This window comes from Theropithecus gelada, chromosome 18 (assembly GCF_003255815.1).
Source record: "Theropithecus gelada isolate Dixy chromosome 18, Tgel_1.0, whole genome shotgun sequence".
NCBI classification, from domain to species: Eukaryota; Metazoa; Chordata; class Mammalia; order Primates; family Cercopithecidae; genus Theropithecus; species Theropithecus gelada.
Genome location: NC_037686.1, coordinates 24683394 through 24827572, shown reverse-complemented (window position 1 = coordinate 24827572; position 144179 = coordinate 24683394). Strand labels below are relative to the sequence as shown.

The 144179-nt window shown below is 38.8% G+C and overlaps 1 protein-coding gene across 1 annotated transcript; it reads left to right on the top strand.

Annotated features, from left to right (window-relative positions):
* Positions 1–44606: 44606 nt before the first annotated feature.
* Positions 44607–143053, top strand: KLHL14 (kelch like family member 14). Its single transcript, XM_025365389.1, has 9 exons — positions 44607–44716; positions 46129–47121; positions 74755–74876; positions 121334–121423; positions 129445–129523; positions 136339–136529; positions 136611–136769; positions 139617–139774; positions 142153–143053. Exons 1-9 carry the CDS (start codon positions 44679–44681, stop codon positions 142291–142293), a joined length of 1971 nt encoding a protein of 656 aa, XP_025221174.1. The 5' UTR covers positions 44607–44678; the 3' UTR covers positions 142294–143053.
* Positions 143054–144179: the final 1126 nt, after the last annotated feature.

Below are 144179 nucleotides of genomic sequence, written 5' to 3'. Positions count from 1 at the left end.
GGAGCTGTACTCTTCAAATTCTGGCTCCTATCACAGCCTTGAACTCCAATTTTTGTTTCCCCAGCACTGTAAAACTGCTATAAAACTCTATTCAGCTACTTAGCTCTCAAATCCACCCAACATATGAATTGGCAGATGCATTGAGGGGAAATATGAACAAAATAATTGAAATAACCTTGATGTACTTCCTCTTTCTAAACACATGGGCCCTCAAGTATTAACAGCCTTGATAACCCTAATCATAATCCTCCAATCAGAGGGCTTTTTCAACCAATTAGAGACTTTTAAGCTCTCTCCTGCTTTTTTACTGGTTCTTGGCTTGAAGGGAGGGCTTTTCTATTACAAGGTAGTCTGCCAAAACCAGAAGCAGAAATACTACTCACATGCTCCTAAAGTAATATCCCTTAAGAAAATTTCAATCTCCCTTAACTATGCTAAGGTGAATGGAAAAGACAAAAGTATTGTTTTTCTCAGTAATATTGCAGAATATTCCCAAGTGTGGCTAAGATGATGAAAAATTTGTTTTGAATGAGAAAACCCTGAAAGGAAATTTAAGAGAAACTAGAGTGTCAGTTTACAGCCATTTTCAATCTGGAAATTTCCCTTTTAGAGTATAATGAGTATCAAAAACCATGTAACTAGCATGTGATCCCTCTAATTTTACAGGTATGATTGCTGAGGACCAAAATGCACAATGCTATGACAATCTACCTTTGGCAGAGCTCATAAAATTAGACATGTAGTGATTGCAGGGTATATGGACATGGCACTGGGAAACATACTTTGCACCAAACAAAAGGTCTTGTGATTCTAAGCATGGTTCTCCAACCTGCATTTTTGCATGTCTTACCTCTGCCTGGAATATGCCTTTCACATCAACATGGCTATTAAGCCTATCTCCCCTATGGCAGGGTCTGGATCAAATGTAAATATTAGAGCTTCCTGGATCCTCTGAACACCTAATTCACGCACCTTTTTTTTTTTTGAGACGGAGTCTTGCTCTTGTCACCCAGGCTGGAATGCAGTGGAGCTATCTTGGCTCACTGCAAACCCCACCTCCCAGGTTCAAGTGATTCTCCTGCCTCAGCCTCCTCAGTAACGGGGATTACAGACACCAGGCACCACGTCTGACTAATTTTTGTATTTTTAGTTGAGACAGGGTTTCACCATGTTGGCCAGGCTGATCTCAAACTTCTGACCTCAGGTGATCCGCCTGCCTCAGCTTCCCAAAATGCTGGGATTACAGGTGTGAGCCACCATGCCCACCCTCCTGCAATGCTTTTAATGGAACTTACACCTGTCTTACTAGCACTGTATTTGTTAAGGATTGTTCTCTCTCATTCAGAATTAAAACTCACTGAAGGCAGAGACTGAAATGTTTCATGTTTATTTCCCCTGAAATACTTTGTGTTCATAAATTGTTATTGGCAAAATAGCTGTGTTGAAAAGCCTAATTACAGTGAAGGGCTATATAGCATTCTATGCAAATCAAAGCACAAGAATAATTTTCCGCACTTGTAGTTGTGGATAGTTCATATACCAAAATGTTAAAGGCATATAATAAAAGTAAAGGTAAAGTATAATCATACCACAGTTGTGGGGTGTGTGTGTGTGTGTGTGTGTGTGTGTGTGTGTATTTGGGCATAAACATTATGCTTTCCTGCTAATGATGGACAGCCAATTGTTGATCATATCCAACAAATTCATGCTTCATTTGTAATTAACTATGTTTATTTGCCCGAAAACCATGCAAGTAAAATCCACAAATATTTGAGTTCCTACAATCCAAGACACTGCATTGTGTATTTTGAGAACCACAAATAAGAATAGTATATTAACACTGCCTTCAAGCGGGAACATTCTGAGGCATTAAGGTAGTAACACATTACAAATTAAAATATTGATAGGATATTTAAACCACAGTTGAAGAGATGTAACCAAGCAATACATAATTAATTGCCTAATGAATTGTAGAGCCTATCATTGCTTTAGGAATTTGGTGCAGGGCGAGCACTGCATCGGCAGGCAATGGGGGACAGGGTGGTTACTTGTGGAAGGACGTTTATGTACCAAATGAAAAGCTGAAGGGGAGTTGTGGGAGTGGGAGTGGGCATGGACAGGACAGCAGAAATCCAGCCCAGCTCCACTCACCACCAATATATCTGCCCCAAAGCAAGCCCACTTCAGACCAGAAACGAGAGGTCATTTTATAGATAACAGAAGACATCTTAGTGCTAGAATACTTTGGTTGAGTGAAACTTTATGGAAGGTGTAGATTTGAACAAGGTCTTGGAGAACTAGTATAATTTGCTGTAATTCTGCAGATGATAAGTATCAAAGGTATGTTTGGGAACCACTAGTGTGGGAGAATAAAATGTTCAGCCGGAGGAGTATTTTGAAATAAGAAAATGTATGGAGAAGACATTATATAAATGTACATATATATGAATAATTTTAAACTCCAGGCTAAAGAGTATAGAATTTATGGTATTGGTATTAAGAGTCAATGCATGCTTTTGAGCAGGTTACATGTGACCAACATCTTAGTAACACTTGTCTAACGCAGTATATTAAATGAATGGAGAAGTGAGAGATCATTGGTAGGGCATCATGCTGGGTGCCATTGTAATTGTCCAGGCACAAAATGAGAAGGGTCTGGGGTAATAACAACTGGAATAGAAAGAAAAAAAATGCAAAATAATTCAAAGATTACAAGAAATAGAGAAATCTAAGGAGAAAATTTTATTTTATAATAAAGTTAGTTATTAAAAGCAATATTTCTTTTTTTAGTTAGCTTAATATTCTTTTCCCAATTTTGAATTAATGTAGTCAGTGCTTTTTCTTAATGGAATGAAGATAAAATTTCACCAGCTCTTGGAAAAAGTTCTTCAAATAATCATATGTAGTCGAGACTAAAGTGATGAGGTTCCACCGTGTCATCTGATGCTTAAATGCGTGGCCTCTGGAGCCAGACTTCCTATGTTTGAATTACAGCTCATCACTTACTAGTTGTATGAGCTTGGACAAGTAGCTTGATTTCTTTGTGCCTAAATTTCATCTATAAAATAGGGGCAACAGTGGTATCACCTCCTAGAACTATTTTCAGGAATGAAACAGTGCCTGGCATGGAGTGTTACTTGTTGTTGAAGTTATTCTTATTCTTATCATTTATTGTGTTTCTCAGATCATACCTGGAGCTAAGGATGATCATGGAAGCTACGAAACAGTATTTCTCTGATTCCACAACATCTTATTTCTTAGGAATTTCAACCTACTTCCTCAAGTTCCCAAATAATTCTGGGAATCGGTTTCCTCTCCCTGAGTTATCAAGATGTCTAATCCTCTCACTTTATCAAAGGCATATAATGGCATTACCTCCACAGGCTTCAGTGCTGCCCATTAGGCACTCTGCTGTTGCCACCATTGATGCCCACATACACAACAGTGTTCCCAATGCCCCATTTTGAGGTTCTACAAGAACACCATGGACACTGTGCCATTCTTAGTGCCCTCACTGCCAACCCCACTTGCACTACTATCTATCTCTGCACTACTATCTCTAGCGCTACTATCTCTGGCACTACTATCATTTCTAGCACTACTATCTCTAGCACTATTATCTATCTCTAGCTCTACTATCTCTAGCACTACTATCTCTAGCACTACTACCTATCTCTAGCACTGCTATCTCTAGCACTACTATCTCTAGTGCTACTATCTCTAGCACTACTATCTCTAGCCACTTCTAGGGCAGTGCAACTGCTGTTTCACCCATATGGCCATCAACACCATGGCCCATGGTATCAATGCTGCTTTTACATTGTGTTATTATTAACCTTCAGAGATGGAGAACATGCTTGTTTTACTTTTACCTGGTCTTCTTTTCCTGTGTCCTACATCCTAAGAACTCAGGTTTAAGTCCTAGTAACCAGCTTCCTGAACCCTTTACATGACAAGCACCATGCCATACTTAGAATCTCCTCTTCCATTTGAAATTTAACTTTTCCCCTTGAACCTACTTAGAAGGAAGTGTTTTCTAAAAGGTTACATTATCCTAGAGGGCCATAACCTGACTTCTGACAACTCTGCCTTTAGAGGCATGTCAAAATGTTGGTAAATGCAACATGGTCTCAAGTTGGTTTCTTTATTCACTTGGTTTTTTATTTTAGAAAAAAGCAAGCCCCATAGAAAGCCTACTTTTCTAAAATAAAGTTCATAAATACAAATACTAATGTGAGGAGGTATATTTGCCTGTAAGAGAAAGCTAGGCAATGAACGAGAAAAAAATAAAAGTTGAAGGCATTAAAGAAATAAAAGTAGTCAGTGTGATGCCATTTCAATCCCCTGACAATGACTGATAGATCACAGGAATGAAATCAGATGGATGCGTGTCTCTGAGTGCACTGCAAAAATGTTCCCTCACACAGCTTGTGAAGCAATCAACAGGGCCAGGGGCTATTCTGGACTTAGGCCAGTGAAATGAAAGCAGGTAAAATGAATACTGTAACATGGAAGCTAATAAACCCCTAGGGGAAAGTTATCATAATATCACCAGATAGGAACACACTTCTGCGAATATTTGTGAATGGTAATAGAGATACAGAAATATTGGATATGTGGAATGAGTTTTTTAAAAAGTTGATTGGAATCAACTGTCGTGTGCTATAATGGAAAGGTATACAGTGCTAAGAGAGACCATATGACATTCACTGTCCTGAAATTCGATTCTAATAACAGAAGTCAATGTAGTCTCACAAAAATGTAGTAATCGAAACCAAGAACAATCTCCTTATTTAAAAATATTATCATTTTTGATATGGAATTAGATTCTTGAGATTAAAAAGAATGAAAGAAGTCACTAGCAAGCTTCAAAAATGTATTTAAAATGTAGTTTCAAAGGAAGCCACATGGAATTGCAGAAATAGCAGGGATTTTGGAGCCTGACTCACCTAGATTCACGGTGCTAAGCAAGTTCTTCTCTCACTGCCTCCTCTGCACAAAGGGTACAGACATGCCTACTTTAGTAGAGTTATTGTTCACAGTCAAATAGATCATGAAAAAACATCTGCATAGCATGTGGCACAGGGTAGGTTCATGGTAAATATCACACCCATCCCCTTAAGTCTTATTCTTTTTCATGGCCGACAGTGTACCAGACATTCCCTCTCTGTTTTCATTTTCTTATTTCTTCTACCAAAATATTAATACCCCCAATGCCAGGTCAACCAGTGGGACCAGTGGGAGAGATGGAAGTATAGAAATAGACTTGAGAGAAGACATGTAAATGAACTGCATTATAGGAAGTGCTTTTAACCAGCCAGTGAACATTGATCCAGCTTGTGGCAGCTCTAAAATACAGAAGTAGTATGGCAGATCCACAGTGGGTTGACTTTTTTCAGTGTAAAATGAAGGCAATGCAAACATTAGATGAGTGCTAGGGTTTTAATGTCCTGTCCAAAACTCATGTAGAAATTTAATTGCCATTGTAACGATATTAAGAGATGGCCCCTTAAGAAGAGATTAAGCCTTGGGGGTTCCACCCTTTTGAATGAATTAATGCCATTATTGTAGGAATGAGTAAGTTATTGTGAGAGTTTGATTCCTTTTCTCTCTCCATCTCAGGTTCTTCCTCATCTGCCGTGTGATGCCTTCTGCCATGTTATAATGTAGGAAGAAGGCCCCCACCAGATGCAACCCCTTGATCTTGAACTTCCCAGCCTCCAGAACCATGAACCAAATAAATTTTTTTCTTTAAAATTACCCAGTCTGAGGTATTCTGTTATTGCTGCAGAAAACAAACTAAGACAATAAGTGAAACCAAGTGAGTTCTAAATCTCTGTCAACAATTTTATTCTGATTCCAGCTAATTGGACATGTACTCATTAATCTGGCTCCCAGGGAAAGGGACCTGGTGAAACATGGCAGTCCCCTAAAAAGTAGGCAGTACACCTACAGATTCACAGCAGTGGCACACAGAGATAGTTCTCGAAAGCTACCATAATTGTACAATTTTTAATGTGAGAGATCAGTCCAGGCTTATACAGTAAAATCTAGAGAAACCCAGATATCTGCTATTTTGATTAAGCTCAGCTTATGAGGCATAATCAAAATGTAGTTTTATGTTGGTCTCTGCTCCTTTATTTTTTAAATATATTTATTTATTTATTTGTTTTTGAGATGGAGTCTGGCTCTGTCGCCCAGGCTGAAGTGCAGTGGTGCAATCTCAGCTCACTGCAACCTCCACCTCCCAGGTTCAAGTAATTCTCCTGCATCAGCCTCCCCAGTAGCTGGGACTACAGGTGTGTGTCACCATGCCCTGATAGTTTTTTGTATTTTTAGTAGAGATGGGGTTTCACTGGGTTAGCCAGGATGATCTCGATCTCCTGACCTCCTAATCTGCCCACCTCGGCCTCCCAAAGTACTGGGATTACAGGTGTGAACTACTGCTCCCAGCCATCTCTCCTCCTCTAAAATGTATTCAATGGGAGACATTTTCCCCTGCTATTAAATGCACCCTTTGCTGGACTCCTTTACATCTGCATTTTGCTGTTCAGTATAAGAAGATGTCTAAGTTTAAAACAGTCTCAAATCAATAGATGTCCTTCTGTAGTAATAGTGAAATCCTGAACTTGACTTAGGGTTTACATCCTCTTTAATCCACCAGAGGGTCCAGTTTTAGGAATGCTGCCTGCTACCTGAAGGACGGTACATCTTTCCTCTTTCTCCATCCTCACTCTTCTGCTCCTTCTACTCTGCTCATTAGCTACAGTTTCTAAGCTCTCCTGGATTGGAGCACAAATCAGAACGGCAGGCTGGAAAGCTTCCTACATGAATTCACGTTGCTATAAGCTGACTCTATCCTCTCTGGGGCTGGAAAATATTTCAGCTGACTCTTTCTCTCATGTAGGTATTAGTGGCTACATTTATTTGGTGAGTCCTTGCTGGCCCCCTCCAACTACACCTCTAGTTTGTACTTCTTGGACTGTCCCACTCCATCCCACTCCCTGCCTTGGCCTCTGCTTCTCAGATGGTCCATTCCATGCAGATGTTTTTCTATTTGAGACCATTGCCTCCTCAAGACAAGCTTACTTGACAGGTTATAAAATGGCTACAGGCCTATATTCCTATATTAGATTCCTCTCTGGTCCCTGGAGTTTTGTCTCTGAACTGCCGGCAAGGGAGAGGCAGTTACTTTCCGATGCAACAGCGACTCTCCTCTGCTCAGTTGCCAAACCAGCTCTCCAGCACATCTCCCCTGCTCTTTGATTTCCTGGACTGAAGTTAGACTCAGCCAAATCTGAGCACAAACCCAGAGAAGGCATAGCAAGCTCTTAAAGTAGTCTTTGAAGTTCTCCCTTACTGTGTTTGAGTGAAAGCAGGTAGTCCCCATCTATCCTCTCTCAGGGAAAGAGGCTCTCTGTGCAGCTTTCCCAGAGAAGTAGTCCTCAAAAGTGTTCTCCCTTCCCACTCTCTTAATTCTTTTATATTCTCCATTTTAATCATTGTCCTTCTAGTGTCCAGCTGCAAATTCGTGCAACCAACTCCGCCTTTCAAAATGTGTATTTTGATATAGAACCTCACTTTGGTGTGCAGCATCTGCTGTATCATGAAACCTTGCTGGAAACTTAAACATCTTATTATATAAGATCAAAACATCTTATTACAAAAACATGTACCCAAAGGAAAACAAACACTGGGTGAAGGAAAACATTCACGATTTTAGTATTCGGGGAACATTGCACTGAGGCATTGAAAAGCTATTCCACTATACCCCAAATATTGAGGTTGCCATGGATTTACTCCTTTAAGAATATTAGTTGAATATGTACCACATGCAGGCAGTGCATTAGGCCCTGAGACCAAGACAGTGCACAAAAAGTCACGGTTTCTGATAATGGACAGGATAGTCTACAAGAAAAGCATCTGTCCCATTTTATTTCGTCCTCGTCTTTCAAATAGAGATTTCATTGAGCTTTTGTACTCTTAGTTCAGCATTACAAACACTGCTTTCTTCCTTGTCAGCCTGTACATGAAAATTAAGTCAACATATATATGAGATAGGTGGTTCTTGACAAAAAGTAACTGGAGTATATGATATGAGATTATTACCTAGAGTCCTTGCCAAGGTTTTGTGTTATTGAAACCTGAAAGTTCACTTAATCAGAAGTACTTCTTAGTAGAGCAACATGGGTCAGTAGGTGAAGCAATGGCATGGAAAGGACTCTGGGAACATGAATTTTAATTTGGTTCTGCCACTGACTGTGACCTTGATCAAGTCTTCAGACTTGTATCTCAGTTTCCCTGTGGTAGAAGCGGGAGGACACTTATGGTAACATTGGTTGAGTGTTGCCATGCTGTTTTCTTCACACCTGGAGAAGACAAGTTAGCACCCCAATATCTGTTTTGTGTATGCTGAAACTGAGCTACTAAAAAAAAAATCAAAGCATATTTTTAGATTCATGTACTGAATTAAAAGCCACCCAAAAGTCAGAACTGAGGATCTCTAACTCTCTGTTCTCTTAATAAAATGTTCGCCAGTATTAAATATGAAATCAGGTTTCAGTGCTTCAATTCCCATCTCATTGCTACTACTGTCTTTCACAGATTGGCTCTATTCTCATTGTTTGCCTTCCTGCAGTGCAAGAAAAAAAAATATATATATATGGCTGCCCTTTAGAGCCATATTTTTGCCATGTCATTTAAGGATGACACAGTTAAGTGAAACAAAACATGTGTCAAGGCCCTACTATGAGGCAGACACTATGCTAGGCACAAAAGGCATTCAACAATAGTTAATCAGGGCTCATAGTCATTGAGGGTTTACTATATGTCACGTTCTTTGTGTGGATTTTCCTTTTCATTCTCAAAGCAACTGCTACGGGGTGACAAACAGCAAGTCCATTTTACTTGGACTTGCTGTTTGATGATAAAACTACTTCTCAGAGTGGTTAAACATCTTTCCCAAGATCACACAGCCAGTAAGTGGAGAAAGCGGAAATTTTACCCAGCTCTTCTAACTCCAGAGTCCATATTCTTAACCACTAACTTACTCTGCCTTCCAAAGATGAATACGATTAGATAGAACCTCCTGTGAAGAGGTTCACGGATGAATGGAGGAGAAAGATTCATAAATAACTGCTGTGGAAGTACAGAGAAATGCGCAATTAAATTTGTGCAGAGCTGGAGCAAATGAATGTGTGAGAAAGTATTGCAAAGAAGGCAACATATGAACTTGAAGGAAAGAAACGAGGGATTAGAGATAGGCATTCCAGAGGCAACAGCGTGGGGCAGAAATACTGTAAATCTGTTAGATGTGTTGGGGAAGGAATTACGAGTAGCAGAGTGTGGCTTGAGCATAGTACATTGGCTCCTTCTTTCCTAGGCTTTCAGTGGCTACACAGAGCCTCACCACTCTGCCTTCCTAACACCTGTGGAGCAGGGAGAAATTACAACTCCACATCAACCCCCTGGGAAAATGCCCACATGAGCAGGTCTCTACAGCTCCACTAGCCCCCAGCTTAAAGCATGAAATTTTGAGATAACCTCAGTTAATCTATAGAAGAAGGAATTTCCTCCAGTCATGGAACCAGCATAGACTAATGGTAGCTTTTAGGACCATGACCTTCTTGTCCCCCTTCATTTAAGTTGATCCCACACTCCACATGACACCAACCTATAGGCAACCCCAACAAATGAGTTAGGGTTCAGAAACGGGTGTGAAGAATGCTGTTGAAGATCAGACAATGGAGTAAGTAGAAAGAATCAAAATGCAAGCATACATGGCAAAAAAAAAAAAAACCCATTCAAAAACTTCTCAAGAGCCTAAAGTGATCCAGGCTCAGGTCTATGCTAGAAAGCAAAAATATTCCCTTTATTGATGTTATTTTAGCATTTAAATAAAGTGTAATGGAAACCCATTGTGAAGATGGAAGAAAACTGACTTTTTTTTTCTTTATAATAGTATCCGTTAGTTTCTGCCTCAACCTTCCACTTATAAGTGGAAGATTGGATTCATCTAATCCAAGTTAAAGTTTTATCAATTACAACTCATAGGGAGTAGTTAAAATAGGATTTAAGGTAAAATATATTCTGGTCTATTCCACAGTTGAGCATCCACTTGGTTTAAGTCCTGACCCCTTATGTTGTTCCCACATACCCAAAAGAAAACATTATTCACTTGATTTCCATATAGAAAAATCAAGGAGTCATATAGGAACTTATTTTTGCATGGCTTGAGGGTAGTGACAATGTAAAATATTTGCTCTGTGATGAGTCGTACTTAGAATAGGATAGATAAGGATTTAGACTTACTATCCTTAGACATCCAGTCTCCTGGTGTTTCAATCCATATTACTAGATGGACACCTTTGAATGTAATCTTAGAAATATTTCCTATAGGAGTTTAAGTATATTTTTACATGAGCTTGTGTTATTGCTGCCTATAAGGCCTAATAAACAAAACAAGCAAAGAAAAAATTGAGTGACTTGGTTTAAAAAAAATCAGTGGGGAGCCAATTGCAGTGGCTAAGGCTTGTAATTCCAACACTTTGGGAGGCCAAGTAGAGAGGATAACCCAAGGCCAGGAGTTTAACACCAGACTGGGCAGCATAGGGAAACCCCATCTCTACAAAAAATACAAAAATCAGCCTGGCATGGTGGTGCACACCTGTAGTCCCAGCTACTTGGGAAGCTAGGACCAGGCAGTTATGTAAGCCTGGAAGTTCGAGGTTACAGTGAGCTGTGATCGCACCACTCTAGCCTAGGAGACAGTAAGACTTTGTCGCGGGGGGAAAAAAAAAATCAGTGGAAATAGCCAAGTTGTTAACTTTATATATTAAATAAATTAACATATTATTTGCATTCTGAAAGGGATTTTGAATAATATTCTTGAATAAAATATCCAAGTTTATAATAATTATTGTGATAGTAGTAGGGTCTAAAATGAATAATTTTTCCTCTATTTTTTTTAAATGTTGAGTATTTTGCACTCTGAGATAGGTATTGTCATCCTCACCTTACACTTAAAGAAACGATGTCTTTGAGAGATTAAATGCCTTACCCAGGTTCATACAGCTTATAAGCAGCGTTACATGGACTCAAATCCAAATCTACAAATGCTAAAGACTGAGTATCGGTACTATATTTTACTGTCTAAAATGAAGTGGCAGATTTAATCCCTAAAGAATATATAAACTTGGAAATCCAGATTTGCAGACAGCTTGCAAATGCTATATTTTATTGTTCTCACAAAATATCTAATTATCTGCCCTATCCTTCCTCTAATCCAAAAACTATCCACTTGTGGACTCAGAGAGACATGGTCATCCCTGCAACCAGCTCTGGCCTTAATTCAGAGCCATGTGAAGGGCTGAGAGCCTCAGGACCACTCAGCATCAAACTCATGTCTGCTGTTTACATCCTATGCTTGTTATTCAGATCTTTTGAATAGCTTCTAATCTCTTGTTATTGAAAGGTTTTGACCTGGACTCATGACCCTATGTTTCAAAAAAACTTTTTTTCACCTCCTGACCTTGAATGTTCCGGAATCCTAACCTCGGTATCTGATCCCTGATGCCTGTCTCCCTGGATTCTGGACCTCTTACACGCTAATCTCTCCCTCAGCTGACCTCTCTGGAATTAATCAGTGATCCACCTGCCAGTACCTTTTGTGCCTAACCAACAAACCCCCAGTCCTGGCCTCTTTGGCTTTATCTCTGGTCCATTGTCTCCCAAACTCTGTTAGAATATGCTTTGAAGAAATGGTCTGATTTTCAAAGATACAAAATCAGTTTGAAACTTTGTAACACATGACCCTTGAAAATAAGCCTAGGTACAAACTCCCAAACTGAAGACATGCTGACTACATGTCAACAGACCACAACATCAGTCATGAGTCAAAAGAGGAAGGTGAGCAGGAGAGGGGACAGATATCAAGGAGCCACTTGAATGCTAAAGTATTTTCAAAAACAGAATTATCTCTGTCTGGCTTATCTATTCTACTAAATTATAATCTCCTTAAAAGCAAAGACTTGAACTTTTTTCCATATTAGATTCCACACAATGTTGGTACGGTGCCTGGTACTAGCTAGGCACTGTATTATTGAATTAATGAATATAGTAATTGATTAATGTTTAATGAATTGGCTACAGACGGCCTTCAGATCTCCCCGTCCTCTAGGATATCTTTAGCACCTCCGTAAATGAGTAAATAATGCACGTCTATAATCCTCTATAGTAATATACTGCCCCATGCCGTCTGGATTTCAGAAGCCAAGAAAAGACTGAAAGTGTCTGTCTTGTGGTCTAACATTCATCTGCACTTTCTGAAACGAAAAGAAAGTAAAATAAACTGAAAATAGGCAAAAAGAATAACACTAGTCATGTTGTTCAGGCGTATTTACAAAAAAAAAAAAGTCTTTCAAGGTGTGTCTGGACAGATTAAAGTGAATTACAACTCAAGGGAAAAGCAAAAGAAAACAAAACACTCCACTCTTAACATATATTTGAGAACAAATGGAAAATAACTCTGCAACTTTGAAAATGAGGAGGGTGGCCCTCTGGATTTCAAAATGGACTGCCTTCCTTCTGCTGGAACAACGGCACCATGCAACTGAACAAACAGCTGAGGGGGCCATGTCCTATCCTGCAGCCCCCACGTGTTTGCATTAGTGAGGTAAGCGGCTCAAAGGGGAACTTAAAAGAAGACTTGTATTGTTCATGGAGCCTTTCAAGCGTAGTAAGGGTGGAATTCCATCTGTTCAGTTCAGTTCGGTTCAGTGAGCCGGTTCACTTGCAATGGTTCACTGAGTTGTGACACCCAGTAGAAATTACAACCAATGTTTTTAAAAACCTTTATGTTATCATTTATGAAACTGTGTGGCTTGATCATTTTAAAGTTTTCATCTCCTTGTGTTTTTGATTTGTTTCCAGGGTACCTCTTCCCTGATCTTAAAACAAAACAAAAAAACTAGCATTGAAAATGACACTAAAAAGAGGAATATATTTGTTGAGCTCTGTTTTGCATACTGGCTTAATTTGTGCATGATTTCAGACAAACACAGAAGTTACAAAGCTTTCACTCCGGGTTTGCATTCACCTTGTCTCCTAATCATGAGCTCTTTATACACAGAAAGAGCCATGAATGCCTAACACTCTTTGCAGCAGCTTAGCAGATACTCTACCTTGAGGAACAGGTAGAATTCCACTCTACTCGCTTGAATGACTCACTGAACAATACCAAGTTATTAAGTTTTTCAGGACCAAGAAGGTGATGGGGGAGGGCACTTCTTTTGATATCTGCCCAGTGGCATCTTACAAAAAGTCTCTGTGCTTGCATGGAACTTTGCAGGAGGCCAAGTACCAATCAGCAATGATTATGATCTCAGCCAGATCATCATTTTCACTTACCTGGAGGAGAAGAAACAAAGTGGTAAAATGTGACAATGATGTAAAGTGATGGATGGTTATTTGCAGTGCATTTTGCAAACAGCACATTGGGTATGATGAAAGAGGACCTTTGTATGAAGTTCAACAAATAACAAAAGACATTCCCACTATACTTTGAGTAACCTGCCTCAAAGGTGCCAGATCTATTTCTCACAGGGTGAAGGAAGCGTGCAACCTATTCAGAGAAAAAAAAAAATAGAGAGAGAGGAATGCTTAAGATGGATTTCCACTGCATGCACTGGAGATCTGAAAAGAATGAAAGTAAATCTGTAAAGCAGAAATCTAAGGTAGAAGGAAATGCAGAAAGGCCAACCACATCAGGCACCTAGTCCAGTTGGTTATGCCTTTATCGTTAATATCATGGTGTTTTTGTCTCATCTCATATCATATGCTTCAATTCACTCCAAAAAGTAGCTCCAGCATTTTCCTCTGACCATTGCTCAGTAATGAAGGAGTATGTAATGCAAATGCACAGACTATCTCTGGTTCTCAACAGTAAGAAGCTTCCTGTTGAAAATCTCACCAGGTCAGGTAAAATGACCTTGATTTATTTTCCAAGGAAGGATAGAAAACAATTTAAAATAATTTAAGTGATACTTTTGCCGTTGTTTACTTCTTGTACATCTCTGGAATTATGACATTTATTCTTCAGCTCAGTTTACCATACTATCATCCTGAGACTGTTCCTTTGAACTGTGTACTTGCCTTTCTTCAACATCCCTCCAGGTATCGTATCATAACGGCCACATCAAAGCAGGTAGGGTAACAAATGTTCACTGCACACACACACACACACAAAATCTGATATGTGCTTTACTTTTCTAAGTTCTACTTGTATTACAGGTAAAATTCTTTCCTCCGTGTTTTTTGGCTGTTGCTTGCTGAATGTTTTCGTCCTGGCTGTGTCCATTTGCATTTGTCTCAGACTCTAACTCTCGTAACTATCCTCATCTTCCATCACAGTGACTGCATAGCTCATAGCTCATTTTCAACATTGAGTAAGATGGATCAACAGTGTGATCACTATTAATATTGAGAGCATTTGATAGTCTTGCTCTTAATTCCTTTTAGCATATTTTCTCCTTTACTAATCTTTCTTTCCAAAGTTTCTCACTTTCAAGAGGTAAACTCTATTGATCAAATTAGTTCTTATCAGATGAAAACTAGGTGACTTGTGAAGTAACTAATAGATTAACTCTATCCTTTTTACTTTTCTTCTTTTAAAAGAAAAAAGTTACGAAATGCTTTGCATGTGAATTACACCAAGAAACAGTAAGCGCCAGAAAAAAATACTGTAATGATGCCTGAATTTTTATTAAAATATATAATAGGAGGAAATGCTTCTTTCCAGTAATGAATATAAAAATAAAATATAAAAACAACACATATACTAAGAATAGTAATAGTTACATGCTTCTGAGGACTCTGGAAAGTGTAGATTAGATATTTATGTGTCTGTGGTTTAAATCTTTGTTTGACTATTTCAGAAGCTAACCTGGGTGGCATGTAGAAAATCACAGCATGATTAAAGATTGCTGGCATGCTTTACACAAAGAAAAGAAAAAAAAAGAGGAAGGTCAAGCCTCACTAACTTCTTGGAATTTCTAGAAGACACAACTGACCGTGGAGACCAGGAGAATAGAATGAACACTCTATTCTTTGAATGTTTTGTTGTTATTGCTGTTGTTGTTGTTGTTAAGGAAACTTTTTGACGGTGGTCTCTGTTAAATACTATAAAAAGTTTTAAAACAGGTAGACTACTTAACGCAAAGGGAAAAGTTAGAAAATGTCCAGATGTTTCCTGAAAAAATGGTTTCATTTGCCCACTCAAAAGGTATTGAATGTCAGAATGTATGTGCAAACTTCTCAAATAATAAAAGAAAATAGGACTTACTGGACACCTACTGTGTTCTAGGGATGTCACATGCTCAATCTCATTGAATCTTCACTCAACCCTGGAAGGTGGATATGATCGTCCTCATTTACTACATGAGGAAATTGATGGTCAATGAGATTAAGTAGATTGCCTCCAGTCACCCAGCTGGTAACTGAGTCGGGGAACAAGGATTCAAACTCAGGTCTAGCTGGCACCAACCCTTGTGCTCTTGCTGCTGCACCACACAGGCTTCTGGAGAAGTTAACAGTGGTGTCTCCAGCCCTTGAATTCTTCAGCTCTCCTCCTCCACAGGACGGCCTCTGTTTCTGAATCACCTTGAAATCACTGCCTTCCAGCAGCCTCTGCTTCCAGATCCCCAACTAAACAGATCCTGGTTTCTTCCTTCACATAAGGTACAAATGTTCTATTTCCACTTTGTAGGTATTTGGATTTCCCTGAAGTTTTCAGGCTTAAACTGAAGGGATTTTGTTCTAAGAGGAAATTCTGGCATCTACAGGGAATGAAGGGAAGATTTCCTGCGCCTTGTGACCTACTCCTGGCTCTGCACAAGAACCCCTTTGTGCATGTATAACTTTAAATATGTGTGTGCAGTGTGCCATGCAGAGTTCAGCGACATCTTTTGGCTAACTAGCTGACATTTTGGCTCTTAATAAAAATGGACAGAGCCTGGGGGAGTCAATTACAATAAGAGTACTGAGCTAGAACCTTGCTAGAAAGGAAGAGAGGGAAAAAAACAACAAAAGAATACAGTGGCTAGAATTGAAGAAAAAGTGTAACAGGTGAGCTTCGGTAATGATTACATTAGTTCATATCATAACCAATTTCCCTAAAGCCATGAGATGCCTTTTAATGTTTTAATATTCATATCCCTCAGCTAGTAAATTTTAGACAACAAATATAGTATATTTCTATATACATATATATATATATACACACACACACACACACACATACATGAACACATCTAAAGGCCCATCATAAGTAAATACTTACAACCTTTTAAAAAATTAAAAGAAAATTAAATTTGACACTTAAGTTTTTATAATCATCCCTTGAGATAGTTTTTGCATCCTAGGGTATCATAAAATCAAAGTACTTTATGCTCCAGTGCTAGAAGTATTTTGGCCTTAGAGAATAAATGGCCTGAGGAGTTTATCAGAGGGACTTACTAGTAAGGGAGAGTCCCTTCCTTTGGATATGCAGAAAGTCCATTAGCAAATGCAACCACTGCTCCAGAGGGATCCTTGATGATATTCATCACAGTAATTTTAACCTTGACCTGTCATGTTCAAACATGACATTTGGCCAAGATTGTTAAAGTCTTCCTAAGAGAGTGTGATTGAGAAATAAAAATGTTACCAACAGTAATTGTCTTATATATACTTCATATCAGTGATTCTCATACCTTTTGCTTCGAGAAACTTCTACACTCATAAAATATTGAGTACTCCTAAAGAGATTTTAGTTACAAGGATTATATCTATTGAAATTTACCTTACTAGAAATAAAAAAGTAGATGTTTTTTAAGTTTATTAATTTATTTAAATATAATAAACATGTTATATGTTAAAATGAATTATGATTTTATGAAAAGTATATTATCCCAAACAAAAGTTAGCAATAGTGGCATTGATTAATATATTTGCAAATCATCATAATGTCTGGCTTAATAGATGACCACCAAACTCTCATGTCTGCTTCTGCATTCAGTTTGTTGTAATATGTTGTTCTGGTGGAAGCATATGAAGAAAATCCAGACTCACACTGACATGTAATTAGATAAAGAAGAACCATTTTAGTAGCCATTTCAGATAATTTTGGATGTCATTTTTAATACTACACCAAAACTCCACAAGTGGTAGTTTCCTGTAGATTAGCTGCAATATGGAATATGAACTCATATTAATTAACTTTTTATACTCGATTACATTAAAATCCACTGTTATTTCATTTTCCTTGAGTCCTTTACTATTGTATGATTTTGTATTACTGAGCATCAGTGTTTGGAAAATGTTACCACATTGAATTATTTTTTAAAAAATCTTCTAAACGGCCACATATTATCATACAATATAAAAAACAAAGTCCATTAGTAGCACTACCAATCTCATTAGAAAAGTGTTTAAGACAAGTTCATGGTGGTGTATACAGGTTTTTCAAAATTTGATTTTTCACTGCAAAGTTCAAATTTTATCATGGGTAATACAATCAGTTGTTTTCTTGGAATGTACAGCTTTACATTATTCATTGACAAGAATGTTTTCACCATATATCCAAGTCTGAAGAATATCTGTCAGTCTTTCTTTCAAGTAAAATCATGTTCCATGAAAAAGTGGCTAGTTTAGCTTGCAACTCAAACAATTGCATAAATGTTCTTCCTCAAGGCAAATGCTATACTTCAGTATGCAGGAGAGTTTCTCATTTTGTCACACAGAATACTAAAAAGTATGTATTCGAAATTAAGAGTTAATAAAATCAATACTTTTTCATTAAAGACTTTTTAAAGTGAGACTGATGATTTCTTTAAATGAGAAATGCATCTTTTGTGAAAGATCAGCATTTGAGAATACAATGACTGGTAGGTCAGCTTGGTGCTGCTGCTTTGATTTTTAATAAGGTACCACCAGTTTTACCGACCATTGCTTTTCTACCTTAAGTACAAATGTCAATACAGTAGAAAAGGCAAATAAAATCTTTGAATTATTGTAAACACAGTTTTGACTTCATGGATCCCCTGAAAATATTTCAGATACCCCCAGGAGTCTATGGACCACGTTAAGAACCACAGCTCTACATAAATGATTTATTGTGCCTGTGGCTACAAAAAACATTAGAACCTATAGCTATTAGAAGTTCTGAATTCTTGCCTTTAAGCCTCCTCTGTCTGGTTTACCTGTGGTGTTATTTACAAGATGTGCATACTGCATATGTGTTACTATGACAGTCCCTTAAGGTGAGTGTGTTTCAGTTAGTGCTTTGCCTGCTGGCTATTTTCATTGCCTGTTTTTAGTTCTGCAGTCAACAATTGCTTGAGTTTTTACAGCTGTCTGTCCTTCTTTTATGTCCTGCAGAGTTTGAATGCTGAACTGTTCAAGAGCAGATACTGTGTCTTGTTAATCTTCAAAATCCTAGCACAGGATACTTAGTTCAGGAAAGGTTGGGGTTCAGTAAAGTAAAGGATAATAGGATAGTCGTATTTATTTATTTATTTATTTATTTATTTATTGAGACGGAGTCTCACTCCATCACCCAGGTTGGAGTGCAGTGGCGCGACCTCGGCTCACTGCAAGCTCCACCTCCCGGGTTCACGCTATTCTCCTGCCTCAACCTCCCGAGTAGCTGGGCTACAGGTGCCTGCCACCACGCCCGGCTAATTTTTTTGTATTTTTAGTAGAGACTGGGTTTCACCGCGTTAGCCTGGATGGTCTCTATCTCCTGACCTCGTGATCCGCCCGCCTTGGCCTCCCAAAGTGCTGAGATTACAGGCATGAGCCTCCGTGCCAGGCTGATAGTCATCTTTCAAGATAATATTGCATCCTTAGGAAACTAGATGGTGATGAGGAAATTTTCAAAGAACCTAAGTTAAGATCATTTGTGGACAACATCATTCACTTGCTTAGTCAACCTTACTTCTCCCTTAAAAAACTCAATGCTACACTCACGTTACTAAAGGACATGCAGGCTTTCTGAATGCACTTATCTAGTTCCTAGACTTTTAGTGTAGCAGAATTCAACAGGTGGCAAGAAGGCCCACTGACCCGTAGTATAAATGTCTGTGCATATGTATGTGTGTCAGTGTGTGCCTGAATTTATGTGGTTTTTTTGTTGTTTGTTTTTGTTTTTGATTATGTTTATCTCTTAGACAGGCTTTCTTTTGAATTACTGGGGAAGTTTGTTTGAATTTCCCTCATACAAATTTGTAAAATACCTTGGTATTCTCTCAAATTTTGTGTGCATCTTTAGCGGCACTAACTGAAGAAAGTCAGGTAATTAAACTTGTCTGAATTGTCCAAATGTGTGCTAAGAAAGAGTGATCCCCCAAATATAATTGTTTGTTTTATCAAAAACTAATACAGCTACCCCTTGTAAATTTGTTTAAGTTCCTTGTAGATTCTGGGTATTAGCCCTTTGACAGACGGATAGATTGTAAACATTTTCTCCCATTCTGTAAGTTGCCTGTTCACTCTGATGGTAGTTTCTTTTGCTATGCAGAAGCTCTTTAGTTTAATTAGATCCCATTTGTCAATCTTGGCTTTTGTTGCTATTGCTTTTGGTGTTTTAGTCATGAAGTCTTTGCCCATGCCTATGTCCTGAATGGTATTGCCTACGTTTTCCTCTAGGGTTTTTATGGTTTTAGGTCTTATGTTTAAGTCTTTAATCCATCTTGAGTTAATTTTTGTATAAGGTGTAAGGAAGGGGTCCAGTTTCAGTTTTCTGCGTATGGCTAGCCAGTTTTCCCAACATCATTTGTTGAAGAGGGAATCCTTTCCCCATTGCTTGTTTTTGTCAGGTTTGTCAAAGATCAGATGGTTATACATGTGTGGCATTATTTCTGAGGCCTCCATTCTGTTCCATTAGTCTATATATCTGTTTTGGTACCAGTACCATGCTGTTTTTGTAATTGTAGCCTTGTTGTATAGTTTGAAGTCAGGTAGTGTGATGCTTCCAGATTTGTTCTTTTTGCTTAGGATTATCTTGGTTCTATGTGTTCTTTTTTGGTTCCATATGAAATTTAAAGTAGTTTTTTCTAATTCTGTGAAGAAAGTCAATGGTAGCTTGATGGGGATAGCATTGAATCTGTAAATTACTTTGAGCAGTATGGCCATTTTCACAATATTGATTCTTCCTATCTATGAACATGGAATGTTTTTCCGTTTGATTGCATCCTCTCTTATTTCCTTGAGCAGTGGTTTGTAGTTCTCCTTGAAGAGGTCCCTCACATCGCTTGTAAGTTGTATTCCTAGGTATTTTATTTTCTTTGTAGCAATTCTGAATGGGAATTCACTCATGATTTGGCTCTCTGTTTGTCTATTATTGGTGTATAGGAATGCTTGTGATTTTTGCATATTGATTTTGTATCCTGAGACTTTGCTGAAGTTGCTTATCAGCTTAAGGAGATTTTGGGCTGAGACAATGGGGTTTTCTAAATATACAATCATGCCATCTGCAAACAGAGACAATTTGACTTCCTCTCTTCCTATTTGAATACACTTTATTTCTTTCTCTTGCCTGATTGCCCTGGCCAGAACTTCTGATACTATGTTGAATAGGAGTGGTGGAAGAGGGTATCCTTGTCTTGTGCTGGTTTTCAAAGGGAATACTTTCAGCTTTTGCCCCTTCAGTATGATATTGGCTGTGGGTTTGTCATAAATGGCTCTTATTATTTTGAGATATGTTCCATCAATACCTAATTTATTGAGAGTTTGTAGCATGAAGGGGTGTTGAACTTTATTGAAGGCCTTTTCTGCATCTATTGAGATAATCATTTTGTTTTTGTCATTTTTTTTTCTGTTTATGTGATGGATTACATTGATTGATTTATATATGTTGAACCAGCCTTGCATCCCAGGGATAAAGCCGACCTGATCATGGTGGATAAGCTTTTCGAGGTGCTGCTGGATTTGACTTGCCAATATTTTATTGAGTTTTTTTGCATCAATGTTCATCAGGGAAATTGGCATGAATTTTTCTTTTTTGTTGTGTCTCTGCCAGATTTTGGTATCAGGACGATGCTGGCCTCATAAAATGAATTAAGGAAGAGTCCCTCGTTTTCTATTGTTTGGAATAGTTTGAGAAGGAATAGTACCAGCTCTTATTTGTACCTCTCATAGAATTCAGCTGTGAATCCTTCTGGTCCTGGGCTTTTTTGGTTGGTAGGCTATTATGAATAACATGGGTTTGAACGACACAGGTTAACTTATACACACACTTTTTTTCAATAAATATATTGAAAACTTTTAGGGGGGATCTGTGACAACTGTAAAAAACTCACAGATGAACCACATAGCCTAGAATTATTTTTAAAAATTGAGAAAAAGTTCCGTTAGGTCTATTATGAATGCATAAGATATATGTAAATCTTAGTCTATTTTATTATTTACTACCATAAATTTATACAAATCTATTATAAAAAGTTAAAATTTGTCAAAATTAACACTCAAAAACGTTTGCAGACTGTCACGGCATCATTTGCAGTTGAGAGAAAGGCAAACAAATGTAAAGATGCAGTGTTTAACCATACTGTAATAATTTTTTAGCCACCCCCTGTTGTTACTGCAATGATCATAAGCATTAGGAGTATCCACTTAAAATGCCGCATGACACTAACAATCTTCCTGTGACCAGTCCAGTAAATTACATAGTGCAATAAAAAGTGATCACTTGTGGCTCTTGTGTATTTCTCATTGTGTTTATCACAACACTAAAAGCATTGAATTGAATACAAAGTGGCACTAGTGATGCTGGAAGTGTCCCCAGAAAGAGAGAAATGACATGACGTTTCAAGGAAAGGTTGAATTACTTGATCTGTAACATAGATTGAAGTCTGCAGCTATGTTACTCATCATTTCATGATAAATGGATCTAGCCTAAGAATCGTTGTTAAAAAAAAGAGAAGGAAATGCATGAGATTGTTGCTGCAGCTATGCCAGGAGGTAAGAAAACATTGCACTTTTTGTGAAATACCTTTTTATCTTATATTGAAAATGCAACTTTTGTGTGGGTGCAGGATTGCTATAAGAAAGGTGTGCCTATAGACTGTAATGTGATTCGAGAAAAAACGAAGTCATTATATGACATCTTAAAGCAAAATAAAGTAAACAATCTAAAGCTAGATAACTCAATACCAGCAAAGGACAGTTTGATAATTTTAGAAAGAGATTTGGCTTAAAAAAAAAAAGTCAAGATAATAGGGGAGGCAGTTTTTGCCAACCAAGAGACAGCCGACAAATTTCCCAGATGCCATTAAAAAAGTCAGGAGAACATGGATGGAAGTGAAGGTTATCATCCTTAGCAAACTAACGTAGGAACAGAAAACCAAATACCACATGTTGTCATTTATAAATGGGAGCTAAATAATGAGAATACAAGGACAGAAAGAGGGAAACAACAGACATGGGACCTACTGAGGGTGAAGGATGGAAGGAGGGAGAGTTTCCAAAAAAAAAAAAATACAAACAAACAAAAAAACAATGAACTGTTGGGTACTATGCTTAGTTCATGGGTGACAAAATAATACATACACCAAACCTTAAGTCATGAGTTTACCTGTGTAACAAACCTGTACATGTACCACTTAACCTAAAATAAAAGTTAAAATATTTTTTGAAGGGAAAAAAAAGAAAATCATTGAGGAGAAATGATGTTTGCCTGAACAGGTTTTAATGCACATGAAAATGTCCTATTTTGGGGGGTGTGGGAAACACACACAAAGGACATTAATTAGTGAGGCAGAGAAGTGAGCACCAGGATTTAAGGCAGGAAGGGGTAGGCTAGCTCTACAATTTTGTGCCAATGCAGTTGAGTTTATCATCAAAACTGCCCTTATGTATGAAGCTACTAACTCTTGAGCCTTGAAGGAAAAGATAAGCACCAGCTGCCAATCTTTTGGTTGTACAATAAGAAGCCTTGGACAAAGAATTCTTTTTCTGGATTGGTTCCATTGATGTTTTGTCCTTGATGTCAGGAAGCACTTTTCTAGTAAGAGCCTGTCTTTTTGTTTTTTGTTTGTTTGTTTGTTTGTTTATTTGTGACTGAGTTTCGCTCTTGTTGCCCAGGCTGGAGTGCAATGGCGCGATCTCGGCTCACTGCAACCTCCACCTCTCAGGTTCAAGCAATTCGCCTGCCTCAGCATCCCAACTAACTCAGATTACAGGCATGCGCCACCACACCTGGCTAATTTTGTATTTTTAGTAGAGACGGGGTTTCTCCACATTGGTCAGGCTATTCAAATTCCCGATGTCGGGTGATCTGCCTGCCTTGGCCTCCCAAAGTGCTGGGATTACAGGCATAAGCCACCGTGCCTGGCTGGGCCTGTATTTTTTTTTTTTTTTTTTTTTTTTTTGAGACGGAGTCTGGCTCTGTCGCCCAGGCTGGAGTGCAGTGGCCGGATCTCAGCTCACTGCAAGCTCCGCCCCCCGGGTTTACGCCATTCTCCTGCCTCAGCCTCCCGAGTAGCTGGGACTACAGGCGCCCGCCGCCTCGCCCGGCTAGTTTTTTTTTTGTATTTTTTAGTAGAGACGGGGTTTCACCGTGTTCGCCAGGATGGTCTCGATCTCCTGACCTCGTGATCCGCCCGTCTCGGCCTCCCAAAGTGCTGGGATTACAGGCTTGAGCCACCGCGCCCGGCCTGGGCCTGTATTTTAAAGTTCCTTTGACATTGGGCAATGCCCCTGGCCACCCAGAAACCCATGAGTTCAATACAGAAGGTGTTAAAGTGGTCTACCTACCCCCAAACAAAATATCTCTAATTTAGCCTCTAGTTCAGGAATCATAAAGACCTTTAAGGCTCATTACACACTCTATGGAAGAGAACCCTGATAGAATATCATGAAAGTCTGGAAGAATTACACTATTGAAGATGCCATTGTTCCATTGTTGCTATGGAAAAAGCCATGAAAACTATCAAGCCCAAAACAATAAATTCCTGCTTAAAAAAACTATGTCCAGATGTTGTTCATGACTTCACAGGATTTATGATGGACCCAATCAAGGAAATCATGAAAGAAATTGTAGATATGGCAAAAAGGTGGGAGTGTGTGAAGGATTTCAAGATATGGATCTTGGAGAAGTTGAAGAGCTAATAGACACCACATCAGAGGAACGAACAGAAGATGACTTGATGGAAATGAATGCTTCTGGACCCGTGCCAGATGATATGGAAGAAGACATAAAATATGCTTTGCCAGAAAACAAACTGACACTAGACAATCTGACATCAGCTCTTTAATTACTCAAGACTGCTTTTGACTTCTTTTATGAGATGGATCTTTCTATGATATGGGCACTGAAACTAAAGCAAATGGTGAAAGAAGAACTGATAATGTTTGGAAGCATTCTTAGAGAAATGAAAAAGCAAAAAACTCAGACAGAAATTATGATGTATTTCTGTGAAGTTACACAGAGTGTGTCTGCGTCTCTTGCCTGCCTTTCCCCCACCTCCACCACCTTCATCCCTGAGACAGCAAGACCAATCCCTTTTCTTCTTCCTTCACAGCCTACCAAACTCAAAGATGATGAGGATAAAAACCTTTATGATAATCTGTTTCCACTTAATGGATAGTAAATATATATTCTCTGCCTTATGATTTTCTTAATAATATATCCTTTTCTCTAGCTTACTTTACTGTAGGAATACAGCATATAATATATATAACATACAAAATGCATTAATTGACTGTTTATGTTTTCAGAACGTTTTCGCATCAACAATAGTTAATTAGTAGTTAAGTTCTTAGAGAGTCAAAAGTTACATGCAGATATTTTACTGTGTGAGGGATTGGTACCCCTGACCCCCACTTTGTTCAAGGGTCAACTGAACAATATCAACCAGTCTTTATGCATCATTTTATTTTTATAAATTATTTCATGTACCTTCTTATTTTCTAACAATAAGAGCTATTATGTATGAAGGACTTTCTGTTTGCTAGTCATTAGGCTAGAAAATTAATATGCATAGTTCTGTTTGATGTTAAAAAATCTCTAAGACAAGTATTATAATTGCCCCCAATTTATAGATTAGAAAACTGAGGTTTAGAGGAATTGATAACTTGGCCTTACAGCTAGTAAATTACAGAGGCGGAACTTGAGCCTAGTTTTCTAACTCCAAAACTTGAATCTTTTCTACTAAAACACACTTTGGAAATTTAATTTTGTGTTATTCTTATTGAAAATACTCCAAATTCTTTATCAGAAGTTTGTTTCAAAACACTGTAGTTTGGGATTTGCTGTTTTTTGGAAAGCTTACAAAAAGATTAAGAGTCTTAGAATTGATGTTTGTTTTTTTTTTTTTTTTTGAGACGGAGTCTCGCTCTGTCACCCAGGCTGGAGTGCAGTGGCCTGATCTCAGCTCACTGCAGGCTCCGCCTCCCGGGTTCACGCCATTCTCCTGCCTCAGCCTCCCGAGTAGCTGGGACTACAGGCGCCTGCCACCACGCCCGGCTAATTTTTTTTTATATTTTTAGTAGAGACGGGGTTTCACTGTGTTAGCCGGGATGGTCTCGATCTCCTGACCTCGTGATCCGCCCATCTCGGCCTCCCAAAGTGCTGGGATTACAGGCATGAGCCACCGCGCCCGGCCTGATGTTATTTTTTAAGAGTCACAGAGCTAACAAAGAATATTACCAAACCCTGAAATATTTGGTTAGGACTACAGTCCTGGAAAGGTACTTGGTTAATGCCTTTTACAAATTTAGCATTTAGCTAGGTGCTAGGGTATTTTTTAGAGGCTTTTTATTTTCCCCCATCTTCTAAGACTATTTTTAGTTTTTATCTTTAATGTTTTTTAAAAATACTATTTAAGCTACATTTAATAAACTATTGAAGTATAATACCCCAATTTATAAGTATAATTAAAAATGTACTTAAGATTATTTAAATCAATTCCTAAATGTTGTATTTATGTTCTCAAAAAATTATATTCTCCTATCTAATAGTATTTAAGAATAACACAGAAAGAATACTGGTCTCATCCGTGTGACTCAGTAACTATCCTGAGTTTGTGCTTTCTATTAAAATGAAGACAGTAAGTCAATCTTTGCAGTGCATCATAAGTCAGTAGGTATTAACCTTTGTCAAATGTCTTAATGTTAAAGTTATGGTTAGAAAATGGAAACGTTTAAAAGAATATCTCCTCTCTGTGCAGATGGAAGAGACTTAAAACTCCCATAGATTTTCCCCCTAATTCATCAGTCAATCACAGTTAATTAATTATGCATGTAGGTGTTCATTTATTTAAAAATATATGTTTTAACAAGTATAGTTTCTAATGCTAGAGAAGCAGAGAAATAGAGACCAAAAAAAAGAGTAAGACATGGCTCTGCAACAGTTTGTGTTTATGATTCCTTTCCTGCAATTAAATTGTATTGACTCAGATGGTGTATTTGAATCTATTGCATAATCAAGTAAAATTTTATACGTGTTAGCACTTTAAAGACTGAAAAAATGCTACACAATTTAAGGTGTTATTATCATTAGTGCTATTTTAGTACAAGCTGAATCATCTTATTGCCTGGCCCAGTTATCTGTAGGCTGAGGATGGATGAGATAAAAGTAATAATATAATTAAATGTTTGATGGCCAACATGTGAGAGTTTCTCTAGGATTTCACTGGAGTGGATACATTAAGGAATGTTAATTTGTAAGCATTCTTGGTGGATTGATTTGAAGATATGACTAGACTCACTCTAGAACACTGATTCTCAAAGTTGAGCAGGCATCAGAATCACCTAGAAGGCTTCTAAAAACACAAATTACTGGGCCCCACCTTCAGAGTTTCTGACTCAGAAGGTCTGGGGTGGGATCCAAGGATTTGCATGTCTAACAAGCTCTCAGGTAAGGCCAATGCCAGGGATCACACTTTGTGAATCACTGTTCTGTCATAACCAGGGTCACACCCAATGTTGGAATGTGAAATTTAATAACAAATTATCTACGCAAGTGGATCTGTTGCCATCCCATTAATGAATGTATTAGTAAAGGTAATTGTGTTAACAGTTGTAACTGCGTTTGTAGCAGAAAGAGAAAGAAAAGAAAGCAGGGTTAGGGGGAAGCCTCTAATAAATAACTTCAATAACTGAGCCAACTAGTGAAGGAAATAGAGAATCTTACTCTGCTTGCTGTATTTACACATCATCTTAACTTAAAAGTCAGTAAGGTTTAGAAGGGCTGTCCCTCCACAAAGATAATGACTTGATAGCATCAACTTTGGAATTAGAAGAAATAAAAACCTTAATGGGAGAAAAGAAATACAGTTTTTCCATCCTTAAGGTAAAAGAAACACTTTAAGGAAGCTTTGAATGTCTTTAAGACACTGCATTTCATCCATATGTAACAGTCTTTGCCTTAAGTCTGAAAAAGGTTAACTTCATGGAGCATAGAGGGCACCACTAAATGATCAATTGCTTTAGCAGGCAATCGAGATTCTTGTATGTACAGGTGTCCTTGGGGCTGCTGCCCTCCCTAGAACCCCCTTGGCCAGCTGCAACTGCAAACCTGCGTTCTGTGGGCACAGCCAAAGGCACACATACCTTTCTGCAGTTGTAAGCAAGACCAGGAGTAGGCCTCTGACTCCTGAGCCCACAGAAACTTAACAAAATCACTACCGGTATTCAGAAACACCCTCACCCTCACAGCCAATAATAATGCTTGGGAAAAGTCGGGGTCATCTGAAGTGGAGAATTTAGCCTGAAGTGAATTTACAACCCTAAATGGGTTTCTGTACCAGTTAGTAATCTCATTCATCTACGAATAACAATGATCCTGTACCCTCCCCAACAAGGGATAAAATATGCAAGGTTTTAACTCTTTTCATGTAAAAAAAGGTCCAGTCATAGGCAATCCAGAACTAGTTCAGTGGGTTCACAAATCTTCAGAGACCCAGAGCCCTTCCAGCTCTCTGACCCACCAGTCCTAGGTATGAGCCTTGTCCTCCCAGTCCAGGCTATGCTACTGGAGCTGCAGCAGATAGAGGCACATTCTAAGCAGAAGATTGAAGGAAAGGAAGAAAAAGGTCACATGCCCATCCTTTGAGGGAGACTTTGTAAGTCCCATACAAAAGCCCCCTTTGTATCTAGCTGTCAGGGAGGTTGACAAATGTGAACTGGGCAGCAAGGAGCTCAGGGAGAAATTAAGTTTCCATTACTAAAGAGAAAGGGAAATATGAATATTGGGTAAATAAATAGTAACTTATGCCATCAGGTCCAAGAAAATTAACATTCTTCCTTTCCACCATAGAAAGTGGTAAAAGGGGCAGCACCTCAAAACACACCTACATGACACTGTAGGTCCCACACTTTGGGGAATGTAAGAGCTACTTGGAATACTTGTTAGAGTCCAGAATTCTGGAACCCTCAAGATTCTAATTTAGCAGGCTTAGTGGTTACTGTGATTTAGAAGGTGCCAAGGACCACACTTTGAGAAACACTGCTTTATGGTTTTATTACCATTTGTCAGCCAATTGCTGCTGCCTGAGTTGTTATTGATTATCCTTGGTAATAAATTCTGTTCTGTCTCTTTTTAACTCTTTTATTCTCCATAATTAGATCTTGTAAATGGGTTGGACATGCTCCCCAAATGTTTGTTCCATCAGTACAGCAAGATTGAAACAATAATGACAGATGCATTTTTTGCAATGAAATAAGTCCTTCCTTGAAGGCAAGCAACAGAAAGCTTCCCCAGGAGGAGTTAACCTGGGTTCCAGAGTGGAGCAGCAGAGTCATGTCTTGTGGTGAGTCCGATGGCTAGAAGCAGCCAGGGTCAGGCATGACAATCAATCTAACAGTGATGATTAATAGCCAAATAGAATCTCTGGAGCTTTATTCCTTAGCCTCTGCTCTGCCTCCTCTTTAACACTCAGGTAAATGTCAAAATAGGAACTAGGGATTATAGCTGACAAGGGGTAAATGCCTTCATGTTGTCCTCCAAAGGTTAAGGTTTCCCAGACCTAGTGGAAGCCCCAATCTCCAATAACCATTAATCCACTCTACACTGGTAGGAGTGAGCATATTTATGACTACAGTCACTAAAGGGTGAAATAAAGATTAGTTTTTAGTTAGGAACGCAAAGCTTTTGAGATCAATACAAACACACTGCTGAAATCAATCTAAAGTTTGGAATTTTTAAGTAAAGATTTACTAGGCTTCTTTGTACAGTTAATTTTCCAAAGGGAAAATAAGCTCAGAAATGTAACATAGTAATCAAATTGAGTAAACACTAGTCAGTTTGTAAACTGACCTTGGTTATGCGCATATCAAGTAAGTGTGTAAAGCAATAAAAATGCCCATCATGTGGACGGTAAATTTGCCAATCAAACAGGTAAAGCCAAAATACACATATAGATTTACATGATAAGAATACTAGCAGCTACGTTTGCCTATTTGAAAACATAAATAATCAATAGACGTTAATATTGAAGTTATTCATGCATTTCCCTATTACTGTGCATATTAAGTGTTTCAATTATTTCTACTTAGTTTGATAGACAAATGTAGAGCCATATTTTATGAAACCCTTTAAAAAGAATATAGAACTGTTCTCAAAAACAAAAGCTACTGTTTGGATGAAAGAGCAAGTGGACTGGAAATACACAGCTTGTTACAGTCCTCTGCTGTTCATGTTTGATGCATGTATACAATTTATTATGCAATTTCTTGAGATTTGACAAAGTAATTGTCTGGCAAACCATAGCTTTAATGACTCTTTTTCTGTTTCATATGAAAAGACTGTAGGTATTTTAGGAAAATGGCTTAATAGATCCGTGTCTATAAGTAGTCTTTTGCTTGTTATGTATCTGTAGGTTGCGGAGACCCAGAGATATTTTCAGAGGAGTGTGATTCCATGTAGTAAATTCATTTTCTTCAGCAGAGTAAGTGCATGAAAGCTTACAGTAAGCTATAACTTGCAGAAATTGTTTAAGCTACCCATGGACCCTTATAGTGGAGCTGCATATCTTCTCAGTAGAGAATGGAGAAGAAAGAACACGACAGCAGCTCCGATGGGAAGAGGATACTGGAGTACAGGCACAGCCTTCAGTTAATGCCGCTAGGCTACTGTGTAACAGGTTGACGTTATCTGCAGTTGTTAGAGGGCAGAATTATCAACCACACTCTAACTGACTCTGCAGCTGAGATTCATTTGCCACTGTTTGCTGCCTGGATGCCAGAGATGGACTCCTACAGCTCTTTTGCCTAAAGCTTATTCCGTCCATTCACCTGGTGCTTTGGGGCAGAGATGTACAGAAATTTGGGTTCAGGAGATTGATGTTGTCCTCTTTGAAATATTTAGAGAGCACAACAAAATACTTTTAGTTGTTTAATGTCAGCATCTGCCACCTAGTGCCACACTCTTGGGAAATAATGCCAATATTATTATTTGAATGTGCCAATAATTCACACTCAAAGCCAGTGAGCACATATGTGTATATATTCTTAAACAGTAAAATCCACACTGGTCATAGGAGACAGTAATTTTTGCTCTACTAATGCTATCACGTAGGTCCTAAAACAACATTTTAGCAGAGCATACTCTCCAAGAAAGGGTAAAATAATTCTTAAGTTCTATGAATTGCACATATGCAGTAATTACAATACTACATATACATGTATATGCACATACATACAAATGTATTGAGTAAATACCTATATATTTGTGTAGCATACATACTATATATGTACACACACATACATATAAACATAGACATATATCTACAAATAAAATCACTATGTCTGCACCAAGATAGAGAACTTGACACCCAAATTGTTGTTCAGGTGTTTTGACCAATGATACGTCACTTTCCAGAATAATTCGGCAAACTTTAAATTATTTTCATAAATTTTACTTTTAATTAGGAGATTCATTTAGCAATCAAGATGATCCACCCTCAGATTCTGAGTGTTAATGACATGTGACAATTGGAATAAAGCAGTTTGGGGTGGGGATAGCTAGGTTGCCATCATGAATCTGTATAATTACAAGAAAAGCCAGATTAAAGTTATGATACTGGAAGAGTTCCCAGGTTTCTGTAGATTTCAGAACCATATTGATGGGCAACAGAGGGTTTAAATGATCAGCTTTTCTAGCAGTACCAGTTCTTCCACTGTACAAGTCTCTAAATATTTGTTCTAAGAATCAACATATAAACACAAAAGCCATCTTATATATAACATTAAATGTTTTGTTGAACAAATCAATGAATCAATGATAAATGCATAGTGGAATCCATCTATGAATCAGCACAACTAGAATAAGCAAGTCTAAGTCTCCAATCCCCAGTGATGACAAGCTAATTTCCTAAGTGGCTTCCAATAGTTAATTGGGCCCTTGGGAGCCACAGTATTCTTCTAGGTCAGTAAGGGAGGAGGTTGCACAAACAGAAGGAGAAATCCTAAGAGCCCGGGATTTCTAGGAGAAGGAAAACACTGAAGGCATGGCTCTAGGAGCTTCCAATTCTCATTTCTCAAGAGAAGATTCCTGAAATGTAAAGAATCTAAAGGAAAATCTATATTCAGTCCTACATCTTTGTGTACCAGAGAAATCCATCTATTTCCACAGCTACTTGTTACAGATTCTATGTGTTGGCAGGATTCTCAAAGAAGCAAACGTAGGGTAGACACAGGGGCAAGTACACATTCTATGGGGCATAACATTACAAATTTTTAAAGCTAACAATACCATAAACATTGCCAAATCCAGGAAAATAATGTAACATTAATTAACTGTGTGACAGACCTCTACAATACTCCTTTCCCTGAAATTTTGGCTTCATATTATTAAAGTAGCAAACTGACAAAGGTTTTATAATGCCATTTTCTAGAGGAAGAAAAGTAAATCAGTTATTCTGTCTTCTAATGTGATTGATCAAAATTTCTTTTCTAAGGCTGAGGCAGGAGGATTGCTTGAGCCCAGGAGTTCAAGACCAGAATGAGAAACATGGGGAGACCCCATCTCTACCAAAAACAAAATAAAACAAAAAACCCAGGTGTGGTGTCAGGCGCCTGGGGTCACAACTTCTTGGGAGGCTGAGGCGGGAGGATCTCTGAGGTCTAGGAAGTCGAGGCTGCAGTTAGTGGTGATCATGTCACTACACTACAGCCTGGGTGACAGAGAAAGACTGTGTCTCAAAAAAAAAAAAAAAAAACTAAGAAAAAAATTTAATTGTTTTTATTATTAATAGCTTAGAAAGTTTTTTTTTTCAGCTTCCCAAAGTTTCTCTAGAGTTTCATGTCTTGTTGCTATGTAAGTCAGCACAGTGGGAAGTCAGAATATTCCTAGTAGTCCTTCCTACATCAGGTCAGCTTGCAACAATTTAACTCTACATGGAAGCAGTTGTGAACCACATAAATGCATCCTTCTACATCAATCCAAACCAGATTCCCGAATCAACTTCCCTTTAGCTATGTCTCAAAGTATTCACAACTCCTCCAAAGCCATCTGACATGAGGGGAAGTCAGAATGGAAACGGTACTCTTAGTTGATTACAGTAAAAAATCTCATTTTTGTAAATTTTACACATTGCGAGTGCCCCTCCTAGACCCTTGGAGGGGGCCCAGAAGAGTGAAGTGCCTATCTAGTGGACAATTGCCTCTAATCACTCAATTGGGGTGTAGTTTTTCTGTGGCCCTCATAGCTAAGTTGGGAGGGCCAATCCCTCCACTTATATCAAGGGAATTTACCCAGGCCCTGTTACGAACTGGGATCCCATATCCCATGCACCAATCAGCATTTCCAAAAAACAGAGAGATTCAGAATATTAACTTTATAGATGGAAAGAAAGGACATTAGCAACCACACAATCCCCTTTCCACCCCTCAGATGATTAAACTGAAATTCAAGGAAAGTTAACATGTAGATAGATTTATTTCTCAGTTGTGTTGTGAATCAATTATTTGGGTTTTACTAAACCAACATTGAGTGTTTTCCATGTACAGGGTGTTCTCCCATCAAATCCTTACAATGAGCTTATAGGATAAATGAACCCCATTTGACCTATAAGAAAAGTGAATCAGAGAAATGAAGGGTCTGGCCTTATTTCACACAATTGGTAAATTGCATAGTTCGGGTTCACATCCTTGCCCACTATGCTATGGCATCTCCAATTATCCAATGGGTATGATCTCCTCCCACTAAAGATAATATAAATAATAATTCCTTTGTATTATTTTATTATTTCACAAATTATTTTCACACTTCACAGTTTTCTTAATTATTACACTGCCGCTTAAAATAAATTTTGTAGGAATTAATACTATCCACTCTATGAAAAAAACTAAGGTTTAAAGACACTGGGATACTTGTGTTACTAATAAATGATGAAAGTAAGCCTCAAGTCCATTTTATTTCTAGTCTAGGTCCTGCATTCTTCCCTCCTACTCCCCCACTGGTCGGTGAGCCATTAGGTGCACTGTAGCTACAATCACCCCCTTATAGAAACTTTCAGTGACTGTCAAAAGCCATGACCTATAAAAGTAAAATCAGCATCGACTGAGATCCTTTTCTTATAGCTTTCTCCCAATAGGTCTGTGTTTGAGGCCTTCTTCTAAAGCTAGAAGGTCCTTACAACTCTCTTATTGAAGATAATGAACTTCAGTTGCAAAGTATTTATTTTCTGCATGTTACACTAAAAGTATTTGAAGTGTAACCCTAGTAAATAATAAAGTTGAAAGTTGTTACTACAGGATGTAGTTTATTCCTTCATTATGTCCTGTGAAAGCTCAATGTAGTCTGTGGACTCATCAACCCCAAAGTAGGAACACTGTGTTGCCTGTTCTTCCTTCTCATGTCTTTCCCATAAAAACCTATTAAGTTAAAATAAAGTTGGCCTATAATGTATTAGGGTTGGAGACATGAGTATAATCTCACGTTTAGCTTAATTTAAATATAGATGGTTACACATATGTAAACATGTATAGATCTGTGTAGATATAGGGTTAGTGTACACACATATTTCCTTGATCTTTCAGCTCAGAGAATCTAAACGAAACAACACCTCAGTAGCAATGAGCACACTTAATGGCCAGATTTTTATTTCCAATACCATTCTCCAATAACAGGATGCAGTGTTCCTTCAAGAAATGATTGATTCTAAGATTGGGGTATAAAATATACAAGATGAGCCTGCAGTATATTCTTGAGAAAGAAAGAAGGAAGAAAGGAAGGAAGGCAGGGAGGGAGGGAAGGAGGGAGGGAGGGAGAGGAAAGCGAGAGGAAAGAAAAGAAAGAAAGAAAGAAAAAGAAAGAAAGAGAAAGAAAGAAAGAAAGAAAGAAAGAAAGAAAGAAAGAAAGAAAGAAAGAAAGAAAGAAAGAAAGAAAAAGAAAGACAGGCAGAAAGAGAAAGGGAGGAAGGAAGGAAGGAAGGAAGGAAGGAAGGAAGGAAGAAAGAAAGAAAGAAAGAAAGAAAGAAAGAAAGAAAGAAAGAAAGAAAGAAAGAAAGAAAGAAAGAAGAAAGGCAAGAAGGCAGGAAGGAAGAAAGGATGGTAGGGGAGAATGGATAAAAGGAAGGAAGGAAGGAAGGAAAGAAGGAAGGAAGGAAGGAAAGAAGGAAATATATGTCCTTTTAAAGCTGGAATAGTTTAATCAGGAAAACAAAGCAGTATTGGATTATAATCCAAAGTGTAAAATAAATATCCACGAGTTTCTGTTGATATAAATAAATAAATGGGGGTGGGAATAGACAAATTTTTCTTGCAGGTGAATTGCAAGTAATTTATATAAATACTCCACCCAGAAGGAATTGAAGAAGTTGCTCTCCACTCCTTAAGATTGGACTGTGCATAATGACTTTTTTCCAAGAAGTACAATATGGAAAGAGTAATAAAAAGAAAATAATATCTTATTATGGAGAAACATGACAAACACTAAATCAGCTAGGTGAACAAGTTTAACATCAGCAGTGATGGGTCATATTTATCACACATATCCCTGATATTATGTAATGAAACAAGACTTTACCATGGTGGTCCTCCTCCCAAAAACCCATAATCCCAGTCTAATCATGAGAACATCAGACAACTTTTAACTGAGGATCATTCTACAAATTATCTGACTGATACTTCTCAAAATCATCAAGGTCATCAAAAACAAGGAAAGTCTGAGGAAATATACAGTCAAAATGAACCTAAGGAAACATGACAACTAAATGTTATGTGGTCTCCTGGATGGGATCCTAAAAACAGAAAAAGAACATTACATAAAAATGAAGGCAATCTGAATAATCTATGCATTCAGTGAATAATGATTCAGCTGGTAATGATTAATATTACTCATCAGTTATAACAAACGCATCATACTATTGAGATATGTTAGCAAAAACTGGGCAATGGGTATATGAGAACTCTGTATTTTCTTCTCAATTTTCCTGTAAATCTAAATATGTTCTAAAATTTAAATGTTCATCTTAAAAGTACTCTGTATCTTAGAAAACAACTAAATAAATTTTTTTACTAATAATAGTTTCAAAAGATGAAGTTAGCACATACTAACAGCTACCCATGCTAAGAAATACTAACTTTGGGAAACAACAACAAACACACAGACACACACAATTTCACCTTCAAAATTAAGTACTGTACATATTACCTAAATAAAATCATTATATTTTAGTTTCCTCCCAAACAGCTACAATACATTTCATTAAATGGGCAAATAAACATTTACATATAAGATTCAACTGACAAGTTTTACCCATTTCAGAGACTCCATAGAATTTTGTGTCAATAATATACGTATTTCAGGTTTATGGAAACAATTACATTAAAAGCATCTCTCAAAGATGACAGCTGTAAAAATCTGCATCTTACACAATTAGAGTGTTTCTCCTTCACAGGGAGTGAAATTCTCTCTGCAAGTATTTAGCTGCTTTTGACACTACTGTTAGAAAGTCAAGAAAATTAATACACATAAAAAGGAATAAAACAAGACCAAATACTCTAGCAGTTGGAATTTAAAACCCTACAGAAGACTTGAATCAGTCCTTATCTTGACCCATGTTTTCCTCTAAGCTCAATTACGATATAAAGACAAAATGAAAAGACTTCAGTGCAGATGTATCGTGTTGTGTTAGCTGTGACTACATGTTACTATTTGATTTTGAGAAAATATATCCTTTAGTTCCTGGGTTGTCTCTAAACAACTAAAAAGAAATACTCATCAGAACTCTTGATTTGTCACCTTAGACAATGGACTTCCCAAGTTTATCCCAACTTTCAGACAATACTTCAATAATTACTATATTAACTCAGAATTTAAACAATTTGAACAACTTTACTGGTATACTATGAAATATGGTATTATAAAATAAACAATAGAAATGGAAATAGGATTGGGTGTACTGGGGTGGAGTGGAGGAATAAGGAGGATAAAGATAAACAGAAAAACAGAGAAATATTTTTTTAAATGGAAAGTTGGAGAGATTTGCACTAACATCAAAGAAGCAAAGAGCAATAATAAATAAATACCACAAGATATAAACAGGTCACCTGTAGGGAATCTAGCACTGCAGTCAAGGTAATAGATCCTTGTAAAGATATAATGATATTTGATTACTATCTGGACATATAAATATTTGACTAAGAAATTTAGATCATTTATTTCCATTAACTGTAAAACTTTCAATGGGCTGCTAATATTCCAACGTAGCAATACATATATTCATTTTTAAGAATTGGTAAGAGAAAGAACAAAATTATTGCCACAAATGAAAGAAAAATTTAAGGGTGGAGAAGGTGATTTTAATAATTTGCAAATTTGGATGATAACTCTTTATGATAAAGATTCATTATCTTGCTTATAGAGAGTTTCACACCCTTCTAAAATGAGCACTCAGAATATAAAAAATACTTTCCAATAAACTCCAATCCTTTGAAAACTTTTGATGCATATAAAATAATTTGTGAATATAAGTAATATAATTTCTGCCAATGCACTCAAAATACATTGACATGTTTGACTTGTTGTTTGTGATGATTTCCACAAAGATGACTGGGTGAATTCTTCTGACCTCCAGCCTCTGGGAAGTTTTCAAGGGGAGAAGAATATGTTCCTCCTTATTCTCCTGTTTAACCTCCAACTCATCCTGCAAATCACTAGGAGAGCTCCCAGTTATACTTTGGGGAACATTCAGTTCACTTTTCCTGAATGCAAGCCTATACAGTAGTTAAATGAAGGAAATGCTCTCTCTCTTCACATATGGGAAAACTGAGACCTGAAAAAAGGAAAGTGATTTGTCTAGAGGCCCAGGTAATGTCAGAGACAGAAGCCAATCACAACACCCTCTCTCATCTCAGTCGTCGTCATGAAGGCCTAGTGCCAAAAAGCTACTTTTCAGAGTCCTGCATCTATTCAGCAACCTGTTATTAAATCATCATTAGTAATAAATATCCTTAGTTTTTAATATCCAATTGTGTTTATTGGGATAGTTCTCCATCCATATTGATTCAGAATGCTTTTAGTGCTGCTTCCTCCTGCAGGAAAATCTGTACATCCTGCTTTTTCTCCTGTAGGCTGGCGGAGGACAGTGTAGCAGCCAACACACACAACCACCATTGGTGCATGGCTAAAGACCATGGCGATTTTACAGCATCTTGAACATTTCACATCCACAAAGTAAGAAATGGAGTGCTGCATCAGGCACTTCTTGTGTTTCCTCTCCTCCTTTTTTGAAGAAGGATGAAGAATTTCCTTTACAAGAGGCATATTCTCATGGGGAGATCATCACTGCCAGAAAGATGAAATATCCTTAATTTTTAAAAATCTTAATTACTCAAGACATGCGTGAAACACCAATGTCCCCAGAGGGAAAAGGGTGATGGTTTTTAAAACTACAGGTAAACAACATATATAGACATACAATATCTAGAGAGCAAAGCCAAAAATAGTAGTACTTTCATTAAAGTGACTAGTTGCCTCTTGAGTAGCATCATGAATCCTTACAACCCTAAGAAAAGTAGATGTATTCTTTTCATCATTCAATATTTGTTAAGCATGAGGCATAATCTGTAGAAAAGAAAAAAAGGAAAACTAGGAAGAGAATTCTCTAGCTACATCTGTCTACTTTTTATTTAACAAATGTTCACAAAGCATTCACTATGTGTCTGGCACTGTTTTAAGGACCTACAAATATTTACAACAATTTAAACACCATAAGATCTGTTGAGATAGGTGCTATAATTATCCCATTCTCAAATGAAGAAAGCAGGCACAGGGAGGTTACTTGCCCACACCGATAGAAAGTGGCAATTCCAGGAAATCTGCTTCCAGAATCCATGTACAGAATTGCAGCTCTGTGCTACCTTTGTTGAGTAGTTTAATTACTATTAAAGCAACTACTCTCTTCAAAGTTTTGGAGAGCTTTGCTGGGTGATTGTGGCTATAGGTAAAAAATTTGGATAAAGCACTTACTAAGGTCCCATCAAACTCTTAGCTATGTGCTGTGAGTAATAATTTCACAATAGAATAAATATTTTATTAATTTTTAAGACATTATAATCTGGAGATTGACTAATACCAGTTTAGTCAGATACCTGACAGTCTCTGCTTGTTAAATTCTTCCCTTGTTCTCTCTGCTCTTTCTCTGAGACATTTGAAAATTCACCTGCAATAGTCCATCAATATATTTACTGAATTACGGCTATGGGCAAGGCACAAAGCTATGTACTATGGGAGATTTTTACCAGAGAGAGGGCTTTTTCTCCCCTTGATGCTTATAATCTAGTTAAGATGGTAACAGATTTCCCTGAATAAGCAATTAACAAAGCAGTAAATAATAAATGTTGAAAGAGTGTTACAGACAATAAGTACTCTGAGGAAGTTAGAGACGTGTTTCTTTCTGCTTCAATAATTCCTTATACATACTCTTATCAGAGCAATTATCAAGTATAATTATTCACTTGCTGAAGCTAATTTACCTGCTTGTCTCTTCTACTAGAATGTAAGCCTCTTGAGGACAAGAATGCAGTTTTATTCATCATTGTTTCCTTGATGTTTAGCACAGTGTTTGGTATTCAATAGATAATATATACTTGATGAATGAATGAATGCATGAAGAAATAAATAAATGTTTCCTAGAGGCAGGCATTTCTTTTGTGGCCAGTGCAGTAGAATGGTAAATCCCTGGAGTCAGGCTGTGTTGGTTTGAACCTAAGCACTGCTTTTGAAAAGTTGTGTGATTCTGAAAAATTTACCTGATTTCTCTGCATTTCATTTTGCTCATTAGTAAAATGAAAATAATAGTACCTTTCTTCAGCAGCTAATTTGGCTATGGAACAAATTACCCCAAAAGCTAATGACTTGAAACAGCAGCCGTTGATTTAACTCAGGGTTCTGTGAATCAGTCATTTGGAGTATGTTGGTTCTCCTGTCTCAGCTGGGCTCATTCACGCATCAGAGTTCAGCTATTGGGCAATCTGGGGAATGTTTTGTCCATGTGATGTGTCATCTTCTACCAGGCTAGCCTGGGCTTCATCACATGACATCTGGCAGGCCTCTAAGAGGGAGAGTTGAAACACACAAGGCCTCTTGAGGCTTAGACTCAGAATTGGCACAAGGTCGCTTCTGGGGCACATTCCATTGGTCAAAGCAAGTTACAAGGCCAGCTCACATTCAAGGATTGGGTAAGTCGAATCCACTCTTGATGAGAGGAGCAGCAAAGCCACATTATAATGTGGTATGTATACCAGGAAGGGTGGAGACATTGAGCTATTTTTGCAATCTGCCATACTCTTTCATAGGATTAGCAAGAGGATTAAGAATATAAAACATTTAAAGGATTTAGAACAGTGTCCACCACGCAGTAATAAATCCAATAAGTAGTAGCCATTGTTATTCTGTTGGAGGTTGCCAGGAAAAGTTTTATAGTGGAAAGAAATCTGAGTTTACTCTTGAGAGGTAAGTGGGATTTCTATTTGTAGAGAATGAAGGCCTCTCAAAAGGACACAGCCTAACAACAGGTGCTGTGGTTTAACAGTGGAGCGTGTCCAGAACAGGCTGCCCAGAGGAGCTAGAGCTAAACACTGGGAACCTAGAATGCCAGCCACAGAGTTGGGCTTGACAGCAGAGCAATATCAAACCATTGGCTTTTGCCTAACTGTTAGCCAATAGCACCATTTCTTATTGTTATTTCAGATGCTGTGTTCTTTAATAAGCTTCTCAGTGCTGATGGTTCTGTGATATCTTTGACCCATCTACTCAAGATTAAAAAAATAAATAAATAAATAACTAGAAATCTGTGAGTTGTGTCTGGATTTTGCTGCTCCCTAACTTTGAAGGAGCTGTGTGGTCCTTCTTTACTCAATTTTATTCCAAGTGTAAAATGGAATAATTTCTTGCTTTATCCATCCATTCCACAATAATGGTAATCTTAAAGGTCAGATCACATTGAAGTAGTGTTTACTATCCAAAAGACACAGGGGAGAGCAGGCTCTGATGTTTATGCAATTTGATGATAACTTATAAATCCCAAGCAGAAAAGTCAAGAATAAGGAAAATAAAGTTTCAGTGTGGCTGCACCTATATGTCAAGCAGCAAAACATTTCTAGAACTGCTCTAAAGATAATCTTCAGTGCCTCCAGTCCAGTGAGACGATCCTGAGCAACTGGAGCCACTGATAGGCCTGGATCTCTGCCACCTTGAAGGCTGACCAGACCACTAGAAGCTAATGGCAGCTCTAGTAGACTGCTCAGTGGCTATGGTTTCAGAATCTTTCCATTGTACATGGTTTAAATGCAAATTCACTAACGAATAATTTTGATAATTCTATGGAAGTATGAAGATGATTTGCATTAGGCGACTACACAATCATATTTAATTTTTTTAAAAAAAGACAATTCTGGCTCTTCTTATGCCATGTGAAATCCATCCTGCTGAGTGCTCCTGACTAGTCACGTCCTTCCTGCCATTTTAAAAACAATAGTGGCAGAGATGCAAGCTGCTGATAGTGCTCAGCAGGACAGATCAAACACACAGATGCAATTTCTGTATGTTGAACACTGAAGTAGGATAAAATTCAAATACTTACAATCGCTTAGTAGCTAGCATCTGATTGCTGCAAATTGAATCTTTCATAACGAGATTTATTGTAAATAGTGTCATCTCATTTGTGAGTTCTGCAATAATTTCAGTCAAAGCCAGTATAAGATACTGGAGGTGTGAGATTTATAGGACATATATGCTAGTTTATGCACAGATTATGAAGAGACGTTTTATTGATATTCTTTTTTAATTGCTTATAAAATAACCAGAATTGTATTTTTTCCTGAAATTTAAACATTATCAGATAACTTTAGAATGCAGAAGAAAATGTTTTTATCCACTTCAACAGACATTTTTGGAATTGCCAGCTCCCAATCCCATTCTCTTCCCCTTCAACCCTAGTTGTTAAATAAGCATTAACATTATAGGTAGCTAATATGTTTGAAATGTGGCTTTTATATTATTTGGAAGCAATAAAGAGCCCGGTAGTCATAATTCGTGACCAATATATCCTATCCATAGAAAAATAGAAATTTGAAACTAAGCTATTTTGAGGCCTACGAACATACTTTCTTTCATGATAAAACAGGAAGGTGGCCATAATTTAAGTGATCAAATACTATTATTGCCTTTGGGCTTAGTTCCAAATACTTCATGAGAAGTCCATAAAAGATCAACATCAAAAGCATAAATAAAAATTGCACTTTACATGTATGAGAGTTTTATGACACTCCACATACTTAATAGCTTTAATTGCTAGTGACACAGAACTCCAAAAATGTTCTACCTTAGAGTCACATGATCTTCCTGTTCAACACCCAAACAAGGGAAATTAAAAAAAAAAAATCAAAACAAATAATAGGGCCAGGAGAATTGGATAATCTGTTCTCTTTCCTCTGCCCTAAACAACAACAGCAAAATTCTTTTATATGATTTAATCATGTACTGGGGCATTTCCATTATAAACGTAAATATGAGAATGCAGCATCTCAACAGGATCTGAATAAAGAAGTCTTACTCTCAGATAATCTAGAACCTTGACAAAAAAGGGGGGGAGGGGCTTTTGTGAAGGTTAAATGTTTCAGTTTGATCCTTCTTCATTTATTTAAGAGTGAATATCCCATGTGCATGTTAACATTATCATTGTAAATGGGGAATCTCTATTTCTGAACCTCAGAATTGTTAGTTTTCCTCCCTTTCCTAAGCAGGTGTCTTTCCATCTCTCACAAATCAAAGAGATGATGGGGGGTGTGAATAGATGTCTTGCAGTGGTGCCCTGATATGTATTTTAATAAGTTTACTCATCAGAGCACATATAAATTAGAATGAATCATATTCATATATTTAATAGCAAACAAAGCTCAATTTAGCTCATGTCCAGTTTTCTTCGTGTTCATTTTACTTAAGGGCATGCCTTCCTTTTTCTGCTTCTTTTTTTCTTTCTTTCTTGGACACCTCCAACCCCCATTGATGACCGAAATGCAGGGCTATAAATGTAAGGGTGCAATACATCATGAGATAAGTCTGGAGAACATGTCCTCTACCAAAATGCACATGAATCTCTAGTACAGCTAAAATTCCAGAAACATGCTGGGGTTCCTTTTGCATGGTAAGCAGGGTCAAAAATGTGAGCACTAGGTGGTTGCTCTTATATATCAGATGAGTTCCAAAGTTGAAAGGTTACATTTGTGAAATTGCAGCTGGGTTTCCTAGCACTTGATTCTACCTCCTGCAAAATAAACACTCCTAATTGAAATACAAATCCAACAATATGACAATCTTTCAGTAAAAAAAAAAAAAAAAAGTGACTTCTGCACCCTTATCTGTTGAAGAGCTGACAGAGAAGTTCAGAGGCAGTTGTTTCACCAGACAAAATGATAGAGAAAATATGTTTTCAAATAAGATCATAAACCTTGAATAGTGCTTTATGGGAAGCAAATGTAAAGCAAAGGGCTGTCCTCTATTCTGTCTACCAGCTCTACTCCCACCACCCTGGTGTGTATCCTCAGCCACTCACCTTTTAGGCAAGGGCTACTATCTTCCAGGTCAGACCCAAATCCCAAATACCAAAACAGAATAAAGTGATATCTTAGCATACTTTGAGATCAGACTGTTTCTGCATTTCATAGTGCTGGGGGTGAGGGGGAGGTGTGGGGGGAAGGGAAAAGCAGCATACCAATGTAGTGAAATCTGGAAACAACAGCATATATACAGACACAAAAAAAGTTTGCATATTGCACAGAGCGCTTGAAGATCATAAATCTATGCATGAGAAAGATGTAGTGGAAATTTTGGGGGGGATTAGAGTTTATTTTTGTCATCTCTGTGAGACAGCTACTCATTCATCCAGATCACAGCTAAGAAAAAAGCTGGTCACAGAAATTAGCAGTTTCAGCTCAGCAGCGAAGTCGCCAGCCTGTGAAGGCAGAGAGAAATTGACTAATTAGCAATGCGCACTAAAACTTGACGGTTCTTTATAGAGAGAGAGAAGAGAGAGGGAGAGAGAGGGAGAGGGAGGGAGGGGGGGCTCGCTTTTTCCCCTTCTTTCTTCCAAAGATGTTTGAAATCGCAGTCATTTACGCTCGACAATTTTTACAATAGCCTTGAGCCATAATTTTGCGAGTCTCTCCAGCATCCATCCCCCTGTATGGTCTCTCTCTACTGGCCAAGCACGACCGTTTCTCTCCCCAACCGTGGATTTCCTATTACTCTCGTTACGACTCACTGAGCCCCAGGCCCAAGGATAATGATGTGTTGTTTCTTGGTAGCATAATTTGTCACACGTACATTTTTTCTTCTTCTTCTCTTGCAGAAAGCTCTGCTCCCTCTCTCTCTCTCCCTCTCTCTCTCCCTCTCTCTTTCTCTCTTTTCTCCCTCTCCTACATTTTCTTGCTGTTGCTAATTCATGGTGATCAAATGATGTACGACAAAATAAATTGTAAAGAGTGACTGCCTGGAGTTGGGAACCAGAAGGTGTTTTCCCCCTCCCAAGGAGAGAGCAAACCTTTAAAAAGGAAGGACAATTGATTTTTGGGGGGAGCTTAAGTGAGCCTTGACTTTGCAGCTGGTTGAGAGCAGGTAAGTTTCTGGCCTTGTGTCTGCCTTGTGTGTATTTTGTTCTGTCTTTTGGGTTGTTGTAGGGGGAAGGGCCGGGGAGGGAGTCTTTCAGAGGTGTTGGTGGGGGGGTAGTTGTATGGCAAACGCTCATAAAGAATAAAACTCCTATTGCAAGAAATAAGCAGATGAGGAGGAAAGGCAAGGGAGGAGAACAAGAAGGAAGGGGAATAGGAAAAGATGGGGGGGCGGGGGGAGACAACGAAGCGGAGAGAGCTAGAGAGAGGTATGACCGGGTCCTCTTAAAGGGAGAGAGACTCTAAGATGTTTCAGGCAAGCCAGAGCTTTGGGGGCGGGCGTGGGGGTGCTGCCGAGGGAGGGAGCGCGAGGGAGGGTAGGGTCCACCTGGAACGGGATGGTAAAGTGAGTCGAAAGGGAGCTCAGTCCGGTATAAATAGGAAGCCGGCGATCCAGGACCGGCGCCAGGCAGGGCAGAGTGAGCCGCAGTGGAAGGGGCAGGTCCGGCGGGATCCCTCTGAGCCGGGAGGCGGCGGCGGCGGCGGCGGCTCTCCCGGGCGGGCGGACGGGCGGGTGCGCGGGCGGGATGCGAGCAGAGGGTCCCTTTCTGCTCAGCCCTGGAAGGTGCAATTACAGGTTAAGGACCGGGCGTATCGATTTCGCCTCGCCTCCCCCACCCTGCCCTCCTCCGCCTAGATGCCGGCGGCTCAGACTTTTTACAGAAGTAGTTCCAGGGCCGGGGGAGTGGGGGTGCCCGAGTGGGGGGCCGCTGGGAGCTCTACCGAGGGGGTCAGAAAGCAGCTGCGGCTGCCGGCCACGATGCTGGGTGGGGCGCAGAGACCCCGCACCCCACTACGCCCCCGCCCCCCAACTCGTTCCACAGCCCCCACCCCTCCCCCCAACACCTGCCTTCTAACTTGAACTTCTCATAGTTACTGGAGTTAAAGCGACTGCGCCTGGTGCCCGGGAGGGAAAACCGTGCATACGAATCCCTCCCGGCCTCCCGGCCTCCCGGCCTCCCGGCTCCCGCTCCAAACGCGTCCTCGCAGCCCCACTTCCTCCCCTTGGGTCCTCGGTGCCGCCCCGCACTGGAAGGGGAGATAGATGCCCGAACTTCCGCGCTTTGAAATGAGCGAGACAGGGGAAAGGGGGCCACCGGGTGGGGGTGGGGGTGGTGGAAGGATTCTCCTGCCAGGTTTAAAGGCGTCTCTGAAAAATGAGCCAAACTGAGTGGTGACGGGGAAGCCAACAGTTTGCGAAGCAGGGAAGCGGGCAGGGCCAGGGTGAGGGAAATGAGCTCGAATTGATAAGGACAGCTCCCGCCTCTGCCGAGTCCACTGAGCGGGTCCTCACCGCGCTCCGCTGCACTTTCCCGGGAGAAGAAAGGGCTTTATCTCCTCCCTCAGACTACTAGCCTAGGAGTTTCTCGGGGCAGCATGGATAATCGAAGGGGGTCCCAGCTTTTGGAGAGCTAAGATTCGCCCACCCCGCACGCTTGTCGGGCCCCTGTTCCTACCCCCTCCCCCAAACTGGGCCAACTGCGAAAAGCAAAGCTTCGGGCATAAGTTGACCTGAAACCTTCACCGTCGGTCGCCTCTGCGCTTTCAGGGCACCCCCGGCTCCCCACTCCCCGGCCTTTCCCTTCATCCGGCCCGGCATGGACACGAGCCCACGAGGTGCCTCGGCCTCAGCCGCCACTTTGCCGTCGCTGCTGCCACTGCTGTTGCTGCCAACAGCTGAGGTGGTTTTAGGAAAGTGAGGTACGAAGTGTGTGGGAGGTGGCGAGAGGAGTCGCAGGGAGCAGAACCGGCGCCGGGACCCCAGACAGGGCCCTTCTGGTGGCGCTCACGGATCCAGGGTCTTCGGACTTTCCTCCTAGGGTCGGGGTCCGGAGCGCGCCAGGAGGGAGCTAAGCTGAGTCTTGTTTCTTGTTCTTCGCCCTCCCCTCCCCTCCACACCCTTCCCCACCCCGACCACACCCCACCCCATCCACCACCCTGCTCCCCTCCCTCCCATCCCCCACCCCTGTCTGCCAGGTTGGAGGAGGGTTTAAAGCCAGGTGCACCGAGTCAGCTCGCCATGTCCAGATCCGGGGACAGGACCTCCACCTTCGACCCCAGCCACAGCGACAACCTGCTGCACGGCCTCAACCTGCTGTGGAGGAAGCAGCTGTTTTGCGACGTGACCCTGACGGCCCAGGGCCAGCAGTTCCACTGCCACAAGGCCGTGCTGGCCTCCTGCTCGCAGTACTTCCGATCGCTCTTCTCCAGCCACCCCCCTCTCGGGGGAGGGGTCGGCGGCCAGGACGGCCTGGGGGCCCCCAAGGACCAGCAGCAGCCGCCGCAGCAGCAGCAGCCGTCACAGCAGCAGCAGCCGCCGCCGCAGGAAGAGCCCGGGACTCCTTCTTCCTCCCCCGACGACAAGCTGCTGACCAGTCCCCGGGCCATCAACAACCTGGTGCTGCAGGGCTGCTCGTCCATCGGGCTGCGCTTGGTGCTCGAGTACCTCTACACGGCCAATGTGACCCTGTCCCTGGACACGGTGGAGGAGGTACTGTCGGTCAGCAAGATCCTGCACATCCCCCAGGTCACCAAGCTCTGCGTGCAGTTCCTCAACGACCAGATCTCGGTGCAGAACTACAAGCAGGTGTGCAAGATCGCCGCGCTGCACGGCCTGGAGGAGACCAAGAAGCTGGCCAACAAGTACCTGGTGGAGGATGTGCTGCTGCTCAACTTCGAGGAGATGCGCGCCCTGCTGGACTCGCTGCCGCCCCCCGTGGAGTCGGAGCTGGCGCTCTTCCAGATGTCCGTGCTGTGGCTGGAGCACGACCGCGAGACCCGCATGCAGTACGCGCCTGACCTCATGAAGCGCCTCCGCTTCGCGCTGATCCCGGCCCCGGAGCTGGTGGAGCGGGTCCAGTCAGTGGATTTCATGCGAACCGACCCGGTCTGCCAGAAGCTGCTGCTGGACGCCATGAACTACCACCTGATGCCCTTCAGGCAGCACTGCAGGCAGAGCCTGGCCAGCAGGTAGGAGACAACAGAGAGGAGGGCGGGGGTGGCGGGGGTGGGGGGGAGAGCCAGAGAGGCCGGAGGGAGGGGAGGGGGCAGGGAGGAGGGGAGAGATGGGTGGGCTGGGCGGGTGGCTCTGGCAGGATGAAAACAAACGCAAACAATTCAGAGTGTGTGGGGAAAGTTGATTTCAGAGTCCCTGAAAGGTCAATAGGGAACTGGCCTAACAGCATCCCTGAGCGCTCCAAAGCCGAGGTTCTAGATATCTCCAGAGCCGTAAACATGGGAATTGTGGACTCAGACTGAAATTGACAGGCAGGTGGGGCCAAAGGCCAGGAGAGTTAGAAGTGTAGCTTTGGCAGTCTCTCTAAGCCAGTTCTACCTACAAATCTCAAGATGGGCTTGTTCTAGAAAAGGGATCCTGTGGTGAGGAATGCCCACTCCACCCCTTTTCAGTTCTGCCTTGGGTGAGCAGAAGAGCCCAGGCGATGCTTGCAAAGGAAGGCTTTCATGGTCTTGCTGTCACACACTCAAGTTGTTTCTTCATGACTGGGATCTGCTCCCTGTGGATGTCAGAGCTCCAAAATGCTTTGTCTATTAGGGTCACTATTGGAAATGCTGGTATCATGTGCCCAGGCAAACTTTTCTATGTTGTGGAAAGCCTTTCCTTTTCACTTTTAAAGGAGAGTAAAGCAAGAGATTTCAGGGTGATGGGGTGAATCTTGCCTAGTAACTCCCATTTCTGAGAAGAGTGCAGTTGAAAATTGGGATGGGGGAGTGGAGAGGCTTCTAGCTCCAGTTGGGCTGTGTGCCTGCTCACCAGTGACAAAGAAGTTGGGGAGTTGTTGCTGCTCCTGTTGTTGCTAGTTAGAAACGTGGCTGTGTGTGTTGCAAGTAAGATTTCAGGGGAGAGAGAAATGATGCCTTTTAAAAATGCTGCTGAGATAAAAAGGTTGTAGGAATTGACAATCGTGTTTTATTGGCTCCAATTTTAAAACCATTTTTAATGAGCCCTAGCAAAGGGTTTCTTTCTCTTTTTAGAAAAGAGAAACAGTATCCTCTCAGTTTCTCATGATAAAACATCATGATTCCAGATGCTAGGCTACTCCAGCCTAACCACCAAAGTGTTACATTAGTAAAGCAAATGGTTTGAAAATCTAGCAGGGCATTTTCCCAATCAGAATGATGTCTAAAGGATGGGGCCCACCTTGTGCAGCCTTATAGAATTAAATGGTGTGTGTGTGTGTGTGTGTGTGTGTGTGTGTGTGTGTATTTTTCATCGTATTTCCAGCAGACCTAGGTAACTAAAGTTTCAAGAAATGGAAGATATTCTCTACACTTTTTAAGGTGGCTCTAGTGTTAAGGAGAGGCCAAGAGTAGGCATGAGGAATTTTGAACTTGTAACAAAACCCTGTAAGTTGATTTTTCTAACATCTGTGGGAGATGAGTTAATGAATCGTGGTGTCAAAAGACGATAATAGGACAATAGAAGAAACAAGAATCTAAATCCCCTTGTGCTTTTAACAGTGAGCACAAGAGGCCAATGAGGAAAAAAAAATGAAAATTATTTTTATTTTATTGGAATTTTTCGCTTGTCTAAACATCCAAATGGCAAACTCAGTGTGATGGGCAGTGGGCATTGGTGATTAATATTCTGTCATTTTAATATTTACCACTTTTAAATGACCTACAAGTATACTTCATTTAGTATATATCATACATAGTTATTCAAACAACACAGTTATAGTTCTGCACATACATTTACTCATACTTTTAAAAATATGTATAATGCGGTATAAATTCAGAAACCCAGAGGAATAATCAAATTAAGATTTAACTTATTCTAAAAGTAATTTTGGCAGAGGAGCTTTATAAATTTGATCCAGTAAATAATTTCTGAAGCTCTCAATGCACTTTTATTTAATACGTATGTCCTAAGATTCGATGTTAGAAGAGTTGACTTTCAAAATGCAAGATCCATTTCCCACTTTAGTCAAGATTCAGCACACCAGCTAAGGCCTGCTGGCTCTGTCCTGGTGGATGACTGAGATACCAGGCTGCCTGGCTCCGTGACGACACCTTCCAGCTTCACTGGGCCACATCATTTGAAGGATATGTAGTGGTGTCTGACCACTAAATGCTTACAAGTGTCATGGATGCTGCAAGAATCTGATACTTCTGCAGTAGGAAGAAAGCTGTATTTTCTTTTAAAAGAGAAAGATATAGAAAAGAAAATAGTTCATGCGAACCTGTCATTGACCTCAAAATAATATAATTTGGGTTTTATTCCATTATTCGTAAATGTAGCACTTTGAATTTTACAGACTAATTACATTATTTTAATTTTAATTCACAAGAAGAATGCCAAAATAACCATGAAGTTCCTAACTTTAAAGTAGACAAAAATGCTGTAAGTTGCAACCAGCAGTATTAAATCAGCCCATTTATTATAGCATCAGTGTAATATAAAAATGTTCCCTCAGCCTTATGTGTCGCTTAACAGGGGGATAAATGTGTTAACCAATTGGTTTTGAGATTACATCACTTTTATTGAAGACAATTGAATAGAAGGACCTTGTATTTATTACTTGTTATCCACCTGTAGTTTTTAAACTCTAAATATAAAAGAGTTTATTAAATTCAGAGAGGGAGATGAAAATGTAAAATTGACCAGTCTTTTGGAATAAGTACAAAGTATAAGCAAATAGAATAACTTCAAAACAGAATTCACTTGTTAAAGAATATATTATCTATAGAAAGTAGAGATATTAATATAATCACAATTTAAGCATTTTAAAGATTATTAAATAATTTTACATTTTAATTAAGTCTAGAAAAGTAAAGGAACTCAAGTATAAAATCTTTATACAAATGCTCAAATTAATTTAAAAGATTCCCTCTTGTTGCGTAGTTTTTCTAAGTTTACCGGTTGCACTCAAATTCGTATTCCGTTTTACCAAACTTAACATAAGGACAATAAGTAAAACAAGAAACTTGTCACTCTGTATTCAAATACACACAAAAGTAATTTAAGATGACAAGACTTGACAAAGGATATAAAGTTTCAGTTAGACAGGAAGAATAAGTTTTAGTGATCTATTGCGTCAGCAACGTGACCACAGTTATTAAAAAACTATTACATATTTCAAAATTGCTAAAAGAGTAGATTTGAAACATTCTCAACACAAAAACATGACAAAGAGGTGAGGTGATGGATAGATTAAATCAGCTTGATTTAATCTTTCTGCAAGTCAATATTAACATCATCTAAAGCATGAAAATTTAGTTTCATAAAGTGACATGATATGCAGTGTTTAGTACATTAAATGTAAATAACAGAAGACTTATAGTCTAAATTTAGCTTAAGTAACCCAAATAGTTTTTTTATTTGCAGTTTGAAATTTTAATGTATAATTTAGCAATTATCCCAAATAAATCAAATTGGACTAGATATTAATTAACTGGGTAAAATTAACTAATGTTTTACATTTTCATTGCACCTCACACAATGTAACACATAAATGCTTATTAAAAGTTGAATGAATTAAGATTATGAAATAAGAAAGGCTCAATGTTGTACTTCATCAATACATTAATCTACGTTACTATTGCACATAACAAAAGTTTACTGAACCTTCTCCAAGAAAACACCTGTAATAGAAATATATTCATGAAATGATCATATTTTTTAAGGATTTAACAACTAGCTATTATGTCCTGTGTGGGGTTCCATATCAAAGTGTAGTTTTAAAGAAATTATATTTTATAAACAACAGGAGACTACCTAAGATTTCATTTACTACAAAACATAGTCTATTCATAGATTTCTCATAAATTAATGTAAAAATCTATTTAAACATGAAGGGTACTAATTATCTATCTGCTAAAATGACTTGCAATAACTAAAATGCCATTACATTTCCTAATATACAGTTTTGATTCCTGGCTTTGGTGCTTAGAAAGTGTTTCATTAAATGTAGGACAATATTTTCTATTGGTTCTCTTTCTAAGAACTGAATAATAACCTTAACAAAGCAAACTAATCTTGTATCCATGCATTCTCTAAATTGTTACTTCCCTTTATATCAATTTGATACCCTCAGATTAAAAATTGTTAGGTAGTTAAATTTTGTATCAGAAATTATTCAACCATTCAGAATACAATTTGTTTATTATCTGAAACAGGACCATTGATTACAAAATTACATCAACCGGTGTGGGAGTCAAATAGTTACATCCTACAATCAGAAGGCAATTAAAAAGGATACCAATGCATTGTATTGAAATAGAGGACTTACTGTTAAAAGTGGACATTTTCCAGTTTTAATTCATGCTTGTATTTTTACCGTTTTTATGAACATGAGGTTCACTCATTACCTTAGCAAATTCTAAGTATCCCAATTTTCTTAACTTAAAAAAACAGTAAAAAATTTGTTACCTTTTTTACAACTGCTACTGAGTAACAGGTGATGTTGACGCACTTCACAAAACATTAATTAATTGAATTTTCATAATAGCCCAAGGTATGGGTACCATCATTAGCCTCATATAGATAAAAAACTGATTCACAGAGAAGTTAAGCATTGCTCCCTGATTGCACAGCTGAACCCAGGCAGTGTGGCAAGTCTATGTTGTCATTCACAGTGTGCTGTTTTTTACTATCACTCCTCAAATGCTAGCCAGGCTGTAATCTAGTAATTGACTGAAGAGTTACATGTAGACTTAAGACTTTTCTTTTAAAAAGAAACTTGTGAGGGTTAAATATTAATGTATCTGACTTTAAAAAAAAAATTAGGAGAGTTGTTTTTCCAAGCCAGGGGTCAGCAATTTTTTTTCTATAAAAAGCAACACAGTGTTTATTTTTGGCTTTGGGGTCACAAGGTCTCTGTTGCAACTATGCCACTCTTCCCCTGTAGTGCAAAAACACAACTGACAGTACATAAATGAATGGGCATTGCTGTGTTACAGTAAAACTGCATTTGTGGGCACTGAAATTTCGTATAATTTTCACATCATGAAATATTATTCTTTTAATTTTTTCAACCACTTGAAAACACAAAAGACATTCTTAGTTTTCAGGCTACACAAAAATATAAAAATAAGAGGTGGACTGGATTTATTCTGTGAGCCACGGTTTGCCAACCCATGTACTAGGCACTTGGGATATATCAGTGAAGAAAATGGACAAAAACAATTTGCCCTTATTCTAGTGGAAAAAAATCCCCATTAGTCTTCATCCTTCCGTTTGGAAAGAACTCAAGTCTAAATAATTCTACCGTGCTAAGTTAGAAGTTAATTTTTCCAGAATATGACTTAAGGATTTGAATAGTGATCCTTGGAAGCTAAATAGTGATTAATTAAAACAATGGATGAGTTTCTCATTTTTTCAAGCATACTGGATATAAAACCTCCTAATGTAGAATGGTCATCATTATTCAGAAGAGGCTTAAACATTGTTTATATGATATTTTAATCATTTCGAGTAGGAAATCAAAGTAGGCGAGTATATTTAACACACTATTTTTCTGAGATTAACGGGCACATATTCAGCAAACTAATCTAGGCAAACTAATCTAAACTAAATGAACATGTGAACAATTATTTTTCTGAGTGTCAGTCTGTATCTCCAGCTGCTTTGATCAAATGGCATGTGCTATCAGGATTCCTGACTTCTGAGTGGATCCACTGGATTGAGTATAGATCCTGCTTGCCTTCTGCAAAGTGAACAGCCTCTGGAGGAATACTTACCCCATCGTAGGTTTGTCTTATGTGTCTGTCTCAGACCCCAATAGACAGTGACTTCTCTGAATATTTGTAACCAAAGCACTTAACTCAGTGCCTGACCCTTGATCTAAAAATGCCTGACCCTTGATCTAAAAATGTGCTATTGGTCTTAAATATAATTGAGATAGGCACTTAAGGTTGGCTCAGTGTCAATCAACAAAGCTAATGTGCAATAAAAATATAGGTAATTTTAAAGATGATTACACACACGCAAACATACACACAACCTATTATTTGCCAACAATAATAGTAGCTATCACTGACTGAGCAACTACCACAAAGCTTGACTTATCACTTACAGTGTTTCTAATCTTTACAGCACCCTTTCAGCCTTTTTAAAGATTAGAAAACTGGGACTCAGAGAAGATAAGTAATTTACTCAATTATCTGAATAGTGTTGAGTCAGAGGTCCTTATCACCAGGGGAATACCCTGCCATTATGAGTGTATATTGGAGATGTGGCATCGACAAAAGACAAACTCTGATCTACACCTTCCACTTCTGTTTTACCACACCACAAAAGTCATTAAAAGTTCCTGCCATCTAACTCTTCTTCAGGCCACTCAACCAATGAAGAATGAGGGGAAGACATTAGAAAGTCAGAATTCTATCCTTCTGGTCTACAGCACTTAATTATTAGTTCTGAATTAAGGGGCTAAATAATGAAGTTGCTGAGATTTGGCACTATAATATTGACTTACTAAAAATAGAATGAGCCAATGCACTTTAAATAAAGAAAGAAAAATAAGAACTTTCAGTTTAACTATGAAAAATAACTATGGAAAACAAACAAACAAACAAACAAAAAACCTTGAAGCTTGAATTTGAACCAAAAGTTGTTTTTCCTGGATTTCTGTGCACTGAAGTACTAGAGGGGTGTCAGATTTGTTTTTGTGACAGTAAAACACTATTCATGTTGGTGATGCTTTCAGGTGATTAAATAACCAGGTAGAAGCTGGAATTATAAAAATACCTGTATATTTTACTAACATAAAATAAGACCTCTCTAACTGAAAATTCATTCTGTTTGTTTTGTTTCAAGAGAATCATTTTAACAATTGTTAGATCATAAATGTTTGTCTTCTCTCATTCATTCAGAATTCAGAAAATACGTTCATTTTCCATGTCCTTTTCATTGATTTCCAAGATAATTCACAATACATGAATTACTACTGATGATTTCTTTAAATTAAAACAAAACAAAAACACTATTTTGATATGGGTAGGAGGGTGACTTAACCAGAGAAAGGCTATCTGTTGTAATACGATGATACAATGAGTGTGTTCATTTTACTGTAAATAGCAGAGAGGTTTATCTATTCACAAATGATATTAATGCATATAGGATTAGAACTATTTGCAACATTAGAAGTAAAGCAGAATGGTGCTAGGGAATGCCTACCATAAAAAGAGAACATAAATTATAGGGTAATGAGAAAAAGAAGAAAAACAAGAAGTAAGCAAAATGCAAGGAAATAAGGGGCATCAAACAAGTTATTAAGAATGTGAACTATCTGAAAAAGGAAGAAAAAGAAGATGGGCAAGAAAGTTCTAAAGACTGGAAATTAGGTGTTCAATATTTACAAATCAGGATAAGTACAAATCAAGACACATTTAAATCATGGCATACCCAACCTTATATAATTTAGAGTTATAGACAGAGTTCCATTAAAAAGAAAAAAAAAAAGTTTGTCCTCAAAAGAAAGAAAATATTGTCACAAGAAAAAAAATGTCAATCATGGTACCTTACCGCCTATAATTCCATTCGGTTCAATAACTATGTATATGTAATCTGAGTTAATGAGTTTTTTTTGTTTTTTTTAAACGCATTGTTGTGCTAGGTAATGCAGTAGTTTCAGAAGTGTCAGAGTTCAAAGGGGACAACCCGTTATGTGAATATAAGGAGATAAACATATAACTGCATTTGTTGCAAACTCATCTTAATTCCCACTGTAATTTGACCTGGCAAAAGACCTGAGAAGCAAGGAGAACTTCAGGACCTCTGACAGCTTTTTAAATGCAGGCCGATGACTGTGTCACACTGATAGTGAAAACTTAGAGTGATGTACTGCAATTTACTACTAATCAGAAGTTGTTCTGTGGAATATCCCCCACATTTGTATTGAGCATATATGGTACATCAAGCTCTGAGCTAAGTTCTGAGATACAGAGTTGAACAAGACAGACACATTTCTGACTGCATGCAATTTACAGTAAAAAGAGAAAGAGTAAATAATAACACAAAATAATCACACTGGCGATACATAATCTACAAGAGAAAAGTGACATGGGCTGGGACACTTTGTAACAGACAGCTGTAACCTTATCTGAGTGACTGGAGAAGACTTTCTCTGCAGCGAAGGTATGAGATGAGCCTGAAAGATGAGCCATTCTAAGTAAGGGGCCTGGGGAGAAGGCAAAGTATGCAATTGGAGAGGCAAAGCTGAGAGAAAACCACGTGCAAAAGCTCCCGGGCAGAAAAGAGCTTGGCACCTTCCAGGAACTAAAAATAAATAAATAAATAAAAAGGGTGTGTGGCTACATTTGTGGCAAGAGGGGTTGTCCAAATCATACAGGAAGCTGTAGGCCCTGCTAAGGATTATTTACAACATAGATACATTTTAAAATGGAAAAATCAGCATGTTTTTCAGTTGAACTGAGAAAAGAAGTAATACTATTGTGGAAACACGGCTGCCTTTGAAATCATAAACCTAAATGGGCCTGGTTCCACTTCAGTCGAGTCCTGCAGCAGTAAAATGGGCTGATAATTATAGTTCTAACTACTTACCAGGGTTTGTAGAAAGATCAGCTGAGATTGTAGAAAAACTGAACATAAAATGCTGTTTTAAGTTTGTATATTATTAATTTTAAAAGACATATTTAGCAAAACTTACCTGAATGCACTTTTGCCTATCAAAAAAACACTAGGACGTATTCGTGATGTCACTGATAGCACAGAAATAGTCAGAGACTGTTAACACCAGGAGAATGAAGTTGGAGGGAACCAAAGGTGAAACCAAGGGCATCAGAAGGAAGTGGGAGCATTAGAATTTTCGACAGCTCTCAGCAATTTATATTTCATTCTTCAAAAGGAACATGATGGCTGGTTGAGTTACAAATGTCTTTCATTTCTTCCTTTCATAGAAGAGAGTTCCTTTTCTTTTTAGTCTCATAAACTTAAGCTTAGAGACTTTCTTTTCTGCTGCTCCCAAAGCCTTTCACATGCATATGTCTGGCTTCTTTGCTCCCAGAGCGCTTGTGAGGGGGTTGGTAAATTGCACCTGCGCGGGGACTCTGAACTTCCTCAGAGCTCAGCTGGGCCACCGTATGGAGACTGGCTCACTGGAGGCTGCAGAGAAGTGAACTGAAGAATTACAGTCGGTTTCACTTCCCTGCCTTATGTGCCTTCAGGTGCCTCTGAAGACAGGCGAGGCCAGTGAAATGGAGAGGAGGAAGAAGAGAGAAAGCAGCAATATCTGAGAAGAAAAAGTCCTTGAAAATGTAGAGGCATTGTTGAAAAATATGGAAAGATGAATGTGTGTGTATGTGTGTTTGTGTGTGTGTGCCTGTGTGTGTGTACACACTCCAATCGCATATTGTTGGGTGCTCCCTTCAAATTTTCTACAGAGTGATTTCTGAGATGTGTTTTTATCAGATAAATGTCTATTTTGAATGTCAGGGTCGGGGTGGGATGGTCCACAATTCACAATCTGGCACTGAGTGAGGAATTATTGGGCTGGGAGGGTCAATTTGTCACCAAAAAGAAAATAGTCATATTTGTAAATCCTTCTTAGAGCAAAACAGCAGACGGCTGTCTGGCTCTGATTTTGAGCACCCCTCAAAACCAACCACATCAGAGCATCCCATGCAAAATGATGGGATTAAAAGAGGGAATAACCTCTGAGTCAGAGAGGGAAACTTTACAGGAAGCACTTCAATGCTATCAGGGGTACACTAGGCCCTCACCACTTTCTATTTCATATGCATTAACAGGAGTTCACTGATACAGTGAGAGATCCCAGTCAGTATGGGTGTATTACAGAGGCAGAAGTGTGTGCCCAGTAGCACAGATGAATTTGGTGGATTGGTTACTATAGCAACTGTACCACCATGTCAGTGGCAATTCCTGTAATCGCCCTCTCCTAAGGTTTCGTAAGCATTCACTCCAAAATGACGAGAGAGAGAGAGAGAGAGAGAGAGAGAGAGAGAGAGAGAGAGAGGTTATAATGCAGATATCTTAAACAGCTGTATTGTGTAGTAATTAAGACCTGAAAGTTAGACAAATGCTAGTTTAAATCTCACCTCTACCACTTACAAGCTGCTACAAGCTGCTTCTCCTTGGGTAATTTACTTAACCTATTTTCAGATTCCTTACCTATAAAATGCACATCAGAATACCCACTTCATTAGGGCAATTTTAAATGTTAAAATAATGTATGTACATCACTTAGTATAGTGCCTGGCTATAAATATTCAATGATTGATAGCTTGGAGTTTTATAGGAATAGTTCCATTTACATCTACTTACCTTTCTGTTCAGTTGTTAGGACTTCCACTCCATACAAAATGTTTAGAGTTGGATTTCCACATGAGTCCTGGCACTGTTCTGATAATGATTATGCTTCTGCTGAAGCATTATCCATTTTAGTCATCATTTTAAGTTTATGTTCACTTTATCCACCTTCGAGTGATGTACAGAGCCCAGGCCAATCCTGGAATTTTATTCCATCCTTTTGATCTATTCATGCAATCAGAAAATTTAGAAAACCCATGGTAGATTCACATTGAGCAGTTTTATTCAGATGTAATTAACATACTATACAATTCACCCACTTAAAATATATAATTCAATGGTTTTCAGTATATTCACAGAGTCGTGTGGCCATCACCACAATTTTAGAATATTTTAATCACTTCCTCCCCCCAAAACCTCTATCTGTTAGCAATCACCAATCATTCCCTCACCACCACTGTCATCTTCCCCACTCTTAGCCCTAGGTAACCACTAATCTACTTTCTGTCATCAGAGATTTGCCTATTCTGGACATTTCATTTAAATAGAATCATACAATATATGGGTTTTTTTGAATGGCTTCTTTCATGTAGTGTATTTCCAAGGTTCATCTATGTTTTCGCAGGTAATACTATGTTATTTATTTTTATGGCTGAATAATATTCCATTGTACAGATAAACTACATTTTGTTGTTTATCCATGGACATGTGGGCTGTTTCCACTGTTTGCTATTATGAATAATGCTGCCCTGAGCATGCCTATACAAGTTTTTGTATGAACATATCTTTTCATTTCTCTTGGGTATGCATACACCTAGGAGTGGGAATGCTGCCTCATATGTTAATTCAGTTAACATTAAACAAATATTTAACCTTTTGAGGAACTGCCAGATGGTTTTTCAAAGCAGCTGCACCATTTTACATTCACACCAGCAGTTTATGACAGTTCCAATTGCGCCACATCTTCACCAATACTCATCTGTCTTTTTCATTATAACCATCTTAATAGATGTGAAGTAGTATCTCATGGTGGTTTGCATTCCCCTAATGGCTAATCATGTTGAGCACCTTTTCATGTGCTTATTGGCTACTTGCATATCTATTTTGAAAAATGTCTCTGGGCCTGGTGGTGCATGCTTATAGTTCCAGATACTCGGAGGCTGAGGCAGGAGAACTGCTTGAACCCAGGAGTTTGAGGCTGCAGTGAGCTATGATCGGTCCACTGCACTCCAGCCTGGGCAATAGAGCGAGACACCGTCTCTAAAAACAAACAAAACAAAACAAAACAAAAAATATAAAAGAGAGAGAGAGAGATGTCTATTCAAATTCTTTGGCCATTTGTTTTTAGTTGTGCTATGTGTCTGTTTATGATTAAGTTATAAATATCCTGTAAGCATCATAGGACTTCTTATGATACCTAGATCACAGCTAGGGCTACCTTCTGCAGGAATAGGTTATACTATTTGCAAAAATGAAAAGAAAATACATGCAGATGTACAGTGAAAAATTCTCTAGATGATTTTATATGACACTTATGACTATTATTAAAAATCTTGGTATTTGGTATGGCAGAGAAAAATATCTGTGATTGATTTTGGTATTGTTTATTTTCCTCTTCATGTAATCATTTTAGCTTTGATGACTTGGGCATCATATTTCTTAAATGATATTCTGGACTTGGATAAGCAAATCTTTCATTTCAAGGAAAATATTTTCATTACTTGAGTTACTTAAATTTTCTTAAAGACACATAAGAAATATTTTTTTCAAGCAATGTTAATACAATAATTACTTTAGGAAAATAAAGTGAAATTTTTTTAAATTCCAAGACGTGATATCTGTTAAGAAGCACTATAGAAGAAGAAGTACTGCATGTCAAAAGAAAACAACAACAACAAAAAAACAGCAGCTCTCAATTTAAAACGTTCCTTGTGGGGATCAGCAGGAAACAGCAAAGCACGGGATTTTCAGTCAAGGCTGAGATTCGATGGAGGGCTTCACCACGCATAGCACCAAGTGGATTCCAACATGGAAAAGCTAAATTTATCATGAGAATAACTTATCTGGTTTCATCTTTCCTTTGCTACAGTCTCCCGGCAGTTTTCCTTAGGGACAAAAACTGCTGCTACTGCTGCTCTTGAAGAGAAATTACTTTTACTACTCTTAGTAAGTTGGGTACCGTTACTTCATTGTCGCTTCTAGTGTGTGGATATGGAAGACTGGTCGACAAATTGTTTCTTGGGCTTAATGTTTATGCTGCTGAATAGAACAATTTCTATTTTGATTATGTATTTTCATGAACAATCAAATTCTTGCTTTCTCTGAAAAGATTTACATCTTTGATACTTAAGAAGGAAGACTGAGTCACCATGACAGGTCTGAGAGCAAGATGGTATGGATTGTAATGTGGATTTCTTTATGTTTCACGGACACAAGGTATTATCAAAAGTATGTGATTATTTTATAGGTTTTAGAATGTATTTTCAACAAATCCCAAGAATGCAGAAAACCTCTTGAAATTAGTTACAAGTTTTTGTCTTTAGAAGACATCTTCTTCCCTTGGCAGAAGTTCTAGTCATGTAGAGAAGGTACCAATTCTAGACAGTCACTTCAGAACACCTGGAATCTGGACAAACTTCAATTGGCATTCTTGTATTCAAAATTGAAAAGTGAAAATAGACAACGCAAAACTGAAATCTTTAAACACCACCCTTGATGCACTCAAATAAATTCAAGATTCGGGATTTTTCCAGGGTTAAGGAGCAGCAAATGAAACCAACAGAAAGTAGTCTAGGTAAAAATCGATGCCAGGAAAAGGGACACCTCTCATGCAGGAAAGAGCCCCTCACGCCTTCCATCAGTTTAATCAAACTGACAGTCCAACTTCCAGGAAACAGTCGTTCTTTTGACCTATTAAGAGAAGGAATCATTTCACCTTAGAAAGGTTTTTTTGCATAGTGTTTCACATTTGCATGCGTGTGTTTGTGTGTGTGTGTGTGTGTGTGTGTGTGTGTGAAAGAAAGTCTAAACCCTAAAGTCTCCAAGTGACTTAACGAAAATTTATTGTCTCCAATTTCTGGTGGTTGGAAGTTCAAGACCAAGATGCCAGCAGGGTTGATTTCTGTGGAGCTTCTCTTCCTGGTTTGTAGACAGCTGCCGTCCTGCTGTATCCCCATATGGCCTTTTCTCTGTGCTTACATGCAGAGAAAGATCTGGTGTCTCTTCCTCTTCTTATAAGGACACCAGTCGTATTGGATCAGGGCCTCACCCTTATGACCTCATTTAACATTAATTACCTCCTTAAGACTCTATCTCCAAATATAGTCACTTTGGGGGTTAGGGCTTCGACACATAAATTTGGAGGGAACACAGTTTAATCCATAACACGGCCAAGTCTAGGACACAAAATTAGAAAACAGGGAAATTAACTGAAATACTACTTTTCAACTAGATCCATACAAGCAAAGTTATCTAGGCAGTTGAGCAGTTATCCAAGTCAGCAGTGTATAAATAGCTCTTCCAGTAATGTAAAGCTAGTAGAGGAAAAAAATGCAGATCCTTTTTCCTCAATTCCAGAAGATCTTGCCTAGATCAGTAGCTTTTTAAAGAATCAACCATAGAGTTTTTAAATAAAATATATCTTCCCTAGCTCCACCCCAGAGATTCTAAATAAATTGATCTGAAAGGAGGTCCCAAGAACCTGCATGTTTAGCAAGCGACATAGGTAGTTTTGCTACCAGTAGATTTTGGACCACATTTTGAAAATCATGGAACTAAACAAATCATTGCTTCTGTTTTTTGAATTTGCTACATGTCTACAAAAGATAGGAGAAAATACTGAGAGTAATTTATTAAAAGATAAGTTCGGGAAGAATTTTTGCAAAATTAAAAGAAATTTGATTAATTGATATGAGAAAAAGGGAAATGAGTCATAGGGAAAGTTGCTGGAATGACCAAATTCTGGGGGATTTATTTCCCCGAGATGAAATTTGGGTCCCTACCACGCTAGAGAATTTGCGAAATAATTCAAGCCACACAGTATAGCATCCACAATTCAGCTTCAGAGAATATGGTAAACTTTTCAGAATAATTTGTTGCTGCATGTCAAAGATCTGATAATGAAAAGAATATTGCTCCAGATTAGCTGATTGGGTGAGTCTCAGAGGCTTCTGTGAATTCTCTTTCCAGCAGGGGATGACCTTGGAGGGTTTCCTAGACACCATGGAGCCCTCCACCTAGGGTTCATTGTGGCACCATAGTCCCTCGAGGGTTGGTGATACAGCAAAGAAGAGAAAGAACTGGCTCCCTACAAGGAGGGAGAGGAAAGGCAGAGGAAGATAAGAGATTCCATTTCACCCACAGCAGCAGGGTGTCCCTAAGCCGGATTCCACAAGCCATACTTCATTGTCTCCACAGCACACACACCCACCAGGGCCTACCTCCCTCCCTTGCTGCAGACCTACCCCAAAATAAGGATAACCTTCTTCTTTTATCTTTACCCCGGGATGATTTCATAGCATTTTTCTTTCCCTAAAAATAAATGTTGAGTCCTTTTAGAAGGAATCCACTGAAAGTCCCTTCTTGAAAATGGACACCTGTTTGTTGCCATGAATATTCCAGGAGAAGCCTGGAGAAAACTATCCTGTTACTAACTTTTCTCACTATCTCCCTGCATGGCCACTCCTGCAGTGACTCTCCGACTGGAAATAGCCTGCTTGGCAGGAGGCTGGCTCCAGTTCCTCAGAAAGAGCCTCACAGTTTCCCCACAAGGAACCTCCCCCTGGAGTTAAAGTAATGAATGAAATTGGACTTTAGATCAGGAGGCTGTTGTCCCACATCATCTTGAATGGCTGAACTCCTTTCTTCAGAATGTCATGTTGCTGTCAAAATATTCATTTCTACCAGTATGTCTCACTCTCTCAGAGATAAAATTTTACTGGAAAGATGTTGCATCCTTCTGAACTTGAATTTTCATTATTATTTTGCGACCTTGGCGTCTTTCTGCACTTTTTCTTCTGCAGCAGGTGCCAAAGTTTCCTTAGGTCAAAAAGTCACTCTTATCTCTTCCAAAAGCCAGCCAGATGGGAGGGAGAGATAAAAAGAGAGGACGAAGTCTCAGTAATCAGATTGGCTCTCAGGAGGCAGCGTAGTCTAATAATTGGGCTTTATTAGGAATTTACATGCAGGCATTACTTACGAGTCCATCACTAGCCTCAGAGTGATGCTTTATCTCTTTTGGTCACTAGGCTATACAGAGCTTGAATGACTCCACTGTGACAGGCTGCACAGAACCACTTCTCTCTTGAACAAAGAGAAGAGCTTTCTCCTGTCACGCACATATTGGTTGTCTCCACCAGCTTGCTCAGTAGCAAGCATCTGTGCTAGAGAGCAGCAGGACCCTGCATCGCACTTGCAGGCAGGAGGATTAGTCTGAGAGCTAATGCTTGCCACGCAACTTCCTCACAGGGATGTGGGGAGGATTAATGAGATGCTATTTCCATTGCAATTTATGCTCTTCAGAAGAAAGGTGCTAAGTACTAGGTATTAGAATTAGGGATTATATAGGTAATCAAGCAAAGAAGATATTCAGCTGCTTCTAGTTACTAAAGGAAGCTTTAATCTGGGAGGTGGGGAAGGAGGGGGAAATGCAGTGAGTATAAACTTGGCTGGAAGCCATTGTCCCTCATGAAGCAAACGACCAAGAAAGAAGTGTCAAGTGCTATGTACAGTATAAAGATAAACTCGTCCTGATCCTTGGGGCTTATGAGCTAAGGCTTGGGTGGTGGGGGTGGGCTACATTTCATGGATTCAGATAAAGGTCTTACGACTTTTTTGTTATATCTGCCGCTGCCATCACCAGCCAGTCTATAAGTTTGGTGCCCAGAGGAATGTGGTAAAAGCATAAGCCAACTCCTCTAACTGCATGCTAGAGGACACAGTAACATTCTGGAAGAATTGTGGAGGACTGGTGTGAGCCACAGGGGCGGGATGAGAAGTGAAGGGGTGGTAAGATGGCTAATCAAAATTGCAGTGTGTAAAGCAACAGCCAACAAAGATGTTGATCTTCACATGGTCACACAGACGGGAAGTGGCAGAGTTGGAATGTAACAGGTTTTCAGAGCTTCAGATATTAAAGTCCTGGTTTCTTCCATTTCTTATAGTGCATCCCCAAGTAGTATTTATCTGCCACTGGTAGAATGTCAGACAATTTCAGATGGTACACAAGAAATCATTTTAACATTTATAACAAGCTAGGTATTGTTATATTTTAATGTGTGTTCGAGATAAAATAATTAACCCATGAAGCCCACGATTTACTAAATATAATTGCTTAGAAACATGGTTCTCAATACTGGTTGCATGTTATTAATAGAATCAGTCAGAAAGCTTAAAAGACACACACACACACATGCACACACAAACGATGCTGGGTCCCATCCCAGATCATTGAATCAGAGTCCCTGAGAAGTTCTGATAGCTTATAAAGGTTCCCACAGCCCACATTGGGAACCACTACAATAGCCTGGGATTTTTAAGGAAGCATTTTTTTTAAGTGAGGAGTTTTAAATAAAATATTTAGTAAATAATTTCAAAGTGTGTAGCTATGGCAAAAACAATGAAAGTCCTTTGTTGTACTGGTAACTGAAGTTTGGTAAACATTGTACTCTGTCATGGTAGGTAGGCTCCTATTCTATAAGACAACACTAGAACTAAAGAGCAAAGATAAGCAGAGACATCCAAAGAAGAATGATGAATGTGATAATGTACGAAGAGAAAGACTCATTATTTGGACATGCTCAGACAGGGATAAAAGGTGGAGGGTCTAGGGCAGTACATAGTAAAAATAGCAGCTTAGATTTGGGAGTTCGTTGATATGAATGTCCTTTCCCCCAATATACAGTTCTCTGAGTCTTCCACCCTGTGGTTCAGAAATGTCGCTTTTTCCTTTTTCCCAGTTGCCTTTTGACACCTCTACCCCCACGACTGAACCTTGAAACAAGTAAGGAATAAAAGGATGTAAAGAATCTATAACATCTTCCTGGATAGGGATTACAAGTGACTTTTAGTCTTCCCACCTATTCCTTCTTTGTTGTTGTTGTTGTTGTTGTTGTTGTTTTTGAGATGGAGTCTCACTCTGTTGCCCAGGCTGGAGTGCAATGATGTGTCCTCGGCTCACGGCAAACTCCACCACCCAAGTTCAAGTGATTCTCCTGCCTCAGCCTCCTGAGTAGCTGGGGTTACAGGCACATGCCACAACCCCCAGCTAATTTTTGTATTTTTAGTAGAGACGGTGTTCCACCGTGTTGGCCAGGCTGATCTCGATCTCGAGCTGCTGACCTCAAGTGATCTGCCCACCTTGGCCTCCCAAAGTGCTGGGATTACAGGCGTGAGACACTACGCCGGACTCTATTCCTTCTTTTATTCGTCATATCTTCATTTATACAACAAGCATTTATTGAGCACCTACTATGTAGTAAGTTCTTCTCGCTTTTAAGTATAGTCAGAAATTTTTTCAGTGAGCATGTATTATCTTTATGATATGATCAAACAAATCTTAAGGTTACTTCCATCTTAGGAAGGCACATGACTGACCATTCTCCAGTCACCACATAGCCAGACTCCACGTCTGAGGAAGAAGGGGAGCCCAAAGTCAGACTCTGGGAAGTAAGGCATTTTCAGCCACACCTGAGAGCCAAGAAAAGTTGTGTGAGAAAACCCTGGAGATGTTTCCTGTGTGAAATGGAGGAAATAAAACCCATCCTGCAGCACTGGAAAAGCTGCTCAAGCCCCTTTTCCTCTAGTCTTTCATCTGTTAAATGGGGATAATGATACTTTGTGTTTACCTACCTCAGAGAGGCATTATCAGGTCTATTTAAAGGCTCTTCCGATGAAAGCTGCTGTGTAATTACCAAGAACAGCTATGATAAAGAAACCTAAATACAACAGCAAATCAGCTGGAACAAACTCTCAAGGGAGTTTACTTTGCTGGAAAATTTTAAGAGAAGGGTAGCAGCTCTCCTTGGGGGAGTTTTGGGTACCATTCAGGCTGGAAGTTTAGGGAAGGCTAGCTGACTTTCAAAGCTTCCTTCTGGCCAGGCCAGTTACTCGCAGTGGAGGGCTCTACCTCTGTTTACTTCTTCCCCATGATCTGAGCAGTTTCCATCTGAAATTCCCCTTTCACATTTCTCCAGATCTGGACCCACAAACTCTTTTATCCCTCAAATGAAATTCCAGGAAAACATTTACCAATAGGAGAAAAAAAGAAAGGAAAGAGAGGTTGTAATAAGTAATTGGGAATTCAATGGTTTTTATGAAGAGGACTGATGTAATTGATTATTAATGTTTGGCTTTGCTAAAATTCATTTGACAAAATATGTAGTGTAGATTAGATGGGGATAGGGGCCCAGAAAGCAGGGCTACCACTTTACAACAGCTCAAGGGAGAACCGACACAGCTGAATCCAGCTGATGGCAGCTCGGCTGGAATGAAGGGAAAGATTTAAGAAATATTACAGCCTTAGAAACTATACAATATAGCAAGAAAATGGAAGAGTCAGGGATACCTTGAAATTTTGCGACTTGGATATCGTAAGATTTGGTGACTACCCTAACAGAGGCAGCTGGCAGCAAAGAGAGTAAGTAGATTATATTTTATGAATGAGATCTGAGTCAATACCATTGTAGGAAGTCCAGTGGTTTTATATTTTTGTTAAACTTGCTTATGCAATCAACGTTCTGGCTATTTATATACAATGTAACATATGGTATCTGCAAGGCTTCTAAGCAATAAAAACTCCATTTCCAAAGATGAATTTTCAAATGAGTACTTTGTAAAGTTAATAATTACACATAATAATAATAGCTATCATTTATCAGTTTTGAACTATATAAATATTTTGTTTCTATGTAACCCAGATTTCAGCTGGAGGTGTAACAGATCTGGTAAAGAAATTACTATGAACCCCTATAATCCTATGGCCTGTGGAAAACCAAAACTATTTTGGTATGGTCTAAATGTTTGGGTCTGCCCCTTAAAAATTCATACCTTGAAACCCTAATCACCAATAAGATAGTATTTGGATATGGGACCTTTGGGAGGTAATTAGGTCATGAGGGTGGGGCCCTCATGATGGAATTAGTGGCTTTGTAAGAAGAGAGAGGAGAGCACACACATGTGCACTTTCTCTCTTTCTCCTCTCTTTCTCTCTCTCTCTCTCTCTCTCTCATTGCCCCCCTCACCATGTGAGAACATAAATGGGAAGTGAGCCCTCACGAGGAACAGAATCTGTCAGCAATCTGATCTTGCACTTTTCAGCCTCCAAAACTGTGAGAAATAATTTTCTGTTGTTCAAGCCACACAGTCTATGGTATTTTTGTTACCGAAGCCTGAACTGACTCACACACCCATCCTCATGTCTGTGAGTCCCTGGAGCTTGTGTTTTCCTGGCCTTTTCTACCTCCCAAATCACTCCCATACATTGCTGCTGTACTATCAGATGTGCAACTGCCCATTTCCTGCTTTTATGCAATACTAACCTATCAAGAGTTTAGTAAAGTCCACTGAAATTGGGAGGACATGGGAAAGAGTCGAGACTTCTTTCCATTTTCCACAGCCCCTTCCTACTGGATTATGTTGAAAGTATCAATATTTTCCCCCTTCAGTATGCAGAGACATTCATCTTTCAAGGTGTCAGCAGCACAAAAGGCCTTTCATTCGCTGCAGGGACTGGCTCTACAAGGTGGTTTTGGTTACAAGCAGAAGGCATTTATTTTCCTATTACACCTAGATGACTTTGTTTAACCCTTACAACATTCTTGTAAGAGGATACCATTATTCTCACTTTACAGATGAAGCAACGGAGGTTTAGAGTCAATCCAAGGAGATAAACATAAGAAAAGGTAGAAGATTTAAATCCAGGTCTGATGACTCTTAACTTGCAATTAACTTGGCTTCTGAAAGATGGGATAATGATTATCTACTCTGGATCACTTTGCTGCTTCAAAACTGCTTCTTCTTGTTGTTGTTGTCGTCATTTTCCTTTTTTCTTTTAAACTTTTTTTTTCAATCAAATCTCCATGTTTCAAAAAATGGTCATACACTCCCAAAGACCCTATGCAGAGAATTAAAGTAAAAATTCCAATGATTTAGTATCATTTCAGGAAGAACGAGTTAGCATAATTAAAATAACACAACCATTGAAGTACAACTCTTTATTATCTTTAAGTTATAAAACTGGGATGGGGACATAGGCCACCTGCCTGTCAAACCTGCAAATTACATAAAGGAACAGATAATACTGATGATAATGAGGATGAGGATGAGGAGGATAATGATGATGTCAATAACTATGCAGATGATGATTGTGGTAATGATAATTAGCATTTATTTAGCACTGTTTTAAATGCTTTACATATATTATGTCTTTTAATTCTGAAAATTAAAGATGCATGTGCCTTAGATCTTGTTAGTGTTATCCCTATTTTATAAATAAGGTTAAAGAGGGGCAAAGAGGCCAGGCCCAGTGGCTCATGCCTGTAATCCTAGCACTTTGGGAGGCCGAGGCCGGGGGATCACTTGAGGTCAGGAGTCAGAGACCAGCCCGGTCAACATGGTGAAACCCTGTCTCTACTTAAAAAAAAAATAAAATAAAAGCCAGGTGCGGTGGTTCACGCCTGTAATCCCAGCACTTTAGGAGGCCGAGGCGGGTGGATCACCAAGTGGAGACGGTGAAACCCCATCTCTACTAAATATACAAAAACTTAGCCAGGTGTGGGGGCGGGCACCTGTAGTCCCAGTTACTCGGGAGGCTGAGGCAGGAGAATGGCCTGAAACTGGGAGGCAGAGCTTGCAGTGAACCGAGATTGCACTACTGCAATCCTCCCTGGGTGACAGAGTGAGACTCCATCTCAAATAAATAAATAAATAAATACATAATGCAAAAATTAGCCAGAAATTGCTTGAACCCAGGAGGCAGAGGTTGCAGTGAGCCAAGATCACGCCACTGCACTCCAGGAGACTGGGCAACAGAGCAAGATTCCATCTCAAAAAAATAAAAATAAGAGGGGCAAAAAGGCCAACCTAAGTTCACTTAAAACAGCTGAAACCAGGCATCTCACCTTAGCTAAGAGGTCTGCACCCTTAACAACTAGGCTACTTTGCCTCAAAGACTGTGATGGCTTCCATAGATGTCCCCACTAGGCTGTGCCTCAAAGACTGTGATGGCTTCCATAGATGTCCCCACTAGGCTGTGCCTCAAAGACTGTGATGGCTTCCATAGATGTCCCCACTAGGCTCTGCCTCAAAAACTGTGATGGCTTCCATAGATGTCCCCATTAGGGTGGAATTAAGTACCACAATGAACAAGGAATTTACTCCTCTTGCTCCCATTATTATCTCCAATTCTTAGAACACTACCTGGAACATAGTAGGAACTCAATTAACAATTGCTAACTGTAAACGAATTGAAGCAAAGTGTCTAAATCAGTAGAGGACAAAAAATGTTAAATAATAGTCATGCATAGCTGTTCAAAATATCTTAATTAGAAGAAATATAGGATAGGAAAAACTTGGCTTGAAAACACTTGTTTTTGTTAAAAAAAAAAAAAAAGATCGATATTGATAATCAGCTAGAAGCTGAACAGGGGCCCAACATTGCACTGTGACTGCTAAAAGACTACTGTGATTTTAGAAAGCCTTAAAAGAAAACTGGTATTTTAGTGTTCTTTAGTCCGTGGCCTGTTAGGAACTGGGCGGTACAGCAGGAGGTGAGTGGTGGGCGAGCGAGTGAAGCTTCGTTTATATTTACAGCTGCTCCCTATCGCTTGCATTACCACCTGAGCTCTGCCTCCTGTCAGCATCAGATTATCATATGAGCGCAAACCCTACTGTGAACTGCACATGTGAGGGAACTAGCTTGTGTGTTCCTTATGAGAATCTAATACCTGATGATGTGTCACTGTCTCCCATCACCCCTAGATGGGACTGTCTAGTTGCAGGAAAACAACCTCAGGGCTCCCACTGATTCTACATTATGGTGAGTTGTATAATTATTTTATTATGTATTACAATGTAATAATAGAAATATAATAATAGAAATAAAGTGCACAATAAATGTACTGCATTTGAATCATCCTGAAACCATCCCCCTGGTCCATGGAAAAACTGTCTTCCATGAAACCAGACCCTGGTACCAAAAGGGTTGAGGACCACTGCTCTAGGAAACCTAGGTAGATTTTTCAGCTCAGCATAAGAGGAAAAAAATATATCTAACACAACTGTCCAACAACTTTTAACAACAGAGTGTATTTGAAAATCTAAGATTCATTTCAAATTTCCAAATACATAAGAATAATTACTTATTTAAAAAACTATTAGAAGGATTTCTACATGATGTAGGGGACTAGACCAAGTCAGTGGCTCCAAGTCTGGCTGTGTGTTAGCATCAACTGGAAGGCTGTGAAATGGCATTGATTTTTTAAGACTCATCCTATTGAATCATAATCTCGGAGAGACAAGAAGTGAAAATCTATACCTAGAATCCAAAATTTCTAATGCCCTCAGTTGATCCTGGTAACTTGCTAGGGTCTGGGAATCACTGAACTAGATTGCCTCAAAGTTCTCTTCAAACTCTATGAATTAATGATTCTTAGAACATTGCAGAATATCTTCTTTCATAAATGAGAATTATTTGTTACCTGTAAAATGAATTTTGCCTAAATGTGCATTGGTGATTATAAAGTGCCAGCATATCAGCTGATTTCTTAAATAGGTTAAACGTTTTTTTTGCAATCTAGTTCATGAAAACTTTTCTCATGTATCATGGAAAGGAAAACTTTATCTGGCCTGTTTCCCAATTATTGAAGTTCCAAATCACTGAAATATAAATAAATGAGATTTTACAGTACTTAGAACACCAGTATGATGAAAAATTTGTTTACACCAGGAGGTGTAGGTCATCCTTCAATCATTCATCCCGGGAATGCGTGGTATGCACGCCAGCACTCACGCATACAGACGCACACACACGCCCAAATGTGACACATGGTAAATGTTGGGCAGTTACTGGGATGGAACAAAGGAGACCTTCAGATTCCATCGCCTTTGCAACCTTACATTTTTCTATGCAAGAATCAAGGAACTCAAATCAAAGACATTCAAATATTATCAACCACGATATACTCAACGTTTTGTTTACATTTCTATTATTCCTTGTCTTTCAATACATACTTTGGTCTGGGTTGGGCAAAATGGGTAAAATGAAGAGTGAAAGGAGTATTTTAAAATAATAAAAGGTATGAAGAGAACATATTAATTTTGGCTAAATTGGTTCCCTATGTATAGAGCTTCTAAAAAGTATAATATGTTGCCATGAGAAGAAACTCTAGTGATTGCAATGAGGCTACATTTATAAATTTTGACTAATCTAAAATTAAACCTGTAAAGCTCTGCTGGAATTATTTAAAAAAGAATAATTAAAACCCCCTTCAGCACAGTTAGTTCAGCTTCTCTTCATTTTACTTTTCTAGTTCACAGGTATCTTTTTTTATGGTGTTTTCAAATTGAAGTTCACACACATCAAATAAATAGTATGATAATCAGAAGTTCAGTATTCAATACGCATTCATTATTAACTGTCGTTATTGTCATTGTCACTATTATAATTGCACATTATAAAAAGAATGGAAGCTTTTCCACAGGAATTATTCACGTGTATTGCTTTCTAGGAGTAATTGAATAGTTGACATTGCATTTATATCAAAGTAAAATATGTGATGGTTATTCTCATTTGTATTATTCTTAAGCAATAAGAAATGTAAAGTAATCTCCATTAGGTTTCTTCATTTGGATTTAGAAATCTTCATAGTTTTCTGTAATGTCCAAATGTGTACTTTCTTGTAACATCTATGGGAACTTTCTCTCCTCCCTGTAAAATGGAGAGTTATATCTACCACGTTGAGCTGTTGTGAGAGTCAATGGAGAAAATAGTGAGAAAACCACTCAAATGTGTTTTGTTACTTGATGTGTTCTTTCCTCTTTATGATCCAACTTCTTACATGTTTTGTCTTATTTTGGGTTTCGATTTGGTTCATCTTCACAAAGTAGAGCTTCAAGTTTTATTTAGAATTAAATAATATTGAGACTGGCTTGGAAAATTGAATAACACAAGATTTAGAGAAAAAATACTCTAAGTAAAATGTCATGACAAATTGAATGAATGATGATGTAAATATAACAATGCAAAAGATTTGGAAGGCATCTTGATTCACTAAGAAAGCCATACATAATGGCTTCAAAGCACTGCCCCTTTGTAGAAAACACACAGCCATTGAGGGTAAGTAGGATTTCCCTTTCCTCTACATAATTATTTATTACAGTCTCTGCAGAGGCCTGAGTAGCTTAGAAATTTACCTTAGTTATGTGGAATCTTTCTTTGCTGCTATGCTAGCTAGCCCTTGAATCATGTCACTGTTGGCGGGGTGGAGGGTGTTACCATTTGCCCACCGTTCACTGGCTTTTGTATTTGTAGTCAGTCCAGTTCTTAGAGGACAGATGGCAATGGCTGGCAATCTGGGCAGAGAGAACAAAGACATTAGATCCTCTCCTTATCAGCAGAGATGGTCCATCTAAATCAGGGTGGAGAATCACCAGTGTAACTTGTCCAGGGAAGTTCCTCTTATCAATGAATGAAATGACCTTACAAACATGTGTGAGTCATGCATTCATCTCCCTTTGCCATCCATTAAACACATTTTTTTTTTTTTGAGATGGAGTTTTGTTCTTGTTGCCCAGGTTGGAGTGCAGTGGTATGATCTCGGGTCACTGCAACCTCTGCCTCCTCACTTGAAGCGATTCTCCTGCCTCAGCCTCCCAAATAGCTGGGATTACAAGCATGTGCCACCACACCCAGCTAATTTTTTTTTTTTTTTTCTGACATGGAGTTTTGCTCTTTTTGTCCAGTCTGGAGAGCAATGACACAATCTCAGCCCACTGCAACCTCTGCCTTCTGGGTTCAAGAGATTCTCTTGTCTCAGCCTCCGAAGTAGCTGGGATTACAGGCGCCTACCACCACACTTGGCTAATTTTTTGTATTTTTAGTAGAGATGGGGTTTCACTGTGTTGGTCAGGCTGGTCTCAAACTCCTGGCCTCAGGTTATCTGCCTGCTTTGGCCTCCCAAAGTGCTGGGATTACAGACATGAGCCACCACGCTGGGCCCCATTAAGCACATGTTTTAAGCACTTAATTTATTTATATACTAAAACATATTTAATTATGTTGCTTTTGCACAACCACCACTTCAGTGAGTTCTTTCCTCTGTGTCCATCCTGTTGATATTGATCTACCCCCAACTGCAGTCTGGTGGCATGTGGACAAGTGATGTTAGGACAGCCACAGAATCATGACTTCCAGTTGAACAGGTCTGTCTACACATGGTCATTTGCAGCAACCTAAAAAGAGTATTTGTTTTCATCTTGACTTCTCTTACACACACAGAGTGGTTGATTATTTGGACTAAAGACTACAATAAGAAAAAAATATTCATATATCAGCTCTGTGGCCATGTATGTAGGAGATTCTATAGCATGTGAATTATGCATGTATGTTTTCTAAATGAAAGAGACGTACTGACTGCACTGATTTTTCTTAACCCCTCTTGCAAAAACACCCCAATCACTGAAATCCTCCAACTATGGGGGCTCTTTGCTGTTGTATTCTATTTGCCAACTACTAGTCTATAAGGCATATGGGTACAGTTCGAAGGTACTTCAAATTCAGAGTTTGGGTTTGTTTACCTTTTGGCTCAACTATATCCACAGAGTGGCAGAATTAACACTGCAAGTTGCCATCATATTACTCGTTCCTCTGTAAGTACAGCTCCCTCTATCGATGAGTGTCTAATATGGGCAATTCTCCAGAAGGTATTTTTCCCACTGAGGCATAATAGTGCATTCAATGGCACCAGAGTTTCATCAAAGGAATTCTCTTGTTCCCTTCCTTCACAGGGAGATGTCATTAACTGTGTTAAGTTAACTCTCCGAATGTTAGGTTCTTAACCAACAAACAATGCTTCTCCACAAAGGCATACTTCACCAAGCATTCTTGAATCAGAACGAGCTGAATATGTAATCATAGACTCAGAGCCATGCCATGGCTTGTGATCATCACTAAGAGGAACCCTTTTGTATTTATTGACTTTTTTCCTTCAATCATTGTTGTTCCGTTTCTTCCACCACCACCTTGAGCCTTTCAGGTACATGAAAAGTTCAATTATATGTAAAGCGACTGTTAAATCAGCAGGCCCTTTGTGGGGGTCTGGGCCTCCTCTCCCTGCTTCAAGCGCAAGTGTGCTCAATCCATTACTGTTCCTGAGGATTGTACATCCATCAGGTCGAGTGTGCCGGCCAGGGTGCATCTTACAGCTTTTACTGCATATGAGACATTGCAGGCCTTTCTCAGGAACTGCCAGGCGGACTGGGAATCACAGTCACGGTTAATAGCAGCGAATTGCCAGCTCTTGATGGGTGGGTAGTCACTCCTTTCAGTGGTTGCCCCCTGGGGGAGAAGGTAGAAAAACAGAGGGAGGGAATTAGAGTGACTTTGCACAGTTGAGCAGGTTCATGCCGCTGGATCAGTGGCAAGCATTGGCAGGGCTCCACTCTGGGGAGGCTCACAACAACATCACAGTCTCATTTTTACCAATTGGTGCTGCTATATCGCCAGTGGTGCACAGGGGGAGAGCAGAGGGGAGGGTGAGCTGGGAGTGGGGGAAGGGGAAGAAGGCAGAAGTCTAAGCTAAATTAAACAAACAAAAAAATTCACGTTCAAACTGGTTAACCCACCCCAGTTAGCCCTGTGCTACTAATTGTACCAAACTGGTATTTGAAGTTCCCTGGGTGATTAAAGAGTTGGCTCACAAACTCCCTGCATAACCTTAATTTTTTCAAGGTTCTTTGAGTGGAGAATGGCTTATAATAATGATTTTGACTAATACGATTTTTGACATGCAACTTTAATGCTTAACCTTAGTACAACTCCAGAGCATTTCATGTGTACTCAGCTGTAAAGAGTGATGATTTAAAGGGATAATATAAGAAAAAGGTCGTTCTAGAATGAACCTCTAACAAATTGCATAAAGGGAGCTTATTATTCTATGAGTATGGGGATGTGCAGCTCTTCTGATCATTTTTCTGCTTGGTTCAAAAAAATTGTTGAGACATGAATGGGGGAAGAAACAGGAAAAAATGAAATAGATATCTGCAAGCAAGGAACAGTCTTTGATGGTTATGATTTTGTTGCCACTAAAAAGACTCTACAATAATGTGGTTATTCATCTCCTCTTTTGTTTTGGGTGAAGAATTCGCTCTAACAAGAAAATGCTGTTATTGGTTGGAGGGCTGCCTCCTGGACCGGACCGGCTCCCCAGCAATTTGGTTCAGTATTACGACGATGAAAAGAAGACGTGGAAAATACTCACAAGTGAGTGCGTTATTTATTTATTCACTCACCTATTTATTTCAGGTTAGAGCTGTCTTGATGAATTTGAAAACATGGTTAATCAAATTAGACATTTTATTGATTTGTTCCCCTTTGGAGGTTTGTTTATGTATCATGGGGGATTTAGAGTAAAAGACTAAATTAACATTGCAGAGGTGGCCAATTTGGTAGTCGAGTAGGCCTAGCCTAAAATCACTGTACTGGTTTATGTTTCTGTATGTGCTGCCATGGAGGGTGTGGGGGAGGAGCAAAGATCTTCCCCCCAAAATTCTTCTGTTCTTTTTGTTGTTGTTCATTGAAAAGCAAAAGGTTGGTTTGTGGCACTCACTAGTAAATTTTCTCACATCAAAATGGTTGTTTAGTTCATTGTCTCTGTAACTAACATTCATTTTGCTTTTCAGGCATGTTTGCTCATTAATATTTAGTCTGTGGAACTGGGTGTTTAGAGAAACGTCCCCTTATACTGCTGCATAGTTTGAATGGAGAGATATATTTGTGGCCTATTCCAGCTGCAGGAAATTGTGCTTGCAAACTTCTACCCGGGATTCTTCTCCTCCCCTTCTTAAAGGGCAATTGTGTTTTACAGCAAACCTCTTGCCTTGGGCACTGAGATTTGGAACTTATTGTTATATTGGTTATGATTCCCAATCGGACTCACTCATGGAATCAAAAATCATCGTTTCTTGAGTGCAGCAGGCTGTGTGCACCAGTCCCCTCGTGGGCACAGTGGCTGCACTGGTCAATAAAACTAAATTTTAACTGTCAAAATTGCCTAGAGCTGTATAGATAAAATAATAAATGAGCAATTTTAATCCATAAATCAAAGCCATACATTTGAAACCAACAAAAGCGAATGTTAGATTTTCTTATTGCATGTGTCTTAAACAGTTATATATTTTATCATGTTTATTTTTCAAAAATCGTTTCCTTTCCTCTTCCTGAAAGCCCTTTAAAATAATAGAAACTGGACAGCAGTTTACCCATAAAAGCAGAAGAGGAACAGAGACATGTGTGGTGGTGCTTGAAATAATACATTTTGGAGCTGGCGTCCCCCAGCGAAACCTGCAGTAGCATTGTCCAGGAACTGCAACAAGAAAGCTCCCTGGACACCAATGCGCTACGGCTGTAGTAAAGAAGTAGTGGAATAGTAGCAGTGAGATTAAAGAGAAGAAAGAAAGCAAAATAAGTTACTGATGCCTTAAAATGATTTTTACTTCTCTTTTGGACAAAACTGCCATTACTAGTGGTTTAAACATCTGAATGAGTGGCCAAGCTGAATTTTAAACGTTCATCAGAAACAAAAGCTAAAGCAAAACCAAGGAATTTATTTTTTAATACTTGACCAATAGCGAAAGCCTGCATAGAAAGAAACATGGAGACTAGGAGGAGGAGAGAGAAAAGAGGAAGGACAAAAGATTCTCAAAGAGAGATGACAGAGCGATAATACACCCAACCAGTAAATGATATTCATTCATAAATCCATTTGTTTTCCCAAATACACCAAGCTAGGTCCAATTTGTTACTTGCTTGACATCCTTCAGTAAAGACAACAAGATTAATTAAAGCATTGTGAACAATACCTTAGAAAAGTCTTACGTGGATTTTAAACCTTGCTCAAAGATAGGTTGATTGTTAAACATTGTCCATACTGGGGCATTTTCGAGCATGAAAGGGGAATCTATTAATTACGCTAGGATAACAGGTATAGACTGGAACATATGGTCACCTTACTTCAAGTTTTCACATTGCCTGAATTAACTCTCCGCTTGGAGGGATGTAGGAAGAAATCATGAACTTCGAATCAGACAGACATGGTTGCAAACCCAGATCTAGGACCTTGAGAAAATCATATAAATATTGGGAGTCACGGTTTCTTCATTTTGTGCAAGTCACTGTAGTATTTTTAAAATAAAAATGGTGCTTATAAATCATCTAGCACATAGAATGCACTCAAAAAATTGCAGGTACTACTGCTATCATTGTAACATCACTATCAACATTAGCATAAGGACTGACCTTTATTCCTAGAGGCATCAGTGAATCAATGCAAGCTCTCCATGCAGACAAGTAACACAGCAACAGACATACCACTTCAACCCACTGCCCTGGAGTAGGGAGCATATTCTCCATAGTTTTCATATGTTAGATTTAATAATGTATGGATTAAGAAGTAAAGAGAAAAAGGTATCTGTTGACTCTATTTATTAGATTTGAAATTGAAGGAAATAAATTGTGTGTGTGTGTGTAAAGTTCTAATAATGGGAACATATTTAAAGATCTTGAACTCTTTTTCTATACTCAGACATACTTATGGCTTTGAAATAAATGTTTACTCTACTTAACATTGTTCATTTCACTAGGACTTGTATTTAAAAATATATAGTTTATTACCTGCTAGGCTATGACTATGTGGCCCCAAGTGAAGGCATATTTTTTACATTTGTTGAAGAAATGTAGACAGTTTACCTAGATAATTTCTGCTTTTTGTCTTATTAAGATATCTTGTTCTGTAAAACTGAAAAAGGTAACTGACAGATTGCTATGCTCTGGGCCATGTAATAATAAATGAAGAAATCTTTCTCATCAGAATCCCAGATTCTTCCCAAATTTAATAAAACCTAAGGGTTTGGAGAACTTTCCACTGCCATTCTTTTGCCCCAGAAGAAATGCTAAACTAATTTGTCAGGGAATTGAAGATGACAGTTAAAGGTAGGAGACAGTCCCCTGGTTTGGGGTCTACTTATTTATTGAATGACTTTCTCCATGCAAACTAACAAATTAACTAGCAGATACCTAAAACATGAGGGTGGCTGGAGTTTCTGAATCTCAGCATACTTTGCCCACTTACATTGAGCAAACATTTCTCAGTGTGCCACACAGACATGCTCCTCTTAGAAAGAGCCCAGTCCACAGGCAGGTGCACATATACTCACTCATGGGAGCCGCCACTCCATTTACACACCTTATACCACAGAAGAATTAAGAGGAAGGCTAGTTTTCTTTAGATCTCATCCTGTTATGTTATTTATATTTCGGAAATATGGTGTAAGGGGTACACTTAAGTAATAGTGAGTTGAATGGGGTGGAGGGGAATAGGAGTGAAAAAGTGGGTCTATGTAACACAAGGAAAACAACATTTAAATAGCAGGCCAATCAGTTGTTCCTTTCCCAAACAGTAAAGGAAACAATTATTCTCACCAAAAAGATTGTTTTGGTAACATGCTGGCACAGACTGCATGTTTATCTTCCTTTTTGGAAAAAATCATTTCATATATCATCATAAAAACTGATTATAAAAAAAAAGCTTCTATCAGAAAAGTATGGAGCAATAACATGTAAAAATGATGCAACGTCTTTTTGTGAATGTGAAGTGTTAAGTAATAACATTATAAGTTTGGCATTGTTGTTCTCTCGCCTGTTAATAATAAAAGGGAAGTAGAGATGCACTTTTGTTCATCTTTATTTCTCAGCACTGCTTTTCTTGCATCTCTCACTCCTGCACGCAGTCTCCCGTTTCATCTTAACTTATTAGAAAGCAGTACAGGAGACATGAATACTAAAACGGCCAATGCAAAAATCATGCCTCTTGCACTTTGCAGGCCCTAAATCCTCTGTGCAAAGATTAAACAGAACAATTTCTGGGGCTACCGTGTACTTTGGATAACAGATTTCTTATATATCAAAGTTTTTATGAAGTCCACATGGGGAGACTCTTTGTATTTCTCCCCACAGGGCAGCATTGGAGAGCTCTCCATTCCATTTTTATTCCCTGTGGACCAATTTCTTTACTAATGGGCAAGGTATTTTCCAGGAACTGGCATCCTTTTTCCAACGTTTCAAATAAGATATTCTATTTATTAGTTATTCCTTTGTTGCCTTTTGTGACCAACAACAGAAAAAAGGGGACTTTAAAGTACAGATTTATCCTTCCACGTACCAATGATGACTTCTTTTTAATAACGTTAGAATGAAAATTATGGAGCTAAGTAGAAAGGCGTGTTCCTTCTCTTGATAACTCTTAAGTTCTCTCTGTTAAACGTAGAGGAAATGCCTTTTGTTTCTCTCCCCTTCTGTTGATTTACAACTCTTTTCTCTTCTTTGTAGTGGAAGGATTTGGGAATTCTCTATTGTTCAGTTGTGAACACCCAAAGGAAACTGTTGGGTGGTGGTTTCCTAGGTTGTCTCCTCTGGCCCATGAACGACATTTAACGTGATCCCATCCAAACAGGAGGAGTCCTGGGTCTGGTTGTTATTTCTTTCTTTAAGAGGAGTCACAAAGATCAGAAAACTCGTGGATTCTTCACACTTTTGAAAAAATATGCTTTCTATAAGTGGTGATGGAATAGTCATAAGCAAACAAAGCTTGTATAAGACTTTGAACTTCAGTTCTAAACGATAAATATAGGTTTGATCATATTCAGTAGCCAAGCAATGCAGAATGGTTTAGTTGTTGCTTATTCAGGGAATAATTAATATACCTGCATGCTGATACATTCAAATGGACTTCTTTCCTTGGCCCTTCTGTTTCTTGATTTCAGTTCATTTCTCTTCCCTAAGGATATAAAGAGAGGAAAGTAAAATTAGTCTAAACCTAATAATCATTTATCATTATTTGTTTTGAAGAAAATAAAATGTAAGTTAAATTAAGGGCTTTGTACCTGTGCGTTTCCTTTATTCATATTATCTTTATTACCAAGAACTAAAACCCACAAACCATTTAATTTAATGTTATTTCTAGACAGGTAGGTAGAGTTCATAGATAGTGCATTTCTCATTGCAGGAGAACTTCAGAAAATGACTCTGAAAGTGCCTAGGAAGAATTTAGACTTATTTATAGACCCCATTCCTTTATGCAATAAGCAATTATTGAATACCCACTCTGTGTTGGATGGTAGGATAGAACATGCACAAGATAATCTCTCCTCTCAATAACCTAAGGAAGTAATTATAATACAGGGTGCTAAGAGATACATAGAGAAATTCTAGGGTGCATTGGGAACACGAAAAGGAGCCTCTGATGTAGACATGAGAGGTTAGGAAAGCTTTCCTAAAAGTAACCATCTGTAACTCTGAAAAAATGGGTAGGAAGTACCTAGACAAAAGGTAGATGGGGAAGTATTTTAGTTAAGACCACCCAGTATTGAGAATGCCAAAAGGCAAGAGGGAGTATAGTGTCTTTTGGCAACTGAAATAAATTTGTGTATCTATAGGAAAGTCTGAAGTTGGACTCATAAGTGATGGGGCTGCAGAATTAACCAAGAACCTTATCACATGGAGACTATTTCAAGGAATTATCAAGACAGATTCAAGAATTAAGAATTGCAAGTAGGGATACCCCTCTAAATTTTTGTTTTCAGTGTTATTGAAAACACAGTGATATAAATATTACATACAGTATCATACCAGTTGGTGTCTCTTAGCTTGGAATTTTTTGTTTCAGTTCATGGAGCAATCGTTTCCATGGCTTTGGACAAAGAAGGAGAGACAATTGTGTTTGGACTTTTTAAATATGTTAGCATCTAATTTTACCTTCAATGAGCTCAATTCTAATTTGAGATACATGGCTGCACATTGCTATATATCTTGAATTATTTGCTACTGTGTATTCATGCACCAGTGCATTAGTGGATTTCTCATAGATTTTTAAGAAAATATGTGTGGTGGTCACTCCAAATACTGCATTTCAAGGAAGCTGGGTACCTAGAAAAACTGGTTGACCTTCTTTGGCCATCTCTCATTTATTTCTGGCTTACACCTCTCTTGAATATAGCAATTGTTTTTTCTCCAGAGAACAGCATGTGTACAAATAATTCTGATACCTTCTTTAGACACAAGCTGTGGTATGTGCTACTGAATCTGAAATGAAGGAGGTATGAGTCACGCAGGCTGTTTAAATTTGCTGTGTGTCATTCCTGGGCAAATTACAGACTAAGTCTGGCAAACCATTGAATGTGAGTACTGAAAGATTAAATGATCTCCATGCCCAACCCTCTCATTTTACACACTCATTTCATTCATTTAACAAATATAATTGGCATCTCCTATGTAACAGAGATTGTGCTAAGCACAGAGGATACCACACTGAGCCAAAACAAGTACCACCATGTTAATAGTTTAGAGAGGGAAACCAGCATTAATATATAATCCCAGGTAGCAATATATAATAAGAAAATGTGATAGTGCTCTGAGAGATGGGTATAAAATCTATAAGATCTGGCAATGGAGAGTCCTGATCTAATCAAGGAGTCATGGAGAATATTACTAAAGAAATGGCATTTGCACTGACAACTAAAGGATGAGAAGGAGTTAGGCAGTGTGCCGGTGAAGATGTGAGATAAGATTGTTCCAGGTTAGTTAACAGTAAAGGCAAAGATGCTGCAAAAAGAAGGTGCACGGCTGAACTCAAAGAGTGAGGGGGAAACAGATAGGAGATGTAGCTAAAGACACCAGCAGAGACCAGGTCATACAGGAACTTCAGTGGCGGGCTCACAATTTTTTCATTTTGGCTTTTACTTTAAGTTATGCAAAGAGAGGAGGTGCTGTATACCTAGAGTCACACAGTGATTTAGTGGAAGGGTAAGGAACGGAACACTGGTATCTGTGTTTCCATCAAACTATGCTGCTCCAGATCCCACACCAATTCATCTCACCAAAAAGTGCCATTAGTCAAAAAGTCCAAACAGATGAATGGAATTTAATCTGTGCTCACCCATTTCACCCATGAAAATCTAAATGGATCCAATGTATTTGATGTAGTACCATATTCATAGAATAGAGTAGAATAGGCTAATTGAAATAACAACCTACTCTTAGAGGTCAATAATATAATCTTGGTTTATGGACTAAACTGCAAATTACGATGTTTAAGTGACAAAATTTGCATTTAAGATTATGGACAGACCATAATTCAATGCAACTTCTTGATATTTTAACTGTGTCTTGGAAGCAACATAGTGTCAAAAATGAAACAGCATGTGCACACACACACACACACACACACACAGTAACATCTTTAGAGACAGATAGACCTGAATTGAAATACACACAAGATATGTGTTGACTCTGTGACTTTGGGAAACTGCTTACTCTCTGATCTTTTAATCTCATCTGCAAATTAAGAATAATTGTACTCACCTCACAGGGTTATTGTGAGAATTAAATCAGACAATACAAATAAATGTCCAGGCTCAAGATCTGGAATCGAGTTGTTCCTCAATACATTTTTATTGTATTTTTGCTAACTTTGCATTATTTTTTAACAAAATAAAGAAAACCAAAATATTGAATCTTATCTTCTGCTCATCTAAAGTTTGAGAAAGAAGACACAGTTTGATTCAGAACGAAATCTCTATGTCTAGCATGAAGTTTATGTGTATCAGTCAGGATGGGCTAGATTATGCTGCAGTAATAAACAACTCCAAAAGTCTCAGGAGCTTAAACCAACAAGAGAAAATGATTTCTTGCTTATTCTACATGTCCAACACAGGTCGATAGAGAGCATCTGCTCTGCAGAGTCATTCAGGGATCCAGGCATATGGGGGCTCCATCTTGACATTCATTTCCACCATGGATGCAGCAGGGAGAAGAAAGAGCTGCAGGGTCTTGCACTGGTGATTAAAAGTGACATATATTATTTCTTCTCAGTCACAGAACTACACCCCATTTCAGGGAAGCAGGAAAGTGCAAGCTCACCAGGGTTCAGAAGGAGGAAAACCAGAGAATTTTCAAACAACACAATGTGATTATCCTAATTATACTACTAGACATCAAATATTCAGTGTACTCTTCTGCTGTGCTCAAAGCACTCTCGCCTCTCCTCCAAGGGGAGATTACCCCAAATCATCAAGCTCATTGTGGAGGATCTCTGAGTGAGAAGAATAGTCATCCCAACATCAAGCTGATTTGAGACTCCTCTTGACCCGGAATGAATAAACTAAAGAGACTAATTATCTAGTCCCTCACACATAATGCACCATGATGGAATAGGGACAGGATCACCCCAGTGAACACATTCATTTGGAAAGACTGTAGCCATTTGGCAATTCTACCAAATAGACATTTTGAAGGGCACCTGTCCAAGAGGTGGGTTGTGTACCTTGATTAGGGTCCTGCCCAATTCTGTTATTTTTTGTTGTTCTCCCATGGTCCCTGCTTCTCCCCATGGGAGATCCTTCTTTTCCCGTTATCTTCATTGGCCATGTCTGAAGTGACCCTGATGAATATGCTCTTCCTGGGAATGGAAGAATTTGCTAAGTACATTCCATGTCTGTAAACACTTAGAGGACCATAGTGGTTTTAGGCATCAAATTGTCAACAGCTTCTTTTACTCAAGGCTGGCAGTTCTTTCGGCAATTAACTCTCAAGAAAACTTAGCTGTTTTCTTATGTCTCCAGCTACTCCAAGGTCGGTGACCATGCTACATTTCTTTTCTGGTAAACTTCTCAGATTGCTTTTTCCTTTGTTTTCTTGTGCCCTTCTCTCTCTCTCTCTCTCTCTCTATCTATCTTTCTCTCCCTTTCTCTTTCTCTGTCTCTCTCTCACATACACACCACCACCATCTAATACTCTTTATATTTCTGTATCTGTAAGACTTCAGTGGGAGAGTTTCCTTTTAACTCTTTTCTCTGAATTTTTAGAATTTACTGGTGGTTGTCTCAGCCTTAATTGAAACTTTCTTCTAAGACATCCCAACTCAGTGAAAGTCACACCTTTAATTTTTTCTCTCTCATTAAGCTGAGTTTTAACTTACCTTACCCGATAAAATTGAAAAACATCCATCTTCCAAGGCTACACACCCTAGATTTCTGGACTCTGTTTCCTTTCAATACTGCTCATCAATGGGCCAGCTTTTTCTGAGATCATCTCTTTTTTTGTAAATCTTGCCAAGTCCATCCAACAGCAACCAACACATAGAATCAACATTCTGTTTTCAACCTCTTCCCTTGGAAGTAGAAGTTCATTAAATAACTGATTAGCCTTCCAAGTAAGAGCAAATAACATTTGTACCCAGTGATGTTTCTCACCGTGATATCCATTTCTATCTTTCCACTCTTCCATCTCAGTTTCCTTATCGGCCACTGGACATTCCTTTTAACAGCAATTGTATCAGTCAGGTTAGGCGGTGACAGCAATCCCCAAATCTTAGTGGTTTATGTAAGTAAATAGTTATTTCTTTTCATGTCACATGTCTATTGCAGGTTAACTGGGAACCTGTTCCACATCTTCTCATTCTAGTCCTCAGGTTGATAGACTCCACTATTTGACATATGACCATTTTCATGGCAGAGAAGAGGAAATGTCAGACTGACTCTTGAAATTTCTGCCCTGAATAACATGGTGTATCAGCAAAAACAAATTGCTTGGCCACATCTAATTTCAAAGTAGCTGGAAAAGTGCAATCCGTCCAAGGTCTCAGAAGGTGGATAATCAAAATATTTACTGGCCCCTAATGTTTATAACAGTGCACCCTTATGTTCCCAAATATTTGTTTCACTCTTCTTGTCACATGCAAAATATTCTCACTTCTCCCGTGAGGGGAAGTTATTAGTCAGAATACAATTGTTCCATGTATCTTTCTATCACTTTCTACATAGTTTATTGTCAGGAATGATATTCATTACCAGGATGTAAAACCATTTCTTTTTTCTTTTTATTTTTTTGAAATGGAGTCTTGCTCTGTCTCTCAGGCAGGAATGCAGTGGCACAATCTCAACTCACTGCAACCTCCACCTCCCGGGTTCAAGCAATTCTCCTGCCTCAGCTCCTGTAGCTAGGACTACAGGCGTGTGACACCACACCCAGCTAATTTTTGTATTTTTAGTGGAGACAGGGTTTTGCCATGTTGGCCAAGCTGATCTTGAACTCCTGACCTCAGGTGATCCACCCGCCTCAGCCTCCCAAAGTGCTGGGATTTACAGGTGTGAGCCACCACACCCAGCCAAAACCATTTCTATTAAAAGGAAGTTTAGAAAAACACTCTGAATATTATTATGATGCATTTTGAGTGAATTTTTTAAAGTCTTATTTCCCTCAGATAGTTTTAATATGTCTGACTTTATACAGTTGTCATTGTTTCTAGTATTTATTATATGTAAACTATTATACATCTAAAATATAGTTATGAAAATATGTATATATATAAATTATTTATATAGATATATACACATAGATCTCGTAGAACAGGATGGTTTTCAACATTTAGAGAGACCTCATTTAAAAAAACAGCTGAAACGACTTTCTTTTTTTTCAATTTATATTTTAGGTTTGGGGGTACATGTGAAGGTTTGTTACATACATAAACACATGTCACAGTACATATTATTACCTCACTCAGGTATTAAGCTCAGTACCCAATAGCTATCTTTTTCTGCTCCTCTCCCTCCTCCCACCCTCCCCCTCAAGTAGACCCCGGTGTCTATTGTTTCCTTCCTTGTGTTCATAAGTTTTTATCTTTTAGCTCCCACTTATAAGAGAGAACATGCAGCATTTGGTATTCTGCTCCTGCATTAGTTTGCTAAGGACAATAGCCCGAAATGACTTTCAACATGACAACAACAACAAAACAAATAGAAAGATAATTTTGGCCAGCAATTATTATGGGTACATGTCCCCATCAAAATAAAGACGTAATGAAGGCAAAGTACAAATAAGTCAACTGTTTCTTTTCAAATCCATGAGGTGACTCTATGGTGACATCATTAACTAAACCTACATTTTAGGAATAGCCAGCCACTTGGAATTTTTGGTTTTGTGGATCATACATAAATTGACTCCATTGCTGGGGAGTGTATGATTATTCTACAAGCAAACCTTTCTATTCATTAAGTGTCTCCGATGGAGCAAAGAGCTGTGCTGATACCTTAAGGACCTGGCCACATTTAGCTGGGCTAAGGATGGTTTTGTGAAAGGGGAGTGCTGAGCAGACACTTTCATACCTCTGTGTCTGGTTGTCAAGGCAGACGACCGCTCCTCACAGCGTGTTCTAATTATTAATCCTACCGACCTGCCTTGTTTTGTCATTAAGTCTTAATTTATTTTTTAAAACATTGAGATTGAATTCTAGTTATTTAGCTAGAACAATAATCTTTGTGAGTTTCAAAGACCAAAATGTTCCCACATTTTTATGTTGAGAACCGCAAAGCACTTTCAGAAAACCCTACTGCTAAGGCAATGATGTATCACTTTCACTTTCATTATATGTTTTTAATCAGAGCGTGACTTCACACTAGACAAAGCGATGCTTTATGCATGGTCTCACTTGTTTTTGCTAAAATCTTTTGACATGATTAATTTTACTTTAATGCTTTTGTCTTGTTGTAATGGTAAGGATGATGGGTATAAACCAGACAAAAATACATGCTTTTCTATTATAATGCCTCTGAGCATTAAAAATATCTTATATGAAAGGGGAAAAAATCACAGGAGACTGGTCTGACTAGAATTAAATTTCTTGCTACCTGAACACAGAGTACATGAGATTTTTGTTTTAATGGCTCAGTCATTGTTTTTAGTTTTATTTTTGGTATTTTCATAGCAATTTATTCATCTGTATGATTAGATCTGAAGAGGAGGAGAGAGATCGTAGCTCACGGATTTCTTGATCTCATTTGTTGCTTTGCAGCATTTCCCTCCTTCACAGTGTTAAGGGATCAAACATTAACCAATTCTCTACAAGGTCCATCTCCAGCAGATCAAGGTGAAGCAGGCTATACTTCTCCATGCTGATCTCTGTCATTAGATATAAGCCAGTTTCTGGCTACACTGATTTTCAGTCTAAAAGAATTGAATATAGTAAATACCCTTTGTTCAAACTACAAAAAAAGCAGTGATGTACGTGACTTTAAGATGAAAACAATAGACCATTCAACAAGTGAGACCTGCCTCGTGTGCAGCTGTTGAAGTGTCAATTCTACCATATTCTCTCTTCCTTTTTCCTTAATGAATTATGGAGTTGCTTGTCTGTATTACAAGAGCATCTAAGTGTAGTGAGTTGAACTGTGTCCCCATGAAAAGAGATAAGTCCTTACTCCCAGTACCTGTGAATGTAACCTTATTTAGACATGGCTTTCTTACAGACAAAATCAAGTCAAGATGAATCCTATTGGATTAGGTTGGGTCCTAAAACCAATGATATTATGACAATGACATCTTTCCATTTTCTACCCAACCTGTCTGCTTACTGTCCTTGTCTCCTAAACAAATCCTATTACAATGTAAATATCATCTAGCGCAGGCCAATAGCACTTTACACAGGGATGGAAATGTCCTGTATCTTTGCAGTCTAACATGGAAGTCACTAGCCCCATGTGACTATTGTATGTATTAAATATGAGTAGTATAACTGAGAAACTCAATTTCTAATTTTATTTTTTGTAATGAATTTAAATTTAAGTAACCCCCTGTGGCAAGTGGCTTCTGTGTGAACAGCACAGCTCTAGGTAGTAGAGAGTTCACATTCCCACAGAGGCACTGCCTGCCATCCTCACCCTGCCCATCTCCCTACAGGCAAGGAAACAAATAGGTGACCCCCACGAAATAAGGAAAGTCAAAGAACACCCAACAAACTACGTGTGAGCCTCGTTCTAGGTACTGAGATTTCATCTTTTGGCTTCTCATTTTCTCCTTCCACAAACCCCAACTTCTAGGTTACCTGTAGGATTCGTTTTCCAGGGCTGCCATAACAAAGGACCACATATTGGGTGGCTTAAAACAATGGAAATTCATTCTCTCACAGTTCTGCAAAGTAGCTGAAATGAAGGTGTCAGCAGGGCCGTGCTTCCTCCAGAGACTCTAGGGGAGAAGACTTGATCTTCCTCTTTCCTAACTTCTAGTGACTTCCAGTCCTCCTTGGTATTTCTTGATGACAGCTTCATCACTTCAATCTCTGTCTCTTTCTTCACATGGGCTTCTTCCCTGTGTCACTCCTCTGTATCTCTGTGTCTAAATCTTCCTCTCCTTTCTCTTATAAAGACTTTAATGCTGTTGTTTTGTTGTAATGGTAAGGATGATGGGCAAAAATGCATCCTTTTTTTTTTTTTTGACCAGGCAAAAATACATCCTTACCATTACAACAAGACAAAAGCATTGGCGTTAGGGCCTACCCTAATCCAGTATGACCTCGTCTTAATGATTTTATCAGTAAAGACTCTTTCCAAATAATATCATGTTCACAGGTACTGGGAGTAAGGACTTGACAGAACTTTTCATGGAGACACAATTCAACTCATTACACCTAGAGAATGACACACATAAGAAAAAGGTATAACAAAATTCTAAGCACTTCACTTGCATTTGTTAATTTAATTCAGACATCAGCCCTCTACCATGGTAGGCACTATTATTTTTCTACTTAAGATGCAGAAATAGAGGCACAGAGACATTAAGTAATTTGCTCAAGGTCACACAGATGGTAAATGGCAGAGCCAAAATGTGTACCCAAATAAAGCTTCAGAGCCTGCAGTCTTTGCTATTTCTCATTACTGTAGTTAACAACAGAGTGCATGTTGTAAAGAGTCAATGGTGAAGCAAGACGAACAGGCTACTTCAGCATTTTATGCAGAATAAAATTGAACATCCTCTACACAAATAGAATATACCAGTATCCTAAATATACATGTATATTTGTTGAACCTTCTACTATCCTCTTTGTAATTAATTAATGATTGAAGAAAGAACATCATATTGGATTATTTTCTAGACGAAAATTATTTTAGAATGAGGCAATCACTTCCAGGGGAGTTGCAACTTCTACGTTGCTTTCTGTGTATACTTCCTCACTTGCAAAAATCACAGTGGTAAGGTCTGTGTGCCAAGATGTAACTTTCTAAAGAGAGAAAAACTGTATTTGTGCTCTTGGTTCTCTGAGGACTAACGACATGGGGGTACTCCTCTGTCTAATACATATTGGTAAATCTCAGATCTTTGTTTTGTGTTCATTCATAAATTTGTTTGAAGTTTTTCATTACCGTAATCATTAACTTCATCAAATATCAGTAGCTGCCCTTGTGTGTACATAAACATTTCATGGCATTAAATTACTTCTTCCACTTTAGAGCTTTCAGTTTAAAAAATGATAAAGCATCCTTTTTTTGTCCTTATTCTTGTTAAAAACCCAAATCATTTCCCCCACCTCAACAATAATGAAAGGACGTACGTGCACATAAATTAAGGGCATGTGTAGTGGTTATTTGTTTTCAATCTATCATTACAATTTGCAAAGATTCAATATGCTATATTGTGTTTGTCACAAATACATGTAAATAAGTTTCTAGATGTAATTCCAAAGATAATCCAGGATGGTTCTCACAATTTATATGTATCTTTAGTGCCCAGTTCATCTGCTAATCTCAGCACTGGGGCTTCATCTTCTATGTCTTACTCCATCTGATGTCAGCCCTAAATGGAAAAGCCTGAATAGATATGGATACAATGTAAAACCAGGAGGCGGGCACTACTGAGTACTTTTGCTAGACAGGATAACCTTTCTTGGCCATTGGAAAATTGTTAAGTTCCCTATACTTTGTTTAAAAAAGACCAGAATTATAAAATACATACCTTTTTCAGAAGCAGCTTTTGTTCCTTTTACCAAATAAAATTTAGTCATTCACAAATATGGTAGCCAACACCTGATTTTATTGCGGGCTGCATAAAGCCAAGGATGGGAATTCACTCCCCTTTATAGCTCAGCTGCCTTCTCATATAGGGAAATTCTTTCTCCAAGCCACAGGCTGCACCCCAACGAGCTTGCCCCTTATGAGCATATGTGACTGTGGATAACGGAAATCCATTGAAAGAGAAGATGGAACAATGCAAATCCAGGAACACTACTGGAAAATAACAGGACGTTTATTCTGCTGAAAGTGGGTTAGTAGCATCATCCTCATGCATGATGCTTTTTTAAGCAGAACTGATGAGGATGAAGAGAGCACATGGTAGACCCATCGGAGGCCTTCTCGGTTGCACTTATCGCAGTGTGTAATATGTCCCTTGAAAGAATGCAGAAGCATGAATATACACATATTTCTCAGAATAAATCACTGCTGTGCCAATTTTTTCTTTTGAGAAAAATATGTTTTTATTTTATTTTATTTTTATTTATTTATTTATTTTGAGACAGAGTCTTGCTCTGTCACCCAGGCTGGAGTGCAGTGGCACGACCTTGGCTCACTGCAATCTCTGCCTCCCGGGTTCAATTGATTCTCCTACCTCAGCTTCCCAAGTAGCTGGGATTACAGGCGCCCACCACCACACCTGGCTAATTTTTGTATTTTTGGTAGAGATGGGGTTTCAACATGTTGGCCAGGCTGGTCTCAAACTCCTGGCCTTAAGTGATCTGCCCGCCTCTGCCTCTCAAAGTGCTGGGATTACAGGCATGAGCCACCATGCCCAGCCAAGAAAAATATGTTAATAGTAGTTGTCTATCCAGGGGTCAGTCGGCAAACTTTTTCTGTGAAGGATTAGGTAGTAAATATTTTGGGCTTTGTGGCCATAAGGTCTCTGTCACAGCTACTCAGCTCTCCCATTATAGCACAAACACAGCCATAAACTATACCTAAGTAAATAAGCATAGCTGTGTTCCAGTATGACTTTATTTATAAAAATAGGTAGAGAGCTGGATTTGGCCAGCAGGCCATATTTGCTAACCCTTGCACTATAATCTAAGGCCATAACTATTTCACTCACAAATCACACCACTTGGTAATGAGACAATACTGATAGTAGTAACTCTAACATATTAGACTGACTGGGCCACTTACATGTATTAATTCATTTAATCCTCACATCAACCATATGATGCAAATTCTACTAGAACTTCCATTTCATAGCGGAGGAAACCAAGGCACAAAGAGGTAAAGTTGTACGACACCATGACTAAGAAGCAAAGCCAAGAATTAAACTCAGATTGTCTAACTCCAGAAATCACACCTAAAGTCACAAGCTGTACTGATTCTCAGGGGATATTTTGTGACCTTCATCTTTAACTTCAGAGGCAGACTTTGTTCTGATTATAAAAGAAACACTTTCTCTGTCAGCAACATGAGGGCAGATATTATGTCAACCTCCATGACTGACAGCTGCCCCATGCCTAGCTCACGGGACATATTCCACAGACACTGGACAATACTTAATCAGGGAATTAACTCTCGTGCTGTGCCAGGGCCATGGGCAAGCACCAAAGGGGGCCAGACATTGGCTCATTAGCCGTGGGTTCCTCCAGTGGAGCATCTGCTGGTTGTACTGAGACAACAACAGCCTTTCAAAGATATGTCCAGCTCTTAAATGTATGTAGTGTGATTTTTCTTAATACTCTCTTTGAACTGCAAATATCTGTTACATAAAATGAGCCTATTTGATGACTCCATATGCAAAAGAAGTAAGGAATAAAAAGGCAAGGAAGGCCAGGTTTGGTGGCTTACACCTATAATTCCAGCACTTTAGGAAGCCAAGGTGGGAGGATTGCTTGAGCCCAGGAGTTTGAGACCAGCCTGGGCCACAAAGCAGGACCCTGTCTCTACAAAAAATTAAAAAGTAAGTAGTCTGGTGTGTTGGTGTATGCCTGTAGTCCCCTCCCAACTACTTGGGAGGCTGTATCAGGAAGAGTCCTTGAGCCCAGGAAGTTGAGGCTACAGTGAGCTCTGATCTGATTGTGCCAGTGCACTCCAGCCTGCGCAGCAGGGTAAGATCTTGTCTCTAAAAAAAAAGCGGGAGGAAGGGAGGGGAATTTTTACTTTAGCAACACCATGCTAAACATGGTAATGGACATTTTAATTGAGCACTTATTATGTGTCCAGCATCATGTCAAACACATTACAAACATGGTTTCATTTAGTTCATAAGGCAGATGTAACTAGCTTGATGAGGATGGAAAAACTGAAAACTTAGAAAGATTAATTATTTGTCCAAACTTAAACAGTTAGTAAATATGTAAGTTAATATTCCAAGGTGTGAAATTTTTAATTTGAAATCTGGATGCTCAACCACTGTATGACACTCTGCATTGAAGTGCTCTCTCTGCACCTCTAATGGCTTGAGGCTAACATAGACAAAGAACTTCTGTATACAAGACATTGTGCTCTGCTTCTAACATAAATTATCTCATTAAATACTCAGAGTAACAATGTGAGGTCAATAGCATTACCATTCCTTTTGTGTTGATCAGAAAACTAAGGTCAAGGATGTGTCCAAGCTACTTTGTTCTGGAGTTGAAGCAACTGGCTTCAGAGCCTGCCTCTGAAACCCAACACTGCACTACTTTTATCTGGTTGCTATGATTTTAAGGATAAGAGTAAGGACATGTATTGAGGGCTCTCTAGGGTAATGGAGGTTCACACATTTATTTATTGGATAAATGTTATCCTCATCACCACTCTGGGTAATATCCCTGTGTAATCTTCACAGTTGGAAAGCACTTTCAAATCTGTCATTTATTGGTTCCCCCATAATAACCCCAGGAGATAAACAGGTCACTGTTTATTATCACTATTTGACATATGAGGAAACTTAAGATCAGAACGGTTAAGTGACCTGTCAAGGTCATGCAATAATTGATGAATTTGTGACTTAAACCCTTGGCTTCTGACCTACTTTAGTTCATTGTTCTTTCTATTAAGCCATGTTCTATGAAACCTTATTAGGAGTTCTTTGACCTGTAACTGACATTATTTGATCTCTTTCTAACATGATATTTTTTTTTCCAACTGGATTTATTCAGAAAAGTGTTTATATATTGGAAGCTTTTAAATCACTATGGCCACTTTGAAATGAAAATAATTAACTCTTTGTTTGCAAATAATGCAGAGAGGAGAACCCACAAAGTCCCATATTAAAATTGAGCATGCTTGGTATATAACATAGGGTTCCAATAGGAAACAGATGACACTGTTTAATAATAAGATAGCTATTTTGAGAGCTGTGGTCAAAAGGCAAGAATATCTTAGAACGAGTGTACCCCCCTCTCCAATCCCTGGTGCTAGTAAAAGGGGCACTGTTCAGTTGGGCTCATAATTTGACTCTAGCACAAAGTAGCTTGGACACATCCTTGACCTTGGTTTTCTTACCAACGCAATGGAGATAGTAATGCTATTGACCTCACATTGTTACTCTGAGTATGTAATTTAAGCCCTCAATACATGTCCACAAGGGAAGAGAGGATCACCAGAACCAGACACAGAGAGGGCTCTGTGGAAAGGGCCAACTGAGGACCTTCATTAAGATGAGAAAGGCAGCTTGCACTGACCCAGAAAAAGAAAGCGAAGAGTAAATACCCTGACCTTCCTCTCCTACCTCCATCAGTCTTCTGAAAGCATATCCATCCAGAAGCCAAAAGCAAGAGAGCCCGTAATTTGGTCAGTGGAAGAACAGAGTGGAAGAACAGAGCAAGGACCTGGGGTGGAGAGTGCATCTGTAGGGTCAAAATCAAAAGATGCCAGCATCCTTGGATTCACTACCTTTTATTAGAGATCAAAATCAACTATTTAAAATGTCAAAATACAAATACATTTTTGGTTCTTTGGAACTGTAATATCTAGTTTGGCTTAACCAAGCTCCTTAAAACCTTAGCTGCTTTATGTTTTCTATTGTGTCTAACTGACCCAATAGCAAATAAACAAATTGAAATGGAAGCAAAGGGGAGTGACATGATTCCACTGCACAAGCCTGTCCTCCATTGAAGGAGGAGAAAACCAGTGTTATCCTAGGCCCATTCCCTACAGTGAAAATGACCACATCTGTTAGGTTTTTGTTTTTTTTGTTGTTGTTTTTTTAAAGACAGGGTGTCACCCTGGCACCTAAACTGGAGTGCAGTGGTGTGGTCATGTCTCCCTATAGCCTCCAACTGCCAGGCTCAAGCGATCCTCCCACCTCAGCCTCCCAAATAGCTGAGACTACAGGTGTGTGCCATCATGCCTGGCTAATTTCTTAATAGTGAGACAGGGTCTCACTATGTAGCCCAGGCTGCTCTCAAACTCCAGGCTCAAGCAAATCTTGCCTCAGCCTCCAAAAGTTCTGAGATTACATGTGTGAACCACTGTACCTGGCTGGATTTTTAAGATGGATTACTTTTTTTTCCTCTCCCATGATTTTCTTTGCCAGCTGAAGGTAGTGTTCATGGTACAGTGTTGTGTTGTGCACACATTCATGGTTATGGAGACAGGTTTGATTCACCTGTCTCAGAACGTACAAGTGGCATATTCGTGGTGAGAACTGAGACCATGGTGTCTTCAGTACCATGGCTCCCTGCTGGGCTCTAAGAGTTTTTATTTGAAGAGCTCAGCTCTGTTGTGACATCTCCTCTCCATTTTCCCAGGTTCCTTCTGGTTAAGCTTCTCTCGTTTTTTGGTTGTTGTTGCTCACAGCATATTGGGCTTGAGGCCGTTTCTGGTAAAGTCACTGCATATTTGACAGATGGCATAGGTTTGAGCTGGAGCCTCCTGATGGTCACAGAATGCTGAAGGAAAATGTATTAGTCTGTTCTCACGTTGCTAGTAAAGATATACCTGAGACTGGGTAATTATAAAGGAAAGAGGTTTCATTAACTCACAGTTTTCACATTGCTTGGGAGGCCTAACAAGCATGGTAGAAGGCAAGGAGGAGCAAGTCACGTTTTACATGGCGGCAGGCAAGAGGGTATGTGCAGGGGAACTTCCCTTCTGTAAAACCATCAGATCTCATGAGACTTATTCCCTATCACAAGAACAGCATGGGAAAGACCTGCCCCCAAGATCCAATTACCTCCCATCGGATCCCTCCCAGGACATCAGGGGATTATTACAATTTAAGGTGAGATTTGGGTGGAGACGGAGAGCCAAACCATATCAGAAAACCACGGCCAGGAGGATTCTGGAGAAGGGTCACAATGTTTAGGTCACGTGGGTATTCGTGGATTTAAATGGGTGAGTCAGGTAGGTGGGTTCACTATGGCTGTGATTTGAAGAGACATGATTGGTAAAATTTTTCCCAACTTTGTTTACACTGGAGAATTAAATATAACCTTTTTCACCACATGAAGAGTTTCAGATTGGTACCTGAGGAAAGCCAGTCATGCGAAAAAGAAGAGTTGGAAGAAGAGTTTGATTAATTATCCATTGAAAAATAACGTATCAAGGTTGGGAGAGAAGATCCCTTCTCTAGAGTGAACAGAAAATAGGTAGAAATACAAATTTCATGGGAATAAAGCCTGAACAAATGCTCAGTAAGTGTAGATATCAATAATGAATCATTTTTTAGTATTATTAACTTTAAAAATTCCAGTTTGAAAGTCATTTTTTTCCTTTCTTGTATCCCTGACATAGCTCCCATTAGGAAGAGCTTATGTCTTATCTCTTAGCTCTACACATTCTTATGACAGGTGGCATGGGGTATCAGAGTGGCAGACAACTGCTGCATGCCCAGCCTCTCTAACAGTGCACAAAGGTGAAGGTTTCTCTGCAGACTACAGATAGAAGCCTGTGTTTTTTCTCAGTAGGATATCAAATGTGGGTTTTGCCCCTTTTTTTGTCTCCTGCTGCTGTGGTTATCTAAAGTGTCCAGAGGCATGGAATTGAGGGCATGATTATTGGAGTGCTCAAAAACCACCAGCCTCAGAGCACTGCCAAGCTCCTGGCCCATGTGGAAGTCAAGAGCCTTCTCTGTAGAAAATACACTTTGTTGGCAATTGTGCTTTCATTTTGCCACTTTGCCCTCTCATTATTCTCTCATATTTCCATTTGATGAAACCAGTGTGAAAAGGATGATCTTAAAATACACGTGCTACCAAAGGAGAAGAGGAAGGACTTGAGGAAGAGGAGAGTAATGACCATTGTGAACATGTGAAGAAGGCTGATGGGCATGGCATTGAAATCATGAAGAATGCAGAGTATTTTCTTTGTCAATGACTTCTGGTCCAGAGACAATTCATTTTGTACTTGTAGTAGTGGTGAGATGGCCTTCATCTCAGTGAAAGTCACATTTCTCTGGCTAAGTCATCTACTTGGAAAGCACAGCTTTGTGAAAAATGTGCTTCCTCATGTAACTTCCTGGATGCCTTTTTAATTCTAGTTACTCTTGAAGCATTAGTGTTTGGCAGCATGTCATCCCAAGCCCCCTTCTCATCCTGAACATTCGTCCTTGTGACAGCAGCCATAAGAATTGTTGGGTGACCACTAGTCTTGAGTTTCCTTCCCAGACTTCTCTCTTGAGGCAGACTACTGTATTTCTGACTGCAAATAGAAACCCAAACATCTCCAGTTGGCCTTAAAATTACCTTGCCTTTGAACCCATTCTGTCTTTGTTGTTCTCTGTTGGGAGAAATACTATCTTCATCTCTCCAACCTGAAACCCTATGTGTCATCCCTGACCCCTCTTTCTCCTCCAGCCCCTTCCTCAACCCATCATAAGTGCTGTCGCTAAGATCTTCTGCTTCCATTCTTATCCATTTCCTCATCCCATTCTCATTGTCAAGCCTTAGCATATAATCTTTCAATGAATCTTCAGAATGTACAAGATGAAATCCAGCTCTTTAGCAGGGCTCCTAAAACCTGCCTTCTCAGATTTACGTTCTCCTGTCTCTCCTATCCCACACATCTTCCTCCAGTTTTTGCTGAATACAGGCAGACCTCTAAAATGTGCTGCTGACATCCAGGTCAGTGGTCATGCCTCTTCTTCTGTGTGGAATGTTTTTCAGTCCTGTTTAATTCTACACACAATTATGCTTTGTGCAGGAATTTTGGATACAAATACAACAAGGCCCACATTATTAAGGTCTCCACAATTTTCACAGAACACATAAATTAGTCAGTTACATATACTGCCATTGGCTGAGAATGAAGTAGGTACAGGCTGTGAAGGGAGAACATCCCATTACACCCACCTGGCTATGCACATCCTTCCGACCAAGCACCAGGATAACTCCTGACCCACCTCTGACAAATGATTGCTATCTCCTCTCTGTTGTCACAGTTCCCTGTCCATAGGTACCTTAGAAAGCTTGTTGTTTTGTGACATAGTTGTTTAAATGTCTGCCTGCCTACGCTGAAAGCAAGGATATCATGCCTTTGGAAAATCTTTTAGCCACTGTGTCAAACACATGTAGTAATTATTGAATAAATGAATGAATAGTGCCTAAACAACAAGAGCAGCTTAAGCAACCCTAGCTATCTTTACACTGATGACATACAAGTCAGTTTACCTTCACATCTTATTTATACAGGGATCAAGTCAGACGCATTATATCAACTCGTTTGACATATATAAAATGTTATATAGTAAGGCCCCAAAATACTTATACTTGTTAATAATGAGAGAAGTATCCATTCATACATTCATCCTCATCTTTGACTCATTCGTGGACTTACGAGATATAGACACAGTATACTTCAAGTTCAAAAATTCTAAATTTTTAAAATGTATTCTTTCCTATGGCCAGTTTTATTAAGTGCCTGCCATTGGTGTACAAAACAGGCATTAGCTTAACATTAGTTGAAAGTGCAGGTTTCCAGCTTGGCGCAGTGGCTCACGCCTGTAATCCCAGGGCTTTGGGAGGCCGAGGTGGGTGGATCACCTGAGGTCGGGAGTTTGAGACCAGCCTGATCAACATGGAGAAACCCCGTCTCTACTAAAAATACAAAATTAGCCAGTTGTGGTGGTGCATACCTATAATCCCAGTTACTCGGGAGGCTGAGGCAGGAGAATCACTTGAACCCGTGAGGCAGAGGTTGCGGTGAGCCGAGATTGTGCCATTGTACTCTAGCCTGGGGGACAAGAGTGAAACTCCATCTAAAAAAAAAAAAAAAAAGAAAGTGCATGTTTCCATCAAATTATAGCATGATATAGTGAAAATTGTGATGAAAGTAGCAGGTACCATTTTTACAAAATGTTTATGGAAGCTAGACTGTGTTGATATTGTCAGTATATCTATATCACTGTAAAGATACATAAAGTTTAAAAAGAAAGTAGAGTTTATCATAATAGCTATAAAATGTTGAAACTATTTTTTAAACTCTGATTAGTGTTATAAATCAAAAGATACATGGAATTTTAAAATGGGCTTTGCTTTCTGTGTAAAAGAAACTCTTAGATTATAATATATGACACCAAATATTAATGGAAATCTGTATTCTGAATTCATGTTGGCGGTAAAATACTACACTTCATCCTAATCTGTTTTTTGGTGCTACTGCCCACTGATGTTTAGTATCTGGGCTCTCTTGCTAATCATAAGCAAGATTAGCTTCCTCAGTATGTCACCTACACATTCAGAACCTTAACTCTTCCAGCTTTAAGTTTGGGAGGAAATATCTCTGCCTACCTCACAGAAGGTGCATGGGAAATTTCACTGTAAACTGGAAAACAACATACAAATGTGATGGGTTCTTATTGTGCCAGGAGAAAGAGGATAATGTGAGCAAGGCAGAATTTGACATTGCATTTTAAATCCAGGAAGTTGCTCAGAGTTGGGGAACTCATGAAAGGTGGGTTGAGATCAGGTGTAAAAGATTATGTGAAAAGCATTTGGATCCTATTCTGTAGTCAATGGAGAGTCACCAAAAATCTTTGAGCAGATAAATAACATAATTAAATCTGTGTTTAAAAAGCGAATTTAGGATGAATTGGAAAAGGAGAGATTGGAGGCAGGGTAATCATTTATTGCATAACCCAGACTAGGGATAATAAGGGTCTGATTTACGGCAATAGCTATGAAAACGATGAGACACTAGCAAATGTAAAACTCATTTTATAAATAGAGTTAGACATCACTTGGTAACTGCTGGGCTGTAGAAGTAAGAGACAGCCTGGCTTGGTTGGCCAAATTGAGCTGACGCCTTTGGTCAAAAGATGAAACCAAGAAAATGAACTTTTAGAGGAGGATGGAATGCAGTTAGTCTTCAGTATGTCAAGTCAAAATATCTATATTCATCATACTCAGACTTGCCCGTGGCACATGATAGGTGTTCAACAAATATTTAGTGAGTATATCAATGAAGGAAGGAAGAATATTAAAGACTGAGAGAGATTCAAGGGAAGTTCTACAGAAAGAACTAAAAAATGTTGGTCTACATGACAGAGGAGAAAAGAGTAGAAATACCAATTCAGAAGTCAGCATTTAAGCAAACAGCATCACTGAGATCTGGAAGGGGGAAGAGATAGAGAGGAAAGAGGACAAAATACCCAACTCCAAGATAATAGGATTACGTATGCCCAATCCTTGGCATAGAATAGGGTTCAGTAATAATCATTCGTTGACTACATGAATGAAGAAATGCATGAATACCAACTTTTCAGGGGTAGATGAAGAAAGAGCAGCTGGGAGTCTCATAGTAGCCCTTGGTGTTTTCTGAGGCATTTCGTATGAATCATAGACTAATTCTACAGTTCAACATCTGGCTCCCATGAGGATATGTGAATGACATACTCTAAATTTCAAGCAACCATGAGGAATTTCTTCCTCTTGTTTTTCTCACTTAGATATGCTTTATTTTTTATTTGACTTATTTACTTAAATCTACCATCAAATTGCACTTGCAACAGATTATTCTTTCCTTAAGATTTCACATACTACATCAATGACAGGAATTTATAACGTTTTCTCGCGTAACTAAACGTGGGCCAAAGAGAATAAAAATACTCATTCCATTCACCTTATTTACTATGGTACAATCAGGTTGACCAGAGGTTTTGGAGCTATTAGTTCAACATCTTGCCCATTATTTGGTAAAGCCCTCCAATTTGGAGAGAGAGGATATTTCAGTCTTGTTCTAAGTTGGCCTTTCTCTTATAGTCCCAGTCTAGACATCTGTCTAGCAGATGAGGATAGTGGGACAAATAAGAATAGGTAAACAGTAGAAAATTAAAATTAAACTAAAGCTTTTAGGAGTCATAATGTAAAAGGCTTATATCTACAAAAGTCATATTTGAAAAAAATAAAAATATAAACTAGGTATAAAACAATGTAAAGGAAAACTGATCAATTTGTAAATATCAGCTATATGAAGTGAAGGTATAAAATTGATTGTTAAAAGTGAAGCAAGCTAGGGCTGGGTACAGTGGCCCATGCCTGTAATCCCAACACTTTGGGAGGCCGAGGTGGGCAGATCACCTGAAGTCAGGAGTTTGAGACCAGCCTGGCCAACATGGCAAAACCCCATCTCTACTCAAAAATACAAAAAACAAAACAAACAAAAAAAAAATTAGCTGGGTGTGGTGGTGGGTGCCTACAATCCCAGCTACTCAGGAGTCTGAGGCAGGAGAATCACTTGAACCTGGGAGGCAGAGGTTGCAGTGAGCTGAGATCGTGCCATTGTACTCCAGCCTGGGCAACAAGAGTGAAACTCCGCCTCAAAAAAAAAAAGGCTAGCAAGCTAAAAGCTTCACAATTTATAATAATTTTAACTTTCATCATTCTGTTCTGTCACCAAAAAAGCCAGTTTTTTTTTACAGCTGATACATGATTGATAATTTGTATTTACCACTGCCCTTTGGCTTTGCCCACTCTCTGAAGGATTAAATAACAAAAAGACAGGTTGAAAGGAGGTAACTGAAGAAATAATAATATTGGAATAATATATAAACCAGAGCACTGGTCATTGAATAATCATGAGTTGCCTGTATTTTAAAAATATAGTCATCGTTTATCATTATAATCCAAGAAATCTTGTTTCTCAGTTAATAAAAATTTTTCCCATAAAATGACTTCTAAATGTCAGATGAATGTAATTCAAAGAATGAGAACATAAAATTAGTGTCTGTTTTCGGAAGCACCATTAAGGCCTTTTAGTAATTTCACTGACTTTTTAGATTTTCCAATTGAAGATCTACCTATAGACATTTCTTTCAACTCATTACTGTGTAGTAGAAATAAACTTTGGGCAGCTCTTGTCAGCTCAAGAGCCCTGACTGGTTTGAAAATTATTTTCCCCATAAAGGATGATTATACAGATTTGCTACGGTCATCTTTGACTATTAAGGATTAGAAAGTTAACTGCTACTTGAGGTGAAGAGCTATAATTCATAAAGGATCTAGGTTAAGATGACAAGAAAGATTAGAAGGTATGTTGAAACTGTTTAATGAATAAAGATCACCCGTATTGAAATATATGTGTATTTGCACAAATCTGAGAGGGCACCTTAAGGTAACTTAAAGACTTTTTATCTTTTCAACTTTGTTTGCTCCTAACTTAAAATAATTTATTATATAAAAAAGTGAATTCAATAAAGTAAAAGATAGGTTGAAGCTACTAAAAAAAACCATCCATCGGTAAATACCAATGCATTTATGAAAACCTGAGACACCTCTTTAAGGTAAGGAGGAAGACTTTATCTTCTAACTTCTCTAAAATGTTTGTCTCTTAAAGCAGTTTACCCATTTTGAAAAGTGAATTTAATGTGTTTGACTCCGGTGTGAAATTATTCCCTGAAACTCAAAGAAAACCATATCATTTTTCCAAACACATATACACCCTATATAGAAATGCAAGTTTATATTGAAACATGGATCAGAGCTGCTTATAGACTAAAGGGCAGAGCTAAATTCTAGCTCATTACATCTCTGCTATGTCAACACCACAGGACTTATCTGCAGATTTTTCAAGATATTGAGAAACCTGACCTATTTTTAAACATGTATGTTTAACAATATTAGCATAGGGTATGCCTGCTAGGTGTCTGTACATATGAGTTTCTAAAGGAGAAACTATTTTATAGTGCCTTCAGGACTCATGTATGAAATTCAAAAATAGGTTGCTGTGAAAGGTTGAAACAGATTTTGGTCCAGCTCAAATATTTGGTATACTAAGGAAGAGTAGAGTCAAGAAAATAATATTGACATTCTCCAACTCAGTGTAATCTGTATCAGAAAAAAAAAAAAAAAAAAAAGATGAGCACCAGAATTTTAAAAGAGAGGCCCTTAATTTTGGCCTTAGTGCTGTAAGTTTTCCTCTTTGTTTTTGTTGGCCTTGGAATCCTGTACCTGAGCACAGTTCTTGATGCTTTTTCTGGGGGGTAAGCAAAGAACAGTGTACACCATCTAGTGGCTCAGTTCAAAATTGCTGCAGTTAACGAAAGGCGAGTTTGAACAGGAAGCAGCAACGGGTGTTTGCAACCATGGCAATTAACAGACCTCATTCTTCCTTCTACATTTCTGCAAGAGACTGAGAAACGCTGAAGTAGTTGCCATGAATTCCAGAGAGAAGCTCTCACAGTACATAAAAAGATTCAATCTAGGAAGTTAATTTAAATAGCCCACAGTTAAAATCCTACTCTATTTCAACTATGTATCTATAATTACTCTGCTTTAATGAGAACTTTTTACTTGCCTTCTTAGTACCAGAATTAGTATTACTACTGTAATACTTTGTTCTATCAGGAAGTGGGCAGCTTGGATGAAAGAGGAAATGCGTTCCATTTGTGATCATATGCTAAATGAATTGCTTCTTTAAATAATCACCAAAGTTGTGGTCGCCAGCCTTTAAATTCATAGACAGCCATGGAGCTAACACATAAGGGATTCCTGAATCCACAATCAGAGGCACATTCTCTATAAATTGAAAGTATAATGTCTTCTATGTACACTGGGTTCACCACTGCAGTTCAAATGCAATTAGTAAAAAAGCATTACTAAATTATCAATAATTTACTTGTTACATAATTTTCATCAACAAATATTGTATATCACCCTCATCCAGGAACATGCAAAAATATGTTTGTTTATATGTAAATGTTATCAAAGGTAGATTTTTTAAAAGAAATTTAATGGTGTTGATTCCTGCAGTCCCAATTCTAGGAATTTATTTCAAGAAAATAATAATTCACATGTTCCAAGATATTCATTTCAGTGTTGTTTATAACAGCAAAAAATTAGAACAAAAATTAAGTGTTTTACAATTAGAGATGGTTGAATAAATATTAGTTTAGCCATACCAAAAGAAATAGCATACTACTATTAAAAACTATTAATGAACATCTACATTTATTAAAATGAAAATAGCTTACCATATATTTAGGTGAAGACAGCATATTACAAAAGCATATACACCATAATTCATGTTTATGTATTAGTGAGTGGGCAAAGAAAAATGTCTAAAGGTTGTTATTTTCTTTATAATAGAGATGGGGTCACCCCATGTTGCCCAGGCTGGTTTCAAACTCCTGGGCTCGAGGGATTCTCCCACCTCAGCCTCCCAAAGTGCTGGGATTATGGGCGTGAGTCACCATGATCGCCTAAAGGATATTTTTTATCTCAAGAGAAATAAGTCATTTATTTTACAAAGCATAATAGAAAGAGAGGAGTCAGGATGACCCCAAGGCTTTTGTCCTGAGCAAGTAGAAGGATAGAGTTGACAATGGCTTAGGTGGGAAGGGGAATATTTGGAGAGAAAAGTCAGGGGTTTGTTTGGGGCACTGGTAAGTTGAAGAGCCTATTTGATACCCAAGTGGAGTTAGATTGCGGTTTTTAAAGTCATACTCTGGGGTTAACTTTATTAACCTTTTCTGGGAGGAGGAAGATAGTAGATATTTTAGGCTTTGCATGTCATTAGGTCTCTGCTCCAACTATTCAACTCTGCAGTTGTGGCACAAAAGCAGTATAAACTGTTGGGAGTGGCCATGTTCCAATAAAACTTTATTAACAAAAACAAAGTATTAAGTGTGGATGGAGGTGAGAAAGATTTACAAGCAAGCTCTTGGAGCACGCTGAAGTTTACAGATTGAGGAGATGAAGAGCAACCAGCAAGGAGTATGAACAGGGAGCAGCAGCCAATCAGGTAAAAGGAGGATCCAGAGAAAATGATCTCCTGGAAGAACACATTTGAAGGCGTGATCTACTAGGTCAAATGTTTCAGGTAGATGATATGAGGTAAGCGTCGAGAAGTGACATTAGATTTAGCAACATAAAGGTTAATTTAACAACACTGTGTCCATGGAATTATGAAAGTGAAAACCTCATGGGAACAGGTTGAAGTGAAAATGGGAAAAGACACCCTAGAAATCTTGAGCAAAGACAACTTTTTTGAGGACAGTTTATATAAAGGTGAAAAGAGACATGGGATAGGTAGAAAGAAGGCGATATTGACTCAAGAGATGTCTTTTTGTAAAGTGACCAATATAGCAGCATGTTTCCCTGCTGATAGGAGAGATCTGATAAAGAGGGAAAATTAATGATGCAAGACATGATAAAATTGCTGGAAAAAAACATCCTTGAGTATTTGAGAGGACCTAGTACACAAATAGAGGGCCTGACTTTAGAAAGGAGCATGGAAGGTCCATCCATGCTAACAAAAGGCAGGCAGAGTACAGGTCTACTGATGCAGGTCATTTGGTAGGTATGAGGCAGGGAGGCTGTGGGAATTCTTTTCTAAATGTTTGTATTTTCTTAGTGAAATAGAAAACAAGGTTATCAGCTAAAAGTAAATCAGGGAGCAGATGTTAGAGACTTGAGGAGAGAGAACAAATGTGAAATAGTCATTTAGGACAAAGGCAGGCAAACTTTTTCTGTAAAGGGAAAGATAGGAAATATTTTAGACTTTGCAGATCATTAGGTCTCTGCTGCAACCATTCAACTCTGTGGTTGTGGCACAAAAGCAGCCAGAGACAATACATAAATTGTTGAAAGTGGCTGTGTTCCAATAAAACTTTATTAATAAAAACAAATGGTAGGCCCATTTTGGCCCATGAGTCCCTCGAGTTGAGAGAATAGAATAATTAATGGACTAAGAAAACATAATAGGAATTTTAGGCAACAATAACATGAATGTAAAATGAGGCTTATTCACATAGTGATATAAATTTATCTAGTCACATTCAGCCCTGTGGGTGTTCACATGGGACTGAATATAGGCAAGATTTGGTTCAGCTATACAACTCTGACGAATAAAGCAAGAGGCAAGAGAGTTGAGTGTGTATGCCAGGAAATTACTGCAAAGATGAGCTATGAAAACTAAACGGAGTCAGGAGGGAATAAGGATATGATCATATGATGTGTGAGGAACAGTGAAAAAGAGTCAGGCTTAATGGATTTAGGTCTTGCTACTAGCCCTTGATGCTCAGATACTCTTCCTGAGGGAAGAGGACAGTTCATTAACTACTTTATTAAAGAGTAAGAGATAAATTGTGACTCAAACTTGTTGAGTGACTGCATAGAACAGCCAACGTTTTGCAGGGTAAGAGTGATGTTACTCCCCATTTTATCACCAGGAAAAACAGAATCCAAATCTATTCAGAAGTAGTATTTGAATAAATCTGTACTGTAAACACAATACATTGAATAGATTTGTATTGAATAGATTGTATTTTAAACAGTCTTGTTTATAATAATATCTAGTTTCTTAGTTATTAAAATTACTCCTTTTCTTCCTCTTTATATTACATAAAGATGTTCTTGCCTATTCCTTCTCCCCAAATACTACATATACCCATTGTCACATGCCAATTAATGGTCTTTTTTCTTTTGCTGTCCCACATTTTCTTTGCCTCTTAACTTTTACATGCAGCTGTGCTTTATTTTTTCTGGGCTGTGACTTGAAGAGTTTTATACGCTTCATATTTTTTCCCTAGAGACCTTTCTTTTGTTGGATTTCCACATTTTGAGATGATGGCTTTTTTATTTTGGCAGATTCTGCACAGGTGATGAATGTGACCAAGATCTAAGGAGGGGGCCTATTTGCTGCTCATACAGTTCAGGATTTACTCCCCTCCTTAAACTCTTCCAGGCCTTTCTACTGAGAGCAGTAGGGTTTGTGGAATTCAGGGACCTCCACCATCTTGGCTCTTGTTATTTTTCCACTTTACATCCCATTGCTCCTTATACCTCCCCTACACGCCAGCCAACTGTTAGGCACCCAAAGCTGCACTCCAGCCACCATGCCTTTGTGCACACAGATGACATTGGTGGGACCTCCCTGAAACCCTCTCCATCTGTCCACTTCTCACTCTTCCTTCAATGGCCCAACACAAATCCACCTGTAGTTACTATTTTCCAAGACAACTGAAAAAAGCGATTACTATTATCATGCCTCATCTTTTTCTGTACTTTGGACCTCTATTACATCATTAACTACAGTCAGCTTTATGTTAAATTTTCATGTGCATATAAATTATCTCTCTCTGAGACATGAGCTCCTGGTAGAGATGCTTACATTGTTTTCTGTTTCATATACAGCACATAGTAGGTGTCTGATACATGTTTGTTAAAAATTAAATGACATCCCTTATCCTTCTCATGCAAATGTGAGTTGTTAGCTAGTAAGTTTAAACCAATGTAACTCTGAAAAATACGGGTACTTGTGGCACTTCATCCTATCCACATGTCCAGATATCATCATCTTCTGGAAACCATACATTCCTGCCCCCTTATAACTCAAAATAGTATTATGATTCAGTTCTGTAGTAAATCCATGCTTCAGCAAACTTTTGTTAAGTAGTTAGTATCTCAAAGACACTGTTTATTTGGAGATATTTTGCTTGGAGAATATTTGTGAAGAAACTACAGAAAGGGGACAATGAAAGAACAATGTTTTACAGTTTGTTTGTAATGAGCCTTGTACTTTATGTAAGTTATCCAATTCAATAGAATTCTCACAATAGCTCTGTGAGGTAGATATTATCGTCAACATTTTACTGATGAAGAAAATCAAGGCTCCTAAACTGACACAAGTAAATGATATCAAACCTGATTTGTATGACAATACACTGTCTTCCATTTTAAAAAGCAAATTGTACATAAATCTGTAATACTGAACCAAGTATATAAATCTACATACTTATTTAATTACCTTTTCATCTTAACCAAATTGTTTTTCTTTATTTAAAATTTATAGTGTTATTTGCAAATAACATAACTCCAATTCTATATCACTTTAAACTATTTTGTCTTTAATTTAACAAACACTTATTAGGCATCCACTATGTGCAAAACATTTTTCTACACATTAGAATTTCAGTGGTGAGCAAGACAATCCTTGTCTTACTTACGCAGTTAATACACTAGCATAGAAATAAATCACTTGAGGCCAGGAGTTCAAAACCAGCCTGGGCAACATAGCAAGACTCCATCTCTGCAAAATATTTAAAAATTACCCAGATATGGTGACACACACCTGTAGTCTTAGCAACGTGGGAAGGCTAAGGTGGGAGGATCCCTTGTGCCCAGGAGTTGGAGGCTGCCGTGAGATATGATCACATCACTGCACTCTATCTCGGGTAACAAAATGAGACCCTGTCTTAAAAAAAAAAAAAAATTCTAAAGGTAGGCATTATCAAGTGATATCGAGATCACAAAGGAAGGGTAAGGGAGCAGAGAATGATAGGCAAGGGCTTTCTAAATGGCACTGTCAGGAAAGGTCTCTCTTCCAGCAGACACCTGAATTAAATGATAGAGTGAACCATGAGAATATTCAAAGGAAAAACATGTCAGAGGCAGAGAGAAGAGCAAGTGCAAAGGCCTGACACAGGAATGTGCTTGGAGTGTTGCAGAAGCAAAGCAGCCAGTATGGCTGGAGCACCGTCAGTGAGGCAGAGTGTGGAAAAGGAGCTTGGAAAGGTAGCCAGGGCCAGGCCGTGTGATCTTTGCAGATCGTTCTGGAAACTTGAAAATGTATTCCAATGAGAAGTAAGGAAATGAGTGAATAGAAGGGAATGTCATCACCTGACTCTGGTTTTGGAAGGACCTTTCTCAGTAAATTGTGAAAAATAAGGCAAAAGGGGACAAGAGTGAAAACAAGGAGACCCGTGAGGAGGCTGTCGCAAAGGTCTATGGAATATAGGAGGTTTACTGGGCCACATGACCAGGAGGGCAAGGCAGTACTGGCCTAAGAATGACTAAGAAACCAAATTTCAAAATCCCATCAGGATGGCTTCTCTGAAGGTCTCATTTCTCACAACACAAGCTCCTTCTTTGCTCAGACCTGCTTTTCTATTACTGTAAGCAGCTCCAAGATTTGTGGTCAGAAAAGAAACGACTCTCCTTTCAGCTCCAGTGTGAAAACCCCTTGCAAGTACCTGGCTGGATCATGCAACCCTCCCTAGACCAATCACTCACATTCTACTGCTGTGTGTACAAACCTGGCTTGGGGGGTCAGGTAATGGGGTGCTGTAGAAAGGGCAGCTAGAAGGGAGAGCAGGATGAAAGAAGTTTGCATTTTCTTTATTTTTTAAAGATACAGCAGGGGACCCTGTGAAGACAGCAGAAGAAGGTAGTGTCTGGGGAGAGACTGAAGAGGGCATGATGCTACCTAACTAAGCCAAACCCCAGTGGTTTCTCCTAGCTCTAGATTTTGTTTTGACATAAATCTTCTTACCACCGCCCTATTCCTTTCAAATGGCCTCATATGGATCTGTATCAGTGTTTCAAATGCATTGCAAATGTCCCTAGGGAATAAAAAGGGCGATAATGCCAATTTCTCTGACAAATCCTCTAGCACCTCTGGTGGGATGGTGTTGGGCACTAGTGGATTCTCAGGAGAGATACGCACATTGGCTCCAACCAGAGGAAATTGGAGCCATGCTTTCTTAAAAAGTGTTCCTCGGGAGCCCAGAAGCAGTTTGTCAGAAATACATCCATCCATCCATAATCAGTTTACTGAATGAGCTTCACATACGAGGCCAGCCAAAAACAACTTCATTTTTTTCAGCCACCGATTTTCAAACCCTCTCTGTTGGATGATTTATCTCTCCCTGCAGGTTGTACCTTGAAAAGTTCTAAAGTGGACCCAGTCACTTTGGACCATTAAATCATCCCCTAATACATTTAAAATGTCTCCATCTCCTACTGTATCAGGAATTCTCAAGACCACCCCCGGGTTCAGGGACTCACTGGGAGAACTAACAGGATTATGGAATAGCCATACTTACAGCTGTGACTTATTACAGCAAAAGGATACAAAGCAAAACCAGCAAAGGTTAAAGGCACACAGGGCAAAGTCCCAAGGAAACCCAGCTCAAGCTTCCTAGCGTCCTGCTCCCGTGGAGTCACACAGGACACATTCATTTCCAGCATCGAATTGTGACAACACGCTTGAAATGCTATCTAGCAGGGAAGCTTGCTTAGAGACTCCAGCCACGGGTTTTACTGGGGGCTGGTCAGGTAGGCATCTTCTAGAACATACCAAAATTCCAGACTACCAGAAGAAAAGGAAGTGTTCAGCGTAAATCACATTGTTTATACCAACAGTTTGGGTACAGAGAGCTACTCTTATCAGCTGAGGTAGTGGGAATGCTCCTGAAATCTTAAGTTCTCAGATGCCAGCCAAAGGCTAGTTTTGCCGGTAGCCCTTTCTGAGGAAGCAGCCTCAGGCCTGCTATGTGAACTCTTTCCTGCACACCTGTATTAACATGAGAGTGAGCCAGGCTGGCCTGCCCTGAAAGAAATCAGCCATGCTGTGTATTCTGGTTTCACCAGGAATACAGCTAGAGGAGGGTGTGGGGTAAAGGGAGAAAAGCTCTTATTTGCCTGGTTTCCAGGACCTGGCTTCCTGCTCCTCAAGAGGCAACTGATACAGAGCTGAGTTTCTCTGGTGATGAACTGTCTTTATGAGTTCTGTTGTGAGCCTCTTTCTGAAGACATCCTACTGCCCCATGGGCTATACCCACCACATAGCTTTTATTAGGGTCACCTTTGACTGCCAATTAATCTTCTTGTGGTGGGAGGGGGTGTCCTTTCAAAACAGCTCTGGCCAAGCAAGCCTCCACTGCACCAGCTTAGCCTGCAGGAAGGTGCCAGGTACCATCGTCCCACCAAACCCAGAAGTGCAGGTGACTTCTCCCCCAGCTCTCCTTCACACTCTCGTGACAGATAGCTTTCCCCCAGCCTCTTGCCTTCAGACGTCTCCCTGTGCCTGCCAAGCTCCAGGAGACACGCACACATCTGATTCAAGAATTGTCCCACTCTCTGCCTTGTCTTTAGGGTGGAGGGTGAGACGATCATTATTCTCTCTTGTTGATGGAAAATGCACAGTATTCCCACAACTACTTAAAAAAAACTACTCACCAATTGTCTTCCACATCTTTGTACGCATAGACTGAATGCATGTGTGTGGACACACAGACAACCAGTTCAAACCAGTTTTAGGGGCCAAGTTATCAAGTCCGGTATGTATCTTTAGATTGTCTTAGCACTAGGGTCTCAGTCTATATTCTAAGACTGGAGAAGTGGCAAATATTCATATCATTCATAAATACATTCATAAAAAAATATTACTTAGTATTCAGTGAATGTCTAGTTTTGCCAGTTAAAAAACAGTGCCAAAACAGGGGTAAAGGGATTCATCATGTTGTTCTACATGCTCTGACCTGCACTGCTTCAGTTCTTCACCTTTTCCCAGCAATCAAGATTGCAGAACCTCCTGGAAAGATGGCTCTAGGCCTCATCATGGCCCTGAGCATCCACCTTGGGCTCATCTGCTAAGATCACGGACTGCACCTTCATTTCCCTTATGTGTGACGAGCTGTTGACTCAATATAATCCTGATGTCCTGGCCCAACTGCTCTAGTACTTACTGGACATAACACATACACCTGCACACACCATGAAATGGCCGTTGGAGGACTGTATGACAGAGTCTTCTGAATTTTTGCAGTGAAATCGGCTTTAAAGTCAAATAAGTGCAATGGCACCAATAACACACCGAGACGGCTAGAACAAATGCAATGACAGATTATCTAGCAGGAACAAAGGTATTGCTCACAGTTCTGATAATGCTACCAATTGCTTCCAGAATGATTAGGTGGCTCCACATGTCAGGAAACATTTAATTAGAGCAGAGGCTGTGATCACCGGATTGTGTAAGAAGAGAGTGGTCCAGAAGGAAACCTGAGTAGGTAGAGCAGACCCGCTGTCCAAAAGGACAGTGTAGATAAAAGCACGTTCCTCTTATTTGCACCATTGTCTCCCAACACATTTTCTCAGACCTCAATTAAAAAGTTGATATTGTAATAATTTAACATTTGTTTATTTGTTTATTTATTTATTTAGTTAGTTAGTTAGTTAGTTTGAGACAGTCTTGCTCTGTTGCCCAGGCTAGAGTGCCGTGGTGTGATCTTGGCTCATTATAACCTCCACCTCACAGGTTCAAGTGATTCTCCCGCCTCAACCTCCCGAGTAGCTGAGATTACAGGCATGTGCCACCACATCCAGCTAATTTTTGTATTTTTAATAGAGATGGAATTCCAACATGTTGGCCAGGCTGGTCTCAAACTCCTGGCCTCAAGTGATCCACCTGCCTAGGCCTCCCAAAGTGCTGGGATTGCAGGCATGAGCCACCGCGCCCGGCCATAGTACAATCGTTTTTAAAATTTTATTTTGTTTTGTAACTGACAAATAATAACGTATAGGGTACACAGTGATGTTTTGCTACATATAATGTATAGCAATCATATTAGGGTAATTAGCACATTAATCATCTCAAACATTTATCATTTCTTTGTGTTGGGAACATTCAACATTCTCCTTCTAGCTATGTGAAGCTATATGATATGTTATTGTTAACTGTAGTCATGATACAGTGATATAGAACACTAGAACTTATAAGAAGATTTCAGACATTGATCTAATAATTCATTTTTTAAAAATTAAGCTGATATTTAAAAATTATATCACAGGGCCTCGCCCAAGGCCTGGCACTTAGCAGGTGCTCAGTAAATATTTGTGGAATCTATGTGCCTTTTCCTGATAATGACACTTACTGATGCAACACCTTGGAAAAATCTCTTTTCAGCCTTATGATTAAGCTTAAGCCTCACTTTCTCACTGAAGTTTTAGTCATTTCCTCCCTAGAGCATCTATTGCTCTTCTACCTGGAGTACTCTGTATCCTATTTATCTGTTCTCATGTTCTCTCTCTGTCTACACGGTGAGCTCTGGGATGAAGGAAAGGTATACAATTCATCTTCATATACTCAGAGGTTAGCATACTAACCAATAGGTACACAGTACATATTTTTGAATGAAATGAATTAGCTGCTTGAAATATGATTTTTTTTTTTTTTTTTTTTTGAGACAGAGTCACGCTCTGTTGCCCAGGCTGGAGTGCAATGGTGCAATCTCGGCTCACTGCAACCTCCACCTCCTGGGTTCAAGCAATTGTCCTGCCCCAGCCCCCAAGTAGCTGGGATTACAGGCACATGCCACCACGCCCGGCTAATTTTGTATTTTTAGTAGAGACGGGATTTCAACATGTTAGACAGGCTGGTCTCGAATGCCTGACCTCTGGTGATCCGCCTGTCTCGGCCACCCAAAGTGCTGGGATTAGAGGTGTGAGCCACTGTGCCTGGCCCAAAATAGATTCTCAATTAGACCTTCTGATACCTTGCAGGTTTTCAAGTGAACCACTAGAGTTCACCTTCCCATATTTGAGTATGTGGGTTTTGCATCAGAAAACGCCTCTTATAAATCCTCATTATGTAGGCCACACCCATTTCCTTCCTTCTGCCCTCAATAACTTGGCGCAACTATGGGGCCATCATCCAAGATAATTTAAACTACATAACAATCATTTTTGCTACCTGTTGCCATATCATCCACCTTATAAATCGCCCTGACTCCCTTAACCTTTGTCAAAGATTTTATTATCAAATGCTTAAAGAATATATGTTGCTCTACTAATTTAATTCATTTAGAAGGTTTACTATTTTTGACATGATCCTTTTGGGGTGTAGAACAATAAAAAGTATCAGAGTGATGATACTTTCTCCCAGAAAAATATGATCTGGAAGATATTGTGTTGACACTTGGAAAAGGGCAATCATCAAAGCTCTAGAGTGTTTCATTGACATGTGTCTGAAACACACAACACTTTGTGAAACAGGAAGAAAAACTAATCTTTGAAAGAGAGGGCAGCTTTCATTCCCAAAGATGTTTTACTCTCCAAAAGTAAAAGTAAAACTGTATTTAAGTTCCTACTAGCATGCCAGGAAGTATTCAAAGTAAAACAGTTGATATTAAAATAACATGATCATAATTTAGGAATATATTAGTGAAAATATTTGAACTAAGATAAAAATAAGACTTTGAAGGTCAGTTTTGCTTAAACAGGTAATAGAAGTCCAATGTGAAATCACATGAATCTCACTGCTTATTAGCACTTCCCCAAGTTAAGTGTTCAGAACTAAAACTGTAAATCAACAAGGTTTTACTGAAAACCTTTGCCCTTGGCACAATTAGGTGTTATCATAGTTCTGGAAAGAAATAATATATGGTCAGCCTTTGAAAAGCTTGCAAACCTCCTTTGCTTAAAACTGACATACGTGTTGCATGGTGACATCAATCCTAGAAGCCATAGAATCCTTACCAAAGGCACCCTTTCTTCTTCTTTTCTTCTTTCACTTCCTCCCTCCTTCGCATCTTCTGGCATCCATCACAATTTTTTCCACCTTCCAAAAAAGTGAATTCCATAGTCTCTTAGCTAGCACTCAGTCATTTGTGCTATTCATTGATCAATAAATCAACATTTACTGATGCATTAATATTTCTGATTACTACGTTATGCCTAAATGCTATAGGGATGCCTGAGTCTGGCCCAGTACTATGTGCTGGGTTCTGTGCTAGGCATGAAGCTATGGAGATGATAGCATCTGGCCTTCAGGGGCTCATAGATCTTTTGGGGGTGACAAGCCAAAAGCAAGCCATTTTAATACACTGTTTCATCACTTGGCAAGTGACACAGTAAAAGCATGCATTTAGTCCAACCATTGCACAAATGAGGGAGTGATTAAATAATCTTCATAGTCAAGAAAACTGACCCCTAGATACAATTTTGAACTATGAGAGACAAGCTCTCTTGGTTCTTGCACAGCCTCCTAAATGCACACTTTTTTTAGATTCATACACCTTAAACTCACTTAAGTAAATTCATCTCCAGGGATTATGAAAATCTGGCTTGGTATGTGCAGAACAAGTAGGAGGTAAGGGAGAAAGTGCTGGCCACCTTTGGGTTAATTCAGAACATTTGCCAACTCATAACTGGATTCAGACCATAAAAACTCTTACAGGGTTAAACTTTCCAGACTAACTGTCCATAATGATCAAATCATCCCCCAAATATACAAAATGTTTCCATTTATTTGTAGTTTGAAACGATAGTAGAGTCGAAATATAAAAGAAAAAAAGTAGCAGAGCTTTTTCTATGGATTATTTATTCAATAATATCTATCAAGCACTTCGTAATGTGTAAAATGTTTTACTGTGTAGCTGTTGCTATCTCCAGGAATGCGTTAGCCAAGTTGCTAGATCTTTGCTGTAAGACTGAATGGTAGGATTAAACTAACTAGCACATTTTAAAACATTTATGTTTCTCAATTGCATTTACTTAAAATTGAAGAATTTTTTTTTTTTTTTTTTTTTGAGACGGAGTCTCCCTCTGTCGCCCAGGCTGGAGTGTAGTGGCACGATCTTGGCTCACTGCAAGCTCCACCTCCCCGGTTCATGCCATTCTCCTCCCTCAGCCTCCCAAGTAGCTGGGACTACAGGCGCCTGCCACCATGCCTGGCTAACTTTTTGTATTTTTAGTAGAGACGGGGTTTCACCATCTTAGCCAGGATGGTCTCGATCTCCTGACCTCGTGATCTGCCCACCTTGGCCTCCCAAAGTGCTGGAATTACAGGCATGAACCACTGTGCCCGGCCAGAAGTTTTCGTTTTGTTTTGTTTTTGTTTTTTTTTAAAAAAAACCTTCTAAGATCCCATGGCAAGGAATATTCAATATTATTAAAGTGAAGCATCTTTCTTTCAGATTATTTGTTTTCAACAGCATGTAATTGCTATTTGAATTTGCTTCAATGAGTAAATATTTCACAAATATATATTCTAGCAGCATGATGCTTCCAAAATATCATTTATTTTGTTCATTCCTAGAAAAGAATACCTTAAAAACAGAAATTATGTAATTATAAGTAACGAATTATATCAAAAACTCAAACTCAACAAAAATGTGTAAAATACAAATGGATTTTAAGTGTAGGAACACTTGCTGCACCTGTACCACAAATAAATAAAGATTTAGATTTTAACTAGACATGAATTGTTCACACACCATACTGGCAAAGATACAAGTGTAAAAATCGGTACAATATGATGATATCCATCAAAATGTAAAATGTACCTATTCTTTGGCCCAGAAATTTCACTTACAAGAATCAATCCTACAGATAAACTATGCACGTGTGTTATGTATCTGCAAGGACACTCAACACAGCACTGCGTGTAACAGCAGCAACCTTCAAAGCATGACCCTTCTGTCCATCCCTACTGTCCCCTCCCGGCCAAGCCTCCATCTTCTCTCATCTAGATCACAGAAGGAACCTCTGCTTGGTCCCCCTCTTTTCCTTCTTTTCCTCCTACAACCTCAATAGTAGCCAGACTGATATTTTTAAAACATAAATCAGATTATGTCATTCTGCCACTTAAACCCCTCCCATGCCTTTTCATCATGCTTAGCATAAAATCCACCATGCTTATTCTGGCTCATAAAGACCTGCATTTCAGCCTGTGTCTGCCTGCTGACTTCATCCCATGCCTGTTGGGCCCTCACCCAAGGTGCTCACAACACACAGGCTTCTCGGGCACAACCAACTTGCTTCTCAGGCACAACCTGCTTCTCAGGCACAACCAACTCATTCCCACTTCTGGACCAACTGCTTCAACTAAAATAATAGACAGGCACTCACTCTCTAGCACATCGTCCCATTGTATTTCTCTTTATGTCATCCGTCATCACCTGGCTGTGCTTCTATTTGTTATTTATTTATCTGTGTTGTTCTTCCTCTCTATCATATAAGGTCTAGGAGAGCAGGGATGTTGTCTGCCTCGTTCAGTTAAGTATTATCAGCAACTGGAAAGGTGCCTGCACCTAATGAGTGTTTAGTGAATGTTTGTTGAATGAATTAACCATCAGAAGGAAATGGAATCAATGATAGAATGCCCATCAAATGGAACACTGTGCAGCCACTTAAAATATTTCAGTGGATGATAATGCCAGCATTATCTTCTGACCATGTCCTTCCACACTGCACGGGTCTGCCCTGGGCCTCTCTCCTCATCCTCATCTCAGATCCCTGTGTTCTGGTCTTCTTGCTGTCCCTCACACATTTCAAACCTGTTCCTCAAGGTCTTTGCATTTGCTATTCTTGCACCTACACCCTGGACAGCTCCCTCACTCACTTCATCTCCTCACAAGTCATCTACTCAGAAAGGCCTTCCCTGAGCACTGGTAAAACTCACTAACCTTGCCACTCCCTCTCCCCGACCCAGATTTATTTTTCTTCTTACACTTATCATTTCAAACAAAAGAGCTTATTTCTTTGTGTCTGTGTTTATTATGTGCTTCCCCTGACTAGTGTGTACCTGGTTTGCTGCTTACCATGACCTCCCCTGCAGGTACAACATTGCCTGGCATGGAGTAGCACAAAAACACATACTTGATTAATGGAGAAAGAATGAATGAATGAATGTATTATTAAGTGCGAAAAAGCAAGACACTAAACAGTATGTCTATAGTATGCTGCTGCCATTTGTGTTAACAAAAATGACCCAGATATATAATGTCTCTGGAAAGAAAACCCGAGAACATAGTAACAGAGATTGCCTCTGTGGTAGAGAACTGAAAGGCTGAGGGCGGGCCGAGGGTAAGAGGAAGACTTATTTGTTCTGTATGTCCTCTTTTTTAAGATTGTATTTTTACCATGGGCATTAATTATTTTTTCAAAACAATTGAGAACTTTGTTATATCTGACAGTTTTGCAAGCTTATGTGTTTGAGACCAAAAATATCAAGGCCTTCACAAATGTTACATCTAATTGATAAACATTCAATAACCATCTATTTAGCAAGTCTATATTCTTGGCACAGCCCTATGCAATCTCTTGTTTGGATATTCATGAAAATTTGGGGGTTGCAAAGGATACCTATGCTTTCTGCTGGAAGAGGTTTACATTCCTTAGATGTAAAATGTGAGAAGAGGAGGCACAGTAGTGTGGATCTCTAGTACAATAAGGCCTTCAGGAATACAAACAAGACCCCTGGACATCTTATAGGCCAGGAAAACAGCCTCTGTAACCAAGATATTTCAAATTTCAAGGTTGAAATATGTCCTCATTGCTTAAAAAAAAAAAAAAAATCTGCCAACAGACTCTACCCACCCTTAACTGGCTGATTTTCTCAGTGTTTTTTTCTGGCTCTATCAAACAAATGTACTCTGCTTTAAGAAAACCAGCTATTCGAATATCCAGATTTATAGGAAATCATTTAAAGGAATGTCTTCTTGCTTTAAGGATTCATTCAAATATCATAGTAATAAACACGTTTAAAATATGATTCAATATAAAAAATTATACACAAATTTCAAAAACACCATCACTGAACACTCAGGAACTCAGTAATTACTTGCTGGATGGCTGAACATACCTATTGAAAATCAGTAGAGTGAAATGGATAAGGGCGTGAGTCGGGGTCCAGATATCCCCATGTTTGGATTCTATCTCTGCCGTTCGGTACCTGAGTCTGACCTTCAACAAGTGACTTACCCTCTCAAGGCCTTTTAGTATTTCTTAAAAAATGAAATGAATGAGCAATGCCTCCTTTACGATTAGTTGTATTAAATGGAAGATGTGAGCCAATTTAGGTAAATATACTATCGGTATATTTTATCATGTATTATTTCCTTCACTTAATTTCTGCTTGGCCAAGGTGTGAACAAATGAATAGCAAGAATGCAACTGTTTTTGTATTTCCAAAGTCATAATATAGATAAATATAATTATATATTTAATGTACATATATGTGGCACATAGTAAATGTTTGGTCAGTGCTGGTTATTATTGCAAAAAGTAACAGAGAATTCCCAGAGAGTCTGACTCCGTTTTCCCATCCACAGAGACCAATTTTGTGCATAAGATCTCAGGACATTTTATTGCTCTGGTACAGGGAGGGGTAAAAGACTGTGTAAATGAGATTTTTATGGCCTTAAAGTTATGGGGAAACAATGAACAGGTACATAAGTTAATTGTGGCAGAGATTCAGCTTGTTACAATTGCTAACATCTATTTCCTGTGTGATGATTAGTCATTCTGCAGAGTAAATACTGTGACAATATCCTCTCCAAGTTTATTTTATAGCATTACCTGATTCCTACTTTCTTAATTGAAAGTATTAAATGTAAATGTTTTATTTAATTTCCCAAGACTAGAATAGAATTTTGAGTGCTTGGAGTGGAAGGGAAAAATGGTACAAATTGCTTGAAATTTAGAGATGAAATGAAGTGCCCCTTCAGGTGATGAAAAGTGTTTTCTTCTCCAATTTTCTGGCTTTTTTTTTTCTTTCCTCCTAGCACTACCTGTTTGTTTAATAAAGTTGAGAAGTCTCGCAAAGGGCCTTATAAACACGTGTTATTAGATTTTGAATCTGATTTGAAAGTGCCTCTCTCCTACTCCGAGTAAAGTGACCTTTTTAAATGGAGGGAAGTGGGTTTAGATGACAGTCATGATAAATGCGGTCATGTTCACTCAATAAAATAAGGCCCAGTGCATTTGAGGATAAATCAGTGAAATGTACAGCCCCACCTGTCTGTCTCCATCATTCATTTCCACTGTCACTTTCACAGTGGCTGATGGATCACAGTTGCTGTAAAATTAGACAGCCTTTAATCTCATTTCATCCTGATTAGCTTCTCTTTCCCCTTTCCCTCTAACTCACTGACTGACACGCTAAAAACTCACACTGGGCTGTATGTGAACCTGGAGTACAAACCTCCCCCACTACCTGCTTGTGCGGGCGAGACACTTGTCCACCTCTGGAGAAATCTGGAAAGGAGCAGGCATGTATCTGTGGTTATTTAAAAGAAAATCAATAAGTGCAGTACCCAAGGCCATTTTAAACAATTGTTTGCTCTTGTTCACTACCCTATTTATTTTGCTTTTCTTTGGGCTTAATCAGAAGTCAAAGAAATTAGATCTTTTGCAAAATTCAAACATTGATTGAATATAGATTTTTAAAAATAAATTTGGGAGAGTTTTATATTCAGAATAATTTCAACGAGCATTTGAGTATATTTATAGCCTCTCAATCCACAGTAATAATTCAGAAAAGACAATAATTCAGGAATGAGAATACTGAAATGCTCAGCCAAGAAATATAGCACACAGGTTTTAAAACAAGGGTAAAAATGTGTAAATAGATGAGAATTCCTTCAAGTAGCCTTTAAATTAGGACTTCAAAGACCTTCTTTTCTCTTATTTTGAAGAGTTCAATAGTTAGCTTAGTGCAATAGTTTCATTTGTTTGCATAAAGCATAACAATAGGGGTAATCAAATGAAAAAGAGGCTTAAAAATAAATCATGTATTGTTTCCTTCACTTAATTTCTGCTTGCCTGAATGAGAGCAAATGAATGGCAAGAACAAAACACAAGTGTCATTTTATTTTCAGAGACTGTACTTTATTATGAAGCTGGACTTCTGGTTTAAAAAATAATAATACCATTTTTCATTATTTATAAGATCTGGGCAAAATGTTGAACTGACTGAAAGTTTAAAAGAAATATTTGAAGAGCTGTGGTCATAGAATAAGTTCGTTGTAGCTGATGGCCTCTATGACTGCTCTGTATCTCATGTGAATTGATGCATACAGCATCATTATCATTAATGCTGAGTAAGTTTACCACTGGCCAGAGGACGTTACCGTCAACTGGAGTGGCACCAGGTTGTTCACAATATGATAACGAAGCTTCGTTTTGTTTTTGATATTTTGGAACCAGCATTATGCTCCAAACAATGATGAACTAATTAAAGGGAAGAAAATCTTTCAAACATATTCCACCTCTGTTGCTCAATGAGCCTCACGTATACTCTGCCACAATGAATTCTGAGTAGTGAAGGCTGCAGGATCTACACAGGTAAAAGTGTTTTTCAAAGAGAGAAACTGAGGATTGATGGGCTAAAGGACATTCTTGAGATGACTCTCAAAGTCAATTGACCTGATTCATGGACCACACAAACCACTGCCCACCCAATTTCTACATTATCCCCCAGATTGGAGGTTTACCTACCAATGCCTTCTGCCTTGTGGGTATAAGTTCAAAAACAATGCATATTTACAGTACAAATAAATAAGTCAGTAGGTAAATAAACAAAACAAAACTCCTAAAATCCCATGGTAAGAAGCTTAAATGATCTGATTTGCTCTTTCAGAGGCTGTGTTGTAAGTCTCAAACCTGTGCCTGTTTCTTATTTTTTATTTACATATCCTAGCCAGCATAAATGCTTCCTGAGAAAAATAAAAGATAATAAAAACAAAATGAAATGAGAGCTATATAGCACCCAAAATAAGTCAGGCGTGAGATAGGTCTCCTCACTTTCTCTCTCTCTGCATTGGCAAAGGAGCACAAAGTAAGAGTTGGCCCTGACTCATATTGATTTCCCACTGCACTGGTTTCTTAAGTGCTCTGTTGATCCGTGTCAAGGAATGAGTTCCCTGCCTGAACATGCACATCACCTCCCCATTTGTCCTCACCTAGATTTAAGGTGCCCATATGATGAGCTGAACAAGGACATCATTTTTCCTACTGGGCCCAAACCACTGTAGGAGATATAACTAATGCTCTATACGTTTACATTTACCATAGGATATTATTGTAGCAGAGACTAACACTGCACAGCATGAAAGGAGACAGGAGCATCCTATTCTGGTATTTTGTGTCTCCCTAAAGGAAATGTAAATCAGAACAAATACAGAGAAAGCTGGCATTAGTGGGTTTCTGAATAATGTCCCCTCCTCACATCCACCACATTTGGGCAGAGAGAAGGGAGAGGCAAGGAGAATAGATATTTGTGATATTCCTGACAGTTTTCATCTTTGTTACAGAAGAGCTCCTAAGCAGATAGATAGAAAATGTGTGATTGTGCTGCTAATGACATTGTACAGGAAATTAAGCGTATACATTTGGAGGAGGCATTAAATCAGCAGGACCTTAATTTAAAAACTTAAAACTGTATGGAAATTCAGCTTGTTCATTGCTGTGGAATAGAAAGCTACCAAGCACCCTGAGTCTGTTTATGGAAAGACTGCCAGCAAACCAAGTTGGGCAGAGCCTCTTAATGGCTCCAAGTGTATTCAGGGATACTTCTTCCAAGAAGCAACCCCAGCCCTGACCATTTAGGAGTGTCAGTCGTTCAGATCACTATCCACATCATCAGGCAGGTTAGGAGAACCTAGGAATTGAAAGCAGCATGACAGGTTGTTCTTGACTAATTTCTGGAATAACATTATGTAAAATTAGTCAAAAGGGGTTGGGTTTGAAACCACTGGGAACACACCGCTGAGTCACTGCATAGGGATCCCTGGATTGGTGACTAGCGGCTTGGCTACCTGTGCGTTCTTCTTCCTCTGAGTCAGTCTCACATTTTATGCACTTCAGTGAAACAAATAGCCAGTGAGCCAACGTAGCAAATCCTGAGATGGAAAATTTCATATGTCTTTTTTTTTTTTCTTAATTTCAGTTATGCCATACAACAGTGCCCACCACTGCGTTGTGGAGGTGGAAAACTTCTTGTTCGTGTTGGGTGGAGAGGACCAGTGGAATCCGAATGGTAACTATTGAACAACTTAATTGGAGGTGCTCAGCAACTATGTGTGTAATGAAGGGCATCAGTAGCAGTCCATTTTGTAATTAGTGTGGAAAATACATTTCTGTGCAACGGGGACAAATGAAGTAGTCAAGAAATGGGGCTGACAATTGGAGAGAGGGTCAATCATTGAGCTAACTGGGGACATGTGTAGCAGAGCGATCACTCATCAACTGTCTGGGGATTTGGCTTCGCACTGATACCCCAGCCCCTCTCCTTATCCATCCCCTGAGGAATGCTACAAGCATGAGCACAAACTCCCTAGAGGAAGGGAGCAAGCTGCAGCTGTTAAGAATCCTCACCATCTTCTCCAACACCTTTCTCCCATTTTATCAATAGAATAATGTGGGTTGCAATACACAAGCATTATGTCCAGTCATGCTGCATATAACTTTAGCTGAAGTTATTTTGCAGCAGGTATTACTCGACATCCATTCCAGTTGCTGTACCTTTTGCAAGCGCTTCTTCCATAGATTATCCACCATCCTCCCCGTTGATGTGATTACGTCATAAACTTATTGCAAAGAGAAATTAAACATTTTAACGCACTTCCCAAATCGAACACAAGAAGAACACTGTGGCTTGCAGAATATGCAAAATTATCAAGATATTTTTGGAAAGCTTGCACATGAAGGAGGAGTTGCAGTTGTAGCCTTCTGTGTAACAGAGATAATTATGACTGAGAAACTATAAAACAGCTTGCAGGTACACATTTTTACTTTAAAACCCCAGAACATCCAGCTGAAATTACATATACTGCATATATTTTATTGTGAACGCTCTCTTTCAGCATCTGCACCAAGGCAAATTATAGAAAATTGTTACAGCTGTTCACTCTAGAAAATCTTCAAGGAAAACAATCCAGGCCACCCTCCAAGAACATTTCTTTTAAGAGAGGGGGACATTCTTTCTCAAGACCTGCAGCTTTGTTGTGCCACATTTTCTGGTGTTCGAAAGAAGACAGTTCCTGGGCTCTGTGAGAAACAGATTTGGAACAGGGGCAAGGATGATACTTCATGTCTCTCCCCTAACTTACCTTTGTAATGATAGATTCGATATGTTACCAGAAAACCCTGACATGCGCACAATGCATTGTAAACTCCTCATTTACTATTTCACTTATCCTTCTTCAGAAGTGATTCGAACTGTAAGGAGCATTTGTAAGCAAACACACAGTGTGCAGCCACTGGGTTTACCTAAGCGAATAATCTGCAGAACATTCTTTTTGAAGGCCAGGTTAAAACTAAAACATGACAAGACAAAACAGGAACGTCTTCAGCCTACTGTGCTTCGCAGATAGAACAGGCCTTTGTTAAAATAGCAGTCTTGGTGCCACAGTTCATTCTCACAAAACACTGTGAATCTGCCTGACTTAAGGTCTTAAGTCAGACCTTAAGCAGCAACACAGAAAACCTGTCCCACAGGCATATGCAAGGAAAATAAATAAATAAATAAATAAATAAATAAACAAACAAACAAACCTGTAGCTACTTGCTGTTCAATTTCTAATCAAAGACACATCTGAGAGAACTGGGTGGAGGGAACAGGGGAGAGTTGAAAGGACATATTCCTTCCTCTAGTCTAGAGAATCAAGATTTTATCTTTGAACTAATTCAGACTCCCATAAAATCATGCTGTTGGATTACACTGATTTTCTCTTTCCCGGCCCTGAGAGGAACAGCAGTTGGGTTTAAAGCCATCAGTGAATATGCTGTGAGAAATGACTAGAAACAGCACACAACTGCATTTACCATAGGGATGGTTCTCACCGTTGCCACTCATGGGCTCCCTGTGAAGCCCCAGAGGATAAATTCTTTAGACCAAAGTACTGAGGCATTGTGTGCTTTTGAAAATTATTACTAATGCTAACCATGTGACTATTGTGTCTCTTCTCTTTGCTTTAACCACTAGGATGCACAGAACTAAATTTTAGTATAACTTTAATTACTATATTTTAATTTTACCTTTAGCCTTAATACAGGCCTGGGAGTGCTCTCTCTCTCTCTCTCTGTGTGTGTGTGTGTGTGTGTGTGTGTGTGTGTGTGTGTGTTTAAGATCCCTTTTTAGAATTTTGGAAGCTTCCACATGAAAGGCTGAGTCATTGTGTCCCTGACTCATTTGGCAAGTGAAGTCATTTAGCATAGATTTGGGCAAAGGAGGCTGGACCATGGGCTGGGCTCACCTAAGTAGAGGAGAACTGGTTACGCCTTACGGCAAGCAGGCCAGTCTTATGCACTTCATGTCAGTCATTGGCTAAAGCCTTCCCCCAGGTGGGGCATGAGGGAAGGCAATGAGGTGGCCTGTTCAGCAGCAGGAGCTGCCATGACCATGAGCAGCCAGCATTCAGCAGCCAGAGAATGGGTGAACCGGTCTGGTAAAGGAATCTGGGCTAAGGACCAAGAGCATCCGCCACAATCCCATGAATCATTTCCATACTCCATCCATCTGGTCAACAATAGTTAACTTCATTAGTATTATTAGTAGTACTTATTGAGTACTCCTTATTGCCAGGAACTTTGCTAAGCACACACCTACATCATTTCACTTAGTCCTCACAAGCATCCTGCAAATCATTCCATGGTAGCTCTAGTTTTACTATGAGAAGACTAAGCCTGAAGAGGTTAAATGACTTGCCAGCAGACATAGCTTACAAGAAGCTGAGCTGATTTCATCCTAGGTCTATCTGATTTCAGAGCTGTCGTCTTTAGCCACTGTAATATACTGTGTTTCACATAACCATATGTATTTGGTTAGATGTGTAACAGTCATGTTTTGCTTTTGATCTTGATCTTGTGAAATTAAATCAACATTGGATCACATGGAAAGTGGCTCCCACTCACTCACAAGGAACTCTTCATCATTCCTCATTTTAAAAACTGTGAAGAGACTCAACCATCTCTAAAATATGAGCGTCTTGTATTATAATACCTCATGCAATTAATACCAAAACATATAAAGGATAGTAATTCTATGATAATATATAGCATGCTTTAACATCACTGCTGGCACGAAGAAAGCTTTTAAATCCGTGGGTTCAGATGTTATGTATGTCAGTCCCAAAGATGAAATCTTCTTAAGTTAAACATTAGTTCTTATGACAATGGTATCTGAGATGTGTGCCCTTGAAGTACAAAATTGCGAATTTCAATACATGCTCATAAAACACAAACATATACTCATTGAAATAAATATAATTATATCTATTGATGATCTGTTGATGACCACAACTTGAAGTCAGCAAATATATTAGTTATGGGAAATATAATCAAAATATACACATAAGGTTTTCTACTCAGATATATTTATTAACTCCTATCAACTCTCTTCATGTCATTAGTGATAGGAATGCATGATCCTCTTCTAATAGATATGCATAGACTCTGTCAGTGCCCCAGCTTATAGAAACCCAGTTTACATTTGTCACTTCCTGATAACTGGCTCCCAAAACAACTGCTCATAGGGAACTTCTTTTCTTCCCACCTCCTTCTCCTCTACATTGGCTGGAAACCGCCACCCTTTGCCCCATTCATCACATCAGCCCAGTGCTAAGCAACAATGTTGGTGACAGGGCACCAGCACAAAAAAGAAAAGTGGAGGAAAATGAGAAAAAAACATGAAAAGGATGAGAAAAAACAGAATGTGTGAAGATAATCCAAAATTTCATAGCCTATGGCCGCCACTCTCAGGCTGCTGGTAGCATCTCCATAGTAGCCACAAGGAAGGAGAATAACCCCATTTCATCTCACCTTCCTCACTCTACCACACTCATTTCTCCTGAGGTTCATTATCCTCTCTGCACCTCCTTTGCCACCTCCAGAATGCCTTCCTTCTTTTCGTCTTCCCGGTCCTCCATTCTTGCCCTATTTTTGCGTCTTCTTTGGGGGTTCTGGGGACAGGGTCTCACTCTGTTATCCAGGCTGGAGTGGTGCAATCATAGTTTACTGCAGCCTTGAACTCCCGTCCTTGAGCAATCCTGTCACCTTAGCCTCCTGAGTAGCTGGGACCACAGGCATGAGCCACCACACCCAGACTCTTTTGCATCACTGACCCTGCCTCTGGAAACCATTTTCTCATCTCACATCCATGTTACACCAGTTTCTGCTTAGCCTCTTCTCTGAATCAAGGCCACTACCATTACAACCCAAAGTGAACACTGCTAGTTTCTACCACCACTGCTCAGCACGTGAAGGCACTCTCGGCCCCATTGCCAGGAGGAGGCAGATATCATCTTCCAAATGGAAATTCTAAACCAAATATCTAGAGAAACATTCCTATACATAGTGGGTAGGTTCTACTTTCTTATGAATATCATTAATCTTCACCTGAATTTGGGAATTAACCTTGGAACTTGACTAAGAATGATGATATTTTTTCTACATGGAAATGATTGCAGATTTCACAAAAACTCACTTATTAACCAGCTCTAGATATAATTCTTTCTTGAGATGGAGCCTCCTTATGTGAAATGCAAATCTTCTGAGTCTTCCTTTCCCCCTGGTACTCTTATTTCTTTCTGTGTGTCCCCAAATAAAACTCAATTTACCACTCAACCTAACCATCCAAACTTTCCCACATGATTCCTGTAACTCATGATCTCACATCAGCAAAATATCTATAATCCTTAAATTCTCCTCTGAGTGGTTCCTTTAACTTCTTTTCTAATCAAAACCTAGCACTGTTTTGTTTTGTTTTTGTTTTGTTTTGTTTTTATGGAGTCTCACTCTGTTGCCCAGGCTGGAGTACAGTGGTGTGATCTTGGCTCACTGCAACCTCCACCTTCTGGGTTCAAGTGCTTCTCCTGCCTCAGCCTCCAAAGTAGCTGGGATTACAGGAGCCCGCCACCATGCCTGGCTAATTTTTGTATTTTTAGTAGAGACGGGGTTTCACCATGCTGGCCAAGCTGGTCTCGAACTCCTGACTTCAAAGGTCTGCCCGCCTCACCCTCCTAAAGTGCTGGGATCACAGGCATGAGCCACCGCGCCCGGCCAAAACCTGGCTATCTTCTGAGAGTACGGCTTTCCTGCCCACTCTTTCTAATGGGAGCCAGTGTGTATCTACTTCCCCCACACACGTTATATTATTAGAGGCAAGCAGCTTCTCTGTTTTCTCTTTATTGCCATTCTCAATCCCTTAAAACCCCAAGCACTTTAAAGGATATCTGCAGATGATACCATTTGCTGTCCCTTTATGTGGCAGTAATCCACTGTTTTGCCGGTAATGCCACCTTTTCACTGACCATCATCCCCTCGTGACCTTACTTCCCATTTTACTGAGCTTAGCTTCTATGGCCCATCCCTATAAACACTCCTCATACACCTGCCTTTTGTTCTCTCTCTCCTTCCTCTGTATTTGCCTGGCAATACTAGTCCTGGTTAAACCTAACCCTCTTCCCTCTCTCCCCTGCCCCTGAGCAACTAAATGTGGATAGAGAAAACCACACAGCCAAACTGGCAACTACTCAGCTCCACTAAATTTCTGTGGTCAATGCACCTTTCTACCCTCCAAGGTAACTATTTCATTCCTCAGTCTTTTCAAATGCCTCCTTCTTCAAAGTCACCATCCTCACTCTCAGTTGATGACCTTACTTTTTAATTCAATAGAAGCACTCAGAAGATAAACTCTTCATTTTGCTACCTCCAATCTATTCACTTATTTCCGTTGCAACTTATATATTCTGTCTTCCCCCTATTATTGTTTCTGCCCCAATCCTAAAGTCTATTCCTCATTCCTTCTTGCCTGCTCAGGACTTTCCAGTGTGCCCGAACTTTAAAAACAACCAAACAAACCTTCCTTCAAGGCTGCATCCTCCAGTTACAACCTTCTTTCTATTGCAAAAGTCCTAAGAAGCAGTGCCTATCCTCTTACCTCCACTTTCTTACATCTTAGTCTTTCCTGAGTAGTCTGCACTCAGGCTTTCATCCCCTCTGGTCCACTGAAGCAATGCCTGTCGAGGCCACAAGCAACCTTCATGCTGCCAAATCCCATAGTCACCTCTCAGCTGCTCACCTCCCTTCCTTTGAAACACTATTTGCTTTCAAAATACCACACCTTTCCCCCTATTTCTGAGCATTCTTTTCCTTTGTCGGTTTTGCTTCTTCTATTCCAGGGCTCACTCTGAGGACCCATTGTCTTTCATTTTCATATACTCTCCATAAATGGTTTCACTCAACCCTATGGTTTTAAATAACTCTGGACTAATGACTCCAAAATTTGCACCCATAGCCGCATTTAGCCAGTGGCCTACCAGACACTTCCTGTTTGAGATCCTATAGGTCTCCCAAGGTTAATTCCAAAACAGAGCTCATAACTTCTCTTCCCAACTCCCGAGCTACTCCTCCTTGGTGTTCCCCACCTCAGCAAATTGCATAACCTTCCATTCAATTATTCAGGCTAAAAACCTAACAGTCATCCTGAATGACTCACTTTTTCTCATACCAATGTTCAAGCCCGCAGGAAATTTTATTTGGCTATGCCTGCACAACAGATTTAAAACTCAACCATTTCTCACCACCTCCACCTTCATTCAAGCCACCACAGCTCTTACCTTGATGATTGCAGTGGCCTCCTGACAGTTCCCCTCTTCCACAGTGGCCCCCCTATAGTCTACTCTTTACACAGCAGCCAGCGTGATAGATTAGACTGTTTTTCACTTGCTCAACACTCTCCAGTGACTTGCTATTGTCCTTATAACAAAATATAAAATCCTGCATCAGCCCCCAAGGCACACTATGTTCTGGCCCTTGACCCCTTTCTGACCTCTGTCCAGTCACCCCAGCATTCTTGCTGTTTTTGAACTTACTGCCACCCAGAGACTTAATTCTTTCCCGCCCCTTTGCCTGAGAGGCTCATTCTGTAGATATTTGCATGACTTGCAAAAGACGTCTGTGAGCAGGCGACTCTCCTACTTAAGCTGGCCTCCCTTTATCATTCCTGGCTTCACTTTTTAATAGCATTCATCACTACTTGATATTATACGTTTGTTTATTCATTTATAAGGATACGGACTATGTCTATCTTGCATACCAAAGTATTTCCAGAGTCTAGAACACATAAAACACACAGTAGGTGCTAGGTGCTTGATATATATTTGTACAGGTAATAATTGTGTTGGGCGGACACTTCCATGTTGAGTACATGCACACACACTCACACACCCCTATCTGTTCAGTCCTGTAGTGAAGTTTGGTACCCATCTCTCAATGTTTAGTTACACATATATAAATAAAGGCAGACTTAGAGTTAAGGCTTCAAGTCCTCTAGATGATTATCATCTCAGGTGCTACACAGAGAATGTAATATATTATTTTGCTTCCATTTCTTGTCTTGTGTATAAAATAAGATTCATTTTAATACTTTGGAGGCATTACCATGCTTCTCAGGCTCAACAGAGGGGATAAGCTAGTTAAGCAGCTCGGAGGACTCATGTTTCCCATTTCAGCACATACACCTGTGTATATGTCACAGCAACTGTGCTTCCCCCAAATACACACACAGAACTTACATGGTGTGTGTGGAACAAAACTAACTTTCCCAATCAGGCTCTTTTTGTAGTGGCTGCTATTATTGAACAGAGAGAATCCCCCTGATAGAGAGGCCGTGCACATGTGAGTGGAACTGATAATTTACAGACAATAACTTACTGTGTTTAAAGCATTAAAACACCAATAACACCCCAGATATTTTTATCCTAACACTGTAATAAAAGCCAGTTTGGTAAATATAGTTGCTTTGATTCTTGTGGTTGATTTAGTTTTATCCTAACTCATTGCAAAAACAGAAGAAGGAAAGAGAAGGAAAGAGGAAAAACACTTGAGGCGGCACATTTATTTTTCCATTGACTCGTCGCCTGTGCTGTGGTAGGCATTCCCTCTACTTAATTCATCTATTTGTTAAACCTGAGAACAGAGACGTCTTATAAAATACTACTATATGTGCAAATCAGCAAAAGAATCTCAGTTTTAAATGTCTCAAATATATTTTTACAGGCAAACACAGTACAAATTTTGTCAGCCGTTATGATCCTCGATTTAACAGCTGGATTCAACTTCCACCCATGCAAGAAAGGTAAGTGTTTATTTCTTGCACCTGAAATGTTTGTGACGGCTTTATAGGGGGCATGGGTGCTAGGTGATTTTTCATGAGAAGGAATGATAAACAGAGTCAATGAAAGACATATGAGGCAAAATACAAAACTTGGCCTAGCCAATTTACATGACCTTCCTTGTTAATTCAATAGAGAAAAATAAGTCAACTATTTGTCCTAATGTAGGAAGAAAAAAAAATGTGTGACTTGTCTTTCTTGATTATATTGATTGGCATTTTGCAAACAGAGCTAAAATTTCTCTGGCTATATCCCTCTTTTTGGTGATAATATATTTAAACCCTAAAATTGAAATATAAAACACTATACTTGCAATGATGTGCATTTTGGTACAGACATTTCAATACTCAATATTAAATTATGTAATATTAAATTCAATATTCAATATTAAAATTCAATATTTAAATATTAGACATTTAGATAATTAGATATGAAATATTGAAATTTAAGATTTCAATAGTAAATTTTGTCTTGTTTACATTTACCTCCCCAAATGTCTTTGAATCCATACATTCAAGAACAAGTCATTTGTTAGGTTTGAAAAAAAATTAGTCTTCCAACGTGTCATCTCATTTTTTGCATACAGAGTAGTTAGTTATCTCAGCCAAGTCTCCTGGCTACCAAAGGACAAGATGGCTACTATATTTACACATAGTTTGTCTCTCCTAGCTGTTCCTCAGGCATGACACCATGTCTTTATCTGCATATGCAAATTCACAGCCTAGATTTTGAACACTTGGTTCTTTTCAAATAATATCTAGACATCCTCTTGAGCAAATTCTCCAGTGTGATAGACAGTAAGCTGCATCCTATTGCCTCTTCAGCATGCACTTTGGGAGGCCAAGGCGGGTGGATCATGAAGTCAGGAGTTCATGACCAACCTGGCCAACACGGTGAAACCCCGTCTCTACTAAAAAATACCAAAAAAAAAAAAAACAAAAAAATAGGCGGGCGCAATGGCAGGCGCCTGTAATCCTAGCTACTTGGGAGACTGAGGCAGGAGAATCGCTTGAACTCAGAGGGCGGAGGTTGCAGTGAGCCTAGATCGCGCCACTACACTCCAGCCCGGGCAACAGAGTGAGACTCCATCTCAAAAAAAAAGGAATCATCAGCATTCTTTCTCTTTTCTATTTCTTACATGATCTCTCACCTGAATATCTCTCTTTTTATAACATTCAAGTAGATTACCCTGAGATTAAATTGGATTCTTAATCCTAAATTCCAAGCTAAAAGAAATTTTCATACAATACCATTTATTGAAAAATGTACTTATTGCAGCAAGACAGCATGAATCCATGCTCTAATGAAACTCAAGACCTAACTTTCTACTCTATATACAGGTAAATACATTAAAACTCCCTTAGAAGACTAAAGGCTATACAGTGAAAATGATAAGGCATGATACATTAAGGACCACAGACACTTTTAGGAATGTCTAGTTCAAAGGTACCTGAGGAAATAATTCTAAGTCAATTAATAGTTTGACCAACTTAATGAATCTGAAGCTTCCTGGTATCTTCCTGCAGTGCACCCTGTTTCTCTCTTTTGGAGGTTATTTCCTGGTTGCTGTTATTACAGCTGCATCACTTTGCCCTTTAATCAAAACTATTCCAAAAAGTTTTACTTAAAACACAACTATCAATACATGTTTGAAATGTCATCATCTCATCACCGCGGACCCCTTTGCTGGGGGCTGTACACCATGATAATTAACCTTCATGCCTTCGGCTTGGGAGGCATAACTCACGTCGTGGTCAATTATCCCACTGTAGAGCCCCTAAGGATGGGAAGTATTGCTGCAAAACCTAATTAGTAATTTTTTTGAAAATGTGTATTGTTTACTTGATAGTCTGTAATGACTTCCTCTGAGGCACTATGGCCTATCATGGCAGGGTCCTACTTAGACAATTTTTAGCAGCTCATTGACCTGATAAAAAGACCTGCCATGGTCTGTCGGCGCCCGGCAGCCACCGTTGACAGGATGGACTGTTCAACGTTTCTTTCTAAGTCATTATGGTATATCATGTCACGTCCCTAGTAAAAGAAGTTTTTTTTTTAGATTTAGAACAATCAACTCGATAGACCAAATAAAGAGCTCCTTACAGCACTGAGTGGGAAAAGGCAGATCTCACAAATGCCCCGTCAATCTTGCAGCTCCATCTCTCCTATGGGCTGGTTGACCCAGGCAACAATCCATAACTTAAAATGAAATTTTTCTGTCGTTGCCAAGTTTCCATTCAAAATAGCAAGTACAATCAGTTACTAGTGTAGATTAATTGGTGGTTTTAAAAAAAAGAGGAAAAAGAATCTAGAAATATATGAGACACTCTTCAGATCAGAAAAGTTGCTTAAAACATTTAGTTAATTTTATATTGTGTAGATCATGAATGAAACCGGAAGTTCCTGTCTACCCCCTTCCCTTATGCTGCTACCAAACTGCTGAAAAATTATTATGCTGAGAAATCACCAAACCAATTGAGAATACTGAAAACACATTGTAAGCCACCTCCGGGGTAACCTACCCTTACAGAGCTGTGCTTGCTATTTTGAATGGAAGCTTGGTAACGATAGAAAAATTTCATTTTAAGTTATAGATTGTTGCCTGGGTCAACCAGCCCACAGGAGAGATGGAGCTGCAAGATTGACGGGGCATTTGTGAGATCTGCCTTTTCCCACTCAGTGCTGACAGATTGAGTCCCAGGATACCCTACCTAGCCAACCCTTCCAAAAGAATAGAGAAAAAGTGCAGAACGCCTTCCCAGTTTAGCAGGGAAATGGGCCCATGGCCTTCAGACTCACTCAACCGTGAGTCGGCTCATGAATTGCATACCTGCTGGCTATGAATTTACTGTCAGAAATGAATAGATGGAAATATAAATTTAAATGTAGTGCCAATGAATTGTTTTGCTCTCAGATTTAGAATTTAATTCTTCAGTAAGGAGAGGAAAAATTAAAAACTTGGATCAGTAGAAATGCTTTGGTAACTTAATTTTTTTTTCAGTAAAACCTGACATTTGAAGTATTATTCTTATGGAGATCTTACCCCCTAGCTAATCTAAAAAAAATAGAAGAAAAAGCAGTTTGGGAAGCGTTAAGAACAAAGCCTGTATTTCACAGAGTAAATAAAAGACAAGAATTTCATATGTCAAAAAAATGCGCCAATGTTTAAATATTTTGTTTCTAGTAATATTTTGTGTTACAAGAAACGATGGGAGACAATATTCTTTTTAACATATCCATTGTTTTTAATCCAATGACAAAAGTCAAAACTTCAAGCTGGGTAAGGATATAGTAATCCAATCTCATGCTTTAGGATATAAACTGACAACTCTAAGGGCCAGAAAGAACTTGTAAAGATCTGTAAAATAAGCTGGGTTTAAAGTATATTTGTATGATTATTAATCTTTTTAAAACTTATCTCACAAATACTGAATATTGCTTCTGGCAGTGGGGGCAGGGGAGGCTGAAGGAGGGAGAGATGAACAATTCGAAATAGAAACAGTGTAATCCCACTAAAAAATCTTTAACAATCTTGAACTTACTTTCCTCTCAAAATAAAATAGCCTAAACCTTGTATGTTCTTCATGTGGCGAAGAGGGGCAGGGAGCATTGTCAAGAGAGACCTGATATGGTAAGATTTTAGCCTAGAGCAAAAGTTCACAGTTGCTGGCAGACCATTAACAATTAGGTTTCTAAAATGCATTTCAGGAACTCTCACTTTGGGCACGCAAGGGAATAAGTCAAAGATTCAGAATCTTTACTGTTGGAATTTCTACCTAAAAATGCACTTTTCCTCAGGAAGTGAAACCTGCTGATTTTTTCCCATTTAGATCCTAACAGTGACACTGTGTGGATAAAGCTAGGAGTACACACGGAGTGTCACATGAAGAACGCCTTGGCTAGAAAATAGAGCAGGTTCTGACAGGCTGACCAGGTGTCACGGTGAGGAAGGAACCAGACCATAAAAAGTGAAAAAACTGAATTTTAGACAAGAAAATGAGTTCACCAAAGGGAGATCTTCCTCTTATTCTCCAAAATCTAAACTCAGTTACATAGAAGGTTTTCATACTAATTGGCATCTTTTCTTCTAAACTAATGCTGCACAGAACTCACCATGACCAGCTTACAACCCATATAGTCCCAATTCTTTAAAGATGGCCCATTAGTGAAAAAGAAAATGTACTGCTTCAGAGGCCCCTAGACCTACTGTAGAATCACATGGAAGAAGTATACCGAACTACCCTAGTGTCAATGGTGGAAAAAAAAATATGTGTTACTTTAGGACGGATTTTTGTAGACATGTGTCAGTCTTTTCAATGAAACACTTAAACTTGAAAAGGTAAACGTACTAGTAGAATAACTTTGACCTATCATATTCAGTGAGAAAGTAACTGAAGTCTGGTTGAGGAAATAGAAGGAATCAGTAGTTTATCTGTATGCACTTAATTTTGCAACTGCTTTGAAATCTTATTTTATATTTAGATGAGTTTTTAGTCCCTCATACCAGAAAAATCTCAATTTTTTTAAGATCAGAAATCCCTTTGATGATCACATTTAAAAGCTGCCTCTGGCCAGGTGCGGTGGCTCACGCCTATAATCCCAGCACTTTGGGAGGCCAAGGCGGGCTGATCACAAGGTCAGGAGATTGAGACCATCCTGGCTAACACGGTGAAACCCCATCTCTACTAAAAATACAAAAAATTAGCCGGGCGCAGTGGCGGGCGCCTGTAGTTCCAGCTACTCGGGAGGCTGAGGCAGGAGAATGGCGTGAACCCGGGAGGCAGAGCTTGCCCACTGCACTCCAGCCTGGGCTACAAAGCTTGACTGTCTCAAAAAAAAAAAGCTTCCCCCCAAAAATGCACATGTGCAAAAACATCTATCTACAGCATTTTATTACAATTTCAGAGCCTCACGAACCCCACAGAAGACATGGACCCAGTTAAGTCTTTACTTTATGAAATCTGACTCATCTTCTCTTTATTTTATTCCTACTTTTCTCCCTACCACTGTTTTCATTATTGTTGTTCATCATCTTTCTGAATTATCCAAGGCACATATTTCCTTCAAATATATCAAGAAAATCTAGAAAAAAACCAAACATAGCTAAAATACTGCTCTAAAATTATCAATGATGTCTATTAGGATAATTTCAGGACTATTAAAAAATGAATACATTACCATCCATAACAAATATCATGCCTGTATGGTAACAAATCATCTAAACAAATATTAAAGAATTTAGTTGTCACTTAAACATTATTCGGAAACGTTTACATGCAAACATCTTGATGGTCAATTTTTAAAAACCTTTTATCCGGGTAATATTAACTGACAGTTCCTGAACATGAACAAAATGCTGGACACTATGACAAGCACTTATATGTATTTGCCAATAGCCCTGTGAGAAAGAGACCATTATCGTCCCCATGTTCCAGATGAGAACCTGAGGCTGAGAGGGGTTGGGTGACATGTCAAAGGCCACACACCTAATACGTCATCTAGCCAGGCAGTCTTACTCAGGAAGCCAAATCGTTAATCACCATGCTACACACTACCTCCTAAATGTTTTGGTACTTCCTAAACACAACCTGGAAAATCTCGAAGCAACATGTTTACTTGATAAAAACCTGTAGCACTCCTTGTCTTGCAATCGACATTGCACAAGAATCTTGGCATCTATCTTAATAGAGATCATTAATTCATTAAATATAAACTACATTATCTGAGGGACATGGCACTTAACAGTTTATACTTATTCAATATTGGATCACATGTGTTCCTTGTGAAGTATATTATTCCAGTAGTATCAGTGAAAAAAAGAAGCAAACAGCCAAAAGCTTGCTTAAAGTTTCAAACTAGTCATCTTAACTCCCAATTTTTGGCTGCTATTTGAACGTTATTCTCCCTGAGCTCCCATATTTTATTACTTGCCAAGTTTTACATTTTCTAACTTTAAAATATCTTTTGCATCACCCCTTTCCATTTCTTCTACTACAGCTCTAATTCAGGTCCTCAGTATCTTCAAATCTCACTCCTAAATGATGGCATATCTTAGGATTGTTCTGTCTACAGTCCTTCCAACACAGCTTGTATCTTTTGCTCTGATGGCATAATGGGATAATATAGTCAATAGCCTCTCTTAAAAAGGGACTTAAAATATCTTATAGCCTTTTAAGAATCAACACAAAAAACTACTTAGATGAAATTCCTGTAACTGGTTATATAAGTACAAAATTTGAACTTTATATGAAGTTCACAAAAGTTATTCTATTTGTAGTAGTACTAAGGGTAAAAAAAAGTGATAATTGAAGAAAAATTTTGATGATGTAGTTCTCTTATAAATTGGGAACAATGACCCTTGAAGGACCATAAAGAAAGTGAATGTCAAGATAATTTATTATTGTTACATTATCTACTTCATTTTTCACTTTGTCTTACAGAGCTACGATATCCTCACAAGGTACCGAATATCCCAAATATTAATGAACACTTAACAGTGTATAAAAAGCAAGATAAAAAGGGCTGAAACAAAGAGTTGGTGAATTTCTCCCCTACTATTACTTTAATGTCAAGAATATTAACCAGAAAGGGCAATACATATGATTACTGTAGAAGGTCTCAGACTTACAAGGTATATGTGTAATTTTTAAAGATTTGCAACCCTTTCTGAAGCAGAATGCACCCCTTTTCCTGACTACCTGGGTGGTGCTTACCTTATTTCAAAAGGTAACATTTCACAGCTCCTCTTGTGATTTACTGTGGGTTGTTTTCATTGTAGAAGAGCCAGTTTCTATGCATGTCGGTTGGACAAACATTTATACGTTATTGGCGGAAGGAATGAAACTGGCTACTTGTCCAGCGTGGAGTGCTATAACCTAGAAACAAATGAATGGCGCTATGTGTCCTCTTTGCCACAGCCTCTGGCGGCTCATGCGGGAGCAGTGCACAATGGGAAAATATACATTTCAGGCGAGTAATTCCTCCACTTTTTGTTACAAAGTTCAGTTCCAAAGCACTCTCTTGACTTCTACGTCTATGTTTATTTCACAGGGGGTGTACACAATGGAGAATATGTCCCATGGCTATATTGCTATGACCCAGTAATGGATGTCTGGGCTCGAAAACAAGATATGAACACAAAACGCGCAATTCACACTTTGGCTGTAATGAATGATCGCTTGTATGCAATTGGAGGAAATCATTTGAAAGGTCTTTTTTTTGTTGTTTTGTTTTTTAGTCACAATAACATTTGCATCTCATATTTCTTGCTAAGGGGGTTTCTCCTTAGATAATGATAGTTAACCAAGTAAAAAACATGTTGATCTAATAAAATCTACTCTGTGTAAATTGGCAGTACCCTTGAGCAAGCATTTATTTTGGCTTTTCTGCAGATAGGATTATTTTTTAGTTACCATACACATAAAAGAAATGAATAATGATGTCTACAGAAAATAAGAAACAGGAGCATTAATAACTGAAGAGCACAAACAATTTGTTGTAACAATGAATTCACTGAAATACATTATTTCTTATCACCAAAGTGGTAGTAATGAATTTTTTCCAGAAAATTGTTTTTTGCAATAATCATAAAGAGCTTTAGTCATAAGTGCACAAAGCTAACGTGATTTTTTAAAAGGTAATATTTATCAGATTTTTGTGTCTAAATTTAGAATTTTTTAAGAATTGAACAGCAAACCACTTATGATTATCAAATTCTGTTGCTTTTTTCAATAAAAATCTTAAGGCATAGCATTTTCAGAGATATGTTTTGGCACCTTTCCTGCCCCAGATATGTATGTGACTGCAACTTTTTGTAGTGTATGTGTACATATATAACATTATGTGCATGCATGTAACACTGAATGTGACAGGAAAACAGAGAGACCGATGATATCGAGAACATTATTGAACTGCTTTGGGCCTCAGTTTCCTCATCTGAAGATGAAGAAACTGCTCTATGATCTCTAAAATCTCCTTCAGCTCTGTTAGTCTATGTTCCCTGAAATTGAGCTAAATGGGAAACAGGCTATCTAAGGATGGTAGATAACACACATGTGTGCATTTATTTTTTAATAGTATATATATCTTTTTAGATGGTTTAGACCTAGATGTTTTTTCTATTTTCCTAATACATGTTTACCTGTAAATGTAATAAAGTCTGAACACGTGTAATTTTTACGTAGATACTTCCAAGTTCGTGTTCATTCAGTCAAGTTCATGTTCAGAAATGCCAATAGCCTAGTGCATATCTGCTGCTCAGCTTAAGTGCTCTCTCCAGTGGGAAAAGATTTTATTTACTACTGTGACTCTTCCCTTTTTATTCTTTATCTCTTTCGATGGTGCTCTTTCATTTCAAGTCACACACCCATTCCTTTATGTCAACATGTTTTATATTAACTTTGTATCCTTTTATGTTAAAATGTGATTTCTTTTCATTTCTTCTGCACAAGATATTGTCTAAATGCTCTAGGATCTTCTAACATTTAAGGTTGGGTTTGGACAGAAAGACTCAGGTAATGACAATCTAAATGAGAAATAGTGCACACACATCAAAACTGGGTTAGCTCAAGGAGGCATCATGGTGAGCATAGGATATAGACATTGCATCTAAGCCTGGGTTTGATTCTAGTTATGCACATTCTAGCTGTGTGGTCTCACTCAAGATGCTTAACCTCATGTCTGTAAAGGAGGGATAATTAATCTTGCCTTTGTGGTTTCTATGAGGATTACAGTCCCCATGTATAACATTGGTACAGAGAAGGCATATATATCTTCAAATTATGCCTCCAAGGTCAGAACCTGGAATTTGCCCAAGTGCCCATTCTAAGTGTATATGTTTCAAAAATCATCATCAATAATCTTAATGGTAAAGGAAAGGAATATACTCTGGAGTTGCAGTGAGTACATTGTTCTGTTGTTCCACCATCTATGTGATTTATTTTCTGTAGGAAGTTAGTAACCGAAATAACCTGTCTACCTCTTCAAGACCAAAATTTCTCCACTTTTTGATTCATCTTCTCAATTATTTTAAAGAATCCGGTATGTTGGTTACTTTAAAATACACACTGTGATTGTCAGCTAGCAAATATCCATAGCCTGCATTTAACTACAGGAAAAAATAAAATAAATAAAAACATTAAGGGTTTGATCTGCTTGGTGAGTATGAAGCTCCCACTAGGTATTTCTCACCCTTTAAATTAAAGGCAGGGCTCCCGTAGAGTCCAGGAACTTAAGTTGTTCTCAGTGACCTAGGTACTGCCCCAGACACTGGGAACCCTATCAGAAGCGGTAGGAGAAGCTCTTCAGTGAAAGGTACTCAGCCTCCTAATCTAAACCTTGATTCTTGGTAAATATTAGAAACCATTTACATCATCGGAGTTGTTTATAAACATAGTCAAATTGTGAAAAAGGTAAAAGATGCTGAACAACATATTTTTAATTTATCAAAACATTCTGAGAGAGTTAAGTATTCATTTGAGAAAAAGCAATACAATTTAGTATGCAAGAGTCTGAGTTCTGAAGCCTCTCCCGGATTCAAATCTCAACCTGTCTACTTACTGACTTGTGACTTAACTCAAGTAATTGACTTTCTCTGTCCCCAAGTTCCCTTATCTATAAAATGAAAGTAAGGACAGGGACTATCTCATAGAATGATGGAAGGGATTAAATGAGTTCATTTAAATAAAGTCCTTAGAAAAGAAAACTAGCATATTGTAAGTGCCCTGTAAAATGCTTGCTTAAACTATTATTTTAAACCTTTATTAATAAGGTTTTAATAAACCATATTAATAAGATCTATCCACATATAATCAACCTTTACTAATGACATCTGCTCAGGTATTCTTGCTTTGAAGTAATCTAAAACAACTAGAGTTTCTTTGGGGTTTTTTAGGTCTTTCTGACATTTCTCCCAATCTCAGTGAATTTATGCTTTTGTATCTTCAAAACCATAATTATCTATTTTGGCTTGAGACCTGTTTTTAAAAGAAGGCCTAGCATTGAATTGGGACCCTGAGCATTTATTATTTTGTTGTTCCACTTTGTTCTGTCACTTAGGTTTCTCCCACCTTGATGTAATGCTTGTGGAATGCTATGACCCGAAAGGTGACCAGTGGAATATACTGCAAACTCCCATTTTGGAGGGTCGAAGCGGCCCTGGCTGTGCAGTGCTTGATGACAGCATTTACCTTGTGGGAGGCTACAGCTGGAGTATGGTATGTGTCCACATTTACTGCATGCTCCTTTATTTTGTTTGTGCTTACTTTTTCTGTATCCTTCCAAATGTGTTATCTTCCACACATGTACCTTTTAAGAGTATCATACTTACACACAAGCAGTCAGTTGCTTTAGGCAGTAAAATAGGATCAGCCTGGTGGCTGCTGAACTGGCTTGCTGGCTGATCAACAGCATGACAAGGTGCGGCAGGTCTCTTTCTCTCCTATCTCTATGATCTTGTGATTCTGGCTTCCCAACTAAAAGTCAAACTGAGGTGATTTTACAAATGGTCTGCAGTTCATTAAGAGAGTCTGAAAGGTTTCTGACTGGTAAGGCATGAAAAATGGAAATTCATTCTCCAATATTCATGAAGTCTATTTAGGATGTGTGATTTGCCATTGATTTTTCCCCTTATTTCCCCTCTTTATCATGAAATTTTCTAAACATACACAAAAATCGAGATTAGAATGGGCCCTCATTAACCCATCATTCAGCTTCAACATCCATCAACATTTTGCCACACTTCATCTATCCCCTCTTTTAAAATCTTTGGCTCAGGCAATATGAAGTAGATCCCAGATGTCATATCATTTCACCCTAAATGCTTCAGTATTTACCTTTTAAAAAACGTTAACTTGCGTAAATACATTCTCCAAAATATTAACAATAATTCATTTATAACCATTTTTATATTCAGGTATTTGCCACTGACTTAAAAAAAAAAGATGTGTTTTTCAAATTGACATATCCAAATCAGGATCCAACAAATCTTTCTTATATTTCATCATTATTTCTCTTATCTCTCTTGCAATCTAGAACATTACCCAGCCTCTTTTTGTTTCATGCCATTGACTTTTTGACAAAAGAGGGTCAGTTATACAGAATACCCTACATTCTGAAATTGGTTAATGACTTCCTTGTGGAGTCATTTGAAATAGTCCTTCTTCTGCATATTTTCTAGAGACTGGAAGTTAGAGATAAGGGCATAATTAAATTCAGCTTTTTTCTTTTTCCTTTTTTTATTTCCTTTGCTAACTTCTTTCTTCTTTTTTAGCAAGAATACCTGAGAAGGTGGCTTTGTAGTTCAAATTACAGTACATCAGGAGACACATCGGGTCTAGCAGATTACATATTCACTTTTAAAATGATGAACATTTGTATATTTTCCTAATTACCTGTGTTAGTTTTATAAGATTAATTTGGTGGTTTTAATAATATTATTTAGTTTTATTTGTTTTGCCTCTAACAAGATTGTGACATAATGTTTTGGGGAGCTTTAAAACATTATTAGTTATATGTAGGCAAATATGTATTGACATATGTAACTAGATATTCATGTATGCACTTGTTTGCTTGTACAAATTGTTAGCTGCAAGAATATATACATTTGGAAGTAGACATTGGGGCATTTTCAAAAAAATAATTATTAGATTGGTTGGCTTTTCTGTTTGTTTCCTATGATAAAGACAAAGCTGCCTTGGTTTGGGGAGGGAAATGTTACACAAGCACTAGCCTCTAAAGTTGACAAAGAAAACAAGATTAAGGACATTTTATTTCTCATGTGGCCTCTTGAATATAAATAAATCAATATATGAGAAAGTTGACAAACTTTCTTGTCCAGTTTACTTCAAACTGGTTTTCAATCCGAGCTCTGATTCTTCACAGTAGCAAAATAAAAATGGAAAAGTGAGACAACAATCTGAAATATCATTGTCTTAACTATTTGAATGTTTAAAGTAAATTTGTTCTTTTTTTTTTTTAAACTTAAACCAGCTGGATAACTTCTATTTTTAGTATATTATTTTTATTTATTTATTTATCTATTTATTTATTTAAGCCAGGATCTTACTCTGTTGCCTAGGCTGGAGTACAGTGGCATGATCAGAGCTCACTGTAACCACAATCCTCCTGTCCTAGCCTCCCAAGCAGCTGGGACTACAGATGTGTACTATCAGGTCCAATTTGTTTTTATCTTTTTTGGTGTGTATGCAGAGATGAGGTCTTGCTATGTTGCCCAGACTGGTCTCAAACCCCTGGGCTCAAGTGATCCTCTCACCCTCCCTACCAAAGCTCTGTAATCACAGGCATGAGCCACTGGGCCCAGCCAATTTAGGATTTGTTGAGCATCCAGGATCCTCTAGGTATTTATTTGACTTTTATTGTTAGTCACACACACAAAATTTTTTTAAAATTTTGTCAATCTTACCTTTTACCTTGGAATAGAACAGTTTAAAATCCATTGCTTTCATTTGGAATTATTTAGCAAGAACGGAGAACAGATATTTTCTTTTCAATATATTAATAAATGTGCTCAGTAACATTGCCGCTGCACTTCTCTGACTTCTTTCTCTAAATGCTCCCTCCTCTGTCATTACAGGGGGCCTACAAGTCATCTACAATATGCTATTGTCCAGAGAAAGGAACCTGGACAGAACTCGAAGGAGATGTAGCAGAACCGTTGGCAGGCCCTGCCTGTGTGACAGTTATTCTGCCCTCTTGTGTGCCATACAATAAATAACACCAGGAAACTCTGGAATGAACGGTATCACATTCTAGGAAGCGATGGCACGTGACATCACTATTATAATAGGAACAATGCATTCTAATGGTACAACTGCCAAAACCCACCCCTGGTTTCTGATGATTTATAAGTAACTACAAAAGGAAGAGACCTGTTCTTGAACATATACTGTGTCTGTAACCCAGATCGCACCAAACTTCCTGTGGTGACAGACTCTTCCATTTCAGACTGGTTTTAACTTATCCCAGCTTTACAAAAACTCTTCATGTGAATCTTAACTTTCAAAAGGAGAAAGATAAAATACAGAAGACTGGCCCCAGAGAGACCTGAGATCAGTATTGTGCATTGTAGTCTACCTGCATGTGATCTATGTTGACATTTCGGGGATATTGTGTTCAAGAATGATTCCAAATTTGAGCCAGCAAAATATACTGCATTACAGAAATTGCCACTTGATTCTGTATTCTTAACCTTTGGCTACTTCACAGACTCCATTGGCAACACTGTTATTGAAAATCATATAAGATTAAAGAGAGGCATTTTCGTTTCTATACAACTTCATTTCATACACCTTCTGCCCTTATAGCACCTCATGGGATCAGAAAAGAGAAACATGTTGGCTCTTGTAATAAATGCTTTCTACCCTAGGTTCTAAGCTAGACAATGTCATCATTTCTGTATCCTCAATTTTATCTGAAAGATTAAAACAAAACACATTATGTCACTATTCAGTTCATGGAGGTTGTGCTTTTTCCTAACATGTTATTTACTTCAAAAGACAGGATTGACAAATTCAGTCACATACTATTTTAGAGATTCTGTTATATGATATGTCTGACCCAAATTTAATCCATAATAAAAAAAAATGAGAGATTGTTTTCAGGAATTCAGGGATGAAAAGAAAGAATAATTTCTGTTAAGTACAATTCCAGTTGTCTTTCTGTTTCTAAAACACAGAACTTACAAGAGCCACAGGAGCCAATTATAGCACCTGACAAAATACTTCTCCTCTTCCTCACCTTTGGGTGGCTCTAGACACTTGACTTACGATCGTTATTCCCCCAATTCATCATATTTTGTTTGTTATCACCAGAGATGCTTGAACTCAGTTAAGCGAGCAATTGCTAGTTGTCTTGAGGAGCATGAGGAATTCAGGAGCAGAAGGTCAGGATAGCATGAGATAGTATCAGTGTGGCCAACCAAAAGGACAAAACTGACAGGAATGCACATTCGATTTTCACGCCCTTCAGAGCTTGAACAACAACTTTAGGAGTAAATAAAAGCCTAAAATATTTTTTAACCATCCAGAGATGGCGTTGAATCCTTCAACAAATGTGTCATTCAAAACAATAATTAGGGAAATCCCACAGATGAAAAATGCCTTGGTGATAAGCTTTCATGGCAGAGCATGTCAAGATAAATGGGTATACTGGAATCCAATGCCGTTTCTACAGTAAAGTGCAATCTTCATTGTTTTTGTATTTATTTGTATGTTCAGATCCAAAGGATCCGTTGTAAAAATATATATATAAATATATGTATATCCAGTGCAATCAACTTTCATTTCTTTTTCCTTGATATGAGTATATAGAAAGAAAAGTTACAGTACTCTGTGGGAAAATCTCAGCTGACATCATGAATAGAACGAGGTCTGTTTCAGAACCTTTTGTTGTCAACTGTCACTGTTTCTTCCAAAAGTCACAGTTTATACAAGAACATTTGCTTTCCTTAGACTTGTTCTGAATTTTATTTTTTATTTCTTGCCAAAATAAATAAAAGCATTTATGAGAACTATAAGTAAAGCTTTCTGTATTTCAGAAAGACATAAGTTACTAGAAAGTGAAAAGTGAATAAATAAGTCACAGAGAATGTAAATTTTGTAC

What these genes read in the sequence shown, in the direction of transcription:
- KLHL14 (XM_025365389.1), top strand. Translation starts at nt 44,679, where the DNA reads ATGCGAGCAGAGGGTCCCTTTCTGCTCAGCCCTGGAAG. An exon ending in TTTCTGCTCAGCCCTGGAAG is followed by an intron (nt 44,717 to 46,128) that starts GTGCAATTACAG and finishes CCTGTCTGCCAG; the next exon opens with GTTGGAGGAGGGTTTAAAGC. An exon ending in GGACCAGTGGAATCCGAATG is followed by an intron (nt 121,424 to 129,444) that starts GTAACTATTGAA and finishes ATATTTTTACAG; the next exon opens with GCAAACACAGTACAAATTTT.